At 39.3% G+C, this 124,446-nt stretch overlaps 4 protein-coding genes across 5 annotated transcripts; 3 read left to right on the top strand and 1 right to left on the bottom strand.

Moving 5' to 3' along the window:
- Nucleotides 1-24,264: 24,264 nt before the first annotated feature.
- sema4ba (sema domain, immunoglobulin domain (Ig), transmembrane domain (TM) and short cytoplasmic domain, (semaphorin) 4Ba) lies at nucleotides 24,265-45,498 on the top strand. The gene is given in 15 exon segments (XM_053319155.1): nucleotides 24,265-24,323; nucleotides 24,325-24,443; nucleotides 36,149-36,309; nucleotides 36,510-36,572; nucleotides 37,402-37,500; nucleotides 38,059-38,170; nucleotides 38,388-38,504; nucleotides 38,727-38,884; nucleotides 41,504-41,685; nucleotides 42,286-42,436; nucleotides 42,744-42,954; nucleotides 43,052-43,167; nucleotides 44,098-44,255; nucleotides 44,399-44,490; nucleotides 44,694-45,498. Coding segments are annotated over 15 exon segments (2,571 nt in total). The 3' UTR covers nucleotides 45,467-45,498.
- Nucleotides 45,499-48,746: 3,248 nt separating this feature from the next.
- zgc:162879 (ras and EF-hand domain-containing protein) lies at nucleotides 48,747-63,393 on the top strand. The gene is made up of 17 exons (XM_053319160.1): nucleotides 48,747-49,117; nucleotides 51,152-51,304; nucleotides 53,735-53,825; nucleotides 54,164-54,259; nucleotides 58,866-58,943; nucleotides 59,033-59,148; nucleotides 59,220-59,288; nucleotides 59,730-59,811; nucleotides 59,961-60,031; nucleotides 60,146-60,335; nucleotides 60,438-60,539; nucleotides 61,103-61,247; nucleotides 61,342-61,423; nucleotides 62,021-62,135; nucleotides 62,218-62,331; nucleotides 62,444-62,520; nucleotides 62,613-63,393. The coding sequence occupies exons 1-17, from the start codon at nucleotides 48,807-48,809 to the stop codon at nucleotides 62,713-62,715; spliced, it is 1,995 nt and encodes a 664-aa protein (XP_053175135.1). The 5' UTR covers nucleotides 48,747-48,806; the 3' UTR covers nucleotides 62,716-63,393.
- Nucleotides 63,394-63,410: 17 nt separating this feature from the next.
- fkbp16 (FKBP prolyl isomerase 16) lies at nucleotides 63,411-95,247 on the bottom strand. The gene is made up of 10 exons (XM_053319162.1): nucleotides 95,152-95,247; nucleotides 94,445-94,512; nucleotides 92,048-92,829; nucleotides 91,600-91,769; nucleotides 90,996-91,084; nucleotides 69,024-69,241; nucleotides 66,326-66,507; nucleotides 65,994-66,071; nucleotides 63,943-64,080; nucleotides 63,411-63,842 (listed from the first exon to the last, which is right to left on the bottom strand). Exons 3-10 carry the CDS (start codon nucleotides 92,520-92,522, stop codon nucleotides 63,756-63,758), a joined length of 1,437 nt encoding a protein of 478 aa, XP_053175137.1. The 5' UTR covers nucleotides 92,523-92,829; nucleotides 94,445-94,512; nucleotides 95,152-95,247; the 3' UTR covers nucleotides 63,411-63,755.
- A 6-nt stretch (nucleotides 95,248-95,253) lies between these two features.
- Nucleotides 95,254-121,674, top strand: LOC128358773 (RNA polymerase II elongation factor ELL). Of its 2 annotated transcripts, XM_053319158.1 has the most exons (12): nucleotides 95,254-95,619; nucleotides 99,631-99,678; nucleotides 110,649-110,776; nucleotides 111,306-111,460; nucleotides 113,998-114,239; nucleotides 116,045-116,169; nucleotides 117,700-117,814; nucleotides 118,322-118,778; nucleotides 119,266-119,329; nucleotides 119,806-119,977; nucleotides 120,082-120,126; nucleotides 120,940-121,674. In XM_053319158.1, the coding sequence occupies exons 1-12, from the start codon at nucleotides 95,254-95,256 to the stop codon at nucleotides 121,048-121,050; spliced, it is 2,028 nt and encodes a 675-aa protein (XP_053175133.1). In that variant the 3' UTR covers nucleotides 121,051-121,674. The 2 variants fall into 2 exon arrangements, with proteins under 2 accessions (XP_053175133.1, XP_053175132.1); XM_053319157.1 differs by having other exon boundaries at nucleotides 119,806-120,126.
- The last annotated feature ends 2,772 nt before the right edge of the window (nucleotides 121,675-124,446 follow it).

Raw genomic sequence — 124,446 nt, forward strand, 5'->3', positions numbered from 1 at the left:
TTGTGCTCTAGTTGACTTAATAAACTAACACTTATCTAAATTACAATCTCATTAACCCTTTTTGTTCAGGATGTATTCTGCAGAACAGCCCTTGCTTGGATGAAGCCAAGGGAAACCATGTGGTAATTTTAGGGTCATTTTATGATTTCCCCATGGGGTAGAGGTCATGTTTACAGTGAAGGTAATTGGTCTCAGAGACACAGCGAGCACAAAGCATATTATCCCTGAGGCCATTATTCTTATGCATTTGCAAAAAAATAGGCTTTGTAGCCAGAGCATGTATGTATCTAATTAATAGACTCCTGAAACTGATGGCAAATGTTCCACTTGTCATTTTCAACCTCATCAGTTTCACCAGAAAGACAAGATGACTACATCAGTAGAGTATTATCATGTTCTGCTAAGGAATTGAAAATACCTACCGGGCATAATAGGATCAGATATTAGTCTGTTTATAATGGTTTTGATCCGTCTTACGCTTCCATTCTCTGTGTATGTTAAATATTCCTTTTCATTTTTCTGTATTTAGGATATATGACTCTGCTTTGAGCATTTTAGGTCCTACTGTTAGTAGAATTCCCCTGACTGACCTCACTATCTATAGCCTCTTATTCTTTCGATGGTCACAGCCGATCCCAGCTGCCATTGGGCGAGAGGCGGGGTCCGCTGTGGACAGGTGGCCAGTCCATCATAGGGCTGACACAGACGGACATAAAACATTAAAAAATGACAATTTCCCAAAGACCACCAGTGTTACATCAAATTATTTATTTATTTATTTTTTGTCTGACTAAAAAATTCCAAGATATTTTTATAATGTGAAGTAGCAAATTCTCACATTAGAAAAACTTTTTGTTTGAAATAATCAATTATAAAATATATTTTCTGTTGATTGACTAATTTTGTCATTGCAGCTTTAACATTGTGAAGGTGCACTAACCACACTATAAAGAGTATAGAAAAATCTCTTAGGGTTGACTGATTTATATCGCCTCATGGTAAAGTCATATTGCCCCTATTTAAAGCACTTTCAGCACATGACTACATGCCATTAGGATTGTGAAATACAATCAATTAAATCAGATTTCTTCTTGGCATGATCAAAGAAAGAAACCATGATTAAATTCCCCTGCTGTTGGACAGAGACAGTATGAGGTTGTGGGGACTGTATGTATGGGGGAGGGGTACCTGAGGTACGGATTACAGGAAAGTTGAGCTGCTGCCATGGACATGGTGGGCCACCTGAAGAGCATCCGAGCTGTTCCTCTTGCTCTGTCTGTTGAATTTCAAACAGGGCGACTTCCTTTGGAGCTGTGCCTTTGGCTCCAGTTTGACAAATTGTTAATCCAATAAATAGTTTGGCAATCAAAACTACTTTGTGCTACAAACATTTGTCTCCTTATGAAGATAAACACAGGGATTGAGCAGGCATTGAGGGGTGATAAAAGCCACATGCAGCACAAGCACACAAAAAAGAGTGTGATTTGGTAAGTCACAGATACAGTAACATGTGACAGACAGTGCCGGGAACTCCAGTCCAGTTTCAGTCTAGTGAGTCAGAGATGGGATGATGTAGAGAAAATGAGCACGTATGCAACAGTGTAATCAAAGGGGCAGAGGTGAGTCACGTTCGCGTGCACACACGCACACACACACACACACACACACACACACACACACACACACACACACCTCCTAGGGATTGTTCATTGGCATCACCTGCCTGCCAGAGGGCACTCATCCCACAAAACAGCTTTACTGGAGAGCTACAGTGTCAGAGGTGGAGGAGTAATGCTTTTGGTTGTGCCTGCTGCGCACAGCATCATTTTTTTCCCAGAAAGACAAAGCGCACACCTCAACATCCCACATACACCACAACATCTGATGAGAGTATGACTGATCATGTGCTGAGTGTACTTTACGCCATCTAGCATGCTGAAAAAGTCTTAAAATCAATGCCTAAATGAGTCACTCACCTCAATTGTGGGTCACACTGTGAAACAACAAGTACTTTTCAGCTTATTCACCTTCTCAATGTGATTAAAAATGTAGTTTTAAAATTACATTTACAAGTAGAATTACAGGACAGACTGTGGTTTGGTGAAGGTTTAATGTTGGGCTGCAACCAAAGATTGTCCTCAAACAGTCAATTAAGCGTTTGATTTTTGTGAAGAATACACATTACTATTTCTAAGCCTGATGTAATGCCATCAAATGCCTTTTTTGTCAGAGTATAAATCAAAAACCTTATAATTATTCTTTTTAAATCCCATAATAAAGAAAAGCAGCAAACAGTTGAGAAACTGCAATTAGGCAATTTTTGTGAATTTTAAAAAATGTACTTAAATGATAAATTGATTATCAAAATAGTTGCTCTTCTAGTGTAAAGATAATCCTCAAAAGATTCGGGACATCCTAAGAACAAGTCACTTTAAAATTGTCTTTTAACACCTTAATAGCAAGCAGTGGCACTCTGATGGGTCACTTTCACTGTGTAGTTAAACACTGTTTGAACCTCCAAAACGTATGTTTTAATTATAGCAGACATCCCAGAGTTTCCAAATACACCAAATACATCAAGCTTAAGTTTTTGGAAACATATATAAAAATAATGCTTAAGATTTCTAGAATGCTTCCATTTGATGGAGTGTGCGTAACATAAACTCAGTCTTGGGTTTGAATAAAAATTTAAGTGTGTGTTCCAGAGAGAAAAAAAATGTTCAACTGCAAAAATATCAATCAGTTGTCAAAGTTGAAGAAGGTGGCACACCATCAAAGCTTGAGTTCTGATATTTCTTTCAGTCTAAACACACACAGCTTCAGTGAATAGTTGGAACATGCTGATAATGTCAGACAGTTTGGAATAAGATGATTTTAACAACATTGAAGCTATCAATAGATAACATGTCAGTGTTTACAGTGACCTGGCATTATATGAAGAATATAAATATATGTGATGTGAGGACAAAGCAAACCCTTGACTGAGTAGTTATGACTGTGGAAGGTGTTTTGGTTCAGAACTGTTTGCTGGGATTTTCCTTTCTAGATGCTCAAAGTAAATAACAACCATGTTCCCACTGTTACTACAACACTACTGACAACCTGTTAGATACACTGCAGTGCTTAAAAGATTAAGTATTTTTAACTTGTTCAGTTATTTTAATGCAGAGGTTTGGCACTTTAAGGGGAATCATTCAGCTTCAGCCTGGAAATGCAGAGTACAGAATTTTAAAATGTGCACATTTTGTAGATTATAAATCCATAGCTCCTAAGATGAAAGCAAACAGTAAGGAGGAAGTGAACAAGGTTGATTTTTACTAGCACATGACTCACAAAATTACAGTGTTTCAACACATTGGACAGTTCACGATAACACATTACTGCAGTAAGACTGGGATTCATCTGGATGACACAGTCAGTGTCACCCCCGAACACAGTGATAAGTGATAACATAGAGCTGAGAGTTAGGTGCCAGTGTTGCTCAGTTGTCTTCAGTGCTTCTGTCAGCCTCAGTGACTCTTAAGTAGCCGAGCGCTGCTATCTGGTGTGTTTCCATTAAGCTAATATGTGAAACAGGAAGCTTATCGCAGGGCTGTAATTCCTAGACTATTATTCATTTATATAGAATGACCTGTCAGCACTTCTGCCAGCTGTGTGTGAAACATGCAGCGGAGAATGATCAAACTAGCACTTTTCATGTTATCCGTTGGACACTCAAAAGCTTGGAGAATGCCACAAGCTCATGTGCAAATGTAATTGTTAACCGTTTACAACCACTGAACATTTTAAGCTTTTCTCTTAATTGTCACTGGTGGGGTGCTATTTCTTTGTGTGGAAGTCACGCTGAATGGAGACGATGAAAAGTGACATTTTGAGAACAGCCACATTAACAGGGTCACAAGCAATGAGAAGGGCCAGGCTTCATCTGTTTGACTGGTCTGAGCCACGTGTGTAGACGTCTGCCGGAAGGTTTTTTTTTATGTTCTATGGATTGTTTACAAAAGGCTGTCTGCATGGCAGTAGCAGGTGGTCCGACTCACTGGAGGTGTGTTACCAGTGTAAGGCAGCGGGGTCTTTGATAGGGACTAACTGTAAATAAAGACATCCACAGAGTATCCTTTCTGTGGTTTGACTGTGTCTCAGGTGACTGAGCCGACATTCAGAATCCCAGCGCCTCAAACTTGGCATTGCGTCTTCCTCCTTAGCAGTTGCCTACAGTGTATAATTAGCATCTGCTATTTTAGAAACAGGCGTCCCTGTCTCAACACCCCGCTATCTTCTGCTTCTCTCTATTTACCCTGGAAATATTTTTGGAGAAGGCAAGTGAAGTTATGTGCTAACACTTTGCTTCAAAAGTACTTTATAAACTTTAGCATATTCTTAAAAATACTCAAGCACAACACCTTTTTTTTCTAAAATAACACTACAATATATGCATATGACACATTAAAGTTTTAATAACAAACTCAAGATGGTTTTGTTCTTTTTGAGATTCAAGTTAAAAAAATAAATCCAAGGCTTGCTTATTAAAAACGAAGAGCAGTATGTGGCCCTCTGAGACTGTGTTGCATCTGTTCTGTTGTACCTTCAGTGTCATGGCCTGAAAACGTTGTCCTTGCCCATGTTTTGTGTATTATTTTAGAGCTGCTTTGTAGCACAACTTCTTCTATCTGTAATTTTGAAGATCTCTGCAGGATTTGACATTGGACATTGCAGTGAGTCATAGAATAAATAAAGTATGTTACCATATTTGAACTTTGCATTGCATTGAAAAAATACTTGCAACTGCTTTAAAATGTTAAATGTGCAGGAAGCACATTCATTCTATTGTAGTGGGTAAAAGATCAAGGTCATGTCGGTGTATCATACGATAAGTTGATATCTAGACGTGGTGATGTTGATAGTTACATTATCGTACAATAAGTCGATATCGTAATTATTATGATAGGCCTAAATACCTTATTGTAGAGAGTACTGCCCTAGTGATGAGCTTTAGATAAGTACAGTGTGTTAAGTGTTGGTGATGATCTTTGGTGACTTTTTCATGTTTTAAAAAGTTGAAAAAGAAAGTGAATGAAAGCATTTATTGACTTCAAGGTCAGAAATCATTCCCATCCATTTCCTCTAATAGGAGATTTTAAGTTTAAGGGTCTGATTACAGCGAACAGTCCATCATACTGGGAGACAAAACAGACTTTTATGAAGATTTAACTCAAGATGTTTTAACATCCCTCTGATACTAAATACACAGAAAGAGATTAGTTGATGACTGGGATTTAGGACAGATAGATTTGGTTTATTTTTCCGGTAGCTTGAACTTACTGCTGGTAATTACAATCATTAAAGTAGTCAGAGTCTTTTATATGGGCGCAAGCAGCTGGCTGAGAATCAAACATCTGCAGACCATAACAAGGGAACCAAGTCTCAGGAGAGCACAAAAAAATAAAAAAAAGCTCAGAGGCTTCGTTCGTTCAATGTGATTATGCCTTTGTCTCACTTAGTGGCTGCTCACATCACTTCAGCCAAGTCCAAGTGGTGGTCGGTTGCATGAATGTTTTCTTGAGTAACCTTAAGATGTGGGTTTTGTGCAAAGTTGTGGTTATTTTTCCAATTGGACAGTAAAGAACACAGAATCACAGGACTTTTGAGGTTCAAAAAAATATTTGTTTGCAAAAACATTGTGAAGAGGGAGAAAAAAAAGTCAAACGGCTTATTGATTATCTTATTGATCTTTTACATGGATATTTAGCGGTTATGCTAGTATTATAAAATAACTAAATAATACACTAAAGAGAGCCATAAAGTTTTGTTTAGTTGTTTTTATGAGGTTGTTATTGTTTCTCTACCCTCTGAAATAGTTTTCTAATTATATTGTGTCACATATTCTCTAAAACACAATGATGCTCCAAAAAAATTAAAAGAATATTTTAAACTTGGAATATGGTAGTTAAAGTAAAAAATGAGTAGATCCCTCCCCTCCACTCGCCCTCTCCCTCTCTCCCTCTCTCCCTGTCTGACTGGGTGTAGTGGGAGGAGCTCCAGTGTGTTGAGTGGCAGAGGCGGGCTGTAGTACGACACTGTGTCTAGGAGAGGGAGAGTGTGGACCTGTGGACTCAGAGTGCTCATCTCATAGAGCTTTCAATTCTGCTGTTTCTGTGGATTTTTCTTTTGACACTTAACAGAGGAGGATTCATTCTGCATGTGTCACCTGTGGGAAACCTTTTCCAGATCCGAAGGCAGTTTTGGTTTCACAGCTGAGTGGGACAGAGCGTAAGTACTCGTGTTACAGAGAGCACCCTTGTGTTCATTAGCCGTGTGGTGTCTTGGCATCATGAATCATTGATGTGAGTACGCTGCATTTATGGTTACCTTTTGAAATGAAGCCAGTATAACCTGTCGTTCTCCTGTTAGATAATTATGAACTCTTTATGACTGAGCCTGCGTGAGGTTTGTTGTTAGTTTCTCTCCTTAAAGGGAAAAGTGGGTGTGAGCTGACACAAAACAGCCCTCAGTCCTCTCCAGCAGGTCTTTATCAAAAGGTGATAGCAGGGCAAGGGGGGTCATTAAAGACCCAGTCTGAGTGCAAGCCACTATATGTGTTTGTGTGTGTGCATCTCATACTTGTATTTGTGGGCGATTGTGTATGTGTAGGAGCTACTGAACCCTTGCATTAAGAGATGTTGGTCTTGGACTCATTTTCTTTGGAAACACAGCTATTAACCTGGGTGTGTTTGTATTTTTAGGCTTTGTGTGAGTGTCTCAAGTAATTCAGCAAAGGAAAAAAAAGAAATAAAGGATGGCTGTGACTCTTCAAGCCAAAGCACAACTCATCAGCAGTGAGCCCGCGACTGGAGCCTCTCTCCACAGATAGGAGTTAGTGAATGTGGCAGCCAGTGCACCCAAATCCTCCACCAGTTACTGAACTCTCTGTGAATCTGTCGGATTGTTGAAAAGCTGATGGGCGAGCCAAGAATATAAATATGAACACAGTTTTAGTCATCTTGGTGTGTCTGTTTGTGATGGTTTGAGAGCCAGCTGAGTAAAACTGGTGAAGTTTCTGTGTCATGACACTATGAGTAAGGGGCTCATGATGTGATACTAGCAGCTACAAGACAGAAGCATCAGGTGTTATTGTGTGAAATCCAGATCTCACCCACACACGCTGCTGGCAGCGCGATCGAGAAGAAATGCCAAATTGTTAGAAGTGTGGGTGGGTGGTAGTTAATGGGTGGAAACCATAAATGGAAAAGTTTGTTGAAAGTCAATGAGGAGGTCAGGCCAAGATTTTTATTTACTCTTGTCGCTTACTCTTGACTAAGCACTGCCAAGTACCTTTTACTTGAAAGTTCCCAAGCTCCTTTTCCTGTGTCATTAGAGTCTGACAGAGCAAACAGCTCTCTGAAGTAGCAAAAGAATATGTTTTTTTTCCATCAAGCTTGTGGGCTTTGGTTTTATATTTTTGCACATAGTTTCCCCAGAGGAAAATCAGCATCAGTGACATCTTATATACTGAACATACCCTCAGGGCAGCTCGATATCCCTCTCGAAAGCCTGTCTAGCTCGTACTTAATAACAGGGCAGCTGGACATGTGAGATAACCCTCCCCACCGAGCTTCTCGCACAGACACAGATACTCAAATTAGCAACAAACACCCAACAGTTGTTGGAATAAATAGGAGCTTTCATGAATTTTTGAGAATGGCTGATTACTCCACAAGAGGGTGGAATAATCAACCGAGCGATCTCGTTTACAACAGTGAGAGTTTTTTGTTTCATGTCCTCGTATATGGAGATTGGTCTGTCTGCTGTAGGAGAAAAGCCTGTCTGTGCTGACCTTGGCCTGCTGTTTTCTTTTGGTTTGATCCACAAAGAAAACAGCTGGCAGTTGAATTCTGGATACCAGCGGCCTTGACAATGAACTGCCTGTATGATGCTGTCAGAAAAGCTTTGGCTCGTTGGTAAAGCATGGTGCCTGTTATATCAATATCTAAAATCCAGACCTCATCACAAAAATAGATTCCGTGACATGTTGCTGTTGACTTTCAGAGGATTCCTGCGTTCAATCAGTGTAGCGGAGTTTAACTGGAACACTGAAACATTTTACACAGAGTGAAAAATGTATTGATGCGGTGCTGCTCTGGATCAGGTTTGCTGAAAGGAATGTAAGCAAAAGGATAAAATTGTGCTTCTGTGTTGAGAAGAAGCTCAAAGCGGTGAGCAACCTGTTGCAGATTACTAAATCTGTTCAGAGGAAGAAAAAAAAAGGAGAGAAAAAAGGAGAAATAAATCATACTCATCACACAGTTTTATCTCAGCTTTATCCCCCATGCTGGCCCCATATGCACATGTTTCCATTTTGTCAGCATATCCCAAGGGCATTTTCTCAGCATTAGGCTACTCTGATCCTTCTTCTTCATCTGTTTATATAGTCAGGTTGACTCTGCCATTGTGTGTGTGTGTGTGTGAGTGTGAGTGTGTGAGAGAGAGAGCGAGATAGAGAGAGATAGAGAGATATTTATCTTTTTTGACTTTTTTATGCACTGTTTTTCCCTACATGATGGTCACAAATCTAAGTTTAAATGTCAGGCCACAACAAAACAAATTGAAACAAAGCATGCGTTCACTTACAGGCCACAGTTTATGTGAGAAGAGCTTAGCTGAATTGGATCATAGTTTAGATTATACTATTATTTATTTTGAAAAGACCCAGACATGTAGTTTCACTTCATGTTCAAAATTTTGCTTGCTGACTTCAAAGATGAACTATTTTTACTGCGATAACACGTCATAGACAAAATATAAACACCTACTTCTGAAATAAAAGGTTGACTACCCTCATCACGCTGTAGAACAGAGATATGGTATAGATATAGTTTGTTTTGTTTTTTTGTTCATGTTAGTTGCTGCTCACCATATTATGTTGTAAATTTGTAAAATTCAGAAAGGAAAGCTGTTTCAAAAATATAATTTCTGCTATATAAGTGTGTGAGAGTTGTGTTTAAATTAGGGTATGTTATTGGCAAAATGTTTCTCTCAACCTCACAAATTGTTCAATTTCATTCTAGGACTTCTCTGTGTTGCCTCAAAAATGATCTTGTTGATAGAATCTAACCTTATAGTCAATTCAGTAGCTTTTCTGGACCTTTCAGTCACATAATCTTCAGATCTTGTGATTTGATCTGGCTTTATTTCTGTTTATGTTTTGTGCTGAGTATATAAGCAAGAAAAGGGTTAACAGCAGAGGCATGGGAGGGGTGGGCTGTGGAGTGGCCAGCCACTTGTAACCTAAAGGTTAAATACAGGCCTTCAGGGAGTCCTATTACTGTGTACTCACTGATGGGAACTCTGCAAACATGCATTCTGGGAGCACAGTGGGCTTCTCTGTTTATTCCCAGTCCAGCACTGTGCCACGATGTGGGAAATGACTGTGGACATGGAACATGGCCAGATCGCTGTGCTTGCTGCAGTGTCCCAAAGACCCTCAAATTTGACTTATAACCCGCATGTAACACGCACCAAAACATGTCACATACATATGTAGAGCTCTGGGTCCCTCGCCTTGTTCACACGGAGTCTTATTTTAACTGCACACACGCCTGTGAAGCAGCTTTGTGGAACCATGTGCAGCATGTTTACACGTATGTCAGCGTTTCTTATGTACTGGTTGTCTTTTCAGGGTGTTTCCATCACCCTTCATCTCACACCTGTTCCTCCTGCGTGTTACATGTAATAAAGTTCTATTTTAATCCTCAAAGCTATGCCAACATCCATGCTCCTGACCCGGGACCTGAGGGACAACTATGAGCAGTCACATGCAGTAAACGTGCATCGGGTTGTCGTTAGCTGTCAGATATGTGAGCGTGCTTTTTGACATGGCAGTAGGTTTGATTAATGAAATCAAGCTCCAACTGAGGCCTGGTTAGCAGCCTGTTCCTCCCCCACCACTGTGATTCGATATCTCCAAGCATTCCAGGTTGTGCCCTTTACTCTGCTAATGGTGCCACTGACCCTTTCAGACATTCCTGTCGTAACTCTCGGATCATAGACCACTAATTGCCTCATTGTAAACAAGTTGTTCTTTCTGTTAATATGATTGTACAGTAAGAAATACGTAACAGGGAGATATTTGATTTACATTGACTAGTTGAAATTTTTCACTCCTCTGACTGGCAAATACATTGATTTGTTCCTCCGTAGCCTTGGACACAAATAGTGCTGGATGATTCACGTGCTTTTCATTCAGACATCCCTCCTGAAAGTTGTGAATGAGAAGTGTGCAAAGGAGGATGACAGGAAGGTGGAGGGATGCAGGTGTTAAGTCATTGCACGCTCAGCTGAGATCCATAAACAGTGTGGGGTGGGTGGAGTTTATACTCATTATACATGAATGCTCCTCACTCAGTTTGTAATACCACCTTTTTTGTGTTCTGCATTGAGTCCAGAGCTGGAGCTTCTCACCCCAAAATCAAAGGCTTTGTCACATCTGCCTTTTTATTTGTAAAATCTTAAGTTAACCAAATGTGGACTTGTGCGTGGCTGTGATGAGTTTCATCCAAAGTGCTTGTCGGGTGTTGACCAGCATCTGAAACTCCCTGCCCCTCACACCTTTACAGTGTCAGAAGTGGAGGGGTTGAGTCCAACATTTTTGTAACTTTCTGAGACAAAACAACAAGCATGCCGACTTCAAGCAGGGATTGTCCAGGTTTGGCAAGTGGAGGTTGGACACATAATAGAATATAATAAATACAACTTCTCTGTTAAGGTCTTTTTCTTTTTCCACACAACTATTTTTGTCACTTCCTTCATACAAATGAGTCACGTTGTGCTCCTCTTTATGATGTCCAGCTTTACACTCCTTTCAAGTGTAACCATTTGGAACAGCTCTAAACCCTTTTGTGGCCCGAAAACACGTACAAACTGGTTTGTGTCAAGGGTTACTCTGTCCTGTAGACCCAAAGATTCTCACCATTGTGGCAAAAAGATACTGTTTTCTTTTTTACAATCCACATTCAGACATATCTATTTGATGTCATAGTAACATAATATATTTTCCTCAATGCGTTATGCCTCTAGTCTGAAAGATGGAAATAGAGATAGAGAAATGGGTTAAATGAAACAGACCACAGGACAGCAGCAGACTAAAAGCTTCCTGTGGCAGAACAGAGTGCAAGCCAGACCGAGCAGACAGGCTGGCAGGGCAGATGTTTTAGGTGAGAGGCACAGTAGATAGCACCGTCTGAATAATTCATTGGATTGGATTGAAGATGTGATATATTAAGACACAGCACAAGCCATCTTCTGGCCTCTTTCAGCACTTTTTGTGCAATGCGAGTGGCTGCAGGGCTCAGATCGCTGCGTCTCTGCTTTCTTTCTGGCAGTTACCCACCAGAGTCTGGCCAGTGGAGGAGATAGTTAGAGATGTGCTGGCTCTGGGTCTAGCGAGGCCTCCAGACATCTGGAGGGGACGAAGCTGTTCAGCATGCAGGTGCAGTTTTAACTCACAGGAACTAACACTGTTGATGTTTTTTTCCCCTCAGTATGACTTCTACTGTGGTCAGTGGGTCTCACTGGTTTATGGCACAGAGAATCGATACATGCTTCGAATACCGTGAATGCAAATTGTGTATAACTACTATAGAATATGTGCTTGTTCACTTCTGAAGTTATACTGTCAACCTTTTTTAATTAGAGGTCATTATAAAGTAGTTCTGAAGAAATACCCAGAAGTATTTTGTCGGTAATACTCAAAAGATTTCTTTCTCTCAGTAATCTTCACTTCTTTCAGTTTGTTAACTACACAATACTGCATAAAGCTGAGACCCACTTGGTGAACACGAGGAGCTGCAGTCCCATCAGTACATTTAAAACCAAATTAAAACATCTGTTAAAAGCTTCTCAGCTCTGTTATATGTTTTAATATTGACCCACTCAAGGGACTAATCTGACTCTGGTACAGTATATCAAATGATAACATTTATGTTTAACACTGTACATGGTCCCAATAAACAAATTACTACTTAATAAACAAAGTACAGACATATTAACATTTGCTTGAGATAAAGAGAAACGTCCTCACAGTCTGTATTGTGGCCTTTCTATTTGTCTGCTTCTCCTTTTTGTGAAGTTTGTGATACAGTCAAAACAAGCCTGTTTATTCTATCCCAGCTCACGGGTCACATCAGCATCCTTATAGTTTATAAATAATGATGATGAATCACCCGTTCACCCCATGGTAACGTCAGAGTTCACTGGCAGCTGCTAAGCAGGCTCTCAAGTTTTCGGGAATTGAATGACGTTGGGATACTTAAGCAGTGTAGAAGTTTGCTAACATGAAACCTGAATGTTTTCCACTTAACTGCTTCTTTGCCTTTTTATACTGATATTACTAAGCCTAAACAGCACTTTGACCCTTTGTACCATTTCTAGTTTACAGGGAAAATGCCTCATATTTTAGGATGTCTTTTTTTCCATAGCTGCTACATGTGAAATATACAAAGATTACTTACTATTAACTGAAAGATTTCATAATGAATCACTTTCTGTCTGTGTGGTTGCAACATAGCTTGAATGGCCCTTACCTCGAAGTTGTGAAAGAAGGTGAAGATGTCTTAGGACACGCTACGTGCTCTGATATGACAGTGTAGAGGCTCAGCTTTCTAGTAACACATCATTTCACCTCCATCTCTCCATGACATCAGCTCCCATCTACACGCATCCAGCTGTGGGAGCTGGGGCTCTGTATGGACGTGTCAAGACTCTGATTGCATTTAAAACACACTCGAGTGTGTGCATTTCACTGCAAACAAAGAGGTACATGAACTTAAAGGCTCCTTTTGAAGATCACGCTATTCTCTCAAATAACTCATGAGAGCAATCTGGTACTGAAATCTGGTGAATGTATAACTCTCCTGGAATTAACTAATTTATTTATTTGTCTGCATAGTGATTAACAAATCATGTGATATAGGATATCTACCCGTATACATACCTGCAGCCAAACACACTGAACTCTGTCATCTGATAAGTTGCTAATCCCCTTATTATGCTTGTATTATGCTTAAATAGAGCAGGCAGTCAGCCATTAAATCATCTAGCCCCAGGATGAATGTGGCCCCCATAATTTTGCTGTATGTTAGGCCGTCTACAGTGTGATTAAAGGGAAAATGGGAAAGGAAAATGGGAAAGGGCATAGGGAAAATGTGAAGTAAACATGTGAAATTAGACCTAAATGGGCAACGCTAACTTGACACGTTCGCCCTTGAGTGGCTGCATTAGCGAGCTGTTTAGGCCGATACTCTTGAGTGACAAGAGCTCATCTCCCCTGTATGGTTTGCCTGATGCGCTGCCCTCATAGGTCAGATCTGGTCGTCTAGGATGTTTGGTGTCAATGATTGGAATTTACCCCAAATATGAGAGTGTTAAAGGATTCACAAGATGGCTCGGATGACTGGGATACCAAGGCCAGAGTGACTCCTGAAGACTTGGAGTAAGGAATGTGCAGCTTGCTATTGATCTTTACAAAGTGAGGTCACTGCATGTGTGGGGCAGCTGCCCCACTCTCAGACCCCACGTAAAGGGGACAGCCCACTCCCACATAGATATTTTAATGTCGTCTATTTGTTAAATAAAGAGGGCAAATAAGGAGGAATTGATTTGTGCTTGATTTTTGTAGACATGTGGCTGTGATTGTAGCCAGAGATGAACGAGTACAACCGCAGGCATCAGACAACATCTGTACTGTATTTGTTGCCCCAGGAGCAGTTGTTCATTTTTGTTCTCTGTATCATGAACTTGATTTTGAGAATATCAGACAGGCAATCTTTTCACTATCAACATATTTTGGAATCCCCTCATCTAAATTTGTCTTTTATCTTCATCAAAGTGTAATTTGACTATAAGCGAAAAGACTGTTGTGGCTACTTAAATGACCTTCAGCAATATGCACATAATGAACCCAAGCAAAAGACACATCCTAAAATGCATTTATATTCAAAAAAATACAAATAAGGAGCTCCAGAAAACCGAGTGTGCCTCTGATGGTTTGGAAAGGCTCGCCAGGCATTTGCTTGAACTCTGCATTATAAATCAAAATCACTTTTCACACAGCTGGATCAGCATTTACCCCGCTCTCTCAGGTTTCATTTTAAGTTGGCTGCACATATGATTGAAGAGTGAACATGAACCTGATTCTACTTGCAAAAATGAACCATACCACTCCCTGGACTTTCATTGATCTTTGCTTGTGATTTTCAAAATGATGAAAAAAAAACTAAAACATGACAGTTTCTGCTTAACTCTTTGCCAAAACCAGTTTATGAATATGCTGTATTGTGTTATTGTGTTTCATTTGTATCTGCAGCAGCTTGTTTAAGTCATATTTCACAAGGTTTTCACAAGCAGCATCATCGACATCCTCTGAACCACTCCCTCTATCTGTCAGCGGACAGGCTCACCTGATTCACTGCTAACTAATGGAGCTCACAGTGGCATGATCATTATTAGTGCTGATATGATTAGTCTATTAATCCAACGGTGCTTTGACAGACATTTATTGGATCACATTTTGCAAGTAGATAATAAACCAGTTTTAGAAATGCATCACGACTCTGTATAGTAAGCAATTGAACGTAGACTTGCGTAGCCTTGGCTAGCGTGTCACCTACGGGTTTGTGTCACTTAGGGTTACGCTGTGCTTTGTAGACTCGGAGAAACTCCGGGGTTGAATTTGAGGCGGGTCCTTGGCTTGTGTCGTTGATGGGCATGAGGAAAAATGGACATTGTGAGCCTTTTATCGGCCTTACACAGTGATGGATGTGTTCAGCTCTTTGCCCAATGGCCTATAGCCTGAGCTGCTGTCTAAGCCTCTAAGCTACTGGAATGCGTGCAGCTTTCTTGCTGCGGACATCAAGAGGGAACAGCCATGCCGCTTTGTTTACAGCCTTTCATGGATGCCACACCAGCCTAATCAATTTCAGAGAAAATAAACATTTCAATGCTTTGCTACCGATACAATGGTCCATGAAATAACGTGAGCAGCAAATATTAATGTAGTACATTTCTTTTCAGTTCAAGGGTCCAATTGTTGGATAGAGTCACATAGTGTTGTCTTGTTTAATGATTAAATCAGAGTAGGCCTGCAACCGATGATAATTTTAATTTTTTTCAATTAATCAATTTGTTGTTTGTCTATAAAATGTCTGAACATACTGAATAATGCCATCTATAATTTCCCTCAGCCTAAGTTGATGTCCTCAAATGTCTTGTGTTGTCCAAGCAATGGTCCAAAACCCCACAAACATTCAATTCACCATCACAAAAGACAAAAAAACATAAAATCCTCACATAAAAAATGACTGAAATAAGTATTTGATGATCAAAGTAGTTGCCAATTCATTTAATTTTTTTAAATGAATAATTCATAATTAAACTAATTGTTGTCGCTCTAAATCAAAGGTTATCATTTTGATGTATTTCCCTCAAAGCAATTGTGTTTTAGAAATATTTACATACACTTTCATCAAGTGATTAATCTTTGTTCAGTAATAAACTTAAATATATTATATTTGGCATATAAAAGTTGTTGCTAATCTTAGTGTATTTTAGTTTTTTGTGTATTAATGGCACATTAACAAGTCCAAACAGTGCACAACATATTTATTTAAACAGCAGCCTCAGCATACTGTTGTTTGTACTACAGTTATCTATTGTAGCTAATCAAGTTAGCGAAGGTAAACAAGACCCAGAGAGATAAAGCACTTCAGGCCGATGCCATGTTATCATTCCTCGTTCTATCGGGGTCAATATTTCACTCCAGTAAACGCAGACAGATTTATATGGCAAACAAGTGGAGACATTTAAAATGGGAGTGAGTGTTTCAACAGGCCTGACCTACTTTCAGCAGCCAGGGCAGAAACAGCTCCTCACCTGTGTCTGGCAGACGTCAGGACCCCTCATAAAAAACACACAGGTCCTCGATATCTTAAACAGTGCACTGAGCAGTATAATAGTGGATATTTTTAATTTTATATCTTCCATAAATGTGTTGCTTTTTCTGGACTGAACTGCATATGATGACTTATCCAAACTGTTAAACTACTTACCATCTGCTTACTACTGTATGTGACACTTTGTTCTGCTTTGTGTCAACTGATGCTCACAATAGTATGAAACTAGTCTATATATTTATACATAATGTTAGCAAACACTGACTCTAGACCTGAAGGTGTGGTTAGGCTAAAGTTAACATTGTTTACTAAAGTCTAAAGAATCCCGCTCTTTGTTGAATATCTACTTTTTATATCCTAACACAAATGCTACCTGCTATAAACGTACTTTAAAGGCTTCTTCTTTCAGGTCTATGTGAAGTCAGTGAACCCATTATTGATTCTGAGAGCGTTTGTTCCATGTGTGTGTAATGGAAAAGAGAAATGGAAAGACATTTCCACACTGTAATTTCACGGCAAAGGCTTCATCTGTGCATCTCATCACAGTCCCACAGTAAAGGTATTTTTCCCTTTCAGCAGAAGACTGACACAATGTAGGAAAGCCTTGAGAAATGCCCCCCCCCCCCCCCCCACCACCCCTCCCCCCTCCCGATCCTAAGACGGCAGCATTAACACGTGAGGTGGCAATAATTTAGTTTACTGGTGAGCATGATTGTGTTGAAAGCAGAGAGAGAGGTGATTTAAATTTTCCACTGGCAGCTAACGTGAGTGTGAGAGCTTTAACGTTCATTAATTTGCAGGTGGTGTCAGATTTGTCAACATGTATAATACTCAGAATTTCTTTGACATGTTCCGGAAGGGGATTAGTAACATAAATACACGAACTAATGCCAAAATTCGACTGTTGATTAGCTGAGATCGAAGAAAACCAGAGCTGCAACAAAAGGAGGGACCAACAACCTTATGGTACAACATTGACTGAGTAAAATATCACTTTATTTCTCTTCAATATAGATATAACTACAAAGATTGGTTCCATAGTACTTGTGTACTTGCTCCTTTTTATAAGCAATATTTCTTATAATAAACATATTTGTTATAGTATAAAGTAACAGTTGTGGTGTAGCCAGCAGCTGTGTCCAACGTATTATTTAACAGAGAAAAGAAGAAAGTTCTTTAAAGTACAGATACAACTGTTTTGTCAACCGTTTTGAACATTAATTTGTAGAATATCTGGGCATCGTATCTCACAATGCCTTACGAGATTGTGTGCACATAATCGGTCAGTAGACTAATGGGTTGAAAAAGCTAATAAAAGGAGATGATAGAGAAGAAAAGGGAACAGAGATTACAGGGATTTTACACAAAAAGTTAAATTTAGAAAATAATTCCAGTGAAGTCCTCAGTTTGGGAAAGGAGAGTTTAAAAGATCAAAGGGTCAAAAGATACCATTCAATATTGCAAATGTAAGGTCTAACATCACTTGTCACATATCAATGACTACTAGACATCATGATATCTTGGCCTTTGCTGCTTCGCTGTTGACCTACTTTTGAAAATGTCTTCATAGTTTGTGGAGAAGCGAGACTAATTTAATGATTGCAGCAATTGTTAAAGTTACCAATTTAGTGTGTGAAAGTGGTCTCAAATGATACAATTCTGAATACTCCCAACGATTTGGGTGTTCCCTCCCACAGTAAAAGGTGTGACAACAATACAGCAGGCTGTAGAAAAGAAATGGGCCATTTCAGCAAGATCAACTAAGCAGGCTGCTTCCTAAAAGTGGATCAGTTTACACTGGATTGTTGAAAATTGAGTGCATGTAGAGAGACGAACAAACTTCTGCCAGAGTCTCCTCAATCTCTCAGTGTATACAGTGTTTGAAAAGTGCATTACTGACAGCACATGAATAGGTTTAATCCAGGTTTATTGTCTGATGTGTTTTGACCAGCAATAAAAAGGCCGAGAGGCAAATGACTCAAACAGTGGTGAAGATCCCATTGAATCTGGTGAGATCAGTTATTCTCACGTGATTTTCCATCTTCATACAATTACCAAGAAATTAAACGTGGTGATAGTTCAGAAAGAGCGCTGTATTGGCTGATTGGCATCAGGTGTTCTCATTAACATCCAATCATATTTATGCAGGAAAACAGCACGGACATTATAACTCAACACTGTTACTCTGCTGATTACGTTCATGCTTACGCTGTTTCCTGCTGGAGCTTCTTCCACCACCGCCAAACTCCTCCTTATGCGGTGTTTATTTTTTGGTTTTGTTGATTTATCCAAGATCCTATGTTCATAAAGAGAATTATTTCTCCCTGCAAAATCCTCTTTGCTACTCAAAGCTTTTGAAAAACAAATCCCTTTTTCCATCAAATCTAACCATTTGCTATGAATCTCAATTACGCACGTGTCGTCGACTGAAATAAATTTGAGTTTTGGTGAATGGAAATACTTATCACCTCCAGAAAGGAAAAAAAAACCCTTTCCTTTGCTTCTCTTGGTCTCTTTCCTTGCTCCATATATTACTGCACTTTTCTGTCTGTCGTAGAGCCCCCGCTGCTCTTCTTTCACCCACTTCGGCCCTGATAGTGAAAGCAGGCCCGGCGACAGACCTGGCTCAGCTACTTTACATTTCATCAGCAAGCTGCTTCTGCTGGCTCCACATCTGTTATGGAAATTTACTCAGAGGGGAAATGGAATGAAATGGAATATGATTTTGAATATTTTCACTTCTGAGAGCGGGTTGTATAGGTTTCAAAGACAGAGGTGATGAAATATGCTCATTCACTTCCACAGCCATATATTACATTAATCTATCAATACGTTCTTAGTGACTGATAGCTTCAAATTCAGGATGTTTTAAGAAGCCAGCACTTGTGATAATATTCACAACCTCTGACCGTGTGTCGGAAGCCCCTGAGGAGAAGCAAGCTTGATGAATTTAACTCCCCTGAACCTTAAGTTCAAAATGTCCCCTATCTCTGTTCAATATTTTAATAAGATTTTAATTAGGCAATTAAAAGTCTTTGGAATAGCATATGGTCATAATTACTGCTGTATGGTTCACTCAGGGATGAATGAGCCATTAATTACTCTTAGCTGGGTCTGGGGATTGGACTTAAAATGGGTCGAGCAGGAGGAGAGGGTACTTCTTCAGACTCCACTGTCCCCTAATCAGAAATACAGACTTTCAAATTTCAATCCACTGGGGGACCAGCTATTCGGAAATCCATGACAACAAGTTTGTGCGTAAAGTCCTTCCCAAGTTCTTAATAAATACGAGTTATTTTCAAACCAGTATTTCACAAATTCAGTTGGACCATTAAAATGTTAAAGGGATAGTTTGACATTTTGGGAAATGCACTCATTCGCTTGCTTGCCAAGAGTTAGATGAGAAGATCGATATCAATCTCATGTCTCCTGCCAGCACCCGGTTAGCTTACTTCAAAGCTTGGCACACAGCTTGGAAATTCTGGGGGAACACATGTCATATTGTGTTATTTCTGTCACATGGAATTCAAAATCTTCCCACTTTATATAATATTATCATTAAACTGAACTTTATCAAGTATCAGGTCCGATCTGTAGTTATTTCATGTTGCTTCTTCAGTCTAATCAGGTCAGACATTTGCCAGCTAGTTTTGTCAGATTAGCTAAGTGACAGTTAAACCTGGCAGTCACTGGTTTTAAATATTTCATAATTTCTAATCTATGTGTACAAACTAGTTTGTGTGGTGCAATGCTTTTAACTTAGTGATGCATTACTCTTTGTTTAGCAATAACATCTGTTGTAACAAGGTGAAGCTGACACAGTCTCTCTAAACAGGAAACACTAAATCAATCAATAGTGTGATAATACTTTAAAATTCCTGTGATAACTTTGTCAAGACTCACTTTGACTCGATACATGAGATTGCTGATGGAAGTGCCATTACATCTTACTCATAGATAGGTATCTTCAGACCTTGATGAGTAGTTGCGAAATAACCTGAGAGGCAGTAGGACCGGTGCAGAACTGTGTCAACACTGCACTCCCACACCGCCCACCTGGTGAATCAGCCACTCCGTCCATATGTGCGGGCGTGCTCCACCATTAAAGCCTCTCCTGACAGATGATATCTTCCACATCTCGCATCTGCTCCTTCACACATCTGAGAACTCTTCAGTGGCGTGGAGGTGTCGAGGGGGCAAAAGGAGAAGCACCGATCACAGGTTGAAGGCCACATCTGGGAGCACGTGACACGGGTTGTCATAGGGGCGTGACGTAGGTATCCAGTGTGGTGGTGGTATGTGTGTGTGTGTGTGTGTGTACAGGTGGCTTCCTGAGATGACAGGCATGCCAAGAGGTCGTATTTACCCGTCAACACTTTCCAGTCAACAGGCTAGTGTGTGTGGAATCCGGGGAACCTTGACCCCCGTCCTACTCTACTCGAATGGCAAAAGCTAATGGTGGTGCCACCTGTTTCTGCAGCGCTGCTATTTATAATGCACAGTCATATAAGTAGTGCTGTCAATGGACAGTATTTGCCATTTGGTAATATATTGTGATAGTTTTACTGGACAGCAGAAGCTCTATTACAGGAAATGACTGGAAAAGACTGCTGGGAATGTCCCTCTTTGGTTAAATATAAAACTAATTTCCTCTTTGTGACACTGTGCTCACTGTATCATAAATATATTTTCACATACAGGAAAGACCAGGTCCAAAGATTGATTTTTACTTGTTCTATATAGCAAATTCCCCTTGACTTTTCAGATTAAGCTCTTTCAGTTTCATGTTGACAATTTTTGGAATTTTTATTCTTATTACAACCAGATGTGTTAATGAATCAGTTCGTCTCTTGTGTGGAATTCACTTACTGTTCCCAGCAGAGCTTCTTATTGCTTCATTTAACCGTTTCTTCTTTTGCTTCAGTAATTGTTTTCGCCGCACAGACTGTCAAAACTATTCTTGGTACTTATATGGATGATGGGACAGTGAGCTGATGTCTATGCACCATCAATCAAATAGTGACAATTCTTTGTGCCACTTACTTGTCATTCAAAAGCATCCAAAGATTTTTTTCTAATTTTAACACTTTTTACAGTTACATTTTGATTTATGTACTATCTTTCTCACTATCAGTGACTTCATTGTGTCCAGACGTCATTTTTCAGGTGTGAAAATCTCTCTTCTTAGTTGACTTCAATTATTACCTTGCGCTCGCAGTAATATGAATTTTGTAAACAGTGGTGAGTGCCTGTGGAACCTTTTTGAAGGCTGTCCTGATCCTCTGGTTTTGAGGGCTTTAAGCCAGCCTGAAAGGAAACTCTGCAGACATTACTCAGGATTCAAATAGCTACTCACTGTTCCTGAGAGACGGATTGATTTTATGTGGCTAAAACTATATTTTAGGCTTTAAGCATGCTGCATGCTTTATCTTACTATTTACTTTGCCTTGTGGTTGGACATACAAATATTGCATTATCTCAGTCTCTATCAGTTAGAGTAATAATCCTCAATTTAACTGCATCAGTGATAAAGAAATAATAGGCCACATTTTTCATTCTTTAGTTAGACCTATGGAATGTTTGAATATCAGTTTCATTATAATGTGTTTTTGATTGGTTAATATATAAATGTATATGAATAAATAATATTTGCTTAGATTGATAAACCACCAATTTAATGAATGAAACCAAACCTGTATGTTTGATTAGATTACTGACTTTCTAATGATCTGTGGTTAATGACATGTTCAATGATTATGTCGAACTCATAAGATGTAGCTGGAGGGGATATAGAGAGAGATTTTAGAGGAGATCATAGAGAGAAAGAGAGCGAGAGAGAGATGGGCGAGCATCATCCACAGCCAGAGCACACTATCACGTCTGTATAGGGAGTGAAAGGGATGATTCAGTTTATGCATCATGCAGGAGAGAGCAGTGAAGTGCAGAGTTGCATATAGATTTCTGTGCTGTCAGAGGGGCCCTTGTTCTCTCACTCACGCTGACTCGAGCTCTCTCTACGTACCTCGGTTGGATTTCGGCTTGATGCATGCGGGTCTCTTTTTCTGACTGTCACACAAACCCAGAATTGATAGTTGCTCCACTGCTTGTCGGTCAAGTGGTGTCTCACTTCAAATTGTCCCACACAAACGAAATTAATGATGCTTATGGGCGCCCCTCTTGTCTGTTACATGCTCCAGGCCCTGACATCACGTAGACTGCTGGCAGGGGGGTATTGGCCAAAACTTCAGACATTTAAAAGCAGAAAGCTTTCATAACCTCGTCTGCTTTTGTCATCATGATCATTAAGAGTCGCTGTACCGCTGCTGTAGGCCTAAATTCTTCAGTGTCCAGACACCCTGGATTGTTTTTCCTTTTATAGCTTTTCACTGTACAAATCTGGACGGTGTACTTGTGGTAAAGGTATGATCGATCTCCTTTTTAATATTTGAGAGATTTTTAATGAAACAACTTGTTTCAAACAGCTTAGCTCTAAGGAAAATGACTTGATTTGTCCTTTTCTTCACTAAGTGTTATTCCTCAACAGTTTCCTAGACTAAATTGACTGTACAGAGTCTGCCTGTAGTTCTCCTATTCAGCTCCCATCTGTGTGTCACTGCCGCTGTAGAAATAACCCTCTTTGTGTCTTGTTCTCTGGCCTTTATCATGGCCTTCCTCCTCCTCCAAATGTCATCTTCCCAGCTCAGATTTGGGAGATGTCTTTGTTTGCAGCTCACGTCAGACTGCTTATTTACTAATAGTCAGGAGCTCCTTGATAGAAACCAGGAATAGCTTCACTCTCTACCGTTTGCTATTGATTGCCATACCTCACATGAAACTGAATCTTCTGTTGGTTGTGTTTAATGAAGAGCTCCCCGTGGCAACTGCAGCTGAGTGTTTGCACTGGTAACTGGTTTGTCTGTATCGAATTTCTCTTCACGTCTCATTACGTTCAATTTATCATCATCAATGAATTGGCCCATAACTCCATTACTGGTGTAATAGTTGTCTTGTGGCTTCTTTCTTTCTTTTTTAAAGAATTGTTGTTGAAGTTGTGGACAAAGGAGTTATCCAGTGTCAACTATTGAATGACAAGAACAACTCAAATGTAACAGCAGTGATTTATATGAATTCCAGGATAATTGAAGCAGTTAGCCTATGCAAATATTCAACTATGTTACATTGGCTTTAGGCACTTTTATCTCTATTAATTTGTCATCAAAACTGAAAACAGGCCGAACCGAAGCCCTCTATGACCCGTGGGAATCTAAACATAGTACAGAATTAGTAGCTGTAATGTATTGACACTTCACTTTTCCCCCACTCAGTAATAAATCAAAGTTTAACCAAAGAAAACTGTGGCACAGTAGCTCCTGTCATTCCTGTAATGTGAGCTGTTATCTGGGTAACACACCTTTTCATTGTCTTTGAGCTTCAGCAACGATTTCCAAGAAATTGCTGCTTTCTTTTCAGTCAAGTGCAGTGAACAAAAGAGCACTAGCAGTTCAGATAAGCAGATAGCAGCTTTTGGGGAGTGTGATGTTTCTTGTAAGTAACTGGAACTATAAACTACTTTATTAACTTGACCTGAATGTCTGGGCACAGTCCAACACACCATCAAGGCGTGTTGATGTAGCATTCTGTTAATGATCATCAATATAGTTATAACTATAACCCTCTGAACAGAAACTGAAAGTAATACTGTGTAACCTGATTTGTAGTGAAAGTGTTTTTTTTACCTATTAGCTCTGGAGTTGTTACTGCACACTCTTGAACTTTATGCTATCCATTATGGGTACTAAGGTAAGGAACTAACAATAATCTTGCAGTATCTCTGTTCAACAACTGACTTAAATGTCAATGGATTTTTATTCCCCCTTCCATTTAGGAAGGGAAAAAAATCCATCATATGTTTTCCACGGTCGCATACGACAAAGTTTGACTTTTTACTTAAACATTTCTTAAACAAGTAATCGATTATCAAAATAGTTTATTTTTCTATCGTTTGACCAATGCATTAATCCATAGTTTGTTCCAGTTCTAATGTTGTTTTTCTGCATCTTCACAGATGTCAGCCGAGACCCTGCAGTGTCGTGTAAGCATGGAGGCTGATTGGTGTAGGCTTTCTGTCTTGATCTGAGGTCACAGTTCATCATTCCAGACCAGCATCCGTCTTCTGCAGACCCGAAAGAGCGCCTCGGCTTCACTACAGTGCAAAGGCCTTCTATTCAAGGAGCCTGGAGCTGCATGAACAGAGAGGGCGAAAGAGGGAGAGGGGGAGAGAGAAAATAAACACAGGTTTAAAGAAAAAAAGACGCTCTTCATGAATTCCCCAAAAACCTGAAAGGCAAATTCTGCGACTTGGCCGGCGTTCCTGAGGAGGCATGTGGACAATGAGTATGGCTTGGCTCTGTCTCGCAGCCTGCACTGTTCTACTTGTTGGTTGCTTTCATACAGCTGCCACAGAAAGCGACGTCACTCCACGCCTCACCTTCTCCTACAGTAAGTTTATCAATTTCTTCACTATATAATTACAGAGTCATTGCAGTAATACAGTTGTGGGTGGTGTTTTTTTCATGGTTACATTGAGTACAGGCATCATGTGTGTATGATCATTTGAATGCAATATAACAGACTCATCAGGCTGTTGTATATCTGTAAAGAAAGTGCAGCTTCAGGTAGTCTGACTAAACCTGTGTGACTTTAGCTTTAGGGGTGTCTCGGGCATTGTTTATTTCACCTAAACTGTCAAAAAAAAAGCACAGCTGTTGTTTTGTTGTGGCTCACAGCACCCCTCAACAGAGGTGAAACTTCACGCAACTGCAAGATATTTGATCTTTAATATTACAGGGGAAGAATAACTTGTATATCATGAGTGATCAACAATAAAGCTGCTGTATTTACTGATTTTAAGAAATTATACCTACATTTCATTATCCTAACATCCTGCCCACAAGACACAAGATTATGTAATTCCCAGTGGTGTCCCCACTCATTAACTCTGCCCACTGAAAACAAAATCAATACACTTCATATGTGTCCATTGTAAGAGCTAAAAGGATTTAGATGGGTGAAATGGTATTTGTCTACACCATAATGATTTAAAATCCATGTAAATCTGCGCTGTGAATGGCAGCTCCGTTGGGGTGGCTCTGTCGAGTATCTACAGGTCAGACGCAATTAGAAAATGAACAGGGCAATTGTGCTGAGACTTACTGAGGGCAGTCTGACATAATCTCACGAGCACTGAGAGGTATTGCTGTTATATAAACTGTACTTCTTTGTTTGCTTGCAGAATAACATACCATCCAGCCAGTTTAGTAACACAACAATATGTCAGATTTAACGATTCAAATATGTTGAGGATATTCATATTATTTTTTGCTGATTTCTGTGCAGCATTATTTGTTATGCTGTCTTCATTGACACTGCCATGGGGACCAAACAGTGATGTATCATCATTGATTTAATTATTCAAATGAAGCACCAGTACAGTCAAGATGACAAGTTGGTTTTAAACGTTTTGCGTGCTTTCGTACTGTATGTCTGCTGAAAATTCAACAAAATGATGGATTATGAGATCAATGCAGGCTTTCAATGACTGAACTGCGGTTAGTGACTCATTAGAGTTTTAATGTCAAGGCGGATTGTGTTGATGGATCTGTGCTCGTGATCTATTATAGACATGGATAAAAAAATGTTCCAGCGTTGGTCTAATGTTGTAGCCAGGCAAGCTTTCAAATAGGTCAGCCATCTTTCCTGTCTGAGCTTGTTCGTTCCCTCATGTCGAACCTCTATACCAACAGATAATCTCTCTCACCTGCCAGCCACAACAAAGCCTGTAGCTCGGCGTTTCACAACAACACACACCATCAGTTACTCACTGAAAAGACACTTCACGTTCACACTTCTCCCCGTTTGGATGGAAAGTTTTGCTTTTAGGGCGCGCAGCCAATGTTAAACACCACCGTAAAACATGAAAAACCCAAATGTCAAAAACTTAAGAGGACCAGACTGTATATGTGCTGTACATTCTGTACAGGCGAGGCTTGTCTTTTCTATTTTGTGTCTTTTTTTTTTTGTAATATTATTGTAGCTAACCTATGGCTCAGTCAGCTCAGTATCATTTATGTTGCTGTAACTTTAACCACACTGATAAGCTTTGACCTTTCAGATTCTAGGTCCTACAGGAAATAACACAGCTTTAAAAACAGAGGTTGTTTTAATGCCCTATAAAACCTAACAAGGAGTCATTTTATCACGTCTCACTAACCATTCTTGACATGGCTAGGGGCTTAGAGTCACCTGGAATCCACTAGTTGGCTTTTGCAGTAAGTCTGACAAAAATGACTAAACAACAGACTTCAGTGTAATATTGGTGATTTTTTAAAAAAAAGCCACGCTCTATCCAGCTGGTGAAGGTTAGCAGGGACTGGTGATAGAAGTTGTCTTGCTGTGGTAATGTTGGTTTTACTACACTGACATTTCCCAGCCTCCCGCAGAAGAGCTTTGTCACATTGTGTTTACAGTATCAAAGCTGAATGCAGGGCTGCAGGCCTTGGGGACCTGAACTTTATACAGCAGAAACCGCCTGGCCTCGTCATGCTTTCTGGCCTTCTATTTGGATGCCAGTTAGCTGGATGGATTGCATGCTTTGACTTCGGTAGGGTAGGCGGGCCAGAGCCCTGCTTGGCTGCTCCTCATCCGGTAACGTTTTCGCAGACCAGATTCCCCTCCTCTTCTCTCTTGCTCTCTCTCTGTGTCCCGCGGTCCCCGCCTCTGCCTTAATGAAGAGGGTAATCTGCCATGAATAATGAATGGGGATTTGTATGTGTTATGGTGTGAACACTTGTCTGGTTCTCATTATGCGCCTATCAGGACGGATCATGGGTTCAGGGAGTAGAGCCTGCATCTGCTTTTCTCTCCGCTTTTGTTCAAGGCTTTAACACAGACCATGCTGAATGGCTTAGAGTGTTCAAAAACTATTTAAAGGCACACCTATAAGCTGTTTACATTGCCTGTCTTTGCTCGCTGAGCTGCTCGGTCCTCTGTCAGACATCGTGTGTGTGGACGGCTGTGCTGTAATTTTGTTTAGAGGCCATGCCCGCAGCCACACTGGGAGTGAAGTGTTATTAATTATTCAAAAGCTGTCTTGTCTCGACCAGTTGAATCAACCACTCTCAAATAATTCACAATGACAGCAGCGTCAAGTGAGATAACAACTTTTCAATACTGTTTCGGTCCCACATAGCTGAACAGCAGCTCTTCCTGGTGTGGATGTTTATCATAATTCACCAAATTACTGGTTAAAAACTTAGACTAGTGTATATCAGTATGGAAAGTTATATTGACTCATGTGATATTGCAACTATTATTTTATTATGACTTAGTTTATTGATTATAGTTTTGGTTAACAGAACAATCAGAAAATAGTGATCAGGGCCCATCACATACTGTATAGACCACAAAGTAAAGTTATAAATTGTAGATTTGTTAATTATTCAATGAGTTTGATTGTAATAAAAAATTGATCTTGGACAATTTTGGTAATTGAAACACGCTTGTATGATATGAATTAAACATTTTTGGGTTATAGATTTTTTTTGTTGAACAAAACAAGTAATTTGAAGACGTTGTTTTGGGCTCTGTGAAACTGATTGGCATTTTGTGACACTTCATAGACAAAATAAATTAATCAATTGATAGAATGGTATAGTTTCAAATTATAATGTGAAAGTGAATCTTTTTCATAGATTGCATTGAAGTGGGAAAGAAAGCTGCATGTTATTATTGTTTTATTAATTTCACCTGAAGCAAGTAGTAAGTAAGTAGTAATAATTTATTTAAATGTAAATATAAATACAATAAATGGTGATTTTATGATGTAGCAACATCTGTACTCTGTATCATACACTGTATGTGTACCTGATCAGTTTCCGTCTGATTGTTCTCAATCCATCATGAGAAGACAGATCATTGATTTTGACACTAACTCTGTCCAGCCCACCAGGATGGGGGATATACATCAAACTCAACAGATCCTGTAAAAACACTCCCATCACTCTGCATTTTTCAGGTGTTGTGAGGACCGTTTTTCTGCTGCTACTGTAATTACAAAGCGTGCTGTCAGGCCGCTCAGGTCAGAGTGCAGCTGTACAGTTAGAAACATGTCATGACCTCATGTACAGTCCCCCTGTTTTTGATGTTATCTCTGGGGGAAAGGGGTCATGGTGAGTTCCTGATGAACCACCAGCTGCTTTTCATTATTGTGGTTAATCCAGGCTCAACCCTTGTTTCTCCCTGACCAACACATAGGCCTATCAGAATTTTCATGGGAAAAGGATCCCTGAAGAGTTGGAGGCTCTTTTAATAGATTTAACAGGTTTGTTTTATTTAAATGTTAACAGATTAATTTGTTTCAATCCCCCTAATAAATTGCCTCACCATAGCGTGTTATTACTCATCCCTGCTGTGCTACCACATAATGCACATTATTTATCTTCTCTTTCTTGAGGCTCCATTCAACAATTTCCTTGGCATTCAGAGTATTTGCAGAATTTACAATGTGACTTTCCAACCTCTGTTTCCTGGAGTTGTGTTCACAATTGCCACCGATGGTGTAGTGGAGACAATATCCCACTAACAAGATGCAGCCACCCAAGCTAGCAATACAAACAGCAGGCTCACAGCTTTCCTAATGAATCTCCTAGTGAATTGACCCTTTCAGCCTGTTGTCTTAATGTATTCCAGATGCATCAGCCTCTCGTCCTTCCACTTCCCATGTCTAGTTTCCCACACAATTACCCATCCAGCAGCAGCTTTTAATCGCTAGTTTAAAAAGACTTGGTATAATTCAGTTAGAGCCTGTTTTCTGTCTTGGTGTTACCAGTCAATGTGACAATAGAGTTCTGGCGCTGCTCTGATACTGACCTAGTGGCACCGTGGCCTCCTGTGGCAGCATTCAATGTCTCACTCTCAGCAGAAGCTTTTAATTACTTCTTCTCAGAGCAATTGGATTTACACAGGTTCATTTGTTCTTAGTCATTGAACATGTACAGTACGTAGATGAAGACAAAGAAAAGAGATTTGTGGCTGGTGTTTCTTTGCGCTGCCTGAGTTTCTTCTTCTTCTCGTCTGCAAAATGCGTCTTTGTTTTCAAAAGCCGATCCATCACATGTCATTTTCACCACATCAGACATCTGATATCAGTGATTTGGTTTAAACGAAAACTGAAATAGTATCCCCAAACAGAATCTGGATTCCTCAAACTATTTTCTGAGATTTCTTAAGGTCAGACATTGACTGGCTGTCTCCATCTAGATAGAGAGAGAATTAGTGGTCTGAGTAAAAAAGTCACAGTAATGGAAAATGCTCTAGACAATTTGGTTTATAAACCCGACCAAGGCAAAATATGTCAGTTTACACCCACATTTTAGTTTTGAGTCTTTTATCATGTTGTGTCACATATTAGAGAATATTTATTATCATAATGTCATTTTTTCTACCCTAAAAAAAGGTTAAATTTAAGTGTATAATATGGTTAAAGTAATGTTGGTAACTGTTGGTTACCAGCATCCTTTTAAAGGTGAGACTGTAGTCATGTTCATTTTCAGCCTGTTTGAACAGATTTAACCACTCATAAACGGTATCCATCTGTGACAATACTTTTTTGAGTGTCTGCTGTAAGTAAACAAGAACAGGTGCTTTAAATGAAGTATGCAACCTTCTGATCTCCTCAACATACAGCTGTAAGAGCTGATAAAGGCAGTCCCTTCATAAAAGAGATTGAATCAGCCTGTTATAGATGCCCTACAAAAGAAGGCACTTAGATCTCTGTCACCAAAGAACAAATTACTCCACAGTTCCTCTCTGGAGGCGATATTTCAAGCTTTTAATTATCGTTGGACTTTTTTGGACACAGGCTCATCAGAAAATCAGCAGCAAAAGTGTAGCAGGATTCCTTGAAGTCCAATATAATTAATTTCCCCTCTAAATAGATTAGCAAGCCAGTCTAGACAAGTATTTCAAACCATTTAGCAGTGTCATTTGAACAAATGACTCTTAATTACATAATAATGGCAGTGATCTCATATTGCTTACAGCTGCCAGAGGTTGAACTACTGAGTGCTCTGTTCATGCACTTTTATGAGAGGTCACAAAAGTGAACCAGACAAAGCTGCCCTCTCAGACTCAAGGAAGGGTAACAGCGATACGGCGAGGTGTAAAGCCCTCCAGCTCTGCCTGCTGGTTTCTGTTCTCGTTGTTTAGTGTTTTCAGATTTCAGTTGGACAGAAGGTCATCTGTTACCACCATCAGTCCAGCAGAGACAGCAGAGTGGAGAGTAGTTTGGCTTTATTTAGTTTTCTTGAGTTACATGATGTAAAATTTGACCATTTGTTACAACTAGATCACACAGAATATAAAGAACTTCAGGCCAAGCTGATTTTTTTGGTTTTATATGCTGAGTTTTTCTTTAAAGATATCTGCCTCTGAAAGATGTTCTACCTCCTTAACACAGCGGAGGTGAATGAAATATTGTTTGTTGTTTAAAGAATTGAAAAAATATGTTTGAAACATTCAATGGTAATATGTCTTCGCAAAAAAAAAACATTTTCTCTGCTATTGAGGATAATAAAAAGACCTCACTGTGGGACTATTTTTATTCCTAGTTGTTTCAGTGAAACATTTTGTCAGTTTAATTTAACAGAGGAATTGTATCTAGTAAGAGAGGCACCTGTTGAGTCCTTCAAATGTAATTTTTAAATGTTGTAATTTTATTGACCTTCTTGTATCAGGTCAAATGTCAGAATTCTGAAAATTGAGATAAAAGACATTTATGAACACTTTTGTTTTTGATGATGGTGGAATATATCTCCCACACAATTTAAACTGGGTTGAGATCTGCTGACTGTGATTCAAATAATCTTCAAATTCATCAAACCATTCAGTGGCGCCTGTATGAAAGCATCTTTAACTATTTGTTTGCATTTTCTTTTAGCTTGTTGCCTATTTGTAGGTCTTTGTAATTCCAATGAACTGATCCTTTAAATACGAGTTAAAAGGCTTACTTCCATAACAAGTTACTCATGTAATTAAGGCAACCTCTAACAATTATTTGCATTATTGATTAACTTTCTCAAATAATCTATAGTTGTCTCTTCTATAAAATATCGATCACGGGTTCCCAAAGTCCAAGATAATGTCTCAAATGTGACATAGTTGGCACTTTTCCCCAAACAGCAGTCCATAACCCAAATATATTTCATTTACTATCATAGAGGACTACATAAACCAGGAATCAGAGGATTCAAAATAATGTCAAAAGGATGAACTGATTTGAGAAATACATTTTCTGTCAGTCAACTAGGTCTAATTGTTGCAGGATCACTCATTGGAGGTAGTGGCCTGGATCCTGTGGGCAGGGTGGGGGGGGGGTCTGTTAGAGGGATGGCTGCTTCGTTGTTTAAATCCATTGCTTTTTCTTTTTTTCCCCTTACTTTCTGTTACCATTATTATTGGATACTGATTGTGCATACTTTTTGTTATTCATCATGAGAATGACCGTCATTTTTCTATTGCTGAACATTATGAAACGAATGTCACTGACTGTTAATAAAAGGAAAACATTTATCACAAAAACAAACTAATTGTAGCTCTACATGTAATCATCTTTTAACTGTTCCTCTGAGAAACGGTTGCTTACTCACTGTGTGGTCGCAGTGGGCACATGTGGCAACCTGATCATAACCATTTCAATATAAATACAGCCTAAAAATAAGAAAGTCCTCCTGCCGGGTGATGCACTTCAAAGGATATGTATATTTTATAAGAGAGCTTTTTCAAAGGTTAAAGACGAAAGCAAGATGGACGACAACGAGGATGAACTTCTGTAGTACATGTAGTACTGTATGTTGTACCTCTTCAGTAGTGACATGATGGCCACTTGGCTGCTCTCTGTGTGGCTCCACATACAAGCTGCTCTTATCTCTCCTCTTAAAGCTACCCTTACCTTTGTTACATTTTTTTGTTTAGGTTGCTATTAATAAGCTAATGGCACTCTAAAATCTTAGAGACCAGGCATAGAAACTAATCATTATTCCATTTTCATAATATTCTGTGAAAAGTCTGACCAATCATATCATTCGGTCCGAATGATATGATTGGCTGAGTGACCTGCCTGTTTTCCCCTTCCGCATTACATAATCGCGTGCACCCCCACCCGGAAGAGAGTCTGTTGTTGATCCACGGCATTATAATACATCCATGATCCACGGAGATAGCCGTAAACAGACAGTAACGACTGACAATGACCGACAAAAGCGGGCCACGGCTTCCACCTGCAGCCATTCCCACGGGGAAAAAGAAAACTATATAGTGGTGGAGGGGAAGAGAGTGCGGGGGTGGGACATAGGAGAGAGGAGGGGTTGTTGCTGTTCAGGTTTTTTCAAAGTGCTGTGTGAAATGCAAGAAAGGTAAGAGTAGCTTTAAGTGCTTCGTCTAAACCGTCCTGTATGTTTCCCTCTTCCTTATACACACCACAACATTTCTGGGGCTGCATTGTCATGAACGGCCCCTCAGGAATTGACCTCAGACAGTTAAACAACAATGGAGAGCATTCCCTAAGAGACTGTGGCATATGTGGAGTCGAGTTTAGGGCGAGTTCAAGAAGGATACACTCAGGCATGTAATGTTGTTTTTTTAGGATAACAGCCTGCACAGTGTTTGACCTCCAATAGTTATTGTATCCTGGTTTTGTGGTTTCAGGACTGTGTTGCTGCCCATTCATGTCAATCCCTGAGAGTCAGTTCAAGTACATGCTAACTTTACTTATTTTAACTGTTTTGTTCTGCAGGATGTCAGATTATAACGAAAAATGAAATCATAATTTCTCATTGACCTCACTTTAGCATAATCTCTAAACCCATCAGCTGTCTGTCTGACTACGATTCTGCCTCTGGGAGCTAATGACCAATATTTCTAGGTTTCTGATGTAGTAAGTGGATAACGGATATTTGGGCCAAGACTTCCTCTTCCTTGCACTTGTGCTTGTTTACAGTCTTAGCAACTTGAGACAGTACATGTAGCGTTTTGGCTAATCTCTACAAAAAGATATATGCAGATGAATACAGATTATTATTTATGGAAATAAATACATAATTATAGCTTCGCGAGACAAAATTCACTTTGACGAGAAATATCATTGCGTTTTTCATCTAGCGGGGTCTCGTGGTACAAGAGATATATATATTTATTTATTTATTTATAGAGGTTAACTTTAGGATGATGTTGCACAATTTATTTATTTATTTTTGGTTGGGGGGCTGTTGGAACATTTCACAAAACCTCGATGGTTTAAAATCTTAAAATCTAATAAAGCAAAGGTTAAAGTTGACATTTAGCTTGCAGTAAGAGCTGTCCTGTCGGAAGCTGTGGTTGTACTGCAAATGGCCACCGGGGTTAACTTGCAGCAAGTCTGTCTCTATACAGCCATAGTAGAAACACATTAAAACTAAAGGCTTCAACTGTAATCATGGTTCTCTGATATCATGGTATATATAGTTGGTTTCTTTCTGTTGTCTTGTATCTTTTCCTGGTCTATATTCCTAGTCAAAGTTCAGTGCTGTATTATTGCTATCTAGTCTTTAGATTAGGCTATAGGTAAAGTTACCAGTAAAAGTAAATATTGTTGAAGGTGATGGAGTCACTTGTAAAAATGTTTCTATAATGATACGATTTGTGATGCCAACTCTTTTTGTCAGTTGAATATATTTATTGGTGTCTTTTTTTCATGTCATTTCATGTTAATTCTTTAATCATATTGTTTTATTAATAAAGAACATGGTTAAAACATGCTGTTTTCATAGACCATTTAACAGTTACCTTCCCCTCAGAGGAATAACCAATAAGTCTATACTGAAAGATGTTTCCTGAAATTATAAAAGGAAAGCTTTGTACCATTCAAAACCCTCCTGGATCTCTTTAATGATACTCAATTAGGGGCCCTCTTGTTTTTCTCCGTCAGCTGTGGTCGTTAAGTATGACAGTGGTGATCTGACTCCAGAGAATAATTGTGTAGATATCCTCCTCTATGAAAATCCCTCAAAGCTTTTGTTATGGTTCAGGCTTTGGCCTTTGTCTTTCTCTGTGTAAATCACAGTTAAACTTGCTGAAGGCTCTGTGGGGAGGGGGGAAAAAGGGGAGGGGGGGGGTACCGGCACAGAGCAGCACTCCATTTATCCTGTAATGATAGTGAAAAGGAGAGAGAACAGCCCCAATGGGTCCATGTACAGTACGCAGAGTGAAGCCTCTTGTGGTTTTTACAGACAGAATTAACTATGGTAAGGCTCTCTGTTGCCGTGGTGATGGACTGCTATTAACATGCCGTTTTCCCAAGGGAGAGGAAGTCTCTCAACCTCCTGTACCTACCCAGGGAGGTGAGGTTACATCAGGTCACATATAATGCAGAGTATGCGCCACATAGTGTGCTTATTATCATTTGAACTTAATGACAATTTACTCTGTCTGGACTGGATTACTTTTTTGCAGGGAAGTGCTGTAATTGTAATGATTACCACCAACATGTATGGTTTTAATCCAGTGTGAATCTGCCAAGTTGGAGATTCTTAGACTGAAAGTGAAAATACAGAGAAAACTGCTGGATAGGTTAACTGACAATAGTAACACTGAAATGACTTTTGTTAATATAATGATGGATTACAGCTCAAAGGTTGTACAGAAATCTTTGAGGAAAGCGGTCATAAAGTAAAGGGGGGTTTCTTTTTGCTGAAGGAAGAGTGGTCTACATTTTTTGGGAGAGCAAGAGAGGGAATTTTCTTTTCTTTTTTTTCTAAAAGCTCAAATTGATATAAATGATGGCTTTAGTGTTCACAATGGATCATAAAGTTTCACAGGACAGTAGTTTGGTCTGTTTTCTCATCATAATCACAAAGAAACACAGAACACATATACTGTATGTGATGAAACCATGTGTCATTTCCACCTTCACAAAAAGAAAATAAAGTTAAATTTGACACATTGAGCACTGGCAATAATAAAGCAACTAGTGCTCTAATTAAATGTGGCATTTGCCTATTAAAGTGTTAAATATTTTCTATGTAATTTGTTTCTTAAATGTGATGATATGTTGAGATTTTTGCCCCCTCCTCCCTCCATATTTCACATTTGTCACATTACAGGAGCAAAGGTCGCGTATCAGAGCTTCACATGCTTCATCATGTTTCCATCAGCTCCCCGCTTCTGTTTATGCTGGCATGCAATTAAGGCAAGTTGTTCAAGCTGGGCCAGCAGCGGAGGCCTTCAGACTGCTGCAATTCTGAGATACACACAGGCTTTTAAAGCAGTGATTAGAAGAGCTGATGATTTAACCCCTGGCTTCAGACGTGGGTGTTAATGTGGTTGGAACAAAGCCATTCACTTACCGTCGCAGAAATATGAGGAATTTGCTCTTCCTGTTTCTGTTCTGCTCTTTCATCTCTCTGTGATGAAGAGCTGACAGGATTTAGAGGCTGCAGTTGCACAGACACACAAACACAGACAGTCCGATCGATTAGGTTCTGTAGTGTTATTTTGCTTTTGTTTTTTTGAGAGTATCAAATACTGCATGAGGCCCTGATCGTTAGTTGTGCTTTAGATCTCCAATCCAATAACAGTGTGACTAGCGAAACACTTATATGATGATATTACTGTAAGTAGATGGTCATATGATGATATGATTTAACAACCAAAAGGATCTTTGTGGAGCATCTCTGCAGCGGTACCTTTGATACCCAGGTGATCCCACTCAGATTATTTCCTATCAGCCCTACTCTTCCATTCAAATTAAAGGTAGATTATGTAATTTAAGACAATTTAAAGGTGTATATTTGTTTTTTTATGGGATCTAAATTCTTGTCAAAATCTTTCATCAACGTGAAAACACAAAAAGTTGTCAAATGAGAAATGTCCCTTTTGAGGAGTGACACATTGTGCTAGTGTGTCTTAATTAAGACTCAGTGAGATATCAGTGAGGTACATCACATTTTGTGACCCACACACACAGAAACGTATTCAAAATACAGTAATTTGCATATCTAAGTGCCTATCTAGCCTTTAATGGCTTTTAACAGTCATAATGTACTGTGTGATACCCTCTTCATATTCATCATCAGGTTAATTAATTAATTCTACCTTTTTTTGTTTCTGTTCAGATGCAAAGGAGAGAACAACCAAGAGTTTCTCAGCCAGCGGGATCTATAACTTCACCTCCCTCCTCCTCAGTAAAGAAGACAACATGCTGTACGTCGGGGCTAGGGAGATTCTCTTTGCTCTCAACCTCTCTGATATCAGTGCAGTGAAGCTACAAAAAAACGTAAGAGTCAGTGTGCAAGAGTCGGTAAACTACAGCTCCACATACAGTATACTGTGTTAATATGAATGCAGTTATAATGTGATCCCTGAGGTGCTTTGTGAATATGGTTATAAATATGATATAATCCCAGAAGTCTGATGTGAATATAACACACCCAAACTATATTAAGCCTGCAGTCTGACTGTGTATCTTCTCTGTAGCTCACATGGAAAACTCCAGACAGGAAGAGAGAGGAGTGCAGTTTCAAAGGGAAAGATCTGCAGGTGAGAGAACGGCTGGCATGAAGCTCAGATGGCTCAAACATTATTTACATGACTGCAGGTTTTCCTCCTCGGTTAAGTTGACCATTGTTGCAGCCAACTTTGGAAACAGACTCTTGGCAGAACCTTGGAAATTTCCTGTCAAGTTGTAACTTTCCACTCTCAAACAATGGATTTTTCCCCTTCCTTTCAAATAAACTTTTCCTGTATTCCTCCTTTTCTTTTATCAGCCTGCTGCTCCATTACCTTTTGTACACGTAAACATACAGATTTAGAAACCTGTGATTTTGTGATTACCTGCTTGTTATGAGCGAACACGTCAGTAGGAGGAATCAGTGTTTGTTTTGAATATTAAAAACTGGATGAAAAAGTATAATTGGCACCAAAATATGGATGTAAATTTGATTATAATAAAACAATTTGCAGTGCACACTTGGTTTCACAATTTGTTGTTTTTTTTATAATTACTTTTCCGGACTGCAAAATCTCCAAATCATTTATGTTTTCTCTCCATTTTTAACTTTACTGGCAGGAAATAAAAACATCCTTTGGGAGAACATCCTTTTAAAGTCTGTGTAAAGTAAGAATAAATATGTCTTCTGAGTTTGACATACCACAGAAAAGTGTGTTGTTAACCACCCTGCCAAATTTGAATGATTAAAAAATATATGAAATTAGGCTTCAAAGTTGTTTGGTTAATTGGTAATATGTTTATTTTTAAGCACTATGTGTGTTAATGAAAACAGCTTATTAACCTGCATCTTAGTATTTGCAAAGAAAATATTAATTTTCAACCATTTTATGACACTGTTGCCTGTGTTTTCTGTTACAGACGGATTGCTTCAACTACATCAAGATTTTGCTCCATATAAACAGCACTACTCTGTATGTGTGTGGAACATACGCCTTCAGCCCCATCTGTGCTTACATAGTGAGTGTTTATACTGTATGAAACATTTATTTCAGTGACGTGTTGTGTGCAACTGGACTCTACCTGTGCACGTGTTGTAGAAGAATCTGAAAAGTTGTTAATCAGTGCACGTTGGTTTTTGGGGTTTTTTTTCCAGAAATGAGGTGGAGGAATTTATATCTGGTGTTTATTTATTAGATTGTAGAGCAAGAGCATCTAAATTCTGATGTGTGCTGCTTCCTGCTCTCAGCTCACTTAGCAGTCTGGCTTAGGCTCACCCCATATAGAAGGTGCATTATTTTATTATCTCCTGTTGCGAAGGGAAATGGATCAAAATATTTAATGCATGTAATTAGATTATACTACTTGAATCGATCCAGTTTTCAGTCCTTCTCTCTGTTTCCTTCAAAGCCTTTTAGAACAATCCATAACAAACATACAGGAACGATCCATGCCTCAACTTTCCCAGAGGACTGACTGACCAGTTTTTCATAGAGGGACAGACTGACATCAGTCACTCTGAGAGCAGGTTGCAGATGTACTTTCAAGCTTGACATGTGGTGTGTGTGTTTTCTGCAGAACACCGCTGATTTCTCCCTCGTCAAGAGCAATACTGGTGAGATTGTCACAGAGGACGGACGAAGCCGCTGTCCCTTCAACCCTGAATACAAGTCCACTGCCATCATGGCTGGTAGGTCCCAGAATAGCTGTCAGCTGTCAATGAAATCAAGCTTAGTTTAAATGCTATAGACACCAGTCTGGGAATCAGCAAAGTAACAAGATACAGGTGGTTGATATGGAGACAAATTGGGGCATAACCTCTGGATTTCATTACAGTGTATGACGCAGACGCCCATTCCCTCATGGTAAACACTGTGATTATGCTGGTCTTCCTTATTGTGTTGCAGATGGAGAGCTGTATGCTGGTACAGTCAGTAATTTCCAAGGAAATGAGCCCATCATTTACAAGAGTCTAAGCCAAGGAACTGCTCTAAAAACAGAAAACTCACTGAACTGGCTTCAAGGTCAAGTATTAACAATTTCCTCATATAAAATCATGACTATTATGAGATAAATCACATTTTTAAACTGTCAGTATGCTGTATAAGAAGTCCAGAATTTGACACCATCAGAATTGAATCATTTTTTTTGTGTTGACGTAACAGGGAATTTGGACGTCTTTCCCTAGATGCCAGAATTTCATATCCTGTAGGTTGACAGTATTGTTCATGCTGCGTTTCTTTCAGACCCGGCCTTTGTCGGCTCTGCCTACATACAGGAGAGCCTGCCCAAGGGCAACCTAGTGGGCGATGACGATAAGATTTACTTCTTCTTCAGCGAAGCGGGAAAGGAGTTTGATTTCTTTGACAACACCATTGTGTCACGCATCGCTCGCGTGTGTAAGGTGAGTGATGCTTGAAGGCAGATAGTCAATCTAAAGGGGCCTTTGTACCCTTCAGCAACGCATCCTGACATCCTGTACTGGAATCTATCATACCAGGAAAAGGGGTTTGTTTGTGTATGTGTGTTTGTGTGCAGCACACGCTCCTATACATCATACGTGAAGTCTTCTGAAAGCTGCTTATAGTTTAAATTTATTGAGTATAGCTCACAGACCTTCTGGGCAGTGACGCAGGAAACACATTCCTCTATGTTTGATTCTTTTTCTCCAGATCCTCTCCTCCCTCTTTTCTTATCATGTTTCACCAAATATTTGTGTTGAGGCAGGACTCAGTAGCCAACTGGAAATGGTTCAGGATTACTGTAGCTCTAGATCCATGCACAGAAATGGATTATCACCTGAAGTACTTCAGCTCAGGGCTTTTAAACTAAAATGCAGACCCCACAAAGTAATTTTAATATTTCTTCAAGTTCCTCTCAGTTCTGCAGACCAGACTGCTGCTCGTATCCGTGAAAAGAGAATCATGTTTATTGCTGTCCCGGGAGAATGAGAAAGAGTGGCTGACAGTTTGGCGTTCACCTCAGAGAAAACATGACAAGTTAGAGCTGTCATTTGAGGACAGCAAAGACATTTTTTAAATATTTCAAACTTGTCATGAGACACCATCTAAAATACAGTATGTGTTTTTTTTTTAAATGTGGTTAATCACAACTTTTTAGGAATCTGCTCCACATGGAGAGCCAGTATTTGTTTTATTTTCAAGCCTTGACCATCTCCAGGTGTGTGTCCTGACAGTCACCTTGCTGTCAGATAAAGGCGAGACACCAGCACCAGTATGTGCGTCAGATATAAACCCCAAGGTGTTTGAAGGCCCAGCTGTGATTCACAGGACTGTTAAACAGCCAGACACCGCCCACAGCGTTGCAGTTTTTCATTTTCCTGTAATTGTTTGCTCAGTTTTTCCATACAACCAATTAAAAACACAAGTCCAGTTAACAGAATTAAATAAATATTTGATAACATGTTCATAATGGCTTTCGTCACTGAGGACAGAAATTCGTAAAAATGTGTTTTAGAGTTGGTATATAAAGTATAAAATGTTAAACATGAACTAAGATTTCAAATCAGATGATCGCTTAGATGTAGGGTTTCACTTTCTTTTAGTTTTACAGTGATTCATTGTCAAATAAATGATATCTCTAAGTCTGATCTTATCGCTCTAAATCCCTTTTAACTCTGACTGTGGTCTTCTTTTTGTTGTTTTTCAGGTGTTTAGTACACAGCTTTCACTTCATTGAGGCTAACTATGAAATGATAAACAATGTTTTTCTTGGAAGAAACAAAACAAAACATGTTCTCATTTGCAGGACTGTTCTGTTTGCCAGAGAGAAGCCATTACTGGCTGCCATGTTCAGGGCTTTTTGAACAGCCCTTGAAAGGGATGCTTTTACAAGGGATTAATGAATGGGATGCATTTACTTCAATTATTCAGAAGTCAGTTTAAGCACAGAATGGCATTAAATTATAAACCAAAGGTTCAGCGAGGAGGTCTGCAGAATATACTGTATGTTGCTCATTATCTGCTCGAGTTACTACAATAAGTAATTGCTTCAAAAGCACAGTATTGGTCATGTGTCATTTCCTCTAATTAATGTAATACTAAAATGACTCAATTGAAGCTTCATGTTAAAGGGTTTTATGTAGTTTAGCTCATTGCTCATTTCTCTCTGGTCCTTTGCTCTGCTCATTTTAAAAACTACTTATTTCTTCTACCAGCCAACTTTCATCTTGTTAGACCTGTGCCTGTGAAAAAACTTGGATAATTGTAAATTATCCAAAAACTCTGTAGGTCATGTTTAACGGTTATACATGAGATACTGTAAATCACCTTCACACTGAGGTTTAAAGATGTGGTTGCTCTCCAATTTGCACAGATATCCTATCGCACAATCTCTGTCGCCAAATTAGCGTGCCTGTCAAGTAGGTCTCGTGCCACACATCACTTTGAAGGCTAGCGCCAAAGGCACCGAATCACAGCAAGAGTGTCAAGTGAGGAGGGATTGTCGGGGAGCAATGCCTATTTTTCTTTTTGATTTAAAAGCATTTGCCCTCCTCAAAGCCCTGAGTGTTTTTTATCTAAGCCAGTTGTGATGATGTATATTGTTTTCGTGACCTAGAAGTCTGCTGCCTCAGGGTAAAGTATATCTGTGTTACAGGCACAATTGATTTAGCTCATTATGCTGTTACGATAGAAGGTTAATGTCTTTCAATTATGTCAATTCAAACAGATTCACCTTTTGGCACAGTGCTGTCTTTGTTGTTTTAGGCACACAGGTAAATAAATAAAACAGAATTATTTGCCTAAAATGATACAGCATACCATTCAGTGTATATTATAGTTTTAAAAGTATGCTGTGGTAATGTGCCACATGGTGCACATTATCATTTCATGCCTTTTACAAGCCTGTTAGATCTCATCAAATCACATGTGTGTATCAGTCCATTTGTGCAGCAGCGATGTAAACAGTCACCACTACAGACAGGTGTCAGTCTTATATTCTTGCGCCCTCTACTGGCCATATGTTAAACAACTCTAACCAACACATATTACCTTTGTCGCAGGGTGACTTGGGAGGCGAGAGGGTCCTGCAGAAGAAATGGACGACCTTCCTGAAGGCTCAACTCTTGTGCTCTCTGCCTGATGATGGCTTCCCTTTCAATATAATCCAAGACATGTTTGTGCTGACACCAAGCCCCGGGGACTGGAAAAACACTGTGTTTTATGGAGTCTTCACATCTCAGTGGTGAGGACTAACTTTTATCACGACGACACAACACGAAACAAATGTAGTGGCATCTGAAAAATATGTTGTTCAGGTTTGACACATGGAAGAAATAGAAAGTCTTTTTTTCTAAGGTATTATAATTTACAATTACACACATATTACGCTTGTTGGGTAAATATCTCTATAATTGTCCTTTTTAATGTCAAATAACAGTAAGACCAAATAAGATCAAATTTACAGAAAGTTGATCAAATGTAAGCTTTATTTTCTATACTCAACATTTTTCGTTTGGTTTATAGCAGCATAAGGTTTGTCTGGAGGAAGTTAGACTCATTTAAATTTGAAATGTATTACTTTTATTTTAGAAGGGACCGTGTGCAAAAAACATTAATCTCAAACAAGAGAATAAATGTTTTGCAACAGGCAAACACGAACACAGTATTTCTACACTCCTGGTCCTGAGGGCAAGATTACAGCTAATTGTCTACACAGAGTTGGTCAGGTGTTTGGTGTAAAACCTCTTTAATGTTACAAAGAACTTTTTTCAGGGTTTATATAAGATCAGAATAAAATAATCGATCAATCAGTGTTGTTAAGATGCTTGTTAATGTTTTGAAGGTATAAGGGTGCTTCAGGAAGCTCTGCAGTGTGTTCCTTCACTATGGACCAGGTGGAGAAAGCGTTCAATGGCCGATACCGTGAGGTCAACAGAGAAACCCAGCAGTGGTACACATACAACCATCCGGTCCCAGAGCCTCGACCCGGAGCGGTGAGTACCTGCCTGCTGCCATCTGCTGGAGAACCAGTAAACATACCTCAGTATTCAACATGTCATCTGCATGAGGAGTCTCATATGTTCCTGTCTGCTCATCAGTCTGACGATCAAGGCTTAAGCAGATATCTGTCGGGCTGGCGTCATTCCCCACCTCTCTTCCGAAACATGATTCTTATCAAACTTCTGTAGTTTTCATTTCCTGGCAGTCTTATCTCAGTTGAATCGGGAGGGGTAGGGGTGGTGTCATTATCTAGAGTTTGAGTGAATGCATGTAAATACACGACTTATGTTGCCTTCACAGTGTATCACAAACGCCGCCAGAGAGCAGGGGATCTCATCCTCACTCCACATGCCGGACAAGGTGCTGAATTTTGTGAAAGACCGCTTCCTGATGGATAGTGTGATCCGCAGCCAGCCGCTTCTGCTGAAACGTAATGTTCGCTACACGCAGATCGCTGTCCATCGTGTCCGAACAGCACACAAGGCGTATAATGTACTTTTCATTGGCACAGGTAGATGACGACACACACATTCACCCTCATCAATCATGTGTTGCATTTCTTCATATCTACAGAGAATTAAATCAAGTTTAAACTGTGTCTTCTCCAGATGATGGGAGACTTCATAAAGCCATTAATGTTAACAACAAGATGCACATCATTGAGGAGATGGTGGTCTTCCGTGACTCCCAGCCAGTGCAGCACATTGAACTGGACTCTGAAAAGGTACAGTGATGCGCAGAGGGTAAAGATGCTCGATATTGGCTTTTCTGCCAGTATCCCCACTGGATGCATACATAAATGCAACATGGCTTTCCAAATGTAACCACTGTCTGTGCAAAATAACAACTTCAATTTAAGTTATGGAAAAAAAGTGCCAATATGGCTGCCATATTTATTATACTGCTTTGCAGTCATTGCAAATTGCAAATTTACTATCTGTAGGACACACTTGGAAAAAGTTCCAAACCACAGACATAATGTCATGCACCGAGCGAGCAAGCTTGTTAGCACAGTTAGCGACCCACGAGTCTAGCATGTTGTTGTTGTTGTTGTTGTTGTTGTTATACATCATCAAGCACACGCCAGTAAACGTCCCATGCTGCATTCATGCAGGCTCGGAAATGCTGAAGCCTACAGAACAAACATCGGTTATAAAAACCGATACCGATACTTCCCAATATTACATTTTTAAGTTAATATCGGCCGATAATATCGCAAGGCCGAGATTATCGGACATCCATAGCAGAGGGAGAACAAAAACACTTTTACAGAGCTTTCTTATGGTGGGGAGCAATAACGAGCTCACTCAATGCATTTATTGTCAGTTTAGAGACTCTATGAGCCATGAAGACTCACAGCCTGAAGGAGAGCTCATGTTAAATTAGCTCATTACCACTATGCAACTTTCTCTCAGGGAAATGCAAACATCTGGGGTTGTAACAGCTGGAACTGTATCACTTCCTGAATCCCGGCTTTTTTTGCTACCCTATTTAGATTTTTACATAAAGAAAAGTGTGATAAGAACTAAAATGCTATGTGTACTGTATTTAGATCAGGGTCAGACATGGAAGATTCTGGATGAAAATAGTAACCCAGTAACTGTATTTGGGGCACTTCCTTCCTGTCCCCTGCTTTGTCATCTCTCCTCCACAGGGTCAGCTTTATGTTTCCTCCTTCTCTGAACTGGTGGAGGTCCCAGTAGCTAACTGCACTAATTATCAGAGCTGTGGGGAGTGCGTCCTCTCCAGGGATCCCTACTGCGCCTGGAACGGGAGGCAATGTGTTGATGTCAGACAGGCTCCACCAAGCAAGTATGTTATCCCTCTGCACTATAATCTACAAACTGTTTTGCAGCTAAAGCTTTTAGTCTGACAGTTCTGTAATATGTAAATATAAGATGGTAAAAGCATACATTTGAAAAGCCCACTTTCTAATTAAATATATGTGTTTTCAGTGCGTGGCAGCAGGATGTAGATGAAGCAGACACATCAGCTATTTGCAACAAGACAGTGCCTAGCCCACGGTTTGCTAAACCTCCACCTACACGTAAGTGAACTCTTCTCTTCACTGTCGTAGATTTACAGCAGCACTCTGCAGCAGATTTTCGTATGCTTTGCATTTCAATTTGAGTCTTGATTAAATTGTGTTCATTGTGTCAAATCATTATTATTCTGAATCCTGCACCAGATACGGTGGTGCAGCCTATTTCATGCAACATCTGACTCTGTCTCTGCTGTGTCTGTCCACAGAAATGTCTTCATGCCAGGTGATTATTATCCCAGCCAACACATTCAAAGTGCTGCCCTGCAAGCTGCGCTCTAATTTGGCTGAAAGGAGGTGGAAGTTCAGCGAGAGTGCAGGTCACTTCCATTACCCCAGCCCAGAGGGGGAGCTGGTAGTGGTAGCTCAGGCTGACAAACAGGAAACCTACGAGTGCTGGTCAGTGGAGGAAGGCTTCATGCAGCTGCTGGCAAACTACTGTGTGAGGGGCGAAGCCAAGCAAGAGAGCACCACCCTGACAGGCCGCTCGCATACGCCGCAGATCTCCCAGGATGGGTTCATCATCCTGCCTGGCAAAGCTCGCTCACCGCAGATCAACACCAAGACCTACTGGAATGAGCTCATCGTGGTGTGTGCCCTCCTGGCATTTTCTCTAGTAGTCTTCTCTCTATTTGTGGTCTACAGGAACCGCGACCACATGAAGTCCATGCTCAAGGAGGGCGAGTGCCCCAACATACAGCAAAAGAAGCCCAGAATAGGAGGGAAACCGGCAGAGAACTTGCCGCTCAACGGCAACACAGTCACAACATCAGCATCAGATCACAAGGGCTACCAGACCCTTAACGACAACTACATCTGCAGCACTCCACCGCACGAGTGCTCATCGCCTGACAACAGCAAGAGCTTCTCAGAGTCGGAGAAGAGGCCTCTGAACTTGAAGGAGAGCCATGTAGAGATATCACCCACATGCCCGCGGCCACGAGTGAGACTGGGCTCTGAGATTAAAGACTCTATAGTGTGAGTCCGCCTTCATAATTATGTGGAGTGACTTGAGTTAAACTGAAAAGAAAGAGTGCACTTGCTGAGAAAGACAAACCCTGATAAGAAGGGAGACTGAGGAACATCAGACTCTTCATGGAGGGACATTTCATTACACAGATTTTGCACTTTGTCTTATTTTGTTCTCTTCCTGTGGTCCATGTACATTTCTTTTTGTTTTCCTGTCACTGCCCCTCATTCAAGTGCATTCGAGGCACACTGAAGAAGTTCCAGTTTGCCTTCAGACGTTTTTTTGCGTTTTCGCGTACGGCTCAGAGATCGAATGTAACAAGTGTACAGCAGAGGTGGTGTCACAACATGATTCAATGATTGAATTTCATCGCATTGCCACTCGGTCCGTCCATAAAATCTGACGGTAATGCTTTGAAAGGCAGACTTTCAAACATGTTCTCACTAACAGCTCACACAGTGTTTGCTGTTTTTTTTTGTTTTTCTGTCATGTGGTAAGAGCCTGACCTTTACTGAGGCTATGCACTATGTACTGTACTGTAGCAAGGTAAACACTCACACCAGACTAGACTTTAACAAGTTGGTAGGCAGGCAAGAGAGGATAAAAAAAAAAGAAAAAGTCCTGTCACAGTTTCTTAGATAGCCAGTGTGCATTCACATAAGTATACTCATCATTTGGGCTAAAATATAACAAGTTTAGATGCTGAATTCAGAGAAGAAGAGTTGTGCCGAGAGTAGTTGGTCAAAAAAGATTTAAGTAGAAGAAAAAAAAGTGATCACCTCAGCGGAAATGTTGTAGAAACTCTCACCACCTCAATCACTACACACCAAAAATAGATTATTATATACAGTAGTCACAAATGAAGACTGACAGAAATGTTTTTAGTATTGGTATTATTAGTCGATACAAATCTTTCTCTGTGGAAGCCTGACTTTCAGCAGGGGTTGTTGTCTTTTTCACTAAATGTGATAAAGGGAGGAAGAAAAGCCCATTCCAGGTATTTTCATGCTGTTCTTCATGAGATAGGCAGTCTATGCAAAGCAAATAATGTGAAGTGAGGTAAACACCAAGAAAACCTCACCTCGAGACTGAGTAAGCACAAAGGTGTTGGCGCTGTTAATTACTTTAAGATCAGTCGCACTGCAAACACACACCCAAGCACACACACATACACACTCTCATTACACTAACTGTAAGTATGCAAGAGATTTTTAGCCATTCTGGTGGAACAGGAAGATAACGAAACTCTGAACGACTGGCATCACAGAAACAGACGATAAGAGACAAGGGTCCAGTATAATAATAATAATATAATTCTTTGCCTGCTGGTTTATCTTAACAGGGTAAATGATTATAAATATTTTATAATTATGTGGCTAAAAGTGTCTTTTACAGACATTTTTTCATAATCATTCTTTAATGTTTGAAATAGCTTTTCACTGTTCACAAAGGGAAATAACAATAAATATAAATACACCTGTTCATAATCTAATTTTAAATAACGCACATCTGTACAGCCTTGACTTTATTTTTTTTTAAAATTTTTGTTTATGAATGGAAAAAAACGTTCCCTCTGCTTGCTTAAATGGTTTTAAAAAGGCAACCATAAGAGCAATAACTTTCATTCTCATCCAGTAATAAACATACAAATTATGCCTTTAATCGCCTTATTCACAATGTAGTAATTATAAACCATGATCCAACAGCTATGTGAGTGCAAGCTCTCTCAGCAGTGTGTCCGTGTAACTAAAACTAACTACAATATTGTTTAAGTCTCATTTGGCTTTAGTATTAAAACGCAGCCATCATAATTAAATAAAGGTTTCACAAAACAGAAGTATGGTGTGGCACACTGCTCGACGCAGAACGTGTGAGATTTGCACAAGATGTTGAAAAGCCTTAGTTTAATGCAGGTCACAGATTTGATAACAATTCTGCCTTTTTGGGAAAATGAATAATGCCTTCTGAAATAATAATCAAGAGATGTGCCTCTTGGGAATAATAAACTAACCAGGTCATAGTGCTGTGGAGTACAGTGCTATACTGTAAGTATGATGGGACTGGCCAATGCTTGGAAACAAGAGTGAATACATGTAAATTGATTCTGTCAGAGTTGTACAGTATGTGCTCATGAGTTGTTTTTTAAAATGTTTTTTTTTTCTTACAGTGGCTCAGTCAGGGACTAAATTGTATTCTTTAAAGTGTAGCACATTCAAAAAAACACTGACTGATTTTGATATATTAAAAGCTAGATAAGCATAGTATTATGATACATTTGTTATAAATGGCACTGCAAAACTGGCTCTGTGTGAATTTCAAAGACCAGTTGGCTATAATCAATCATGCAGTATGAAACGACTCATGCTTTGACTGTTATTAAAAAAAAGAAACAAGTGGCAGCTTTTGGGTGAAGTGGCTGTCATCAGAACAATATTTAAATTTGCAAAGTGCAGAACAAATACAAAGTGGCAGTGATTTAGTAAAAAAAATATATATGTGCAGGTACTGAACATGCTTTTTTATTTGAGTACAAGCCTAAACTACTCTATGGTTCATAATACTCTGAATGCCACAGTGAACGTATGGTTTCGTGCGCTCTCTAAATGAACCACTATAGTCGGGCCTTCTATTTGTGACAGTACAAGTTGCTCAGACATGTATTGTAAGTAAAAAAGAGTTTTTAATGTAAATTTGTTTTGTAAATTCAGCTGCCAATGTAAAACAATATTGTGAATTGTATTTTTTTGTATAATACATCACTACTGTTTTTTTTTCTTTCCTTTTTTGTATTGTATATAAAAAGCACTTTATTTTAATTTTTCAAATAAAGATCAAACTGGTACTTTTTTATTTGAATGGCTCCTGTTTTGAACATCATCCTCCAGTGCTATGAATGAAAGTGCTTGGCCTCTCAGTGTTGGGACAGTTTTAATCGCTTGGGGTGGCGACAGAAAGTCACACTGCATACCAAGGGGAACAAAGAGGAGTGTCTGATAAAACTCTCACATGCTCTACACACCTTAATGGTAAACATAGCCGAGCGCTTCGTATAGTGTTACACCTCCACTGCACACATGGATGACAAGCTACCTCGGGATGAAGCCAAATAATCATAAACTTGGGCTCCTGCAGCAGTGACTGGTGAGTCCAGGTAGGAAGTGACCTATTGGGTCCATTGATTCGGAGTATACCTGCCCACACTGGGACCTGGACCAATCGCCGGCTTCTGCATACCTCCGCGGTATATTAATTGAGACAAAACAACCTGTTCAATCGGTGGGAGAAGCTGGGTTACATTTTAACTGTGTGCGCCAACGATTTTAAATGCTTTGTACGTGTTTTACACACAGATATGGACCGACCCAGCCTTCAGAGACTGTTTTCTACTTGTGATGTGAACAAGTCCGGTAAGATTGAGTATGAGGACTTTAAGGTGGTCTGTCGGGAGCTCAACGTCCCCGAAATCGACATCAAAACTCTTTTCGACAAGTTGGACGCGGGCGGCGACGGATACATCGACTACACCACGTTTTCTTCAAAGTTCCAGGAGGTTTCAGAGACTATGGACCTGGCGGCTTTTGGCGCTGGGTCAGCTCCGAACCAAAACCGTGGCTGGGAAGAGTTTTCGGGCAGGCTGGCTGAGGAGTCTCTTTTCCCTGAAAGGTAAAGTCACGCCCGCCCGGTTCCTCCGTGAGACGAGTGTTTATTTACAACTGACAACTTTGATAGATACTTCTCGTGACGCACAGATAAAGTGACAAGGATTAACAACGCTTCACGCACACAGGCGTATCGGTGACGTCACAGCCTGCACAGGTTAACTTTACTGCTGTGTTTTTTATTGAAGGGAATAATTAAGCTGTTTTTGCTCTAAAGTTGCTGGGAAATATACGAGAAACAAAAGTACTAACTAATAGGCTACTAAAATGAAACTCAAGGTCCTCTTACTACCCTTTTTGAGGAGCTTCAGGCGCCTCTCATGGTCTTCCACGGCTACTGAGATTTGCTCTGTTGTTATGGAGACGTCACAGGTGGTCGTATATTGGCTGTTTCCATGACAACTGACCCAATTCCATCGTTTATGATGTCCGTGAGAAGCTATAGGCCGACAGAGTTCCATACAAATGTAGTAAGTGGACTTTGAGCCAGTATTTCATGCTTTGCCAAACTACTGTTTTGATTAATCAGTATAAACTATAGTCTCAAAGTTGAATTAATGCTTCTCCAAAACACTTTCAATAAAAATTAATGATAATTTTCATGAAGGTAGGATTAAATGCAAGGTTGATTAGACTGCAGGAGTGTTAGGCCTACCTAATAAGCTTGCACCTGAGTGTGTAAGTCAAGTCGACTTTAAAGGACCAATATGTAATTCACTGTACTAACTCACGAAATCACTGTGATAAGTTATCAGAGATTAAGTAAACATGCTAAGTTGAAATACAGGCTTCTCCAGATGCTAATACTACAGCCCGTATGATATATGACATTTCCATTCCAGTGCATCTCTTTTTGTTGAACCTTTTGTGGTTCAGTCATCTGCTCATTCAACCTGATCATGGCTCTGACACGTAGGCCTAGATGTATCATGTTACATGCCACCACTCCGAAATGCGGTTGTAAGAGGTTGTGATCATTTCACCTATTTCTGTGAGATCAGATTGACGCCCATTTCAAAACCCCAGGTTGCCAGATATGAAACTTTGGCACACAAACACAGCTTGCTGCAGCCATGAAAGCAAGCAAGCAAACACACTGGATCAACTGAGGTAGATACAACTTGACCTAAAAAAGCCACCGTGAGTCTTAAGTCTGGGGAGGAGGGGGCAGGGGGAGACAACTCTCCAGCTTTTTGAATTTGGGCCGCAGTACCCATTTTAAATGCCTGCTGTCAGTGTTACATACATACATTTCTCCTTCAATAAGTACAGTACCAATGATAAGAGGTGCTTAAAAATTAAAGCTTGCTATCATCAGATGCTGAAATGCCAATAAAAATGAATCGCATACATTATTTTTGTATGGGAGTGTATTTATGACAGGTGATGAGTGATCACAAAACTTAAGTTTTTACAGATCTACAAGTTGAACATTTCAGAGTGGCAGATTGTTAAAGTTTATAATTGGAAAATCTGGATTTATGTTTGCATAATCCAGTCATATTAACATCTTAATCTATTTCTTAATAATTTTAATAAAGGGTAATTCATGTAATTTACAGTATATTTTCAGTGATGTCTATAAAATGATACGTAAACGTCATGCACATCCACTTGTAGTACAATGCTGAGTCAAAATGTGATGCTGATAACACTTTGTAGAGTTTAATCACAATATTTGTGTATTCTGTGTTGCCACTGTCTGACTATCTCCAAATTTAGTGATGTATTTAACTCTACAAAATATGATGTAATATAAACCTTCAATTTGGTTTAGTTGCATCAAAACTTGTATTAACTTAGGCAACTAATGTAGTGAAATAGATGTTTAGTGAAAGTATGAATTTTTTTTTTCTAAACACACACACCGTACAGTGTATCATGTTGCAGGAGCTGAAAAGTTAATTTTTAACAGTTGCTATGAAACTACCAGATTTTTTAAAAGCCACTTTCCAGGCCTTTGATATTGGAAAAATAGAAAATGGCATTGACATGTTTATTGATGGTAGAAGCGTGACTATTTGTTATCCTTCCACAGCCTCAGGGAGCAGCTGGCCGATCTTTACCAGGCCATTCACTCACACACAAACATGACGGTACTGCAGCAGTATGAGGAAATCATCAACTCTCTGATCAATCAGAGCCTGGACAACAGACTCGAATGTGAACAGCTGGAGACAAGCTTGAAGCGGTAAGAACAAAAGTTTAAAAAAAAATACAATAAAAATCTGTCCAGTGAAGCAGAAACAAACAGGTTAAAATCTCACAGGCCAAAGGTCAAGCAAGAAATCACATCATATGAGCTAATAATGATGGAGGCGCTGGGTTTGTGGGGCTACAGTATTAGCAGCCTGTATTAACACTTAATGTGAAATCATTATTATTATTATTATTATTATTATTATTATTATTGTTATTAAATCATGACTGTCCTCACTGAAATCAAACTGTATGAAGAGTTTGATTAAAGAGCGGTGGTGAACTGCTGCCCTCTTGTGGCTGAACATCATAAAGACAGTGGCTACATGCAGGACCTTTTTAGTGTCAATGTACCAACTCAGCTGCATCAACTGGGTCAGGGATAGACTGCTCGACTTCGAACTATATTCACTTTTCCTTTCTTCCCACTTGAGGAGCTGAACAACAACAACAGGGGCTGATTAACACCCAACTGATATTTTAGTCATATTCAGTCAGTTTGTTCACAAAAAGTAAAAATCCAGCAGACACACTTTATTTTGAGTCGTGTTTCTGGCGACCTGACAAATGTGAATCTAATTTTCACTCTAGTTCTATTTTAGTCTCAAACAACTCTCAAGAAAATGTGTCTTTCAGCTGCTAAGTGTTCAGTTTTCTTTTACCAGCTAATCACTAACTCTGTCTCCATCATTTGGTGTTGTGCAGCTAGTAGGCAGAGAGTTTATCAGAGCTTTTCTGCTAAAGCCATTGTCTGTTGAAGTTGTGGGAATGCAGTAATAGTTTACTAAAAACAATAAGTTGGTTGTTTTTTGAGTAGTATGAGCAACCCTTAACACAAATATTGATTTAAATTCAACTGTCATGGGCTCATCTGGCGTTATTGCATTTTAATGTGCCACCTGTCAGCTGGTTCACTCGTTACTGCACTGACATAGACACTGAAAAATATTAAAAAATCTTAGGGACTTTTTGAATGTGTCCGTTTCAATGGTGTGCACAGAGTTAATCCTAACTACACCCTGGTCTTTGTCTCAGGTGCCAGATTCTTCTTTTAAAAGGGGAAAAATATTTCAAGTTCTTTTAAATAAGATCTAAATACTAGGGGTGTGACGATATACTCAGCTCACGAGACGAGACGAGATATTGGGTTCACGAGGACGAGACAAGATTTTAATTATATTTTTAAGAAAACTTCAATGAGGAAATACATGACTGTTCTTTTATTTGAAATTCACAAAATGGAAAATGAATTGAAATGTTTTAACTAATCATCTTGTAATGAATCACTTTAGTTCTACTTTCTAAATATATAATTATCATATGCAGTATGCAGCACTATAAAAGGTTTCCCCATATAGATATTTTATAGATGGATCATTTTGGTATTCATGGAAATAACAACCATAAATACAAAAGTTAGATACAATCACAAATACAAAAAAAGTAAATTATAAAGAGTAGAAACAATTCTAATATATAAATATAAATTAAATAAAGTATCCAATTATCAAAAGATCACATCCCTACTAAATACTGTTTTTTCAAGAGGATTAATCTGCCAATTATTTTTTTCCATCAATTGTTTTCTGTAGTGTCAGAATTGTTCCATATTTTCTAAAGAAAACCATACAATGTACACATTTAACCAGCAAATATAGATTTTTTTCAACAATGATCAAATTAGATGCCAATAAATATCCTGTCGACTGAATAATTGATTAATTGACTAATCATAGCAGCTCTACATTGGCCGTGACATATTCAGGCTGAACAAAAGCACTGTAAGTGTTGCAGGTTGTATTCTAAAGACTTCACAAGTTGTGAATCAACACGTCTTTTAGTAATTAGTTTTAAATTTGTGATATCAACATTGTCTCTCAGCTCTACACCTGTGCAGAGATTGTGTGTCTAAGCTGTTGTTGCTTTCTGGTTCAGTAACAGCAAGGCGTGAGAAAGGTGACATTCCATGTTCAAGGAAGTAGGAAGACTTACAGTAAATGTGCTGCCCTGCCTGTTTTCCTTTTTAATCCCTTTTTAAACTGGATATTCAGATCTGAAGTTTCATTTCCTACTGAATTAACTTCCCCTTTAAAATCACCCATTTAAACCATGACCTAAATTGAAACATGTATGTGAGGTCTAACAAATCTTACTCACAAAGATCAGTGTCCACTTGTGGAATCTACTTTTTAAAGGCTGTCCCTCCCTCCGCTCTGGTTGGTCTGTGTGTTGTCTGACATGAGCAGATCAGCCACAACTACAACACGTTACAAGTTAAATCAGCCAAGTAGACTCAGGAAGTGGATTCGTATTGTAACACTTTCTATATTAAACATTTGGACGACGGTTGGAGAATCTGCTTTTTGTTCAGCAGTGGTGAGGCTACTGACACAAACTTGAGCGCATATTTCCATTCAAACAGAACTGAGGAGATGAACAACAGTCACCTGGCAGAGCTGGAGGACGACATACAGCAGCAAATAGCCAGAACAGAGGAGAGGGTGAGAGCTGAGGTGAGTGTGACACCTGCAGTATTTATAGTGGACAACTGGTTCTGTGATTCACTCCAACATTTATACTAAATCCAAATTAAATATATCAAATTGGCTACATTTAATGAATGATCAAAGCACAGAGAAATAGGCTTAAAATGAACATTATCTCACAGTGAAGTGAAAGTACCTGCACATTCTTTAGCCTAGTTGTTATGAGCTACCTGCATACTTGTGTTGCAGCACACAGCGGCAGGTTACACGTCTCACAAAGAGGCTCTGTAACGCCAGATGAAAGCCTCTCTTCAGGGCCTGGCCAGTGAGCAGCACCCCTAACTGCTTTGGTTTGATGTTTGTAGGAGCGCAAGAAAATGGAGGGAGTGCTGTCTACCATGCAGAGGAAGCATGAGAATGAGGTGGCAGACCTGCATGCTACTGTGGACAGACTATTAAAGGTAGATTTCCTCGCACAGCATGTAAACTAAATTTCTTCTTCCTGTTCATCCGAAGGGAACCGATTTTATCGACTGGGTATGTTATTTCCTTAGAACATGAAATAGAAAGGAGTGACATACTACAAAAGCTTCTGGAAAGGAAAGGAAAGGTTTATTATCTAGGAAAAACCCTGCTGCACCAGACAAACAGAGGAAGTGTTTTCCAGATTTCTCACATTTTTTTGAGTTTGGGCCAAAGAGCTTTTATGACATGTTTAAGATCTAACATTTTGCATCTAAATTCACATACTTGATACCAACAATGTGCCAAAATCCAGCTGAGAAATAATCAGTCATAGTAATAGGATGTGTCTCAAATGTGTCTCAGGTTACCCCTTGTGATCAGATTTTTGCCTCTGCACTCACTCATCATATGCAGAAAAATCTGATTACAGCTAAACTGAAAACCACACAACTGTGCTTCATTCTGCTGTTTGCATAATGAATAAAAGTGCACAGGAAAATTCAAAATGGAAACTGGAATAAATTCTAGTCTATTGCTTTTATACGTACACAAGTAAAACCAAGACAGAACCTAACATTGAAACAAACATCTGAAAAGAGTTTACTTTTTGTTAATAAAACTATACAGTGCCAATATCTTTATTTCTAAACCTTAACCATTTTCTTCATTTTCTGTTAAACTCATCTTCTTTCACACTTAAAGAAATAAGTCATTTTTTTTTTCCATCACAGATATTTCCTGTACTATTTCTAACTGCTGTTTATGTCTGGGTGGGTCTGTTTCAAGCCATTTTCTTGTAATGGCCTTCCTGCTAGCATTGATGAGACTCTTGACCAAGTAATTATCTTCCTTCACACATTACCTCCAGCTTGTTGGTTGCCTGTTTTTTAATGTTAGCTGTTATAAAGAAACAAATTAGACTTTTCCAATTAAATCTTCCCCATTTATGTGAATTTGTGGATGTCTGTAATGTTACATCCACATAATGCCAATGCTTCTGAAATCAGGAAGTTCAATTCCTTTCCCACTTAAATTCTGCATCAAATTAGGTTTTTAACTTGACATAACTATTAAACTGTGATAATGTTTTGAAATAATCCTCTTTTTGATAATATGCATTGACCGTCACCTTAACCACTGGATTCTTTTCTTCTGGTGTCTCCCTTTTTTTTCTTTATTTTGCTGAAATATTCTCTCTAACAGTTTTTGATTCTAAGTGCAAATCTGTTCTTCAAATCTTGTAAACTTCTCAGGTCTCTTCTCAATGGTACAACATGCAGTAATACCTTTTTTTTTTAATCTACTCTATGAATGCTGAATCATACTTCCCTGATAAAAATTCACTATCCAAAGCTTTCCATTTTAACACCTTTTTTCTATTTAGGTTGTCGAGGATATTTATGTAAATATTTTTTTGTTGGATCGATCATACTTGTGATACTGTGTGTGTCCACAAAGCACTTTTTCTTCCTGTTTGGATGTGATAGCCAAGGACATACAGTAGGGTCCAAAAGTCTGGGAGCACTTTCCAATTTAAGTGAATAGGAAAGTGGTCTCAGACTTTTGGACCCTACTGTGAGTCTCAATCTCTTTCCGTCTAGCTATAAAGTTATCATCATACCAGTCAATTAGTGGTCAAAGTTGGGCTGCATCTTAAAATCTGGAAATGCCATTGCACCTTTATCCTTTGGAAACTGGAGCGTAGTGTATTGGACTCCGTATTTCTGTATTTTATATAATAAATCCAAATTAACCCCCTCCAAGGCCTTTTCTGCATCAAGGCTGGTCACGGCTGCATGTATAATTTCCTTTTGTTCCTATATATTACATGTAGAGTTTGTCTAATATTGTCTTCTTTGTCAGCTGTTATAAATCCACTCTGGTCTTCATCAGTTAAATCTGGCATGAATATTTCAAATGTTGGAAATAATTGAAGTTCATAACGGATTGTTCACATTTAAAATTGATCATCCAGGAGAAGTGGGTTCAGCTCATTCTGAAATATTTTGTACTATTATGACAGGAAACTGTCACTGCCTGGGGCATTGTTTGTTTTTAACCTTCTCTATCTCCTCCAGTGATATTTCTGCTGTGATTGTCTTATTGTGCATCTATCTAATACAAGGCAGATCGTAGATCTATTGTACCTGAATACATCTTCATTGATTCCTCATCTACTGTAGAGGTTAGGGTTTATAATACTCCTGGAAAATGTGTTTTATTTCTTTTGGCTCACTCTTTAATTTATTTGTACGAGAATAAATGGTGTTGTCAGCCTGTTGTTTGCATAGCCTCCGAGCAAGTCATTTTGTGGATTTAGGGCCCAGCTTATAATATGCCTGTTTACAAATCTTGTTATTTTTCTCTACCTCTTGACCTAAAATCTCATTCATTTGTCCCCCCAGATCTTTTATTTGGTTATGACTCTTGTGTTCCTCATTATTTTTGTTTTTCTTTTCTAAGATTAATTTTCTTTCTGTTCTGCTCATCTTAATATGTGTGCGACTGACCAACTCGTATTACAGCCAGAGTGTTGTTGGATATACCTCACAATGTCATTCTTAAGAACACTTCCAATTTAATGTCATTAACATTTAATTGCTTAACTATGTCCTTCCTCCTTCTGTCGGGAGTATAGTCTCTAGAGGATGAAAATTCATCCAGACATTAACAAAAGCCTATTTCAATGGTAGTGTTGAATAGTTTTTTTTTAAATTGGTTCTTAGTCTTCTTTTTGCTTGTTGTATCCACATTTGGATTCAGTACCACATTCAGACCCCCTCCAAATATACACATTCCCTCTTCCATTGCAATCAGATCAAGTAAAAAATGCTGATCACAAACAGGAGCTTCATAGATATTCGCTAATGTCAGGATTGTTATTTTTCAAATTGTCAATTACTATGAGATTTCCCTTCTTTGTGTTTGATTTCGTTTTAGTTTTCAAATTTACCTGAGATCGATATCAAGATTACTAAGCCTCTTTTATGGCTACAAGTATGTCAGCTAGAATTTGTAAATCTTTTTAGTTTCTCAAAAGTAATATTATTCTTCAGATTCATCAATCAATCATCTATCAGATTACCCAAACCATTAACATTAAAAGACCTTGATGTGATTGATTTCCTAGATTTAGCAAATAACCCACTAGGAGTCCCTCCACTCCACCCATTCTAATTCTAATCTTTTAATTCTAGTCTCCCCATCAGTCAGATTTATCTAACATGGAAGGTTGTAGCAAATATACACATGTGTTAATAATTACCATTAATAATGAACATTAATAATTAATTAAAGCTGCAAGCAGTGATGACCGGGCCCAAGCTCCCCTGCCACGAATGAGCGAGACTTGCCGCAACGCATCTTCTAAGTCAAATGGAAACAAAAAGCGCCAAAGTCACAAACTCAATTCAAAATGGCCGACTTCCTTTTGGAGTTGGGTCCAAGAGACTTTTTTGTGCGTCTTTACATGATACATATGTGTACCGAATTTCGTTTCTCTACGTCAATCTCTACGTTGAGGGACTCAATTTCTTTAATTTTCTAGGGGGTGCTATTGAGCCATTTTACGATGCCCATTACACCCAAACCGAATCCCTAATCAGAAAGTTTTTAACATCTTTTCATCTCCAATGTCTCAAGATGTTTCTGAGTGAATTTGAAGTCGGTCAGATTAAAACAAATTCGTTAAAGTACGAGGCGTGGAAAACGCCAAAATCCCACATATTTTTGAAAATGGCCGACTTCCTGTTGGAGTGATGTCATGGGTCCCACTGACTTTTTGTGCGTCTGGACATGATGCATATATATACACCAAATTTCGTTCATGTATGTCAATCTTCCACATTTTTATATTTGTTAGGGGGCACTATTGAGCCATTTTGCGACGGCCATTTTGGCGAACCATAAAATATCAAATTTTTCGCCGGGACTGATATGCGTGGAAATTTTCGTGAGTTTTGGGGCACATTTAGGCTGTCAAAAAGGCGTTTGTTTTGTATAATAATAATCAACACAATTACAATAGGGCCTTCGCACTGTTTAGTGCTTGGGCCCTAATTAACAATTACTACCGGTAATTATTAACTATAAACCTAATCTAAAACCTCAAATACTGACATATTGTGAACAGCCCCAACAGAGAGATTAATAAAGCTGTAGCATTCACTTCCTGCATGTGGCACAATTCTCAAATTGCAGAAGCTATTGCTTTTCTTGCCTGTAGATGGCACACATTGACAGTAAAGCTACACCTTTGAATTGGTTGGCCTACAGTATATTGGCTTATTGCAGATACTGTATAATCAGTATTGGTGTGTATGTTGGCTGATAACAATAGAAACAAACCACAGTACAGAAATGAAATGACCTCAAACAATAAAATGTGTCCTGAGAGCAGTGAAATATATTGTAAAATCCCCAAATTCAACAAAATTAAGGAATTTTCATTAAATGTTATCAAGTTATCAAACTGTATCAAAAGTCCAGTATTGGTTGGGCTAACAGTGTTTCTTTCTATATGTTTTTTTTTAATGAAAACACATCGCCTTATCACATCTAAAACTGTGTAACAAAGTGTTCATGTGAATGTCTATTCTCCAGGGCCTTGAGGAATCTAAAACCAACCATTCAAAGGAGGAGATGGCTAGACTGAACAAACAAACCAGCAATCTCTCACATGTAGGTTATTATTTTGGTATTAATTGTTTTTAAAAAGTTTAGATGCCTGCTGTGTAGGATTGTTCAAGTTATTTAACGTCTCTCCTCAGGAGAACGAGCAGCTGCGTGGCTCTTTGCTACAAGCCCAGACAAACATCGCCATCCTGCACTCAGAGCTGGACAAGCTGAAGAACATGTACACAGATCAGAAAGCTCAATATGAAAGGTGAGGCACTGTTTTAAAGGTGAGCTCACATCTGATGATCCAACATACAGTTAACATGTGTTTCATGACAGAGAAACAGAGGATTTAAAGGGGATGGTGATGGAATACCAGTCTTACTCCAGTCAGATCCAGATTCTGCAGTGAGTATGTCGTCCAACTGATAATGTTGTTCTAGTACGGACATTTAGTGAATGATGTTGGTGTCTTAATAACTTTTCTTGAGAGTCTTCCATTCTTGATTTTTGTATACCTTACTGTCAGAGAAGTCAAAATGCCAAAATATCAACTTTTTCCAGGAATTACAAAAAGTCATATTTTCTATTGACAGCATACATTTCTAGATAATAACCTTAATTTGTTTTAACCAACTTGAATAAGCAGAAGAACAGCATTTAATGTATTTGGTGTACAGTGCTCACTGTATGAAGTTTACTGTCAAGTAGAAAAAATGTGATACTTGGACTTCATTTGTCAACTTGTCCAATATTTCTTTATTGTACCACTCATCTGTTGAATGATAATACATAGTTGCACATGTATCTGACCTTTGTCTTGTATGTGTACCATGTAAACACTGTTAGGGAGATGAACAAAAAGCTGTATGACAGTAATGACGGGCTTCGGTCTGAGTTGGCTAATGAAGTGGTTGCAGCTAAAAGGAGGGTGAGTGCTTTGGTGATGACAAATTTCTTCATACTCACTGGCTCTACAACAGTTAGAAGCTGACATTAAATTGTTTTCAATAGTTCAAGAAGTGTAAAAAAAAAAAGGAAAAAAAGTTTAATGCATGATATCCTTAATCTGCCCCAAAGCTGTCTCCCCAAAATGAAATCCCGGCTCGCAGGATGAAACCCCTCCGACAAAGCACACTCAAGCACGGCAGGTATATAAAGTTTTTTACACACCTCTGTGAATCTGTGGATTGATCTCGGTGAATTAAATTGTCACAGCTAACACCAGCTTGAATGTATGTGTGCGTGTCTGTGCTTTGGTGCAGCTCAGAGCAGGTTTCCAGCAAGTTGAACTACTCTCATGTGGCAACTTGGGCTGATAAGTACCTGGACAGTGGAGTGTCCCTGCAGATGGACACAGCCGAGAGCCCAGGCAGCGATTACGACAGTGAAGATAGTAGAAGCTCAGTGGAAACGGTTCACCACAGTTACTCTTATGTCCCGTCTGATGTTGAGGTCAGAACAAATATCTGGTCAAATAGTGGATCAAATAAAAAAACAGCGACCAGCTGAGCTGTAGAAGTTTAAACTATTATTTTCTTGTATTTTTTTCTTCAGATATCAGAAATCAAATCTGAGGCCACGGTGTCAGTAGCTCCGAGCAAAGCAAGTTCAATTGCATCATCCCTACGAAGACGTTTATCTGCCTTTTCCACAAAGGTAAAATGACCTCCAGCAGGTATTTATTTGATGATATAGAAGTTAAAAGACAGCTTTAGATTTCTATATTAAAACTAGACTGAATGTGTTTTGAAAGTGTGAAGTATATATACTATATATAACCATTGTTTAAACAATACTTCAGTAACTATATTTCATATGTAACTTTGACATCGAAAAGCTTTTTCCAACCAGTTTTATTGTTTTACCCTGTTGACCTCCGAAAACTCAAGGTTCACTTACTAGATTTTTCTGAAGCTTTCAACCACAGTCTTCATGAGTGGAGGGAGTTTGTCAAGTTGTCATGGAGATAGATTACACGATGGCAACTGAGCAAAGTACAGTATAGATCATGTGTAACATGGGGTCATACGGGATAAAGTCTGTGAGATGTGGTGGAAAGCTCAGGGATAGAAAAAAAAAAACTAGTAAGACCTTGAGTTAACGCAGACACACACACACTCTCTCTTTTGGACCTTACTGTATATAATTTAATATCACAAACTAAAATAATTTCCACATGATTTTGTTTATACTTGTTGTTTTTTGATGCGTGTTTGAAGCCATTAGAAGCCGACATGGAAGATACTGAGGAACCTGCTCCGATGTACCGCCTCGTTTTAGCTGGAGACGCCGGAGCAGGAAAATCCAGCTTCCTGCTGAGACTGACACTCAACGAATTCAGAGGAGACATTCAGACGACTCTGGGTGGGCACCACCAAAAAAACATATCACTCTTAATAAAACACTGATTAACCATGTCTTGATTTTCAGACGTGTAAATCTGCTTTCTGGTTCTCAGGGGTGGATTTCCAAATGAAGAGGATGCTAGTAGACGGAGAGAAGACGAACCTGCAGATTTGGGACACAGCTGGACAGGAGAGGTACTGCACTGACTCTGCTTCTCAAGGAAGTAGAGAAGATTTTAGCAGATTCAATGCACCCACTTTTTACTGCCTTTGAGTTGTTACCCTCAGACAGGAGGTATCGGTACCCAGCCATCTCAAGAAATAGGACAAAACAGTAATTTATTCCACAAGTGATTAGCCACCTAAACAAACACCTGAAAAGTAATGGCAGACCTTAATTTCTCTCTGGGCCTCTGTTCAGCAGGTCTGGACAGTGACAACCCTTCAATCCCTCTTCTCTTACCAGAACATATTATATGTATTTATTGTATTTATTTTCTTTTAGTCTGAAGGCTTTTTATAGACTGATGCTATTTGTCTGTTAGTATGGTGATGTGAAGCCTGTCTTTTAACTTATAGTTAGGGGGTGTCTTGTTGTTGTGGCTTATGTGCCTGTACGGCCATGCCGGAGGCCAAAATGCTACTTTCCCTACGGGGACAATAAAGTTTATATCTATCTAGTGACAGGGAAAGTACACCATTAAAACTGTTGGCACCGTGTTCCTTTTTTTTAATTATGTAAGAATGCAGAAGATGCTTGTCTAAAAAGAGTGCTCTCTTTCCTCAATGTAGGTTCCGCAGTATTGCCAGGTCCTATTTCCGTAAAGCTCATGGAGTCCTGCTACTCTACGATGTTACTTCAGAAAGCAGTTTCCTTAACGTCAGAGCGTGGGTGGATCAGATTCAGGTAATTATGGAAATACTGACTGACTGACAAAAAATCCCCTCTCCAATAAATAAAGTGAACAATGTCCTTTGTTTTTCTAAAGGATTTAACAGAGGAGAAAATCCCCATGTGTGTTATTGGAAACAAGGTGGACCTCCGAGAGCAGCTTCCAGAGGGAAGCTGTGTGAGTACTATGCATGGAGAGAAGTTGGCCAAGGTACGTAACTTTTCATTCCACCTGACGGGAAAATGTTTATACAGTGACGCCTGGCCTCCCAGGTATCAAAATAAACTGACTGCAGTCAGGCATGTCGATACTTTGCTTGCAGGCATACGGTGCCTTGTTCTGTGAGACGAGTGCCAAAGAGGGAACCAACATCGTCGAGGCTGTGCTTCATCTAGCGAGGTAGGAGGCTGGAGAGAAAAAGAGAGTTTTGAATTTAAAAGTGTTATTCCTTCACAAACCATGGCAACACTTACTTTTTTCCTTTCCCACAGAGAAGTAAAGAAAAATGTCAAACTGAGGCGGCAGTCAGATTCAGCGGTCCAACTGAGTTCAACAAACCCAAAGAAGACTCTAAACAGCTGCTGTGGGCTGTAGACTGATGCACGTAGATATGACACTGTAGGACGGAGCAATGAAGGACACCAAGTGATTTTTATTTCATGAAGGATGTTACACTTGCAAAAACATTAATTTACATGTTTTAAAGCTTTGATATATTTAACCCCCAAGCCTTGAATATATGTTTATAAATGTTAATTTTCTGATCAAAATGAAGGTTTCTATTGCTGGGAAATTGCACATGTACAAATAACACATTTAATGCGATTATATATTGCCTTAACTGCACATTGTATTGCTTATATTCTTAGATTTTGTATTTATTTGGTAGTAAATGTGATTTTATTAAATAAATTAGGCAAATCAATGCCTGAATTCTAGTTAAATAACTTTTAAATAAAAAAACTGAAGGGTTTAAGTTTTTAAAGTATGTTTTTTTAAGTATGGAGGTCAAACCTGTGACAGAGGAGCAGAGAAAGAAGCATATTGAAACATTTTATTAAGCATCAGTGTAAGCAATTTTACATTGCAGTTTCAATACCTTCATTTATTGAGCACTGATCAAATCGTTTAGTGTTATTCATTTTCTAAAGTTACTCTTTGTAGTTTAGTTTCCAGCTCCACTTTTTTATTTGAGTATCTGTAATACGAGAACATTTTTCCAGGACTCATTTTTTATGACAAAAAGAAATGCAATCCCTTTTCCAAATAAAACACCAAATGGACTCCACTTAAAATATGAGTGAATGGGACTTCTGTCTTATCGATCAGCAGGAATCTGCTAGCATTATCAATTCACTCGATACTGTATATATAAATATCCTCATTTTATATAAAAACTGCACACCAGTCAGTGAAACATCATTCTACCATGTGAAGCTCACATAAATACATCTTTTGGATCAGTGCTGCTGCAGCTTTTAAGCATTTTGCACAAGATACCGTCTCCTCTTTACGGTAAAAAACTCTTTTCAACTGAACTGACTAAACCAGGCTAGAGAGCAGGCTCTGGCGACGATGATGAGGACGAGGAGGATGGTTGTTATGAGGATTTAGAAAGTGCTCGCTGCAGAGGATCAGTTTCTTGCAGTCAGAATGACTGACGTCACTAAGCTTCCCAAGGCCACCACCAGAGCACCAAGTATGAGCTTCCAGGACATTCCCTAAAACACCACAACACAAGGTACATTTAAAACATAATCATAGTCATTGAAATAGAATACATTAACATTTTTAGCTGGTGATATTTCTGTTAGGGCTTACAGGTGGCTTCTTTTTAGAGGGAATCAGGAAAGGTGCAATATTGTCTCCAAGCACCTCTGCAGGTTTAGGTCTCCACTCCTGGGTTTCTTTGCCTCCTGATTGTCTTTTGACAAGTTTGGACAACTCAACGTGGATTGCCTTAAAAACAAGAGAGAAGGAAAACATCTTGTTAAACAGCTATGCTCCATACAGCTAATTATTGGAAGGGGGAGGGTTAGGGTTAGGGTTAGGGTTGTCATTTTCTTTGTGGAAAAAGTCAAGTTGTAGTGTTGAAAATGTCCAGCAGGTGAGAGCAGAGGTCTGAAACTTAAAGCCTTACGGGATAGGCTCAAATGACTGATGGCCAAAGTTTGTTTAAATATGAGACATCTACAACTCATGATAATCTTCCCTTTAGCCTTTACATATATTTTGAATTCAAGCTCAATCTCACACACAGGTGGCTTTAAAACATGCAGCAGAATATTTACAGAGGTTGTTCCTCGTCATTAAATGCATAGAAATATTATACAGTATGCTATATTTTGCAGTTCTAAACTACATAGTGTGTTTCGTCTTTTTATGTCATGATCAACAGACTGATGCACAATAACTTTCTCACAGTACAGCTAAACCAGGTTTCTCCTCAGTATTTTATCCAGCACTGAGACTAGGCTGTAATTACCAACGCAGCAGATATTTTCGTTTTGTCTAGACAAGACCAGACATATTTGTGACTGTGGCAGTGTGCCTTATAGGTCAGGTCATTGTAATACTGGCAACACTGTGCTGTAAACAGCTGGTAGAAATGCACTCCTCACACTTTACAACCTTTGCTAATTCAAATCCAGTGAGTGACAGCAGGCTTTAAGCAACTAAAATAACTTTAAACTAAGATTATTGTTCAGTTTTTGTCACGATAAAGCATTTGTGTAGAGTAGTTATCTTAATTATACAGTATAGAGTCTATAAAGTAGCTGGAAAGGATGACTCAGTCTTCTTCTTACCATCTACTTTTGGAGCTTGGGGCTTCAGATAGACAATATTTAGCTCGTGTAAGTGTTATTTTATTTAACCAAGTTTGCTGGACAGTTCTGGGCAGTGTGGTCACATCTGTAGATGGCCAGATGTGAAGTTTGTCAGATCCTCTGCGGAGGATTTGGCAGATTAGACTAACCACACAAACAAGACCAAACAGGCCATCTCTTTCCTGGAGGCTCATGTAAGGACAACTTTGTTTTGTACTTTCATATTGAACATCAGGTTTGTTGTTTTTTTTTTTTTCATGATAAGCCGGTGATGCACACAGACTCCAAAAATATTTGTGGTAACTGAAAAGATGCAATGAAAGCAGGCGGTTGTATGATACAGGCTGGTGAAGATGAGAACACTGGGAACACTGTGACCTTTAGTTGAGGTGCAAAAACAACATTCATTTTTTCATCTGTCCTTTCTATCTGATGATTTATGTTGTTCAAGATTCTGAGTTGACAAGAATTTCAGTTTGAGCATTAATTGAAAACCTTTTCTGCAACGTTTTTATATTTTCTGAATATACTTCTGAAGCTTGGAACAGTAGATACAAATAAGTGATACTTTATTTGAGTTGTGGACTATTTCTTTTTTGTTTATTCATGAACTGAATCCGACATAATGTGCTAACTAACATGAATTGGTGCAAAATGTTGATGTGCACATTTGGATTTTTCAGTTAAGTCCGTGTAAAGTAAGAATAAATATGTGTTCTGAGTTTGACATGCCACAGAAAAGTGTGTTGTTAACCACCCTGCCAAATTTGAATGATTAAAAAAATCACCAAATATATGAAATTAGGCTTCAAAGTTCAAATCAGCCTCTTTCTCTGCTCCCAAACGCTGTGGGTCGTGCCCACCGAGTTTGCTGAAACCCCGCCCCCTACCTAGTGTCACCTGTTAATCAAAGTCACCACCTCTACCAGAAACGGGAGGTATTATTGTTTTATTATTCAGTCACCATCATTTTGTACTTTAATATCAGAAAGCTCATTTTAAACCGACCTTCCTCACATGACAGGCTCACCCACATAATCTCACCTTGGTGGCTGGCTCCAGTTTCAAGGCCTTTTTTAGCACCTCCATTGCCTCTTTGTATTCGGCCATGTCTGACAGGAGCTGAAAGAGATTACAGCGAGAACAGAACTGCAGGAGCCATAAATCAAAACAAGCAGAGAGCAGATAGCAATAATGTAGCTGCTATTTATTCCTCAAAAATAATTAAATCTAATCCCATATTAAACAAATTCCTTTTCCTTCCAGGAACTCTCCCTTCAATAATCATTTATGGTTTGATAAAGATCAAATGAGATGCTCAACCTCGCAGTCACACTGATGTCTCTCAGTAATAACACCACAGGATGGACCCTCACCTTTCCCACCCTGAAAAGTGCCTTGACGTTGTTTGGCTCGAGGGCCAGAACGTCCCGGCTGGTCTGCAGCGCTTCCTCAAACTGCTCCAGTTTGAGCTGAGAGGCGGCCAGGTTGTTTAAACACTTCACCCGGTATTCGCACATCTCCTCCTCCTCTGCCTCAGTGCCGTCATCGTTCCCATCTGTACAGACACATGTGAAGTTGAGTCTTATTATTGGTGACACAAACACACTGAGGATACAAAGAAGCTAAGAGGTTTGGATTAGTTACAGTGTTTAACCCTGGAGAGCAGTTTTAGGAAATATTGCAAAATATTAATGAATAGTTGGACTTGCAAGGAGAAACTCCCAGTTCATGCTCCTTTTAGTTTTTCTTTTCTTTAAAAAAAAAAATCAGTTGGATAATATATTGCTGTCCCTGCTGTAATAATGGCACGGTTTCATCATTAAATCCAAACATGTCCAGCTGCAGTGACCCAAGTAACGAAACACTGGTTAGTGCAGGGGAATTTTCTTACTTGGCCCTAAGAATGCCGGGTATAAATTTGAGCTAATCAGGGACCACATCTGTCTTTTTATTACATGTCACATCTTAAATTTATGGTTGAATTTCAGTCGCCAATTTTATTTGGATTCAAAGTTGGCTTCTTTAAACCAGATTTGTTTTGAATGGATGTATCATATTCACACTCATGTAGCTCTGTTTTGGTCTCCACCAGCTCCTGAAGTAAAATCAGGCTCAGGTATGAAAATGCTGGGCAGGGAAGTTAACGGTGAGTTTGAGTTTTTGGCTTTTGAGGCTGAAATTACATTGATGAGAGCGATGTAAGTCAACCGAAACAGAAAAATGTGAGATGTAAAAACCAAAAGAACGACTACGTTTATATGCACATAATATTCCACTATTATTCTAAATATGACAATATTGCAAATTTGATGCAGATCATTTAAACAGCCTACTCCATTTGGATATCCCAAATTTAGGCCTTCCAAATGCAGCATTTTCTGAATAAGACATGAAGGACATGCTGATATTATTCAGGTTTTAGGAGTATGTATGTTTTGGTCATACATACAGCGTATTAACAATATTCATCTCAATTGGGGTTTTTTAAACTATTTTAGACACATGGCCTTCTCGGCCATTTACCCCTGAGCAGGAAGGTTGATATATGCTGGACCAGCAAGGTAAATAGAGGAGAGGAATGAGAGGAGAGTGGAGAGCTGTTCAGGGCGAGCTGGTAAAACAGAGCGTGCCTTCTCCACAACAGGGACAGAGAGGATTGGTTATTATCCTGACATGCAGCCACAGACTGACTCGGTGTGATGCACCAAGAACATCAGTGTTGTAAACATCATGGGACAACCTTGGTACTGGATGTGCCTGTAACTTTAAATTTGTAATATCAGCCATATCAACATCACTTATAAATATGAGGCAGCAGCTCACTAATGTTTTTCACCTCGCTGGTTTACTTCACCGCCTGCAGAGATCTTGTGACTCCTGTTCCCACTGGAGCAAAGGAAAACCCTGAAAACCTTCTGCATGTAAACAGGAATATTAGTGGAATATTCATTTTCATTAGCCATGTAAACAGATTAGTAGGAGTATTATCTTTTTTCGGGACAAGGGTAAAAAAAAAACAATATTTTGTGCTGTAAACCAAATCATTGAGTTTTGTGATGAGGAACTAAGGGAAGCTGCATAGTGGATGATAATTCTCTGTGTGTTAATCCTTCGAAGTGATCACTCTCATAAACACGTGATTATTTGATTCATTGTTGATACAATAATATTGATGCAGCTTAAGCTCCAAATCTCCAAATTTCTCAAATCCAGTGTGATAATGTTTATCTATCACACAAATTTACACTTTTCTCACTTAAAATTTTTGAACCAAAACAAAATATGAACCTTAATATTGAGCATGAAAGTTAATTCTTGGACCTTGGAAATAGCAAGAACTCAAAGTCCTCTTACTTGCATGGTTAAACAGCTCATTTCTAATGCTTGTGTTTGCTCATGATTACAGGTTAATCGATTAGAGTGATTTATAATCTCCATTTGTCATGAATTCTATTTGTGAAATGGGCCCAAAATGACACAAAAAGAGTAACGTGTTAGCGTCTCTGCATTATCATTATTATTATTTCCTGGTGGTCTTCTCATCCACTAATTTATGTCCTGATAAACTCAGTGCCACGGTGAGTTCACTCACCGGTCCACCATCATTGATACATTATGAAGCAGTCCATGTTTTTCCCTTCACTGACTAGTTCATTCAAACTGTCCTCTCAGGTCCACCCTGCCTTGTCAATGATTAAAGCGATTAAGGAGGTTGAAATTATATGAAAGTTGATTAGCTTTGATTATGCAAAAGAATTAAGCAAAAACATTTATGGTGGCACTCTGCTAGGATAGATGTGCCTCTGCATCGTGATGCTGTGATTATTGTGGTGGCAGAGTGGAGCAGAGCTCTGTGAACTCTTATGTCATTCAGATTGATGTGGAAATGTTGAGGTGGTCTGTTTTCATGTGTTTGTGTCTGTACACTTTTACTTTTTGCTGTCTTTCCATTGTCATCCTTTTCCTGGGGTAGGTAATACACACATATCTATTACTGTGACACATTCTTGGTACAGCCGATAGTGTGGAAATATTTTCTATGAATAATTTCAGATTTTGATGCTGGGTTACCTCTGCTGTGTGTGGTTAGCACATCCAGAGCCATACAATAGGCTCTTGCAGCCATGCTGTATTCCTCCCTCTGGAAATGAAAGTTTCCTCGCTCTCGTTTCTGGTTGCCAATGCGGATGCGGTCGGCAACGGGGAGAGTTAACGGATCCGGTTTGTCTCTGAAGTCCAGCAGCTGGAGCTGATAGAGTAGAGGAGCCCAGGCAGGGATATCAGGCTCCCTGCAAGGAAATAAACACACACATGATCAATATCATCACATGGCAAGGAGTAACTAAGAAAGTTGACTTTGTGTCAGATGTCTGGTGAAATCGCCCTGTGAACACTGTGATCTCTTACAGATTGTTTAAAATCAATAAATCATTCAGTTTTCCAGTGAAACTGTCAGCTTCAAGAACAGCAAACAAACATCATATCACCATCTTCATATAATATTGAGTTTGAGCTGATTGTATTGTAATATTATATATTGTTACACGTGTAACAGTAATATCAAAGCCAAACTTAAAGGTTGAATATGTAGAATATTTATTAAAAGCTTTTTTTTTTTTTTTAAATAATACACCCACAAGGCATTTTGAGGGGTACAGAATGAAAGTATTGCTCTTTTTTTTTTAAGTCCAATATTATTATACTGGTGGTACACACAACTACACAACTACAAAACAACAACAACAACCACAACATTTCAACAACAGAGATATATGACAGGTTGTCAATCTCGGACAGTTAAATCTGCTTTCATCAACACACCACAGATCTCCACGATCACTGCCAGCAAACAATCTGTAATCTACAATCTCAAACACACGAACACACTCGGCGCACCTCATGACCTTCTACCTGTTTCTTTACTATCTTAACTGCCTCCAAAAAGTTCAATTTATAAATATTTTCTGTATGTCTTCTGTGCTCTGTGGAAAAAACATCCTCTCAGAGAATGTAACTACCTGTCAGTGTGGACATGCAAGTGGGAAACTTTGTCATTAAGTCTTTGCACTGAGTTTACCTGATGTCTCGGTAAGACAGTGATACAAATAGTGACAATGACGGACAACTTCTGTATGACACAGTACAACATGTTTTAAATACAAGAAAATAAAGTGAGTGCATGATCATTGAGAACAGCTCAGTTTTAATACAGTGTGCAGTAATTATCTAAATCTAGAACTATTTATTTTAACTTTGCAAGATTATTTAACTCTTTGATACTTTTAATTTTTAATAGAATTTAAAATGAAATGTTTAATACAGAGCTGCAACCATTAGTTAATTAATCCATTAGTCAACAGATAGAAAATGAATCTTCCTTTCTGAATACTGATTAATCGTTTCAGTCATTTTTGGCTTTATTTATTTATTTTCATCAGTAACTGGCAGAGAGGCCGACAGGAAACAGGGACAGAGAGTGGAATGACCTGCAGCATAGGTTCCTGGCCCGATTCGAACCAGGGACGCTGCGATTACGTGCTCTGACCACTCGACCACCAGGGCGCTCTGTTGCAGTCATTTTTCAAGCAAAATTGCTTAATTTTTTTTTGGTTCCAGCTTCTCTAACTTGAATATTTGCTGTTTTTCTTTTTTCATAGACAGTTGAATATCAGACAAAACAAGCAAATTGAAGAAAACAATGAGCTCTAAAAATGTATTTATTTTTTAAATATTATACGATTCATCCAGATGATTATCTGTGTATGCAGCTCTCATGCAATGAGTTAATATATTAAATTAAGTTATTTCTGTCTTAAAAACAATCTGCTGTGCTTTTGTTAACTTGTAATATAACTCATTCATTACGCTGCATTATTTTTAAACATGTTGACATTCCTCCAGATAAGCTTGTTAGAATTGCACTGAAAGCTGGCATAACTTGCTAGGGTTGCCAAACATCTGCAACATTACAATTAATCTCACAGGCAGCCATGTGTCTTTTTCGAAACTTCAGAATTTGAATGTGAAACAGTACTAGCTTGTCTCTCACACTCAGACATTAGAGGTGGCCATATTGGTGCATCTGCTGCTGCGGTTTTATATAGTTTTTTAAAAAAAACCTCTGAAAGCCTTGAAGAGGTGAGCTTTTTGAAGTGAAGTAATGACTCATTTGAGCAAAAGATTTTCCAATTTGATCTGAAGTTGAGTTCCCATCAGAGCATCATATTAGCGGTGGCTAATAGAAATAGCTTCTTTAGGTTTTGTGTCAGAGCTACTTCTTTAGTATTTTGAATAAAAATGCAAACACCGTCATGAGAAAGCAACAGAAGATTGTGATATCAGAATACATAAACAAACTGAAGATGCATCGTGTTTTTGATATATTATAGTTTTTTTTCACAAGCTTTGACAGCTGCTCTCTGTGCCTCGATTGAATTTCACTGTATTCAACAACTCACACACCTTTAAAAAAGCAACACCTTCAAAGTCATCTGAGTGATTCTGGCTCATTTAAACAGACAAGAACGTAAAACTGGTATGAACCTGTGAGCTGTTGAGGGCTTCATCTTACTCAAGAGTCACTCAGAAGGAAAGTTAATTTGGTTTTCAATCATCTGGCTACTGTGAGCACACGGCACACAATGGTCCATTATCAGTTACTCTGCGGAGGCTCTGATTCCAAAGGAGTGTGTGTGTGTGTGTGTGCGAGACAGAGAGACAGAGAGACAGAGAGAGAGAGAGAGAGAGAGGGTAAATGACATTGACAGCTTGACTACATTTGAAAAAGCTAATGTTTAAGTGAGCTACATTATAGATACAAGTTTTAAAACTTTAAATAACAACTTACATGACCTAAATACAAAAAAGCTCATTCAAGAGAGATCAGAAACCAAGTTAGATACGAGGAAGTGCAGCTTCCCGCAGGCCTCACCAGCGACTGGGTGAGGCCTGCAAAGTGATCGTACTGCAAGTTGTTTTCAGGTCATGAATTATTCAAACTGGTTGTGTCAATGACACAATTTATGTCTGTCTAACAGAATTAGTTGTATCCTCAGTTACTGGGAGGTTATGTCAGCAGGTGGGATCAGATTACCCTTTCACCTCTCCTCTCTGGAGACCACATCCACTGTCACAGGACACACAGGAGTGTGAAATCTGCAGCTAGAGCTGAGGCCTCAGAAACCTGAGCCTGATCCCTGCGCTCTGGGCTGGAGGGAGTAGCGTTCAGAAACGTTATCATTCAGGGTTGGGAATAAGTAGACACAGGTCTTTTAAAAGCCAGCCTGAACTATTCTTGACAGCAGCGTTTAGTCCTGTCTACTTGTTTTTGCATACCGCTGCATGTTTACGAGGATCAGAGAACGACCTGCCAAGTTGTGTAACAGGCGTTTAAGGAGCAGCAGAGAAGAAGACAGTTGATACATGTGTGAATGTACAGCACATGGCTGGGGTTGCACTGGGTAATGTTAGTTTTTCAGGCCTCATACTGTACATCTGAGCATTAGAGATGGATCCTGCTTTTCCTGCTAATGTCATGCGTTTTGCCAGCATACTAAAAATGTGACACCATCACCAAATGATTCGCTGCACAGCTTTTACAGTGCATGAACACACTGCAGCTTGTCCTTGCAACTTTCTCTATTCCTATCTGAAAATATTGCACAATATTCTGAAGGCTGAATATTATATAACAGTGCACAACGTATAAAAATAATACACACAGTCTCCCGCCTAATGTGCCCTAGTAGAGCCTGGTTCCAGATTTAATGGACTTCACAGAATCCATCTCTGTTTGTATACTACTGAATCAACGCTGGGGCACACTGGAAGTCTATCAGAGCAAAAGACTGTTCTGCACCGTTTACGCTTACTTTGAAACGAGCTTAAAGCAAGCTTGATTTCTTTATCAGTGCGGACACAGTGGAATGAGAAACCAGCCTTGGAGTCATTTGAGTCATTTGTTATGTCACAGTTCACAGATAATGTCTCAGATACCAATTGTGAAGCAAAGTCTGAAATGTCTGCCTCGCTCACTCATTTACTATTTCCTGTCCAGTGGAAGAGGAAGTATTCGGACACTTTAGTAAACAACACCACACAGTACTCAATGCAGAAAAATTGCCCCTGTGATTGTTATACTATTATATTACTGATGTAGTGGCTCGAGGTGTTTAGATTTATTTTATGTAGCCTATTGTTGTATAGCTTTGTCTAAAACAATGCATCAGATTTCATAAACTCATCAAATGTTAAATCTGAATTTGTACAATAACTATTGTTATCAGCTAGATGTAAAGAGGGAAAAAGTAATATATTTGCCTTTTATCAACAAGAGAAAAACTTGAACAATTTACATCCATATCAGCACCTCAGGCAGCAGGTCAAACTGTTTACTACGTCTTATTGAAAAGAGGAAGGAAACAGGATATTTTATCATGCCGCAGTTGTCTCAATCAGATGTCATCATAGTGAGCTGAACAGGGTTTGGTTTGTAAATAAATCCCTCGCTTGCTGTGTTATTTTATATTGATTTTTGTTTTCATTCGGGGGGAACATGCCCATGAACACGCACTGCACATGACTCACGCAGATCGGGACACATAAGATGAGACGTGATGAATCACTTCTTATTAATCGATGCAGGTACAGCTGCCTCAGTGTTAACTGTACAAACTGAATGTGTCACGTCAAAACTTAATGAATCCCACATGAAGTGTGAACCTACACACTCACACACTTACTGACTGCCAACAGCCTGACAAGAAGCAGCCTTTCACTCAGGATTCAACAGGTGACCTTTGAGACATAATGTCAATATCAGCTTATATGTTCAAGCAGTAAGAGCCTGCTGTGCTCTCACTGGGGATTTATGCTCAAAACACTGACGAATAATGTGAACTGAGAGCTGAGTCTCCATTGTTGTCATCATGAGCATTAAACATAATCGGCATGACTGGCGAGCCGTCGAGTGTAATCTGAGAATGCAGTGCGTTGACAGATCTATAAGGTCTACGGTGTCATGTGGGTCACTGGTGATTAGAGCCACAGCAGTGTGCTGCTGCGCTGAGCTCGGCCAATGAGCCCCCGGGGTCTTATTAGTGCAAACAGGAAGCAGAAGCTGGTCAGTGGGGTTAAGATCCCTACGCAAGATCCCAGTGAAACATGAAGCTGAGTTAAGCCCAGGTCCACGTCCTGAAGCCTAACTGTCAGTCTGTCTCTGCTGCTTGTGAAGAGACTCAAACGATCAAGTGATCAAGTGTACAAACCTGATGTGTAGCTTTTAAGACTTCCATAAGCTCACTGCTGGAAGGTCATGACATTTAAACAGCTTAAATGACATACTTTTGTTGTGTTACATATTTGGAGTGGTTTGTTGATTGTTTATATTAAAGAGTAACATCTTAAAAATGTTCTACATTTTAAATTCGCTATAACAATGATTCATTCAATTTTACATAGAAATGAACGCCCAGTACATTCAAGTCCATTCATGCTAAACAAGTTCATACAATGCTGATTAAGACTATCAATGCCAGTAAACCAAAGTTTTTTAATCTGGTGCCGGTGGCAACTTTCCTATGCTGGTGCAACAGTAGTGATGCATTTTACATTAAATAGATTGGTTTGTGATTGGTTTGTGACTGTCAGTGTGGCCCAACCACGTCACACTGCCAGGGCAGGGACTGGGTCACATAAAAAGTCAGGAGTCTGCAGTGATGATGTTGACAGTGTTTGTGTAATTACTCTCACTGCCAGAAGGGGGAGACAAAAGCTCCACACTGCAGGTTTAATATTGGATTTTTTATTTAGATACCAATGATGGTGACTTAATTTGAAGCCATTTTTAGTTTGTTGTCACCTATTTTGTTCTTTTCACCAAGTTGAAGACGTCAGTGAATATTTTTCAGATTTAGCAGCTCGTAAGCACGATCTGAACAAAATAATGTGAGCTTATTGCTAACATTGGCATGCTAACATCACAACTAACTACAATGTTAAAATGCTGATGTTTATACCATTTACCAGATTGACTGTCTTTCTTTAGTGTATTAGCATGCTAAGACTTGCTAATTAATACAAAGTACAGCTGAGACTGAGGGGAATATCATTATCATTTCCTGGCCCTCTTAATGAGAAGTCATTAAGATGAATCTTCTGGACAACATCAATGTTTGTTCCAAAAGACTGATATTTCAGTGTGGACCAGAGTTGAGGTCAGACTGACAGAGACTGTCATCGCTGGAGTCGTGCCTCTAGCGTGGCTAAGAATGGGCTCATTGGTCAGAGAAGGTCGAGAAACTCTGAATGACCCTGCAATAATAACAAAAAAGTGTCCTGAGTTGTAAAAAGTTCTGTTCATCAATGCATAAAGTTCCTTACTTTCAAGCCATCTTGCAGAGAAATGACCCTGCTAGTTGCCAGCTGACCCGAACCAGAGTAAAGGTCAGTGAGAAAAGACACAGAGGGATTTTTTGGTCTTCAGCAGCAGAACAGACCCTGAGGGGGGGGGGTGAGTCTGAAGACTGAGCTGAGTCAAAGATGTGAGACATTTGATGAGACAGCAGATCTGACAGGTTCAGGCTTATGTATACAGACTTTGCCCACATTTGTAGTAAAGTTTACTGCTGGTCACTAAGGAAACCATGGCTAATAATAAACTCACAATAGTAATTAAAATGCCAGTATATGTCAGCATTAAACTATATTTTTTAAATGAGTTTCACTCATGAGTTTACTTGCTCATCTTCACTGCAACTACATCAGCAGCTTATGGTTGCCAGGAGCAGTTCATGCTTTTCATGATGATCGGAGACATATGCCGATTTCAGAGTTATTATGGTGTCAATCTCTTTTTTTTTTTTGCTGGTTTTCTGACTCTGGCACTAGAAGATGACACTACTGTTAATCATGTGAAAACCTCTGATTGGCTCTGTTGTTTCTCACACTGCAGGGAATAGACATCAATGAGCACAACCAAAAGAATCTGAGAGTCTTGAAACAAGTCAGACATAAACCTAGTATACAACAATCATTTTCAAGATCATAATTCATCTACATTTTTTGCCCTCAGCTGCCAAAAAACTCAAAAGCAAACTCAGTATATGAACAAGTAAAATTAAAGAAATGTCTTCAAAGGTATCATGTTTCACTGTGACCTCATGTCACAACTTTCAATCACAAATCCATAATAGAAATCAAACTAATCTACATTTTGTGAAGACACTTGCTGGTTGCCATTCAGAAGACCTTTTATTGTCTGACATTTGTATGACGCAGTTGTATTTCTCGTATTGTGAATGTAAACCGTGCATATTAAAAGGGTTTCCATTGTGCGTTTGTATGAGTGATGTGATAAGGAGCGTTGCTTTTCCCCCTCTTGTTTCATGGGAAGTTATGCAGTCATTATAGATGCATCCGATTCATGTGTTGCAGTTCAGCCAACTTCCTCATTAAGGTGCATGATAGTGCTGCTGACTCACCCTGTTATCTGTCGCGCGGACCCCTCGCTGCTCTGAATGAAAGGAAAAACTCCCTCAGAGGGAAAACAGTGGTCACTTTGACGTCACACTCTCCACTTTAAATGATGGAAAGGCCAGCAACGTAGCTACCTCATTCTTGTTTCTATGGTTACAGCCTCAGATAGTACACTAATATACTGTCATAAATGTGGTGTGCAGCTTATATGATAATACCAAAGCCAAGAGGATTTATGAGCTTGTTTATTTTTTTTACAGCGGTGAAAACAGGTCTTTTGCTGTTGTCACTCAGTGTTGTGTCTGTTTTGACTCTTGGATGGACACACAGCACCAGTACAGCCGTGCAAAGGAGCTTAGCTGTAATCCTGGCATTGGTGAGACGTCACAGCTGTTTTTCCTCGCCTGCTGCCACACCAGTTAATTTGCAGCAAAACAGCCTCCTATTACAGTCAGAGATCTAGAAACTAGCAGTGTACGGTCTTCCAGCTGCTTTCCTCTCCTATTTGTTTTTTATTTCCTCCTCCAGCAATGAGCCAATGAAACTGTGCCTCCAGGGATCATGGGCAACTACTACTTAGATCCTGGCCGTTGAGCTCCTCAGGTCCCCCTATAATCTACAGCAGACTCGAAGGGAGACACAGGGAGACAATGAATAAAAGAAAACAAACTCAGTAATTCAGCCTGACATACTGTACATGTGGCTAATTAAATTATAGTGAATGTGTTAAGCAAATAATTTTATGCTTATGGAGTGTTTAGACAGTATGTGAGTGAAATTTCAGCTTGCGTCATTGGCGTGTATTTGCCTCGTATTTGCCTCAAGCAGCCAAAATACTGTAAGATTTAATCTGAGTTAATTTACCAGCAATATATTTACAATGTTTATGCAGTTAAGTAGTAATATATTTGTGCTTTAGTATTTACATATTTAGAAATTCAGATAGTTATACCAGCATCTTTTGAAACAGTTAAAATAGTCTCTTGAATCTATTTCTCTGGTTTTACCTCATTACAGTTACATTTGTCTAGGTCTAAGTCGTTCCTGGCCTCTGATTGGTGGGGTTAGTCACCTGGTGGTGAGAGACAAGGAAGTGGGGTTGTTGTTGTATTCTCATGCCGGGAGCTACAGTAAAGTTCTGCCTAAAAGTCATCTTTCCCCATCCTGCATCATGAAGAGTATCCAAATACCACCTATCGAATCCTCACGTTACAATACCAACTGTGCATTAGCTGTACTATAAGCTAGCTAGCAACTGAGGCATTGACTCTGTCTCTGGGAGTTTCTGTTTTTTGGCAGGTTTTGTTCAGTTCAGCCGCTGACTGAACTCAGAACTCCAGACACTCCGATTTTTTTCTGTTATTTCCCAGATTCATAGTCTCAGGATACAAGCAAAATGGTTGCTCAAGTTGTCCAAGGCAAATTCCTTCATATTCACAAATTTGAGTTGACTTTGTATGTATCTGCACCATGTCTAAAATTGGCTTGACATTCAGTCTAAACACAGTGAGAATTTATATATTTCAGGCCCCCTGACTGACTACTGTCTAATATTCACTCAACTATTAGATCAGGTTTGATATAAATCAACTTCGGAGAAAAATATCTGTCTCTTACTAGATGTTCAACTTTATTCACAAATTACTGCATATTTGTATCTTTGCTGTCTCATGTGTGGGAGGTGGCTGCTATAGACTCAACGATACAGCTAATGTGCAGCTGAAGAGCAAAATTGACAAGCTAAAAGTGTCTAAAAGCTGCATAAAGATGGCTGCTAATTCCTATTGGTTTCAACGCTTCAGGTTACACTTTCACTTCACTTAATGTGAAAAAATAAATCAATTGATGGAGCCTAAAACAATAAATCATCACTTCTGAACATGTCCAACATGTGATGAATAATGTGAGCTCCACCTCGGACTCCACCTCGGACTCCTCCCTGCAGTGAATGAGTGAATAAACAAAAGAATGAAAGTTCAAAGCTGTTACTCAGAACAACAGCTTAACTCTAACTCACAGGTGAGAACAAGTTTCAGATTCCACCTTATGCAATAATCTGAAATCACTCAAACGTCTCAGTTTTGATGTGTGCAACCATCGAGATGAATTATTCCTCCAAAGAAAGAGTTCAAAGCTTTTGGTGTGAGTTAAGTGTGGATGAGAGCAATCTGTCTTACACAGAAATATATCACTAGGGGTCATTATCTAGTATATCAGCCACACTGTTATCTGTAGAAGAGATCTTATCTCAGGATTGACTCTAAGTCTATAATCAATCAATATGAACAAGCTAAAGCCTCAGGTGTGCACGGTGTGGTCAAGTGGCAATTTCTCATGCAGTCCCAGGGACCGAGTTTTAGTTTCAGCAGATTCTGACAAGATGAATGTGAAGCTGTAGTTAACGGCAATGACAGCTCAGTTCTTTCTTTGCACAGACGTTATGTCTACTGATTATATAAACCAAATCTCTGCCAGTTTTGGATTTCACTTTTGAACATCAAAGCTTTCTAAGTTACGACAAATTCTGAACGAGGAGCCAAAAATCCTGCTCTCTGAAAGATGAAAGCCTCCTCTTGCGTTACTGTTATACTTCACACACACGTCTGCCTACTTCAATGGACAGACTGTTGCAAGAATATTTTTTTTTGTTTAAATGAGCAAGTAAATTCATATTCAGATCAAAGTTTGTTTGTTTTTTTCTAAAATTGTGATTTGCGCATATAATATGGGTGGGACATTAATTATCATTCAACAAGGTTGCTGTTTGCCTCCCTCTGTGGTTATGAACATTTTAACGTTTGTGACCACAAGCTGCTCATTGCTTTATGTATGACATTCTGGCGGGGGAATAAATGTCATACAGAGATATTGATCAGAAATTAATTTCCCTTCTAAGTCCGAGCTGTCATACATGCATGTGCTGAAACCAGATAACTCTCTCTGAGAAAATGTCACCGTTTCTGGTATATCATTTTGCAAATTGAGCACACAACAAACGAACAACAGCTAGATGTGTTTATAGTAGATGTAACTTTAAAGCAGTTGCTGATGTGCACAGATGCACTTGGCCTTCACGTCTTTAATACTACACGTGTTAAAAGGGTAATTTACAAGCACATAATGCTTACATGTCGATTTTTCTGTAGTTGTGCAGTGTTTACCTCAAACAAAAACATCATGATTATCACTCACTGTCCACCTCCTATCATATCGCTGTCAGAGAGAAATACGAGTGCTTCAGTGAGTGTGTTCTTTAATCTAACCAAAGATCTGAGATCCAACACCTTTTCAGCAGCAGCCGGCTCTGCCTCCCCCTGTAGCACACTGTGAATCAATAGCAGCACACTGAATCCCTGACTTATTAGTCAGGTTGTCACAGAGGCGCAGCCTGCGTCTGCTGGCTGAGTCAAGCAAATGCAGTGGGCCATTAGCACGATCCTTTGGTCTCTCTCTGATGGCCCTGCAGAGGTATGAGACCTGAAGCATCTATCATGAGTCAAACAGCCTTTCTCAGGAGGAAGGGCTTGACTTTACTTGACCAGAGCCAGTGGCAATGGCAGGTCAATTTCATCAGAGAGAGCTCAGGAAGCAAACTCCGGCAGCCTATTTAGAAGGAATTTCTTCCTTTTTTGCTCATATTGGCAAACAGAGTTGTTTACTTGCACAGATCATGTAATGTTTTACAATATATGAGGTCACTTGTATTGTCCTTCATCATCTGGAACGACAATATTAAACATCACCACAGTGCAACTAATCCCATCAGTTCTATCAAACAACTGAGATTGTTTCATTTTTAATGAGATCTACAAAGTTAATCCCTAAAGCTTAAACACTGCACATCTGATTTTGATTTTGCAATAAGGATGTCAGCTGGAGTCTGTCAGTCATTAGCTTTGAGTGGAATATATTGAAAGTCCATTGTGTGTCTGCATGTGTGTGTGCCTGTGATAGACTGCTGCAGACGACTGATGACGGCACGCTGACGTCTCAACAAGATGACTCACGCTCTACATCCCCACTGACGGTACCTCTTCATCCCCTCATCAAACACGTATACACACAGACACACAAACTCAAACTCACACACACACACATCTGCACTTGTCACTCTGCAGCAGATCTCCTTCCTCCAGTTTCCCAGGCAGCACCTCGTCACCTCACATCGCTCCACAGCACAACTAGCACAAAGCTTATTTTCTCAGACATATGATTGTCTCTTCTCCTGCCAGATTATATGATACATTCAGCATGATAACCTGAATTGAATGTGTGTATTATATAGTCCAACCGATACTGGATTTTTGAAGCTGATACGGGTATTGGTTTTTTTTCACTACCCCTAACATAAATAAACATTTTAATAAGGTTTCCTTAAACAATGATTTTGGCAATTTTCTATATTTTTCTTAATCTCAACAAATCTCATGTGCAGAGCCAAACAAACAATGAACTCATCTCTGTTTACAGAGCTTTGTCATCAGTACATATGAGAACAAGAGCTTTTGGATTGCAACAGAGGTCTACAGCATAGAGGAATATGATATATCAGCCTTTGGATATATACACAATACTTGTAAGTAGGATCAATTATTGTTGGTTTGACTCTGCACATGAGATTTGTTGACAATAAGAAAATAGCTGAGCAAATCCTCCAAATGTGTTTTTTTCATAGTTAAGATGCAGAAATATACTGAGCAGGATGCTTTACTTCTTTGACACCAGAGTGACTACTCTTTGTTGGACAATCTATAAAATAGACACAAAAGCATTTCTGCACTTCAATTTCTTGACATTTATCGTCTGACATTTACACCAATACTGAAATATCAGCAATGAGCTAATATCGGCTGCTATAATCGGTCTGACCGATTTATCTGTCAGGCTCTAGTACGCACACAAGTGCCAGTGTGTCATCAGTAAGTAACAGCTTGGTCCTCCACTGTCCCATCTGCTTCCATTCTGCTGGAGTTACAAATGAGCAAAACGTATAAAGTGGGTTCATGAGTTGCCCGGCAACTCTGTGTGTGTTATCACCAGACAGTCTGTCTGAACTTACGCTACAGGAAAGTCGCATTCTTTTGCACTTTGAAACTTCTCTGCAGAATTGTAAAAATCCTAATAAGAAGTGACTTCTCTGACCAGTGGGACTGGGTGGTCCAGTGAGTCAAAGAATCCCAGAAACTGCCTCTGCGTTTGAGCCATGACAAGGGAGATTGAAAGCAGCTATGAATACAAAGTCATGGGTACGTAACACAGGAGAGTCAAGGGTGGCTTATGCCTGAAACAAACAAGTTTGCACAACGTCTTTGTGTTTATAGCTGTTCTGAAGGCGTAATGAAAATCGTGCCATCAAAGAGGGGGTGAGATTTGATAACTGTTCAAATACAGAGACACAGCTTACTGTACACGTTCAAATAGTCTTTTATACAGTTTTTAATCTAAGGCCTTCATAGTGTTTAACTTGCACACCTGGCCAATCGTTGTGTGAAGTAGTTGTTGAACTAACGATTTTGGAAATGTACATGAATTATCGAACGCAGCCCTTCCAAATTTCACCATCGAAAAGGAGTGGAGGGGGAAGGGATTTCAGACATAGTTGGACAATCTGACAAGCACTTTGATTGAGACACACAAGGTGAAGGTTTTGAAATAATCACACTGTTTTCATGTAGTGCTCTTATAGTTGAATCTAGAAACTAAACATTCAAGACAGATGCATCAAACTCATCACACAGAACAGAGCATGCTCGCCTGTAAATAAAAGCACATTAGGGTTTACTCTTGAAACCAGTTCTGTGCAGCCATCTATTCTTCTTCATGCTCTACTAATCTCCCTCTCCCTCTGTGATTGCATATTGTGCACAACCGGCATGGATGATTTAAAAAAGAGAGACTGGCATGGGTAAGAAAGGTGCTGGTAGTGCTGAAGTGCCATCTCACGTGTGTTCCTCCCATGTGTCCCTCTCGCACGCCACGCTCTGGAAAACAGACTCTGTCGCAACATCGTGGTTATACAACACAGCACAGCTAGTGGCATAGTAGACGAGAGGTGATGGCAGTGAAGCATGACTGTGTTGTCAGTGCTCCAGTGCAGACAGCATGTTTTGACACCAACTTGTTAGAGTTACACATCTATGATAATAAGACAGAAGTAATTGTATTTGGTCCCATCAACAGCACTGGCAATGCAGTTAGCCACTTAGTGCCACTGACATCAAACCTTCATGCCCATTATCAAATCAAATTTGAGGCTTTTGATTAATCTATCGCTGCACTATAATTTTTATTCCTGTCTTATCTGTCCATTTTAGCTTGCTTTTTCTTCACAATTTAACAATTTTTAATTGTATTCAAATGTATTTTTGTATTGTTTTGTGTTGCTTTTACTCTCTGTCTTGATGCCTTTGACGTTTTATGCAAAGCACTCTGAATTGCCTTATTGTTGAAATGTGCTACACTAACAAACTTGCCATGCCTTGACTTGCCCATGCCAGGAATCTTGGTGTCATCTTTGACTCGGCACTGAAGTTTGACAAACAGATCAACTCTGTGATTCAAGGTTGCTATTTTCAGCTGAGAATCATTGCCAAACTAAACTCCATCCTCTCTCAATTTTATGAAGACTGTTACCACTGCATTAATCTCCTTAAGGCTGGATTAATGCAACTCAATATACCTGGGTGTTGGCTATTCCTCCTTGTCACACCTGCAGCTGGTACAGAATGCTGTAGTGAGACTCCTAACTGGCACCAGAGAAAGAGACTGAGACAGCATTACACCTGTACCAGCATCCCTGAACTGCCTACCAGTCAAATAGAGGACTGAATACAAGTGTTTTTTTATGGGTTAGCACCCCTGTACATTTCAAACCTTCTCTGCCCCAATTCCAACTGTAGGCCTCTTAGATCCTCAGAGCAATTTATTTGAACTGTTTCATGATTGAGCCTTGTAAGTAGGGGAGATTGGGAATTTGGGGTTGCAGCTCCAAAGCTTTGGAAAAGTCTTCCGATTTCGATCAAGTGTTCCCACTCCATTGACACTTAAGATAAAACTCAAGACATACATTTTAAAAATAATTTTAGTATTTTTATGAATTGATCTTACAAGTTATTCTGTTTTCTGCTCTATATCTGTGCAAATATTTTGCCTTGCATTTTACCATTGCTATTGTTTGTGCCTTTTTACTACTAAGATTTACTACTCACTACTGTTGTGTCTTTTGCAATAATTTGTACAGTGCGTTAGTCAATTCTGGTTGTTTTTAAATATACAGATACATAAACTTGATTTGGTTTGATAGAGGTTCTGATATAAAGCCTATCAACATAACAAATAATACCTGTTGTGGGGTTTTGGTTTTTTTCATGATGGAAAACATCTTAAGAGGAAATCTGATCTATATTTTTAGAAACAAGCAGCTATTTTAAAAGCAAACAGGTATGATCAGGGTTAGGGTCACATAAATAAGATAAATATGTACTTGTGGACACACAAGATGCATTTCAATTTCATTTTTAAATCACACATTTTATATAATTTTGCCACAGATGACATTTATAACATCTATATCTTATTTTACATTTCCAAAGATATCAAAATGGAAGAAGATTGTTATAAATATCTGAATCACTATTTTAAAAACCCTGTTAACCCTGCAGTTATTCAGCACCTAATGGAGTTTCACTTATCAAAACATATTTATGACCCATGTGTGAGCATTCAAGATGTCTTATAGGACTTGCTAACAAAGTCCAAGGACTGCAGTGTAATGAACGGGACATTCCAAACTAGCAAAAAGGGTGGACACAAAACAATCTGCAAAAATAAATAAAAACTCCTGGAAAGTCATGTAAATTAATATTAAGCAACTGAATGAAACTGCACTAGACTAATAAAGCTACAACCACTGGTGGTCACGCAGCACAAAGCCTACTTAACTCCACTATCTGCTGTAAAAATATGCTATCTATCCAAAATTCAATAAAAGCACATTTTAGTTGAGGAGATTTACTGTCCTACTAAATACCCCCTTACCATGGAAAGCAGAAGTAGATATAACTGAGGGTAGTGCTATATTACAACCAAGGCTGTGTCGATGAGAGAGATAAGCCTGCTAGCAGTAGGGGAAAAAGGTAAACATCCAGGGAGATTAGATGAGGGACATGCACAGTTCAAACACTGGTCTGAGTGGCAAAATACTGCTGTGGCGCCAAAACAACCCATAATCTACTTTTCAGAGGTAAAACAAAGAGTCTATCCTGGTCAGATTTATTTCAACCACTTCTTTTTAGCTTTAGGTGAACTAATCGAAGCGTCAAACTAATGTGGCAGCAGTTGTGGCGAAAAGAAAAGCACATGCTGATTGAGAGCTGGCCTGATCTTATCTGGAGTGTACTACAGCTGTCAGTGCTTGCTGGCCTGCTGCTGGAGCATGAGGTCTGGGTGTGGTTTCTAGTTCTAGTGTCTGTGCCGGGAAAGAGACGCACAGTGCCTGAAAGCTACAGTAAAACTTGTTTAGGTCACGTGACTGCGCAGCCAAGAGTTCAGTTGTTTGTTTTGTTCACATCTGCTGCAGGAATCCTTCATCGACGACAAACAGTGAAAGAAAGAGACATGTTCATCAGGCTGGTGTCAGTTGCCAAAGACAGGTGATCATTTGCCCAACTCATTTTGTACGGAGTGGAAACACTAATTTGGAGAAGAATGGTTCAGATTGATCATTGTGCTTTCCACAGAGGAGCGTGTCAAAGGTCACATTATTCATTTCACACAGGTTGGTCTGCTGAGTGAGTCACAGCACCTTCAGCATAGAGAGGAACTCCACCTCACAGATTTTCTGAGTGGACATCATGCTTACTAATAGAGACACAGGGGAGGAGGTTGTGCGGGCATAAAAGTGACAGACACCAGCACAATTCTGTGGTGAGTGAGTCAGTGTACCTGTCTACTGGCAAGAACCGAGTGTAATGAAAAGCAGAACTGCCAGTTGAGGCCGTGTCATATTACACAGGGTGATAAAAAGATTGAGATTGGTTTGCAAGATGAGGAAGAACACACACACAAAAACTACAAATCGCATAACGTCTGTAATTAATAGTAGAGAGGAAGACCGACACTGAGACGAGGTCCATTTGTATGTCAATTTCTCACGTCTGTCAAAGGTGGCCCATAACTATCCTGGTACAAGTATCATTAGATGCCATTAATCTCATTTATGAGAAATGTCACTGTTACCTTTTTCAGTTTCATTCCTTGCTGGAACTAGGTGTGCCCCAGTGGCCACAGGCGAAAGGCTTCTGCACTTGCCAACTTCTTAACAGTGTCAACAAAGATTCCCCTTAAGCACATTCCAAAGAATAGGTTTTAAAAGGATCTATTAGTTCTGGGTAAACATTTGATATGATATGTCAAACATAACATCAGCACATGGACTCCAATCAAATATTTTATTTTCAATGTTTTTTAAAGTGGGAGGCAGGTCTCCCTAGGGGAGCTCCAAGTTTCAAGTAAGATAATGGAAGTGAATTTCAGCAATATCAGGCTATGTGGTTGAGTGTCTATGGGATCAAATAACAAAATCATGATCCAGAAGGCATCCAGGATTTGAGTGAAACTCAGCAAGTAAGCTAGGGGTGGTCTCAGACCTTGAAAACCTGTTTGATCTAAACCTTCAGTGTGGAACGTTTACATATAAATGAACATCAGTTGCAATCAAGCCCTTGACAAAATACATTCACACAATGCTGACTAGGTCCATCACTGCCAGATAATCTCTTTATATTCCACAGTATACAGAGTATTTAAATCTCAAGTCAGGTGGGACATCCCCACTCTGGCTGTTTGAATATACACCCACACACCTCCATAGGCTGAGCCGGCAAGCTTCCGGTTATCTGCTGAGATGAGTGGGGATTAAATATTTAATCATGTGGCTCCTCTAAGCTTTCCAAACGTTACTGGACCGAATGGCTGAAATTCTGACACTGAACTGAGTAATTTTTTGGGTGTTGTGTGACACTCAAATTTTATCTGCTGTTTTACAGCTGCAACAGTTGCAATGGAGTAGGCAACAGCAGCACCTATGACATAAGCATGTGTCAACAGTGTTTTGGTAATTACTCTCACTGATAGTAGAAGAAGACAGAAGTCTTGCTATCTACCTTTAACAAGTGGTTTCAATACCAGTTTGATCTTCTGCAGATCAAAACTGGGACCTGATGCCGTCATTTTGACCTAATGAAATTCCACTCTGGAGGAAAACACTGTCTGATATAATGATTACATAAAAACTAAATGTGCAGGCACTTATCTATGATGATTTATATTAACTGTACACCTCTAATCAAGGATTATTTTTCATTGTCTACATCCTGAAAGAAAATTATTGATTGTTTGTACATATTTTAAAAATGTATTCCTTTTTCAGCTCTTATAATACTTCTGAAGTGTGGTGGACTGATGGACAATGATGGAAATAAGTTCAGGAATTTATCATTCTGTCCCTTACAAAGTCTGATGTACTGTATTTTAAAAATATAATGTAATGTTGACAATAACCCAAATCAAACCAGAGAACCATGTGTTGCCCCATCTTTATGTATTTATACCTACACACTATTGTAAGCATGACACACTGGTCGCTATTTACCTGCATGCTCTGACAGCATGGCAGAAAGAACAAGAAAACAACACAAACAAGAAGATCAAATTAAACTACAAAACCTACTAACAGATGAAAGGTATTATGTAATAACCATCAGTCATCACAATAACAGTTACACTACTTTCTCATGAACCCAAGCTTCATTCGGCTCACTCCACCCTGCCACTACACAGCCAAATCAGTGAGACTGGTGTAATCAAGACTCCAGCAGCCAGCAGCCATCAGACCAACCTCCCCCGGGGTCAAAGTGAGGGAGATTCCTCCTTCACTTCACACAGTAGGACTTGTTTATTTTTCTCTCCTCATGATAGCCATCTGGTGTGTCTCCACAGTGTCTCTGCTGTTCCATTAAAGGGTATTTGTTTAGTATGTGATTATCTACTTGCATGTTGTGGTTCAAAGTCACTGCAGGTAATTTATTGGTTTGCAGTCACTGACAGTAATTCATTATCAGTGTTATTCCATGAGGGATACCTCTGGGTTTGGTCCTGGGTCCCCTGTTGTTGTCTCCAGAGATGCTACTTCTAAGAAAATTATTATTATTGTTGACAATACAAAATCAGTGTTCAGTGCTATGCAGACGACATTCAAATATATGTCCCACTAAAACCCAGCCACCAAGCTGAACTGATCACGATGACACACAACTTACTGAAATTAAATCTTGTCAGTAAGAAATTTTATTATTTGGACGTCAATCTACCAGTGATGTGGTAATTGAGAACCTGGATCACAAGTCTACATACACCAGACTACACGCCTTGATACTGTAATATTTGTGAATTTTGAACATTTTGTCAGAAAAATACATTCATGTTTTGCAATCAATTATTTTCCAAGTTTTATTGTTATATTGAATTACCGACAACAGGGCAGTGAACCTTCTGTATAATAATTTGATTTATGTTGCCTATATTTGTCCCATGTGTATACTTGTGTTCTTCTGGCTGTATATTATACATTTTTTCTTTTGCATAAAGCACTTTTCTACAAGCTTATTTAGTTTATGAATCACTACATAAATGAACTTCCAGTTGTGAACTGGAGTATTAATCGTAAATAGCACACAATCCCCTCATGGCATATTGATGAAACACTAGAGTGATTAACTGGCTGGCACTGTCCATCTGGACTATTAATTTAACTATGACACATCCCAGTGGTCTAATTAACTCCACCTCAATATGTGCCACATGGGTACTTCGAAGTTGTGCCGAAAGTAAAAGTACGCCAACACCATCGCTGCTGGCACAGGGGTTTTACCTCTGGTTTATATTGCTTGACAACCAGCCAACATAACCTTGGAGGGCACCATTTCAGACTGAAGAAGTTCTTAAATGCATCATGTAACTGGAAATACATGACTGTGTGGACATAGACTATATATAACAAAGACTTGTTTAACAGTGGTTTCTTATTTGGGAAGTTTAGCTTTATGCAGATAAAAATAAAGCAGCTGCTAGTGACACTTAACGTTGTTGACTTTAGGGTTGAGCAGGGCTGAAGAGACAGACTCTCGCTGGCCCCTCGAGGTTTTATGAGTGTTAAAGTTATGCCTGTCCAGAGATTAACAGATGCTGGCTTGCACTGCTCTCTGATAATGACTTGCTGACTGAAGGGATACAGTCCATGTCTCTGACTAAGTAGTACTGTATGTCTCAGTGGGGAATATTTTGACACTGTTCCTCGAAAAGTCCAGCGTGAAGGAGTATTTCGTCACATCTCATCTTTCAAATGCTCGGGGCTTTAATGTCTCACAGGAAAAACGTCATTGTTTCTTACAGTCAATTCAGTCACACCCAGCCTGTCAGTTTTAATTAATCATGGAGATGCTCCAGACTTTTCCAGTGGTTTCATTATCCCTCTATTTACCTTTTTCTGAAATGTCAGGTCTGATGACATCCAGCCAGCCCATCACCCACACACTGAGCTACAGACCACTCCAGTATGCTGTGGTGAATCATACAGTCTGACCAGCTTTGCACACTGCTCTGATAAATAACTGTGAAGTGCTCTTAGCGGCACTGTTTGCAACAGGCGACTGACAGAGCTCAATCAATGCATGCACCAGGAAAACACGAGGAGACTAATGAGATTTTCACTCATTGTGTTTCTGTCATTTTACGGCACAGACATGGGGAGGCTGTCAAATCTACTTTGACAGCAGACTACATGCAATCTGTCGGTGCTTGTGATTATTATCTTCCTTCCTTGTTGTCCCCTTACTTTTAAAAAAAAAAAATTTTATTAAATGCTTTCATAATAGACCTTAACAGGCATGTTTAGCAGACAAGCTTATCCAGAGAAACATACCATGAATGATCCGAGTGGGGTTCACTTTCTTGCTCAAGGCCCTTCAAAGATTGGAGACCTAATGATTTTTGTAACATGTTGTTTCATTACATAATTTCTTGATTTTCTCATTTGTCTTACCAAATCATCAGCAAATGTATTTAACTTCAGTGACTGGATAAAATCAGATTCAGGGCAACAAGCAACCTCAGTAACTTAATCATGTTTAAAGAGCTGGCACAGAGCTCTGATTGTCTACCTTATGGTACGGCTAAATTTGACTCCACAGCACACAACCCTAATCAGCTGCATCAAAACAATCATTAACTAACCTCCTGCTGCCTCCCCCTTTCTCTGCCTCTGTCTACACACAGAGGTCGAGACTCAAGACAACACCTCAGAGACTCCTCGCTCATGTCCCATTAACCCCTTAACAGAGCTCCATAATACAAACAGGACGTCACACCAACATGCAGAAAAACACAAAAATTAGTGCATCTGAGCATCATGTTGCCAGCAGTGTTCAGATATACTGGGGCATGTTTTAGTTTCACACTGAAAAAAATGGACTCAAATCATAAATGTAGCCCTGCATTCTGCACCTTGTAAGGCTTTTACTGCCACGTGATAATTCTGGGTGCATGGACATGTTTGTTTTTGTGAATTACTCCTCTGTACAGCTACTCTGTTAATGGTACACCATGTTCTACATAACCGTTCTGATATCACGGCTGAGCACATAACTACAAAAAAAAAAAAAAGGTAATCTCTTCATTTTAGGGATTTATCCAGCATGTTGTGCTTCAGTTGACAGTGTCTGATTGGAGAACTGCTGTCCACTCACAGAGCGGATATTGCTGTAAACTGAGTGTTTGAAATGATCTAATAGTGCTTAATTTGCTCTAATGGGTGTGGGCTTATTTAAACACTGGCATAGAGTTGATATTTTCAATTTCAGAATTAAATTAATGGTCACAATTTTGGAGCTTATGAAATACAGCAATATACAGCATATTACTCCCCGTCTAAAAAGCCAAGTACAACAGAAAGTAATTTTCTAATTAACCAGCTAAAACATTTAATTACATTATGAACATTTGCTATTACTTTTCGCCTCTCTCTCTCTCTCTCTCTCTCTCTCACCTCCCAACGCTTAAAAATAAGTATTTTTCTATCCATAAATTTTCATTGATTGACCATGGTGCATTATAGCCTCACTCTTACGTTATCTAAAGTATACATGAAACTGCCATTCATCAGTGACACACCAATCTCTTCTGTGTTTATACTGGCTCTTTAATGGTGTAAAGGTTACAACCCTAAGCCATTGGCTGTAATATGAGTGGTGTCCTCCCATAGGCTGGGAGGTTACAAACACACCATTGATAGGCTGCCTCTGAAAGCTGTTAGGAGGAAGCCATCTGCTCCTGTTTATGGTTCATTAACCTCGCTACCCTGGCTGCCCCCACAGCAACAGGTACAAGAGGTCAGAGACTCATATCACTTTTGTTAATAAACTGACCAGTGTATGTTTGTGCCTCTATATGCTCCTTAATTCAGATGTTTACTATTAAACAGCAATAACTAGAAAATCCTTACAAAATCCTTACCTTCCTAGAAGTCCATAGGCATACTGTGAATCTGCCAGCAGTAATGTGATCTCGCCCTTCTGCATGGATATGACACACTCCTCCAGGGCCTGCAGGTGTCAAAAATGTGTCAGAGGACTGACTGAGCACATTAAACCTTTTATTTTATGGATCTGTAATTTCAGGAATAATTTAGAGAGTAGAGAAGTGTTCAGTTGGAAGGTTCCTATTTAATTCATTCCAATTAACTTCTAGTACAACCAAGAAAGTCTTTCAGTCAGTGCAGCAGGTCAGCTAAACATGAACATATGCAAACTCTGCCAACACTTTTTTCCCCTAATAATGAACAAATATTTGCTTGGATTTAAAATGTTGCTTTGCTTTCAAAGAACATTCTTGTAATTAGTTCATAATTACACTTATTTCCAGATACTTCCAAAGAAATTATGGACGTCTAAAGCAAACTGTTATTCTGAAGCTTTTTAATGTCTTTTATTGACTCAAACATTAGTTAATGAATCTTTATCATCCATCTACCAGCTTTTTGCCTATTTTTAAAGTCTTGGATGTGTGGTGTACTTTAGAGCTGCCCTATTAGAGAGACTGAAGAGTTAAAAGCTTTTACCTGGTTTACATCTCCCTCTCCAATTACAAAAACAAGCTTGGAGTCCTTCTCCACCACAGTGCGGTCCTCAAGGACACACTGCATCTTCACAGTAACCTCCTGGCCCCAGGTGGGCTGCAGGGCACAACAGGCCTCGCACTCCAGCACCTTCTTTCTCAACAGCCGGTCATCTGCATGAGGCAAAGAGAGGTCATGCTGGTGGAAATTAGGTTAATCTGCTGGTAGTTGGCAAACAAGTGCTCAGAAACAGCCACAGACCTTCATCTCGGTCTAATTTTAGCCACTTCCTCTTTTGTGGTCTGGTAACAATTTGAAATATTAAGTGATAGTGAATTCAATGCATGAAGTTAGTGGTACTTGTGTCAATATTAGAGCTACCTACCAATACCATGTGTAAAATGTATCTCTAACTGTAATATCTTGTATAGTGATGCATCGTCAGGCCTACCTGTGATGTCCTGCCAATCTTCTTTCCCAAACAGCTCCTCAAAGGTCGAGGAAGTCCACTCCTCTGTTGCAAATTCGGGAAAGAGACTCTCTGATGAGCTGTCCCTCTCCAACACCTCATCATCTGTTGATGGATCTTGGAATCGCACCATCTTCCAGCTGTTTGTTTTTTTCAGTTTCCTCCGTTCTTTGCATCCTGTTTCTGCGGTTTCTTGCTCAGGATTGCTGGGGCTTTTTATCTCAGTGGTTTTACTTTCCTCTGCACAGCTCTCTGTCTCAGCTTGCTCCTTCTCACACGGCTCCTGGCAATCCTCTGCAGGCCCGCAGGGTAGCTCGGTAAGACCGCCCTTGTCAGCGAACTCAGAAGTGGCATCTCTTACCTCAGGCTCTGTAGGCTCCACTTCAGAGTTCTCATGGTCTTCAGAACATGGCTCTGCTTCCATTGCACCACACAGAGCAATGGACACCATCTGCATTAGTCTCCAAAAGGGATGATCCTTCTTGTCCAACCTATGCTCCACTTAGGTGCAGCCAGGTTAGTAGTTCTGTTGTGAACCAACGTCTCCCGCCTACGCTCTGTCAGAACACTGAAATATCTCCATGATGTAATATTTACAAAAATCCATGTTCTGTTTAATCAAATCCAAGTCCGAATGCATCCCTAAATCCTGACTTCTTCTTCAGTTTTCTTGTTTTTGAACGCCTCGTCCCGCTTGCAGCTGCAATTCTGTTGCACTTTGACTTTCTCTCTCTTCCGCTTGTGTCTGTCCAAGTCTGCGCAGTCTGTTGGTGTGGTAGCAACAAAAAAATGATCAATATAAAGAAACTGTGCAGCACAACGAAGCACTCTCAGCCAACAGGCTTGTGCAGTGGTAATCTGCAGGATTAGAAGAGAAAAACCTAATCTGCCAGAACGTCTGTAAGCTTCTTAATGACTTCACCGTCGTGCCCCATAACGCAGCTTCCATGAATGCAATCTACCAACAAGATTTCCAGACATACTAACTTAATTTGCTTTGAGCTACACTGGGAGATTTTTATTTTCACTTTTAAGAAGTGCTATAACACTGTAATAACCTGTGGGCTGTAACTGGATTAAAGATTATTTATAGTGTGTTTATGATATACAAGTGCTGGAGAATAAACATTTTATATCATGCGCATAATTCATTTAGGGGGTATTTAACACAATTTCAAATAGAAAGCGGTTTTAAGTCTATCTAACTTCTCAGTGAGGGTTCTTGTGTAACTGAGAAATGAAAGGATACCGCTTCAAAATGCACACAAGTGTCAAGATGTAAATATCTAACAAGGAAGAGTTTGTTCTTTTCATTGGTGCATATTTAATTCTGCAACTTTGTTAACCAGTAATTCAGCAGACTAGGGTGCACTGCACAAACATTTATGGTATGTTAGGACTTAAAATGAGGTACAATTAGGTTTGACATCACTTACTCCTAATATGATTTATCTTGTAATAAAGCACTGAAGCCATAAATTAACTGAAAGGCTCACTCAAAGAGATATGTGACCTAAAAAGCATTAACTTGAAACTTTAAGATGTTAGAAATCAATCATTCTCAGAAAAGGAGTGGCACAGAAAACATTCTGCAGTTGTTATATGGCGGCATCACTGATAAGTCTTCCAGTTCATATTTGATTAAAACAAAGCAGGGAAAAAAAACAACGCCACACAGAAGCATGTTTCTTTGAGGTAAACGTAAAGAGTAAAGAGGGAGAAACAGTTTATGGAGGCAACATCAATATTGCAAGAGAAGATGAGACTAATGCAACACTAATAACAGTCAGACATCAACATCCTGCTCTCCATATTGTAAGCAAACAGTGATTATTGACAGTGAGGCTGCTCTTTAATCTACAGCCAAAGCATGTTGTCAGTCTGGGTTTAAATTAATCCAAATCGCATATTTGTCATTTAATTTCTGTGACACAGAGAAATTATAAAGACAGTGTACTGTGGAAAAAAGGAAATTCCCTTTTTGATTTTTGTTTAGAGTTTCTTAGTTTACAATTTACAGTGATGGGATGAAAACAAATACATTTACTTACCAGTGCTGTGCCTAGGTACAATTTTGAGGTACTTTACCTGAGTATTTCTATTTAATGCTACTGTTACTGTTTACTTCTACTCCTCTAACTTTCAGAAGAAAATATGGTACTTTTTTAAATATTTTCATTCAACAAGATATGATAATCTTATAAAATATATGATGCATTATCATTAAAAATGACTATTATACAAACAGTGTACAAACATAAAATTAGCTCAACCTCGGCCAGCTACAACATTCAAATTCTGCTTAGATGTCTGAGTCAGAAATAATAATCCAATCTGATGTATTATATAATAATTAGAGCTGAATGATTAGTCAATGACCTGTCCAGGGTGTAGGCCGCCTCTCGCCCAGTGTCAGCTCTGATTGGCTCCAGCTCTGCCGTGACCCTCTAGAGGAAAAGCAGTAAAGAAAACAGATGAACAAAATGATTAGTCAAATAATTAGTCAAATGATTAGTCAAAATATTGATTAATCCAGTGATTAATCAATATTTTGATAATCAATTAATCGTTTTAGTCATAGTTCAAGCAATATGCTTGACATTTGCTGGTTTAGGTTTCCCAAAAGTGAAGATTTTTGGAAATTGTTATGAGCAACTTTCACATTTTTTGGACATTTTATGGAGAAAATGTTTAATCAGTAATGAAAATAGTAGCTGGTTGAAGCCTAAATAACAATATATAACAAAATAACTACTCTTGATACTTTCAGTATATTTTACTGATAATACTTTTGAAGTTTTACTTGAGTAAAGGATCTAAATTCTTCCACCACAGACTATTTGTTCAGTAATAAATTAAGCTCTTCGTAGATTGTGATCTGAATACAATTTCTATACAAACTTTCTCTGAACTACACAAATACATTCATCCGTGAATTTAAAGCCTGCTTTCTTGTGTGTGTGTATGTATGTGTGTGTGTGTGTGTGTGTGTGTGTGTGTGTGTGTGTGTGTGTGTGTGTGTGTGTGTGTGTGTGTGTGTGTGTGTGTGTGTGTGTGTACTGCAAAAATACACACAATGCACTGACCAAAATCCAGTTGGAGGAGGAGGAGTGCAGCTTGAGCCAAAGCCAGAGCAAAAAATAGATCAAAGACAAGATAAATACTAGCTGGAAACTGTGAGGGCACAAATGGCCAAAGAGTGTGACCTGGAAAGTGAAAGCAAAAAAAAAAAAAAAAAAAACTTTCCTTACTTCATACTTCAGGTGTGTGTGTGCACGGGTGTGTACGTGTGTGTGTGTACGTGTGTGTGTGTGTGTGTGTACGTGTGTATGTATGCGTGTGTTAACCCCGCCCACTCCTCCCTCTCCTCTGTGACGTCTCAGGGAGTATGTCGCCAATTGCCTTCAGTTGTAGAAATGGCAGCGCTGAGACAGGAGCATCGGTATGGGCTCTCCTGTGGCAAAATCAACAAAAACACCCCGAATCAAACTCTTTATCACGTCAAACTCACTGACACTGCCATCCGGACCCTCGAAGCCTACCAGAACCTGAAGGTAAGAGAAAAACATCGACTTGAACTTTGTCGCTTATGTGTGTGTTTGTGTGTTTTTCATCTATATTTTCTTTTCTCTCTCTCTCTCTCGCTCTCTCTCTCTCTTTTTCTCTCTTCTCAATCGCCTCTCAACTCCGGAACTGTAACAAAAATCCCAGTTAGGAAACGCAGGAAGGAAAAAAAAAGTAAATATAATAGTTTAACAGCTTTTTTATTTTTTTGACTTGTTCATAAATCTTCGAAGGAGAAGAATTAGTGGCAGCTAGGTTGTGTTGGTTTATTCTGGCTCTGTTACAGTAGGAGGAAGCTTGATTTATTGTGATCACAACAGGGCAATTCAATTGACTTTGTTAAATGAAGGGATTTCATTAAATTCTCCAGTAAACCCCGCGAGTGGAGTTAGTTATGAGCAAGAGGGGAAAAGACGTTGTTATTTTGACTTGTGCATGTTTACCAATGCGTAATCTCCCGAAAAACCCAAATGCATTAAAGTTCCCATATGACAGAGGTTTGTGATTATGCCCTGAGCTTTACAAGCCTGCTGTTTTCTCTATGTATACACCACATCTGAAATTCATTATTTAGATTATAGTCGAATACAGATGATTGTCAGTCATGATATTTTTAAAGCTGTTTTTTCGCCTGCTGGTTTAGCTCTCGGGAATAAATTAATGAACAACAAACTATCAAGCAAATTATTCGACTCCTCTGATTCGGGAGACTGTTTTATTGCTGTGGATGGCTTTTTATGGTCCATTAGATTACACCGAGATAATTTAGTCTATCCAAATGGTCCTTCCCAGAGCGACGCTTGATAAGACTGTTCGCCCCACAGTTATGACTGTAGCAGGAGGCTCGTTTCTACAGACTTTCTACAGAGCCGTCAAAACAAATACGTCTATGCGTGTACGCCACACAGTCCGAGACCATGGTAAAACTAGCCTTGGATGTGGGAAGGAAGCGGTGTTTTTTTTTAACGTTTGAGTCCGCGATTGTGTGTCAGGGCTTCGGTAAAGTTGTTGCTGGGCTCTTGTGTATTATTGTTTTTTGCCCTTTACGCGTCTGGAAGCCCGCCCAGCTCCGGAGCTCATTGGACAGTCTGACAGCTTCCTCCAGGCCACAGCAGGCAGGAGAGGTTACTGCCAAGTTTTCCAAGTCAAAGACCACCCCAGATAACACAGTTTTAGACTCCCACTGTGGTGTGTGTGATTGAAGATTTGTGTCCACAGGAATCCCAACCTGAGAAAGTTTATGTTATTAGGCTAGATGTTATTTATGAATTTCAAGTCTGTGTTGTAGGTGGGCAACCTCAACAGTCATCATTATATATCATATATAGGCTATAGCCTTTATGTCAAATTAGGGCTACAAATAAGGGTTATTTTATTATTGTATGCTGGGTTAGTTGTTTGGTTGAAAACAAATGACATGAAGTCATGAGAAATACCACATTTTAAGTTTCTCAAAAGCCTTGGTTTTGTACAAGCAGCAATCCAAAACCAAAAGACATTCTTTCTTTGTTTATTAGGATCCTCATTTATTAGGACCAGCATAAGCATTGGCTATTCTTCCTGGGGTCCACCACACAACACACCAGTCATACACACTTATACACGCTATGGTCTTATAAACACCACATCTCATCTCATCTCACCGAATTAACAATCAGCTACACTCAGAAGATAAACAAAATGGTCGTCCTTTCAACAGACATCAAGCCAAACACACAATTATAAATCAATCTCAATTTCTCAAGAATTCATTGCAATCTTGATTTTTCTTCTTCATACAAATAAATAGTAATTCCCATGAATCTTGGCTGAATGACCTTCTTAAATTATATATTTATCCAACCTGCGTTTTCAGCTTTCACCATTTTTCTTAGTTTACACACACACAAATTCAATTGTGTTTCCTGAAATATTTGGAGGCACTGATATAACTACATTTTGAACCGATCTTCAGTCTTCCCTTGAACAATAAGCACTGGCAATAAATTCCACCTCACCACGACTCTGTATATGACTGTTTTCTGTATCATACTTATTTTTGCTTTAGGTGTCATGAACCTTCTTTCTGATGCATATCTTATTTGATAATTGTGTTGAGCAAAGTGAGAGAATGACCTTTTATATATGATCTTTGGTGTATGTGTCAGCAGTCTGACTAAATTTAACAAACATGGGTGGACCTCTGACTGACAGTTAGCCAACTCACTGACTTTTTTTATCTCTTACATTGAAGCACTGGACCAAATCAAGTTGTGACAAGACTAATGCATTTCGAACTTGTCTTAATGACATCTGGTGGCATACATTTTAAAACTCTTTTCACAATGGACGCATTCCCATTTTGCTCAAAATATCATCAAGTTGTTCAGTCTTTATTTTAAAATACTTTGTTTATTAATATTAAACACCAATTTTTTGCTTGTTACCCTTTTTAACACTATCTTTAACACCTTATGTAAAATGTTAAGCGGCTTTCCAATTGATGAAGCAGCTGATTATTGTTGAGTCATCTGCATACATAGCCTTTTCTAAAACTAATGGAAGATAATTATTCACATGTGAGAAGTTGAAAGCAACACAATTTTTGTCACTTTTGATTAAAAATGACAAGAAAAAAATAGTTGTTGGTTATTTTTTTAATTGATTGAACAGTCAATTAATCACCATCAATTTTTAATAAGGACCTTTGTAAATGGTGGTAACAAATGGATTCATGAATAATTTCAGTCATTTACTAAAGCCTAAATACATGTTATATGTCATTAATAACAACTTATGGGTTACCAGGTTTCGAACAATCCTCTCTATTAATGTAATAATGCTGTTATATATATATGAATAAATCATTGATGAATACTAATGGCTTTCTCACTTCCTAAAACTAAACTACTACTTTTATTACTAGTATTAGTAAATGATGTATTAAAATTTGTAAAGCTATTAGTTGCAGCTTATAAAGCTCCATAAAGGGTGCCTTTTACTAAGTGTTACCAGTTAGTAGACTAATTGTTTCAGTTTTATGTCAGATTGTGTGTACAATAATCCAAAAATATAAATTGCAGGTATCCTCATGTTAATATTCTCTGCTTTTGATTCCTCATATATGCAATAAGGTCTGTTTTCCTTCTTAAAATGGCCAGGCCCAATTTTGACCATTTACCAGTTTTATTTAGCCCTAAGGCAGTGTTTGTAATATGTAACAAACATTTTGTGCTGTAAAATCTATTATTCCATTCAATATTAAAAGCCAGCTGTTGGTGAAGAAAATCAGAGCAATACTCCTTAATAGGGAAGACATTTCCTAAAACCATTAATAATAAATTAAAAACCTTGTCAATCACGGGCACAGCTGTACTTCACAGATAATAGTCTCCATTTATTAACCATGTATCATGTTGCCTCAAAGGCAGACTTTTTAAAAATCATTTTAATATTTCTTTATCAGTAGGGGGAAGAAGCAATGATATTTCAGATCTTAAACCAGGTACACTTTGGTCTCGGAGAACAGTGCCGCTTTTACAAACCACAGCATGGAGCCCTTATAAAACGTACCCTTTTAAAGAAATATAATTGGTTTCAGAAGGAGTTTTGTTTTTCCTCTGGGATCTCTCATAGCCTTTATTCATTTAATCATTTAAAAATCAGCTGAAACACTCACCACCCGGCTGCACACCAAACTGACTGGCATGAGCAAAGTGTTCTATAGGCTATAGATTGATTAATCGCACACATTCCTCTGACGATTAGGGTCAGAAACCCTTGAACTGTAGGCTTAATGATATTGAAATATGCCCATAATTCATCAGGGCAATGCCTGATGGGAAATGGCAATTATGGCAACGTTTTGGCGTTTAATGAGGAAAGTTTACCTAGCTTGTCTCGTCGAGCCAGATTGCTGTCATTTAGAGAAATCCACATAGTAGGGTTGAAACAATGGCGATATATTGGAATGTGATTCCTGAATCAGTGATCAGTTTCTTCTTTTTCTTTCTCTCCCATAGGCATCACTATCAAATCAGCCGGCGATTTGCTTCAAGGGGAGCCAGGGGGTAAGATGTTTTGCATACTCTCTCTAATGCCTCAGAAATTGAATGCTCTAATTAGTTCTGATTTGCAGTGGTGCACACTTGTGACAGTTCCTCTGCACATCTGATTTGGTTCTTAAGCATCCCATAAGCACTTTGATGCATCCCAAAGTGAGCTCAAAGAGGTCAGCCTTGTGACTTTTCAAATGTCGGAATGATTATTGTGTCACTAGTTTTACTTGCGCTGGATTGTTGTTTTTTGAAACATCAACACTGAAAGATCTTGTCCACATGGAGAATATGGCAGCTGTGAATGCGTGCCAAAAAGCCTGGTGTCATTGATTTGCTCACATATACTATTTTGCATCAGATATCTTGGACTGTATGTATATATAGAGGCAAGGAACATAATCTACAAAAACATTTGGTAATGAAAGCAAAAGGGCATTCCAGTGAAGCTGGTGTAAAGAAAGATGCCTGTGTCCGGCCAGATTAGCCCAGCCACTATTACACCCTCCCCAGCTCTGCCTGCTAGGCTACTACACATTTACCACACAATCGGCCCTGTCTAAAAGGAGCTGTTCTAATCCCTGCAAGAGCCGATTGCATTGACGAAAGTGACTTTGCTCTGTACACAAACGCTGGCCCTGTGTGCTCGAACGGGCCCTGGAAGCCCTAAGACAGGGTACGCTATACCCCCAGGCTGCTAGCCAGGTTACTGGGTCAGGCTTGCAACTGGGGAGGCTTTGTTCAGGGAGGGGGAGGAGGTAGGGGAGCTGGCGAACCCCAGGGAGCCCCATGTCTCCATGCCTGTTGTCTCTGTGCAGACATGAAATGTCTGAAATACAGGAGTAGTAGATTAGCGTTGGAATTTTTATCTGGCGAGCACTTAAAAACATGTGAAATGTGACCGAAACACAAATAATCTATGTAAACATGTAATGAAACATCTGTAAAAGGAACAGCAGATTAACCTGCTTATAAGAGTCTTTCTGTGAAGAAATGTTAAGTGAGTGCAATTTAAGTGTGCTTTAATCACTGAATAGGATTTGGTGATTATATCTCGGCTGGCACATTACATATTCAAATTGCTTTGCGGAATTCAAGCATGGGCTCCCTCCCCCTCCGACAATAGTCCCCGAGCTGGACGATTGGGCATTAATGAGGTAGCTGCAACCATTGGTGGGGGAGGCCAGATTAAGCCGTTAGTGGGGGGAGGTTGTTGGTGAACATGGCAGTCTGGCATACAACAGACCGAGAGGATAACCAGTATCTGTGTCTCCAGGTTGGAGGGTTTCAGCACAACAGATGTAGCTATTCCCCGACTCTTTCCCCTCCTGCATTTGCTAGATGAGTGTTTGTTGACGCTCATCCCTTCCCCAAAAGCAGCACGAGGTTCAAGAGGTCACATGTTGCGAGCGAGGAGGCTTGTGTCCGCTGACAGTTGCCAGCTGTAGAGCTCGATCACAGAAGCCACGACTGCTTCTTCTGATCTTTGTCCTCACAGACTCATGTCACATTTCCTGTAAAGGGGCACTTCCAAGGCCGCAAAAACCAGAGGAATTCTTCAAATCACTGTACTGGCGTCACTCCAGGGCTCAGCGGTATCAGGGGCCAGGGCTCCTATCAAGAAATAGCAAACTGAGGTTTTCAGCTGCCTTTCTCTCTGACCCTGCGGCATTTAGCTCTACTATTGTAAACTGTCTGCCAGGCTTATAATCATGCAATGAAAGAGACTGACTTTAAGATTGTGTGTCAAGGCAACTGTTAAACTTACAAACCACAAAATAAACCTCCTTATAAATCTTGACAACCTCTCTGTTTACTCTATCTAGGGTATAAACATACTTAACAATTAATGATATTTGTGGAAAGGTAACTAAATGGGTTTGATCAATAACTATCACCCGTAGCAGTGAAAGAAGACAGGAATGTGATGCAACTATATAGAAATAAGAGAGGCCGAGAGAAAATCTGTTAACATTTCACAAAAAAGCTTGAAGCTGAAAAGAAATTAGGTTCTGGATTACTTTGAAATCATCACAGAGGATTGAGGAATATATTCAGAGCTGGTCTGGGTTCCCATGGCCAGGAATTTCACATCCTAGTGCTTATTTTCCTTTAGGGCTGGCAACTTCACCTGCTTGTTGGCATGATCTGAACTCTGTATCTCATCTATTACACTGCAAAGTTGTTGCATAGCATTCAATATTACAATTGTACCATTGAATAAAGATTGCGTGAGAGTAATAATATATCAGTAAACATGGACATTACATTGAAGTACTGTATGTTGTGCTGTGTCAGGTGTGACATCTGTTTCATCCCCTCCTCAGTTCATAAATGTTGAAATGCAGTTGCCGGTGTAATTGTTTTTATTTATGGCCCTTTCTGTTTTTATGTGCACAGCTGTCACATAAAGGCAGCAGCGTTGGGATGAGGGGAAGGTAGAGGTGCTCTTAGAGATATTCTCATGACGACTGTGTGTGAATGCCTTGCTCCCCCTGCGCTCCCTCCCACCTGCCCTCTTGATTATTGTGCCATTTCACCCCATGCCTTGGCTGAATCCTTGGGAGGCATCAGGGCCTCTATCTCACACACGGCTGCTCTGACTCTACCCCCCGCCACCACACCGCTTTGCTTCGCCTCCCGCTCACACTGCAAATAAGCTTTTGCAGTGTGTGAGTGTGTATGTGTGCATGCACACATCATTTTTTCCCCTTTTTTTTAAGCTAATTAGAATAACAATAACAGGAATGTGGTTTGAGAGCCGTCCTCTCCCAGTTGCATAGCAGTGAGAGGGAGAGTTGTCCCACGTGTTTCTGAAAGGGCACACGCCGCTCCATTCATCCAGATGTGTTAAGCGAGGCAAAAGTCCCTGTGTTCTCTGCTTGTCTGAGGCAGTTGGCCTTAGGATATTTCGATTATACAATATATTTTAAGAAAAAGCCTGATGAGACCCTACAGTTAAAGGGGACTTTTCTTTAGCTAGCTCCTCTGTCATTTTTGTGCGCTATAGCTTTAAACAAGGGATTTCAAAGGATTCCATAGTGACGGGGGCAGTATTTTTAAGAGTGTTTTATGGCTACAAGAGTGCTGTAAAAGATCAGAAATCAATGGCACAGACTGGGCAGTGTCACTAAAGGTGGTGACAAACATATAACTAACTTGAATTTGCTAGAAAAAGAAACACAGCAGCACACAATGCCACAAACACAGTGGTGTGTTCTTGTTGTGGCTTTGTGTTGTTTATTTATATTCCAAGCTAATCCAAAATCTGGAAGTAACAGTGAAAAAACATCAACAACACTGCTGACTGCTGTCAAATATAAATATAAAAACTCCTCAATTGGTCATTAAGTTTGTAAGCAATCTGAGGCCTCAACTATCCATTTTAAGATGATGCATTATTGGATATTAGCATGGAGATAAAATGAAAGGCAGTGAACTGGGAAAGGAAATGTAGACGCTGTTTTAAAATAAAATACAGATTTGGTTATATTGCATACAGCATGGCCGCTCTTAATTACTAAAAATGCCTTGTTTGTATAAAGAGACAGGATAAATGTACAGTTAGTTTTCTTGTTCATCGCATTGTCATAAAGATCCTAAAGCATGCAATTACACACTTCTGAATTTTCTCACCTTTTTTTCTGAATAGTGACTTAATATCAGCAAAATCTGAAATATAAGTATTTGAGAATTAAGCTTCATTTGGCAGGCTGAGTATGTTCAAATCAGGAATCATTCTTCAAACATAAAAATGATTACAGGGAAGCCGCCATTTAAATTACTGATATATATTAAAATGACCCTGTGTAAAGCTGTTAATAATTAATCATCAAGTTATTTGGTATTGTAAAAATAGAACAAAGTTGACAATAAGGAAATCTTTTATCTGCAGTTGCCTCTGAGGAATCTTATCGGAAACTTTTTTTTCTTCTCGGATTTAAAAATGCTGCACAACAGGATATGAGGAAGACTCAAAGTAAACACGGGCAGTGTTTTTGTGTACAGTAGTGAGGAGTCTTTAAAGCTTGAACCCAAGTGCTTGAAACCAACACCAGAGAGTTATTGTTTGACCTACAGACTGAAGGCTTTAACAGGCTTATGTAATCCTTGATTGCTTTGTGGTGGAGGATATACACTACATAAAAATAAGTATTTTCACTTCATTTTGAAGCAGTTTTCTTATTATGTACCTAGATTTAAACATGGAATTTAGATTTTCTTCAAATTTATTTTACTTAAGCAACAAAGATAGCAACTCGCTGTCACATCAAAACTCCCTGTATTGTCTTGCACATAGCAGCATGCTATTTATGATTGACAATCAAACCACACAGAGTGTTATTTGCTTGCCTCTTCATTCCATGCAACCTGATTTTACATGACACATTGTGGTGCATGTTTTGGATTTTCCCTTCTTTCTCCAAGTTTCCCTTGCAAGTTAATCAGGTTTGGACATACTTTCCAACGCACAATCTGTGAATTGTTAAAGGATTACAGACTGCCGGCCTGCGTGGAGAGAAAAGTCCAGTAATGGGAGTATAGTGTGGTACTCCAAGTGGTTTGTGGGATTGCTCCAGTGAAACAGCTAGGTATCAACAAGGGAAAACACACATTACTGGTATCAGTGCATCTGAGGTCTAATAACCACATTGTAAAGGGAATTTCCCTACTTCCAAACAATGTTACCATCTAATTCAAATTAGTTGAGGCATATAGGAGGAGAAACCATTTACAGAAAAAAACTGTCTTAGTGTGTCTTTGTGGTTTAATTGTTTTTTTTTTAAAAATGCAGTTTTAGTTTACATATTGTGATGGGAGAAAACTGTGTGTAATATAATTGTGGGCTTTTAAACCGAGGCAGCACTGTTGTCTCCATCCCTCTGTGTATTAAGAGGAAGGCACCTACAGTAAAGAGGGGGTGGACTGTCGGGGGTGGGGAGATTGAGTGTGTTTGTTGAGGTTGACAGATTAGCCCCAGCATCTTGGAAAAAGACTGATTCTGCTTGGCATAACAGGCAATACCTTGGGGGATGCTCGACAGTTGCCCATCCCCATATCCCCACATAGTCCCGTCAGTCTCCACCCCCCTCCTCTTCTTTTGCTTTCCTGTCTCTACCAACCCCCCTCAATGAATAGATCATCAAGCACAGGAACCTCCACATCCACCCAGGCTCACTGAAAGCATGATTTAGACTCTAAGAGATGATGTCACACGTTTTGTTTTCAATAAATTAGTCACGGTGGAATCGTAGATCGGGCTGCTTGAGGACAGTGAATGGAAATAATTAATTTGACCCCTGCGTTTCTCTGAGACACTGTTTGCTAACATCAGTGCTTGTGTCATTGAAACACAGCTGACAATTGAATGTTATCTTCTGTCGGACCAGTGGCTCAACTTGTAGAGTCCATTCAATTATATATGATCTCAACTTTGCAATAAAATATCTGCTTAAACAGGGAGGGAATTAGCAACATACACTTGCTCAAAACAGCATCCATCCCCCTCCTCTCTGCTGAATTGCTCGACACATTCCTAAAGGAAGACTATTTCGGGCCATCCCTCATGCACTGGCTTTACTGGGAGCCACCGGCACCCCCCACCTACACACACACACACACACACACACACCCAAACCCCCAATCCCTCCTTTTACACCCCAACATACACAGCCACACGTCCCCGCTGTTCATGAATAATCCAGGCGGGCCGACAGGCCATTGCACTCAGCTTTGTGGGGGAAGAAGCTAGAACAAAAGACGGGCAGCTCACAGAGCAGCTATGGCTGAGTAGGCTCAGATGAGAAGACAATGGTAACTAGTGTCAGTACAGACAGGGGCAGGAGGCAAAGACTTCAGTGTAAATCACATATCCAGGCTGCTGCTCCCATCTCAGTACTGCCATGCCAAATACCAGAGCTGGGAACCTTGCCTTCTCGCCTTCATCTGCAGAGGAAGACAGAAAGAGAAACTATCCTCTCATCTTTCCCTGCAGATGTTTGGCTTGCAAAAGCACAGGGTGGGGAAAAGTAGATCTCTCTAGTGAAGCTATTTTTTCCCTTCCTGACCAAATAGCAGGGTTTGTTTAACCCCATCAAAGATGAGCAGTTTAAATATGCTCGGGGAGTTAAAGATGGAGTTTTACAAGGACATCACCGATGGTGCCTTTTGTCCTTGTTCAACTGCTAAGCCCCCTGCCAAGATTTTCTGTTCCAGTCCAGTTCACACCTTACAACAGCTTGAAAGTATTTGACATCTCCAAACACTCAGGGCCCTGGAGGAGCAGATGTGGCTGGGCCGCGGCCACAGAGGCAGTTATTGTATCAGCCTGTACGCTCCATGGGGGGCTGCACTGACAAGGTGCTAAGGATTGCCGTTCTGATGCCATTTGGTTGCTCTGTCTGTAATTGTCCAACGGCTAAACTTTATTCATATCATGACGACGGACAGCATTAATACACGCATGCTGCCGTGTGAGTGTCTCTTATGACGCTACTCTATTTTATTAAACTGACACATGTTAATAGTGCACCCTGATGATAATAATACCCCATTAAGCTTTTCTCTGATGAATTAGTCATCAGATTAAATTACTTGAACAGTCGTAATGAGGATACTATAGAGCATAAGCTTTTTAATGAATTCTTTCCCTCGTTTTGAGCTGGACGAATAATACTGATCTAATAATTATGTCCAGGACTTCTACAGCAGGAATTACAAATTTAAATTACACACCAGCTGGAAATGTAAATACACATATCCTACAATAATTACACTGGAATGTAATTTCTCAATAAAATTAACATTTTTCTGGTTGCCTCTTTATCTTTATTTAAGAGAAGGGTCATTAGTAGCATTCAGCTTATACATCATAAGATAAGTCACATTTTTGCCTTAAAGTACCAGATCTTTAACAACATTTATTTGTGTGCTGCAGTGTGGATGTCATTTTAACAACGGTTTCAAAATGAACAAATTGACCTATAAAAAGTGCACATAGTTTGGTGGACACCTGTAACCAGAGACTCGAGCTGATACATGAGTGTGCATGGGTGACTCACAGTTAAACCAGTCCTTGACCCGGTAGCGCTGGAGCCATACTTTTCCATGAGTTGTCATTAGCTGTCTGAACTCTGTTGGTCTATTTTAAAACTGTGTGTACTTTTTTATGACTCATTGACCATTTTGCTCACATTTAAATTGGGCACTGTTTTTCTTTGTTTCTATTTTTGCTTACTCTTTGATAATTATACTTAACATATCCCTCTGCTTGACTGATTATAATCTTTTTTTGTGACACTGTGAGCCGCAGTGCAACTGAGGATATTTGACCTCTCTCCCTGCATGTGACCTGTGTGAACGTGATGCTTCCTCTTCCCAAAAAAAGACAAAACAGCAACACACACACACACACCCACACACATATACACACAGCCCCAAAGGACGGAAGCCCCATATGGAGGTGTCTATGACTCAGCATCTATATGTAAATCTACACCTACTACTTGCCTAACAGCAGCTTCAGGATCACAAACCGGTCGGTACAAGTGATGTCACTGACTCAACACATCAAAAGTCAGAGTTAATGCCATCGGGCTGGGTGGGATGATGACACAGGCCACTTTGCAGAAATTGGCTGTGATGATTAATGTTTCTGCAGTCATTATTTCATACAGCAATCTCGCAATATTGCTGTTTAAAAAAGACCTGTCATTTTTTTCTTTTACATTGAATCAACCAAAGCAAACATAATGTTGCTGCCGTGTCTGATTCTAGATAGTATGCAGGCGTTCAAAAGCATGAAGTGCAACACAACAGCGTCGGCGTTTAGTGCGTGTAGTCCCGTCATGCCGGTTGTCCCATTTACACAGATGTCGATCAATGTGACTACCTCTACAGCCAGATTAATGATGTAGTAAAAATGCCCCCCACAACCCGCGTTCGTACTTTTCATTTAGAATGGGCAGTCGCAACATTCCCATCCTAAACAGGCTGTGTAAAAGATATGACTGTTTACAGCTGTAACAACTTCCTGGTTGATCAGACTGTACCAAAGTTGTTAAATGTTAAGTTGATTCTAGTTCTTGTTGTTGTTGGCATGCAACTTAAATGTCATCGACTTACCAGGTGACATGCTTATGTGTAAGTGAAGTTATAAAGAAAGCTGTGGCATTATAAACTGAGTAAAGAGAACATCTCCAACCACAGTAAACACATAGTTCTTAGTGTTTCACCACCACCATATAGCTGGTTACAGTATATAAACTATTATTTCAATTAAAAAGCTTTAAATTCTAAAATTTAAAAATTTAAAAATGTACACGCCTAATGTATTGTTGTGATTGTTGAATTCAGATCATTGAATCAACTGTGTAAGTTTTTAAATCAGAAATAACAAAATAATGCTCTGTTGCTGCTACAACTTTAGCCTTGGGTGGCTAACATAGCATGATGTTACTAGATTTTTGAGGTTGATACCAGTATTAAAAATCCAAATCAATGTATTGGCATACATCACACAACTTTTAACATAAACATTTGATTATGATTTCATCCAAAAAGTAAATTTGTTTTATGTCAACTGTAATATTGAGACTTTTTGAAAAATAAACCTGTCAGTGCTTCCAGGTGGACAAAATATTTAGACTAATGGAGACACTGTTTCTAAATTAACTAAAACATATTTTTGGCATCTCAGTTCATGCCATTGCTTATTCTTATTTACACCAATACTGAATAATCTATAATTAGTTTATTTCATCCAGTATAATGGTTGATATGATTGGTTTAGCTCTTGTAGCTAATGTGAGCTACTGTTAGCAAATGTAAATATTACAGTATAAATGATATTACTGAGTCAGTTTGCTGAATTTTAGGCTAGCTAATAGCTTCATAATATTTGCACCGACATGGGTGGAATCAATATTGGTTTTCATTTAATTCTCAGTTTTTTAGCGATTTTAATTCAGCACTTTTGGGGTTAAATTTGTAATCCTAAAGTGAAACAGACTCTCAGGCTTTCCTTTAGGACTAAGCAACTGGGAACTAATGGGTTAAATGACATATGGTTATGAAGCTTGAGAAGGAAGCTGTGAATAAAACAGGGGCGACCTCTGAACAGTCTGACCTGAGTGACATTGATTAGAATTAGAATGTGAAGTGTGCACGGTGGCATGGATGGGGGTGACAAGCAAATCTAATGCATGGCTGGAGGGGGCTCGTACTGCTGCCATCAACTGAAAGAGGGGACATGGTGGCACTATTGCAATGCTAAATGTGTAAATGTAAGCAGTCATCTTATTGCAAGCTAACTGTCTGTTTAGCAATACTACTAAAAACCAATCCAAAAGCTTCTGCATGCATTTCACAACATCAATAAGTCTGTTTTTAGTAACTTGTTGCTTCTAATTTTGGTCAAGGCGGCTACCACTTTACTCTCTTAAAGTAATAGATTCTGAGGACATGGCTCGCCTCTGGGTCCTGCTCACTTTGATGCTTTTTTGGTTGATTGTTAGTAATTAGTGTAAATCCCAGAGCAGACATATGCAGGACTCCTCTTTACCACTTCATGTGAACGGTCAGACGTAAATAGGTCAGAATTAATGGTCAGCTGTGTGTCTCAAGTGTCCATGGCCTTGTGGGCTGCTTTGCGTTTTGTGTTGACATGGGTGGGCCCTGCACATGAAGGAAAGCTAGGGGCTGATGGGGGTAGGGTGAATGGCATGCGTTGGGTTGCAGAAGAGGAGGAGGGGTGTCACGAGAGGAGCTGTTCATTGGCTCCGTGTGCTCCAAAAAACACTGCTTATGGCTTTGCTGCATGACTGGGCATTTGTGACAGCTATAGTCCTGCCTGACACATCTGCCAGGGGCACTGTGCTCTCAGCCAGTCCGCTTATAATCAATCACTTATGACTGATGACTGAAGAGGCAGCTTCAGGTCCATCTGACCAACATTTGTTTTTCTTGAACCAGCAGTTAAAAACGCCTGTGTGCTTTGGACTGAGGTGGTACGGTGTGCTACAAAAAGAGTGCAGGCAACTGAGGCCAAAGAGAGAAAAATGTGAGCTGCTGCAGCAAACTCACATTTAATATGGGAAAACTGTACCCAATGCTACCCATCAGTAAGCATGTGTTCATGCTTTAAAGGATGGGTGATAATCATTAGGCGTCTCCTGAATCTAGGACATCCTATCAACAAAAGTACTAAACTGTCTTTTTTCAGGCTGAAACACAGCTGCAGGCAGTGTAGTAGAGAGACGCTGCCCAATGTGTTTTAAAGGACGTATTACCTGTTGGTTAATGACTTTCTATGTTGAACTGTCCTTTTAGTGGAAGTAGGTTTTTGGGTCATTTTATGTAACAGGTTTCTGACAGAGATAGACTTCACCCTGCTGGCTTGTTTGTTGCTAGGGAGCCACAGATAGCCGATGACAGAGGAGGTTATCACCAGAGTGAAAAAGCTGTCCGCTATACTATTGTAATGGTTTGCCTTTCAGACAGCCTCCTCCCATGACTGGATACAGGTCATCATCTCTGACCTGGGAGGTACCATGCAGCCTTTGTGATTGGCCCATGTTGGGGATTATTTAGGTCACATTTATTGCAGGAAAAAAAAAGAAACTAGCGAGTCAAGATCGCTCTCATCAGGTTCAGTAAAAGAAGTTGGTTTACTTCATTTATTCTATTTCTGCTTTGATATTACATGAAATCGGATAAGGCTACATTTGGGAGAGAAAAAACAGGCTTATTACATAACACACCACTCAAATTAACAATGCAAGCAGATACATTCAAGCATGTCAGAGTGTACTGGAGAGAATGCTGTAAAATGATTGAAGGTTAAAAATGACCATGACTTGCTTTTATGAACACAAATGAAATGACTGGCTTTGTGTTCACTTTAACCTCTCTTTAAAAAAATATGTCTTTTCCTCACAACAATGTTTCTAATAATTTATGTCTCTCTTTTTTTTGGTCTTCATTAGTACATAAAGATCCCGGCGCCAACCCCTGAATCCCCCGATGGACTCAGAATCTTCTCGTTCTACCTATCCAGTGACAGCAAAGACAAACCTCAGTCCAGCTTTGACTGCATTCACCAGTATGTCTCAGGGTAAGCAGCACACATAACTATTTCCACAGTCAACCACGAATGGAATTCGTAGTAAATTTGGTGTCAGACTGAGACCGCAGGGCCTTACCAAACAGTGGCCTCTCTCTTAGACACTACGACAACAGACAGTACACTGTATGACTATATTCAAACAAGACTACAATAACACCTAAAGGCCGTCATGCCACAAGTGACCCGAAGGTGTAATAATTGAGAACAGAGAGGTAGTGTTTGTGGCTGTGCGAGGTTAAAGGGTGGATTAAAGGGTGACATGAGAACTACTTTATTTCTTCTGGAGTATTTCACCCTTTTAACTGCACATTTTGTTGTTTAAAGTAATGTTTTAAAACATATGACTAGAATCTGCATGCAGAAACAAGTCACAGAACCAGTTATGTGTGTGTCTATTACAACAGTACAACAGCTAGTGTCTCTAATGCCTGTTTTTGACAAATGGCCAAATGATTGAGCTGAGCCAGGGAATTTGTAAGCTTAACACCTAAAAGTCTTCTCTCTCTCCTCCACATAGGGAGGGCAGGGATCACCTGGAGGGCCAGGGCAGCATTCAGGACAAGATCACAGTTTGTGCCACAGACGACTCCTACCAGACGACACGGGAGCGCATGTCTCAGGTGGAGAAGGACATCTGGAGCCGCTCAGCAATTGAGATCAAACCAGGGCCAAGTAAGCTCTCACTTAATAGCTGTATCTACATTCTGCTGTACGCTCCAGCATCATTTATACGTGGCAGCCTTCAAGCACGTAGGGATCAAGGACAGATAACCGGAGAGTTTTCATGTTCCCAGAAAGCTTCTAAACTATTGCCTCTCACCATTTCATCCTGCTGATAATTGCCATATGGTGTGGAAGTTATCACATAATTGATCAAAGCGCTGTGTTGCAATTATTCATGCAAGAGGGATGCATCTTTCTTGTAATTTTCCTTTCATTTTGACCAGATTGCTCAGGCACTGTGCCAGCTTGCCTGCCAGCACCATTAATGTGATTGAGTTCGCCAGAAGTATGTGCTTGTAACAAGCCTCATGCTGATCAGGTTTTGCCTAAAAATGTAATTACAGTAACTGGGATTTAATTCACTTTCACTTGATAAAATACCTCTAAGTACCACCTAAAGAAGAGGCCACAGTTAACCTGGAGTGATCTTGGCCTGAAATGAAGTACATCTATTTTGCTATTAATTTTCTCCTCTCACTAACCATCTCTTTGCCTGAACCATGGTTTTAGTGTCATTGTCAATTAAATCGACCATACTGGGTATTAAGAAATGATCTGGCCACATGGCTTCATGACATTTAGAGATCCTGTGTGAATTTAAATGCTTGTGTAGATTATATTTTAGTGGAAACCTGCTGTGCAAACCATCCCTATAACATAATGTTTAGGGGGAACTGCTGTACAAGCCAGCTGTTGGAACCAGTTTCACCCATTATATACCATGCTTTACCGTACAGTCTTTCAGAGACATTTACAAAAGAAATGTAACAAATATGGTACATTTATACATCTAGTAAATTTTGGGAAAGACATGGGAGATCCTATTTAGAAACAGCATTTAAAGGATATCCCATTTTACTTTAACATGCCATTCAAGCACATTACTGCCCTTGCCTACTCTTAAGACAGCAGAGAATGAAATACATGGGTTATGGATCACAATATGTGCCATATGCAGTGGAGAGCACAGAGTTGTTTTGTGGTGACTGACTGTCTTTTTATGGTACAGTAATGCTACACTCATCAGAAAAAAGGTCAATGAATCAACTCAGAATTACAGGCTGCAGCGTAGAAAAATGTCTGCAATTTAGACAATAATGTATGATTTTAAAATTCAGCAGCATTGAGAGGAAAAAGCAACTGATAAATGGGAATCTTTTGTGCACAGCTGGTACTGTAAAGGTTTGGTGTTTTTTTAAACTAAATTTTCGTTATGAAGTTGCCCAATCTATTATTTTAGTATGTACTGTTGATACTGTATTGCTAACAGTTTTTTTCATGCCTCATTTGCATATAACACTCACAACACCATAATTCATGTCAGTAATTCTAAGTGAGACATCACTTAAAATACCATTGTGGTATTTATCATTCCACGAAAGCTGCCTTGAGAGTCTTAAAAACTTCCCTCAAGCTGCATCAATTTATTACCGACAAAAAAATTGGTGTTGTTGCTGCTTGTTTGAAATGTGGCAATACAGGTTGTTTTCTTGGAGTATATTTGCTTAAACTATTCACGACTTGGTCCAAGGTAGATGTTGAAACACGTTCCTGCAAGACTGTAGCAAATTTACGAAGCAGATATAAAATGTTTCCTTTCTAACCTAGAGAAATACTGTATAATACTATGAAATACAGCTATTTTAAAATGGAAATATAATACCTACTAAACTCTCCATGGTTTAAACATTAGTATTAGATGTACATGTACACTGAAACTATGAAAACTAAACGTATGACAGTCTACCATGTTGTCCTGTTGAAAGTGCTATTAGTCTCCGACCTATAGCAACCTCCAAAGTATGGCTTAAAGTTGTAATGAGATTATGGTCTGCAGATATCTATAAGCACTCCTTGAAACTGAATTAGTTCTGCAACAGGAAGAAAGGGCTTCTGTGTGTTAGTTGCTTCAGTTTCCATGCTCCTCTGTTTACTCAGCAGTAGGCTAACTCTACTGTCAATCCTTTCACTGTTTTCCACTCGTGGCAATGCTGCCTCTGCACACTGACAGAAACGTGCATGAGCACAGTACCATTCAAGGTATTTATGTATGTAAATTGCTTTTTCAGATTGGGCAGAAAGTGTTACACATACTGTATCTGTTACGTTTGCATAAAGTAGGTTGCATGACAATCGAGAGATATAATGAAGATAAAACGTATTAGGTTGTCTCTTGTGCGTAGGCCTGTCTTTCAAAATCAGGGTGTGATTTGTATAACTGTCCAGAGGACTGGATTAGGAATGATATGTTGGCTTGGCTATTACAGGATACAGTCAACGTAAGGGAATCCTGTTATCAGATCAGTTTTAATCTCTTTGCTCCTCTTTAGTTTTGTGTAGGGTAGTGACTGTATAGCCGTCCAAAAACAGCTTTATATTACTGCTGTGATAACATCTTGATTTACCATCATTGACCAAAAGCAACCTTATCTTTCAGAAGTGTCATGTCTGAACTTTGCTGTGTGTCTCTTTTGTTTTGATCTTAGGTAAGTGCGTGAAGGTCCAGAGGAAGCAGGGTTTGGTATCAGGCTCAGATAGCAGCAACAAGCACTCCCCCAGCAACAAGAGGAGCCTGGTTCCCAGCCCAGTGGCACACAGGCCCTTGAGGGATCGCATCATTCATCTCCTGGCCTTAAAGCCCTACAGGAAACCTGAGCTGCTACTGTGGTTGGAGAGGGAGCGAGCCAGTCCAAAGGACAAGGCTGACCTGACCTCAGTACTGGATGAGGTGAGACATCTGGCATTGCTACGTAAACACATTGTTGACTTGTCATAAATAATCTTAAATGCAACAAGTACAAGAAAAGTATGCTATGTTATTGTAGATTTATATTAAATAATCTTAAAAACCATAACTTGAGGAAGGAGAAGAAATTAGACATGGACATTTATCTTGACAAGCATGACTGGAGTCACTTAAAACTTTAAATACAAACTAGTCCGTCACTTACTATTTTTGTAATGATACTAGTCAACAGAGTACAGCACTACAGCTAAAAACTATGATCTGAAAAGGTGATGTCAGTAAGTTTATTTCAGGCATATTTCCTGTGTTCACAATGTTTGAGTGTCCCACTGCAATCATCAAGTGGGACTGTGCCGCCGCTGGTAGCTGTAATTAGGGCTGTGCTTTAATTATCTTTGGAGGAAAAGATTGTGTTTTGACAGGAGAGGGGTGGGGTGTCCCTTAGCTGAGACCTGACTACTTTCAAAATTGAAAGTGGTTGGTTTGGGTAGATTTGTATCAACAGGATTAAGTTATAGAAGGGCAGAGTAAACTGTAAACCCACTAAGTTGCAAACAGGTTTTATTTAGGCATCAAGTGGAGTTATGGCACTGCAGTTTAAAGGGGACCTATTATACTTTTCCCTAGTCTCAATTATATAATATTACAATGTCAGATGTTCATATTAAATATAGCCAAAGTTACAAATAATGAGTTAAATGTATGTGAAATCATTCCTGTGACCAAAAAGCTCATGCTACAGGCTATTTTTTTTCTACGTTCAAACCAAGTTGACGTCAACTCATGACAGATTTCTTTATATGTTCATCGGCTGCAGAGTGTGTGTCAGATGCTGTTGTTAGAGTCCACTGCTCCGCTCTGCTAACATTATGCCGTTTCTGTAGCTGTTTCTGCTTGTACTGTTCCTCCCTGAATTATTTCTAGCTGACCTGCTGAACAAAAAGCTCCAAATATCTCCAGATCTTGTTGTGTGGACAACTTTTATCAGAAGAATGTTGCCACTAATGAATTTCCTGTAAATTATTCACAAAAGCTTTTCATTTGAAGCAGCAAAAGCAGGAAATGTTGGGTTTTCATCAGGAGTAACTTAACACTTAACTCTGATACAACTGAAAATGATCATCAAATATTATAATAGGACCAAAAGTACAAACAGGAATGCAGAGAGAAACCAAACTTTAAACCACAGAGATCCAGTTACAATCTAGAAAAGTACAGAGAGCTGTACACAGATAGGATAAAGATGTCAAACAATAAGCAGGCAATGTTAATGAGCCTTACCAAACAGAGACGTCCTGCTGTAATCTTTGTTGCTACGGATGTTCGTGCTGTCCACTCGCATATTTCAGATCGGATTTTAGTTCCAACAAGTGCAGAAGTATTTGAGAAGTTTATATTTTGAGTAAAGAACAAGAACGAGAAGCAAAATCCAACTACTAAAGTTTGGTTATGCTGTTTTCAGAGCCAGAAGAAGCTTTCTGAAGCTGGCCAATCAGAACAGAGTGGGCTTTTAGAGGAAACAAACCAAACTTTTAGAAGAAAAGAAATTACTGAAAGGCTGCATAAAGCCCCAGTATAAAATACATAATAAATAATAAAAAATGTGAACTGTGAGTCATGCAAAGCTACTCTAATGGAGTCCAAAAATAAAAATATAGAGCTGGAAATAAGCATAATAAGTCCCCTTTAACAACGTTTGGTGATTTTACGACCTCATCTGGCCTTTCCTCCCTAGGACAGTCCCTGTTCTGTTGCTTTATTAATACTGGGAGTTGTTGGTTTTCCAGGTTGGTAAGCAGAACCCTAAAGACCACAGCTACTCTCTGAAGGACGAGCTCTACAGGCACGTCCAGAAGGACTGGCCTGGCTATCTCGAGGAGGAGAAGCAACTCATCCATAGGCTCCTTATCAGGTGGGTATCAAGTGAGCCATAAAACACAAAAATGAAAGTCATACAGATCCTTATTATGCTTTATTCTACTGAGAGACTTGAAAAGGTGTAACAAACTGTTTTATTGACTTTTGAAAGGAATAATTGTGTAGGGAAATATGCAGGTTTCCTTTCTTGCCAAGCTTACCGCTTGGGGCCTGGCTGTTTTCCCCTGGTTTCGATCTTTGGGCTAAGCTATGTTAGCTGGCCATTGGCTGTAGTCTTGTATTTAACAAACAGATACAAGAGTTATATCAATCATCTCACCTAACTATCGGCCAGACAGGAAATAAGCATATTTCCCAAAATGTTGAACTATTGCTTCAAGGTTCCTTAGAGACAGATTTGGGCAGATGACATAGAAAAGACTAAAGGATGGATGCTTTTTGACAGTGCTGGCTTAAATACAGAAAGGCCACTGAATTAATGTAGAAGTCTGCTGTGATCATGCTGAAAGCGGAGCTTCTAAATGACTCCTTCTCTGCACTGATGAATCTCTTAATGGACACATCAAAGCGGAGGAAAATATTCCCGGCACTGTGTTGCCAAATGGCATTAGCATGGAAGGTTCAGAGTAGCAAGGCAGAGCTTTACGGGGTGAGTTTCCTCCCTTGTACATTTCCTCTGCCTGCCAGTAAACATGCAGGCCATGTGCTTCATGAGCATTTTGGAAAAAGTACAAGCCTTGTTGGCTGATTGCACAACCCCCTCTGTTCACAACCCCTGCTCGTGTAAAAAGCTGGAAAATTGTAGTCATCAAATTGTTTGCCAAGTGCGATAAAACTGTGATAGCCTATAAATTATCTTTTTTAGTGAAGTCTGGCATACTTTCAGAACTATTATTAATATGCACTGTTCCTATCAAATATATTAATAAAATGAAAATTTTAAAATACTATAAACTCCAGATTTATTTTCCCCCTAGTACTTTTTTCACATTTGGTTTGTCTAATTCAAGCTTTCTTACTACTGTTATTCAATTGATGTTGAAGATAATATGGTCCTGGATTGACCCACAACAATCACATGATAAAGAGAGTTGCATGAATTCACTGGAAGGGGGAGGGACTTGCTGTAGTGGCATCTGTATGAGGAAGGAGCTGTAGGAAGCAGATACAGAGAAGAGGGTTTGGTCCTGCAGAGGTTAAATCTGCTGCTATTGTTCTGCTCACTGGACTGTGTTCAGTCTTTGTGGTGGCCTCCCGTAGATTGTATCACCAGAGACACAAAACAAAAAACATACCACAGAAACATGCAAAAAGCTTTGATTAAATAAAAGTCTGTCCATTTTGTGTTGTAATGATTGATTTGTCTTTGGAAAAGCTGCCACTTCTGCCTTTTCTCTGAAAGCCATGTCATGATAGAAGATAATTGCTCATCCCCTTGCTCATCATAAATCTGCCAAAGCAAGCTTTATGACCTACATACTCCCTCTTCCTGTTTAGTTTCACAGTCCATTTACCTTGCAGTTACTGTCCAACTGAAGGTGCTGTGTTCTTAATCTTTCTTCAGGAAACTTCAGCCACTCCACAGTAGCCAGTTGAAGAGTCCTCAGTCCAACTATTCATTCCACAAAACTCCTGGGGACTCTCCTTCACATCTCAGTCCTGCCAAGAGTCTCTCTGTGGTAATTATTCACCTTGAATGAATTGAATTTTCCCTTACTGCCTCTTTCTCAAAAACTGAGAATAGATAGAGAATTTCTTCTATTGCGGATACATTTGCATATTGGTATTTTTGCTAAATCTGTGTGTAATTACCTTAAGTGGTTTGAGACAAAATGCAGCTCAGATTGAAATTAAAGGAGTAGTTCTATGAGACAATCGATACCACTCTTGTGTCCATATGGTAACTAACATTCATTTTTATCCTTAATTCTTTGTACAGACAACAGTCAAGATATAGTGTTAATTCGTGAGCTTTAGAGATTTTGTTATCTTTGAACAGTCATGTTAGCTGTCTTCCCCTGTTTTCCCAGAGTTTATGCTATGCTAAGATGACATGAGTGTGGTATGGATGTGTCTTTTAAATGTAATCTAATTTAATTAGTCCCTTAAAGTAAAAAACAATCTGTCTATCTCATGCTATAGGTACTCTTGGCACATTGTGTGTAACTTCTGTTTTTTTCGTCTAGAAACGCCCACTGCCCTCGGATACATCCAACTGTCAGACCCCCAAAAAACAAAGACTATTAGACCACTGCTTGCCTTTGCAGTCACCCTCTCATGGAGACTATGGCACCAATGGGGCTCATAGCTCCTCTAGTCACGGAAACACTAGTGTACACATCAAAACTGAGTTTGACAAAACCAGCAATCATCTCCAAGGGTGCCCAAATGGTCTGCACTCGCCGCACAAACTCAGCGGGTCATCTGCTGTTCCCAAACTAGAGAGGACAGAGCCAGCTCCTAATGGACCCAGCCCCAAGCCCCCACACACTGACAGCTCCATTTGCACTGACCAACAGTTTGCCAATGGCCAACATAAAAAGAAAAGGTCAAAAAAGCACAAAGACAAGGAACGAGAGCGCTTAAAACCAGACTGGATAGAGACCAGCCCGGACCTGAAGCAAAACCAAGAAAATCTCAAAGGTAAATGGCAATAAAACTATAAAACTGCATTTTCTGTAGAAGTTTATCACACTTCATGTATCATATTGTGCTGTCATAAAACGGTTTTATCCAATTTGTTCGGGACAAGATATTTCAAGGGATTTCAGGGTTTAGGGTTGAGTTATAGTTCCTGCTATTAGCCAACGAAAAGCAATTCATGTATTTTTAATTTAGAGCAGTGAGGGCTGTTAGTACTGTAACACTTTCTCCGGCCTCCTGTCCTCACTCTCCGGTCTAGTCTGTTGATGATTGACTGTGGAACAGCTGGGTGACCTACGGTCGAGCAAGTCAGCAGGCAGCATTGCCTCCTACTCGGGGCTGCTGACGTCACTGCCTGCCTTGGATCAGATCGCTTATCAGACACAGTGATAAATGATTCCATCAGCCTTGATATGATGGGTGCATTATCACATTTGCATTGGCAGATGGCTTCAACCCTTTTTTCAATGTACGTTTTCTTCTACAGACCACAAAGGAGAGAAAACACCTGTCAACCGAACCTCAACAGAGGAACTGCCCGACTATTTATTGTGAGTTTTAAAACACATTGTGTCCTTAATTGTTATCCATGTTATATTCCCCTATATTGAAATGCTTTCTGATTCAGGGATGTTCAAAAAATTGTCACAGCATCAATGGGTTCACGTGAGTTGTTGATATCATCTGTCACTGAGGAGTTTAGGTTTCAGAGTCTAACCCACTGTTGTTGAGAAAAGAAACCACTTGTCCCAAAAGGGTTATCTTCAGCTTCAAAACACTGACATAAATAGAGGGAAGTAGAGCACATGTCTAAATGAGCTGTCACACAGCTTCACCGAGAATGAAAACAAATAATCTTATGTCTTATATTTATACATCTGGTCAACACATCATGTTGCTAAATCAGTGACGTGTCAGAGCTCTCGCTCCACCATCCTCCACTGCCATCTACTGGAGGGTGTAGGAAAACAACTAACTTCTGCCTTAAAATAACAGCTAAGACTTATTTAATGTTTTCCTCTTTCAGAAAATACAGTACCATAACAGCAGTGGAGCAACGTCAACAGTATAAGAACGACTTCTGTTCTGAGTATGACGAATACAGAGCGCTTCATGACCGGATTGGGGCTATCACAGAGATGTTTGTTCAGTTGGGCTCAAAGATCAACACTCTCTCGCCGGGGACACAAGAGTACAAGGTATTTTCAGGACCAGAGGCCTCTGACTCCATTTCTAGTAAAAACACCAAACAAATAATAGATCAGATACATGGCACTTGTAACACTTCTTTCTATCTTTTCAGCTCATGGAGGACCAAATACTACAAAAGTACAGAAAGTATAAGAAAGTAAGGATTCTTTAAACTTGCAGTTTCAATTTCATGTAACACTTGTAGCATCATACATTGGGCCTCATGCAAGAAACACTTCTATAAACATGTTAATTCTTAAGGGATTTAAGAGATTTAAGAGGGATTGTCATTCATTTTCTTGTATTCAAAAAAAATTCTCAGGTATATTTGAAATTTACCAGTAGTCCGACCTGTTGTACGACTCATGTAGATAGTCTGCCTTCTTCATATTGTCTTAATAGAAAAACATTTGCTGTTTAAATATATTCAAAATTAAAATAGGAACTAATGTGAAATTTAAAAGGTACGGCAGCTTTTCTTTTTTGATTTTATTGGCATGAGTATTTTGACAACTAAAAATACATCTCAGTAGTTGTTGTAACAGCGTCTTAACATCAATTTATTCTCTAGTCCATCTCCATGACTGCTCCCTTTGTACTACTTTTTACTATTTTTTCCATGTCCCCTAGTACTACTAGTCTAGTGACACAACTACCTGTGTTTTGTATTCATCTGCTATTTTTTGAAAACAGGATTTCACTCTCTTTTTTACACATGGATGACACTTTTGTGAATTATCCAGAAAAGGAGTGAAACATGTAGCCTAATAAAACAAACTCTATTCATGAACAGTGGCATTCATGAGGTTGAAGCAAGTCATTTATAACAAATGTGTCCAGTTAAGAGAGAAAAACTCAGAAGTTTAGGATAGAAAACACAAAACTGTTCTTGCATGAGGCCCATTATGCTGGATTTTGAAGTGTGTTACTAAAAATTCACAAGTTCCTCTTTACTTTTTTTCTGTTTCAGAAGTTTCCGGGGTATCGGGAAGAGAAGAAGCGATGCGAGTATCTCCATCAGAAACTGTCACATATCAAAGGTCTGATCACAGATTATGACCGAGCACAGGAACTCTCCTAGTAACTGGCCTCTACCTTCAGCAGGGTGTAATATGACTGGACCAAAAGACTCATACTGGACCCAAAGACTGCCCAGCTGGGTCCTAGAGTTGCTGAAACACTTTTCACTTTACCCCCCTGAGTGTTAATGGAGTCGAGGAGCGAGGTTGTCGCTGAGCTAAGACCACTGACTCGTGATCAAATGTTACTATACTTTAACAGTATGGTTTTCGACAATGATTATCGCTGTAATGGCTGGATATTTTTCTGCTGTAGAAAAGGCCAGATGACACAGTGAAAGCCAAATCCATTTTTTCTGAAATGCAACACAGATGTGATCCTTCCTGCCTAATAGCATTTTTATTGTATTCTTTATCTTGTCAGAACTAAAAAGCATTGATTTATAAAAAGTATTAAATTGATGGTACAATCAATCTTAGGAGAAACAAACAAAAGCCTTTATATTTAACAAAGGATCTGTTTATTCACTGTGTGTTGATAGAGTCAAACGTTGACACAACACATTCAATCACATTATTAATGAATTTGTTACAATAAATGTCACATAATGACATTAATATGGTCAAGCCATAAATTTCAAATTCCATCTTGTGAAGGCAACACAAAATTTGTCATCCATACAAAACACAGAACTGAGACATTACAAAGGATTATCTGGATGTATCACTATAGTGATCACAAAATGCATAACATGCATTTGTGGGTAGGAACAGTTTCTTTGGACTTTGATCATAAGGATTGTTATCATGTAGCGTTCTGTCACTGTCCTGTTCATTTCTAAGAAATGTTGGAATGCCACAAAACCACTCCTCCCAGTACCGTCATGCTGGTTTCAAAATAGTGCTTGTGCACAATTAGTGTCAATTTCACCCACATGTAGCCTACCAAGAATTGCCTTTTCATTATGTAATGACACAACACTATCAACTCACACTTTTCTCAAGACTTGTGGTTACAAACAGGTTTGTTTTGCTCTATGAAACACACTTCTTCACTTTAAATGCAGTTTTAAAAGCGTACAGGGTTTTTTGGTAATCAATCTAGTCCAAATGTTTTAATTTATTATGATTCTGCTTTGGTTGAAGTTTTGATGATGTTTAATTTGGGATTTAGTTGACAAAAATTCACTTCAGTGAGTGTTACATTTTTATGTTATTCTGCTGAATGTGATAAAGATGCCTTTCACAAATTGGACTGTGTAGTTTTTAGCTCCACAGAGAAAGCGTGGGGAGGATGGCACTGTGGGTTGGCCTGCTGTCGGGTAGTTCACTCGGTTCAAACCACTTTGGTTCAGTTGGGTGTAAGAAGCAGGCCGACCTCTTGGGGCCGCTAGTGAGGCTTTTAGACTTTCTGGAATGATTTGTACCCAAGCAGGGACACCTGAATAACCACAACATGTATTTTTATTTCACCTTAATTAGCTGTGGCCTGAAGTAGAAAATAGTGATCAGATTTCAATGTTCTCTCAACCTTTGCATCATGTAGCTGTGCTCACAACTGTTGTCTTAATGATTGCTTTCAATGGGAAAATGAAGCTAATATTTGCCTTAACATGTATGTCAGACATTTCCAACATTCTGGTACCCCTGTTCTGAAATGCTCTTGGTTTAATCTGCACAATTTAAAGTATTCTCATGCTGTTTGTTTTAAATGTCTTTTAGTTTTGAAGGAAAATTCAGTTACTGGATAGTTGTGCTGTTTTTTGTTTCTCTGTACATTTTAATGATGTTACAATTCTTCCTATGTTGTCTCGTAATCTGTCTGATAATCATAAACTGTAGAGGAATTTAATTCACTGTCCAATACTACCAAGCGCCACTATCAAAAGAAAGAATTGTTGCAGAAATCTATACTAAATAATGAACTTTGCTTCTCTTGATTTCTCAGTGCAAATACTGAGCGGGCTTATTGTCACATATTTAGCAGCTCTTTAATACATTTGAACATTTTTACTTTCTGTATTCTGGGATGTTTGAAGGATTTGAGACTAGCATCAGTTGCTCTGTCTTGGCACATATAAAAGTTTCCAAGAAAGGAATATTTATTAGCACTGACTATTGGAAAATGATCATTATAAGTCCAGATTCGAATTCTGAGCATAAAATGGCTTGAAAGCTTAAGAAAAAGATTTTTAAATCTCTGGTACACCTAATGGCATGTTTTCATTAATCTGGGTGTTTGGATCTCTTCTCAGGACCAGACCTCCAACTCATATGGCAATACGATTTTAAAGAGCTTAGCAAATATGCTACATAGCTCTACGCAACCTGAGAAAATGTTTGATCCATCAGCATAACTGAAAACACCTGTGTTTGGTTTTGTTTTGTTCTGGTACTTGAACGTCAAATCAACAGTTCACTTATATCAAAAGACAAGAGCGCAGAGCCAGCTCGGATACACAAAACAATTTATTTCACAGAGGAATTTGTTTTCATCTGAAACAGAAAGGTACTGACACATTGTTAGAGTAACGGCAGGATGGAAATGTCTACAAAACACTATCTAGACTTTAAAACAAACTATTTTAAGAAAGAATTCAGATTAAGGGCTTCCCATTTACTACTACGGTGATATTGATCAACTGTACACTAAATATGAAATCAGTCGTGTTAACATGCTGTTTTTGGGAAACCACACCCTCGTTGAAAGGGGCTTCTCAAGTGCTAACTGTGATGTTTTTTTTACTGTTGCAGGAGCTAACTACTGGAGGTGCCTTTTCATTCAGAAAGCAGAGCAACTCTGCATGTAACTATCATTGGTATTCTGGAAAAAAGAACTTGTGCTAGCAGTATTTACACAACTGTAGTTTCACACTGTTTCCACTATTCAAAAGTGCTTTGTTCTTAATTTTAGGATTACTGGAGTTGATATCAGATGTTTTGTATTATGTATAAGAAGTATGGGGACATGATATCATATTCAATTAGAGCATTTTTCCAGTTATGAAAGTTTGGCATTTTAAAAATGCAAGGTTTTCCAGGACACCAATTAAACTGCGTCTAATGTTAGCCATTTACGTACATGTATATTTGAAAGAATGGCCTGGATTTTTTTTTTTTTGCAAACTGTTCCCACATGTTTCTTACAGGTGCGCTTAATTGGTTTGTTGGTACTGGGAAAGCAAGTCCTGAATGGAAATGTGAAATCAAACATTTTGTCTATTATAAATTACTGCAATTGATCTACCTAGGAGAACAAATTTCTTTATTTATTGCTTTGTATGTGTTTGTTCTTTTATGGGATTCACCTTTGCATAGTTTGTTCATTCTTTTCACAGTGAAACTCAAAGTATGGTGAAAGGGAAATGGAATATATTTTTGCAATTTTTGATGGTGGATGCTTTATCACAACGTCATCCTATTGAGAAAAGCTTTCAGAAAAAAATGTATTGTTGTCT

Source organism: Scomber japonicus, chromosome 5 (genome assembly GCF_027409825.1).
Source record: "Scomber japonicus isolate fScoJap1 chromosome 5, fScoJap1.pri, whole genome shotgun sequence".
Lineage (NCBI taxonomy): Eukaryota > Metazoa > Chordata > Actinopteri > Scombriformes > Scombridae > Scomber > Scomber japonicus.

Bases quoted from the DNA above. Each gene is read 5' to 3' on its own strand.
- LOC128358773 (XM_053319157.1), top strand. From the start codon at position 95,254: ATGGCCAAAGAGTGTGACCTGGAAAGTGAAAGCAAAAAAAAAAAAAAA. The intron at 118,779-119,265 runs GTAAATGGCAAT...TTTCTTCTACAG, and splicing joins AAACCAAGAAAATCTCAAAG to ACCACAAAGGAGAGAAAACA. The intron at 119,330-119,805 runs GTGAGTTTTAAA...TTCCTCTTTCAG, and splicing joins GAACTGCCCGACTATTTATT to AAAATACAGTACCATAACAG.
- fkbp16 (XM_053319162.1), bottom strand. From the start codon at position 92,522: ATGCAGATGGTGTCCATTGCTCTGTGTGGTGCAATGGAAGCAGAGCCA. The intron at 66,508-69,023 runs GTAACCCAGCAT...GTGTCTGTACAG, and splicing joins GCTAACCACACACAGCAGAG to ATGGGAACGATGACGGCACT. The intron at 63,843-63,942 runs GTAAGCCCTAAC...GTGGTGTTTTAG, and splicing joins CCTCTAAAAAGAAGCCACCT to GGAATGTCCTGGAAGCTCAT.
- zgc:162879 (XM_053319160.1), top strand. From the start codon at position 48,807: ATGGACCGACCCAGCCTTCAGAGACTGTTTTCTACTTGTGATGTGAAC. The intron at 59,812-59,960 runs GTGAGTGCTTTG...TCTGCCCCAAAG, and splicing joins TGGTTGCAGCTAAAAGGAGG to CTGTCTCCCCAAAATGAAAT. The intron at 62,521-62,612 runs GTAGGAGGCTGG...CCTTTCCCACAG, and splicing joins GCTGTGCTTCATCTAGCGAG to AGAAGTAAAGAAAAATGTCA.